This window comes from Camellia sinensis, chromosome 7 (assembly GCF_055761805.1).
Source record: "Camellia sinensis isolate YWXY chromosome 7, ASM5576180v1, whole genome shotgun sequence".
Lineage (NCBI taxonomy): Eukaryota > Viridiplantae > Streptophyta > Magnoliopsida > Ericales > Theaceae > Camellia > Camellia sinensis.
The window spans coordinates 174,642,398-174,764,293 of record NC_138967.1 but is presented as its reverse complement, the minus strand read 5'-3'; the positions used below and the strand labels follow the sequence as shown (position 1 = coordinate 174,764,293).

The window sequence follows — 121,896 nt, the reverse complement described above, 5'->3', positions numbered from 1 at the left end:
AAAAATAAAAAAAATAAAAAATTCTATAATATGCAACTTATGACTTAATTATAACTCATGGTGTATTATATTATGATATGTGTTACAAAAGAATAATTTTAGTTTTAATTTAAAAGAAAATAAAACTTAAATTATTTATTTTAATAATCTTAACATTATCATTCTATAAAAATGTTACTAGAATACTTGTATATAATAAATTTAGTGAAATTATTTGTTTATTTTGATAATTTTAGTTCCATATATTGTGCTATAAAAATGAAATTATCATATAATGATTTTATATGATATATATTAAATTATAAGATAGTAAAATTCATTTTGATATTAAAAATAATAGTTAAATTAGAAAGAAAATTAGTAATATAAAACTAAAGTGATTCTAATTATTTAATTTAATTTTTATATTTATTTAGAAAATAAAAATACATAGAAATAGAATTAGGCAAAATTTATTTAAAAGATTAAATACAAATATGTTGTGATTGAATTAAGAAGAAAATACATAAATTAATTATGTAGAGTGTTTTTTCTTTAATATTCTTTTTGAATGATTTATGCATATTGTATATAGGTATATAAAATTTAAATTAAATATAAATGTTTTATAATAAATAATTTAATCTCACATAAAAAACTAAATATAAAGTAATATTAAGACATCAATAAGATAAACAAAAAAATATAAAATATAAAAAAAAATTAATTTGATCAGTGTGATGTGCATAATTAAGAACATTTTGTCTTATTTATTTGTATATGAAGATAATTTTTTAAAAATATCATAATAATTAAATTAAAATATCAATTATATAAAAGAAATTTAAAAACGACAAAACTAAATACCCGATGAAAAATAAGTATTTCTCAAATAGAGTCTATATAAAATTAGTTATTATAATTAAAATTGAATTTTTGTAGAATTTCATATGTAAATAGGAAAGGTATGCTGATATGACATTTCTTAGAAAAAAAGGAAAGGAAAAACATTATACATCGATAAATTTTTAATTTGACCCTACTTTTTTTCAATTTAAATTGTCCCTATTTTCTAAAACAATTTTTATCTTTTATTTTATACTCCATTGCATTTAAAACGGATGCGCGCGCAAAAAAAAAAAAAATAAATAAAAAGAAGAAGAAGGTCAAAATAATTATATTTTCTTATTTATTATTATTATTATTATTGGTATGAAATCGGTGAAAGTCAATAAGAATGCTTCACAAATATACAAAATTTACATAAGTATTATACAAAATAACATGATTTATTAATTTTGTTTTATGATTCATTTATCTAAAAATATAATTCATATCATTATAATCATGATTTTGCAAATCATTGTAACATTATTCAAAAAAAAAAAATTATATAAAAAAATTAATAATCATGATTTTGCAAATCATTGTAACATTATTCAAAAAAAAAAATAGTAATTTAACATTTTACTAGGGGTGAGCAGCGGATATACCGATCTGCCAAAACTCACCGGACTGAACCGATCCGCCGCATTTTGGACGGATGCGTGATGACAAGCGGATGGTTACGGATTGATTTTCTCCAATCCGCCAATCTGGCGAACGGATGGCGGATTTGAGATTCCTTTGGCCGCAATCGAACCGCTAAACCACGAGCACCCTTAGTAATTTATAAGACTTTGTGTTTTCAGTTTGTTTAAATATTATGTTTGTGTTTTCAATTAAAAAAGAGTTTAAATGTTCTGTTGAAAAAAAGTTTTCAACTTGAATATATTTTTTGAATTGAAAAAAATAAACATATTATTTATCTATTCTTTTTGATTTTTAAATCTATCGCTAAAAATAATAAATAGAAAATATGATATATGCTGGTTGGTTTTTATTTTCAAAAACAGATATAGATGTAACAATATAGAGACCTACAATCTCTACTACTGCTCTGTTCATGGTTTTAGTGGTTTGAATTGTTTTTATATTTTAAGAATCACAGATTGTAATACTTTATGTAGATGAGGCATACTGTGATTGTAGTATGTGGATGAGGCATAGAGTGATTGTGATATTCTAAAATTTCAAACTTTCTTGCTTTGTATGAGGCATGCAGTGATTGTAATATTTTTTTAAGTCATTGACTGTAAAACTTTCCTCTTTTTTTTTTTTTTTGAGGAAGTGCACAAGTTGAATTATGTTGAAAATTTATAAAATTTTAAACCGCCAAATCGATTCGCATCTATCCGCCAAACCGCCAATTCGTTCAATCCACATCCACCGGATTGGCGGACGGATGTGGATTGATTTTCTCCAATCTGCTAATCTGGCAGACGAATGGCGAATTGGAGGTTCCATGGCCGCAACCGACCCGCGCCCACCCCTACATTTTACAGCCAATAAAATGTAATTTAGTTATCGTTTGACTAGGGTTTTTTTATTTGACTTTTTTGAGTAACTAAAAAGTTTCTTTGGATTGATTTTTTAAACTTTTAGATGTGACATAGGATTGTTTTGGGGAAATATTTAAAAGTTGACTTTCTGATTTTTTTTAGTTTTTTTTGAAAAAATGTGTAAAAAATATGATAGATGATGTGATCCAAAATGGGTTAAAAGCTGGAAAATGACTTTTAATCATCTTTCCGAAATAACCCATTTTATCTTATGAACTTATTTATTCTATTTTGTCTTTTGTATGTTTTTAGTCTAAAAAAACCTAACCAAACGAAGCCTAATGTTGTTAGGTTCTTAATTTCATTTTTTCAAATAAATTAATATAAATAAAATCTTATTTATAATTTAAAAAAAAATGGTACCAAGAAAATGGATTATTTACATCAAAACACTCTTCAACTGGCGAATATTATTTTACTCATAATTTATGAATTTATATACACTATAAAAAAATGTATCATTTTTATCTTTGCAGACTACCTTCAAACTAGCTCCATAAGAGCATCTCTAATCCAATACTTTCAATTAGAGGATGATTTTTTTTTTTTTTAAATTCAAAAAGTGAATATAGAGTATTTTATTATTGGGTCCAGCTTGTCTCAAGTTGAGATCAAGATTGGACTTGTCCAGTCCGGCCCATGGGACTTATTTTTTGGGTCCGTTTGATAATCTGAACCGTTCAATGTGTAGAACTCGTCGAGTACTATATGCTAATAAAAAATCACGTTGATCGGATATCAACAACTATGTGATTAAATCAGTTTTGTATAAAAAAAAATGGACGGTAAAAAAATTAACGGTTGATAAAAAACTGTTTTGTTCACATAGTTATCGATATCCGATCAACATGATTTTTTATAGACATATAGTACTCGATGAGTTCTACACATTGAACGGTTCGGATTATCAAAACGAGACCCGTGGTGGGCCCTCACGGGTCCAACAGCACGGTCTAGTCTGATATTGGACTGGACCAAAGCCACTGTCTTTATTATTTACTCAAACTCCAATCATAAATCTTAATTTTTGTCTCAAAATATTTCCCTCAAAAATATTTCGTTCGAAAAGTGAATAATTATTTTATTAATGAGTATTTATTTTTCAAAATTGTTAAATGTATTTAATATTAAACTCATATTAAAGGTATAATTTTAATATTTTTAATAATATCAATTTATAAAAATTAGATGCACTAAAAATTATTTGTATTTTATAACACAAAACTCAAAACAAAAAAGAATATGATTGGTAGATAAAGTTGAAAGGAAAAAGTATTGAGACCAAAATTGATATTTAAAAAGTGAATAGTGCACTCGTATGACATAATAGTTTGGGATTAAAATAGTCACAAAAAATAAAATAAGTTAAAAAGTTAATAAGATAAATATTACATATAAATCATAATAATTTTATTTTTTTTCTCATAAAAGTAAATAAAAATTCATCCAAACGAAACTTTTAATCCCAAACTAAATAGTCGAAAAACCAAAAAGTTAGAAAATCATCTCATATCCCAAACAACTCCAGTGTTATAGAGATTATATTCTCATTATTATTCCGTCAAATATGGAGGATGAACCACTCACTCATCCTTTCAAATGAAAATACTTCTAAATGATGAGTTAGAGGAGCAAATCATTCAAATATAAAGATATGGGGTATTTGGGAAGAAGTTTTTTTGATTTTTTAGGTTAAAATAACATTCAAAAATAAAATAGGCTAAAATAATAAATCACATCAAATGTCACATTAAATTCATAATCATTTCACTTTTTCTCTCACAAACATCATATTCAATTATAAAAAATTTAACCTTCTTCCAAAATATAACTATTTTAGCTTATTAAGTGCCATTTTGGAACATAGCAAAAAGTCACGTTTTTTGACAAAATGTCCAAAAACGCAAGTGCCAAAAACGCTAGAAAATTGGTTTGGCAAGTGTTAAAAACATACGTGTAAAATTACAAATTACGGCCTATGAAAAAAAAATAAAAAAAAAAATTTCTTATGTTGGGTAAGAGTATTTTGGTCATTTTAATTTAATTTAACACCATAAATAAATATTAAGCTAAAAAGCAAAAAGTCAATTTTATACTAACTTTTCAAATCACTTTCCAAAAAACTAAAAAGATTGATAAAAAATCAAAAGTCAACTTTTTACTAACTTTTCAAAACACCCCTAAAGTAACTTTTTTTTCAACGAACCACTCGCATTCGAAAACCCCCCCAGAACAAAGACGCGAGAGCGCCTTATCCCTCCCAGCCCCCGCTCTCACTCTCACTCTCACTCTCTCTACAACTTCGTCCATCATGTCTAGAGGACCAGACCGTCTTCTGAGGAACTTGAAGCAATTCACAGACCTTCAATACAAGAACTTCACTCGTCAATATGGCCAACAATTGATAGATATCTTGGAATTCCCAATAAAGCTCGTTCTCTCTCCTTTCACGATTGCCTTCGACATTGCTGGCTCAGCTCCACGTGGGTTCGGCGTCCCTGAATTCATCTCCAAGCTCTCATATTCTGCAATCTTTGTAAGTTCTTTCTCTCATATTCTGCAATTTTTGAAGGAGCTTGTATATTTTTTTCACTGACACATGTTATTTGACAAGTGGGTTAGGCACATGTTTGTTCAATTGTTAGTGGGTTAATACGAATTTTGATTATATTGTTTTTTAATTTTTTTGTTTGTTGGATTATGAGTGATACTTGTTAATTGATCGAAATGGGTCACCAGGTGTTTGATTGTTTGTTTCTGAGAACTTTGGGTGAGTTGCAAAGCGGTTGTTTAAATGGTAATTTGAGTGATACTTGCTGATTTGCTAAAGTGGGTTGGAAAGTGTTTATTAATTTGTATCAGCAGATGTTCTCGCATTTCAGTTTGTTATTTGCTGAAATGAGAGCACTGCGCTTTTGTATGTTGCCACCTGCTTAAGTATCCTAACTGAAAATGAATCTGCTAAGAATTTGAGTTTTAATTAATTGGATGGTCTCCTTTATATTGGGAAATACGGCAATTTCTGCGTCCCCTCTCTCCCGCCGTCGTCTATCCAACCCTTGCTTCTGCCCCCTTCTGTTGATTTAGATATATGTCTTGAAGGAAAAGTCTATTCATACATAAAATTCATACAAAAAACTCCGCAAGAATAATGTAGCAATGCCATTATTGTAAATAAATTCATCTTCATGGTTGTTTGTTTTAAAGTGAAATGTGCACATTGAGCCTCATCATTATGTATAAAAATTCGGTATGAATTTTTTGTTTGTATATCATTACTCTATCTTGAATATTGTTTTGTTTAGTTCAATGTCAATGTAAAATCTCACTTTTAGTATCAAATCTTGTGAATTTCATAACACAGGGTATTCTTATACCATAAAAGGTTTAATAGCCTTACAAAAAACTGTCATGTTGTTGTTGAAGTGGATGATATTTTTCTTTTATGGGTTATCTGCAGGTTGTGGCTACTCTTGGGACTTATGATATTGCATTAGAGCTCGGTAAAAAAGTGTTATGTCAGAGGTGCTTACCAATATTCCTGGAAATTTGAACAGTTCTTAGCATGTTTTGTTCTTCTTTTAGCCTATCTCAGGCCCTCAACATATGTATGATTTCTATTTTTGATACCGTCTGGTTGATATGTAATGGCCATAATGGAAAACATAACCGGGCTCTTGTGCCTCTATGTTTGATGTGGATGATTTGGTTGGAGCGTAATTGGCAGATTTTTCAGGAGGTGGATGAACCTATGGCTCGCATGAAGGATAGGCTTTTGGTGATTTTGTATAGTTGGGTTTTAGGAAAAGTGTTTGTGGATTTGTTTCTTTGTGTGGATTTCATAGATACTCTTCATGTTTAGGGGTCAAATCTTTTTTCTTGTTGATTCTTTTCCTTTGTATTTGTTAGCATCGTCTTGATGCTTTTCATCGATATCATTGACTTTTACTTTTCAACATATATATATATATATATATATAACTGGGTTACCTTGATATCTTGAAGTTTGTTTAGCATGTTGCCTTGGCTGTATTGTGCACGATGCACTTATGCGATAATATGACTTCATTTTACCAGTTAGAGTGAGTAGGATTGTAAGGTTTCTTTCGTGTATGATAAGAATAACAAACTATATATATATATTATTTTTCAAAGACAATGCAGGCCTCCTTGTCATATAACCTCAACTAATTTAAGATTTATTATGCAGTTATTTAATTTTCTCTGAAAGAATGTTGATAATTATAGAAGTCAAATTTGTATTCCCTTGGTAGTAATGCAAGGTATGTATTTTGTGACTGCAGAGATTGTAGGACCTGCAATGGATGGCAGGCATTGCAGTGTACTATGTGCAAAGGCTTGGGCAAGGTGCAGTACCAAGTGAAAAATTATACCTTGAAAAGGTATATTCTTTCTCCACCTTTTTTTAAATTTTTTTTTTTTTTTATGGTGGCAATACATGTAGGCTTTTCTATTTCTTTTTCTTTTTCTTCATGTTAATGTTTACAAGCTTATATGCTAGAATGCATAGAGAGAAAGGTCTGGTGTGATCCAGACACATTTAGGGTTCAAAGATATGTTTATTTGCAGAAAAAATTCTTATTATTATGCTACAAATCCTTAGAGTGTGAGCGCCCAAAAATTCCTGAAAACTTTTGGTTGTAAATGCAAGCAAAGTAGCAGACTTTTGCAATTCTCTATAGCATGGGAATTTTCAATATTTTCATGAAATTTCATTTAGTTCATCCATTTCTGACTGATAGTAACGTAAATCCCTTAATTCTAGTTTCTGGCATATCGAACATGGGGCCTCCCTGGGTGTTGGTCTCGTGGTGTGTCTGTTCATCCTTCAATATTATTAGCAGTACTCAGAAAGTAACTTCAATCAATTCAATAAAGTGTGAGATCAAATTGATATGGTCTTCGTAGGTAATTATATCTGTCCATATCAAGTTGATTCTATCTGTATCCAGTTGAATGGCCATTTATTTACACACTCCACTACATAATAATGTGGAAATAACAGGGAATGTTCATGCCGGTAAAGCTAAGGCCTCAAACCTAACTCTTATTGTAGCGTTATGATTTCTCTACTAGAAAAAATGTAGGTTAGGCCTTCAGATAAGAAAATTATGTACTCTGGTGAACAACCAATGTCTTTATACCCATCAAAAGGACCTCAAGATGCTATCCAAAAGAAATGAGATGAAAAAATTCGAAATAACATATCTACAAAAAAGGGCACCATGTGGAAATACATTAGTTTCTTATCATGCAAAGGAATTATTTATTGGCAACCTACACAACTTATAACAATGCTTGTGTTGTATATCTCCAGGTTGATCGGGATTTATATATACATTGATAAGAAAGGAAGATCAGGATCTTTACAAAAGTATTATGGAGTTTTTGTCTCAAGTCATATTTAGCCTAAGCAATCTATCTTTTTTATCTTGTGTATTTTACTTCTTTGACATCTTAATGATTTCCCCTTTGTTTTGCAAAAAGCTGCTCAATAGAACTAAAGTCTCATCTTGGGTGTTGGCTGAAATGACAGTAGTCACAATGAACCTTGAATATTTTTGACGATCTCTATATATTTCTAAACTTGAAGGGTAACAAAAGTAGGATCAAAATGTAGTTTTAAGGACTTACGGGGGACTAGGAAGAAATTAATGAATAATGACAATGTCAGAAACCATAAAGAATACTTGGAAAAAATTATAATTAAAATTAAACTGTTATTTAGAACCTTAAGGAATGGTTTGGCCCAACAGTAAAGACGTGCCATTACCGTCTTACTCCAGACCCCACTTTAGCGGGAGCCTCGTGTATTGGATAACCTTTTTATTTATTTATTAATGCTGGTGGATTCAAGTTAGCTGTGTGTTTCACAACTTCCGATCCTTAGTCTGTCATTGGTCCCCATCATCATCATCATCATCATCATCATTCCCATCAGGTAGCATATCTAATCCATGTAAATGTGGTCTAGACTTTCCTTCAGTCTTGATTTTCTCACTTCTGTAGAATTCACAAAGTTACCAATGAGTTGGCTGCAATTTTTTTGGGTGATTTCTTTACAGAACAACAGGTTTGCACGTGACATGGTTTGAGCATTAAAGTTGTTATGGTGTCATTTTGAGTCACAAATTATTGTTCTTAACATCTTGTTTATATCGAGGTATATATATATATCTAATATAAGAACATGGACACATTGGAGGTACTCTCGAGATGCTCTTGCTTCTGATTTCACTCTACCCCACTAAATATTTTTGTTTCCACCCAAGCCTCATCCTAACCATATTGATATAATCGTTCATCCTAATTTGTCATATATCCTCCTCCAGTGGAGAGAAGGCAACAGCTAAGAGTGTTGCAGATGCCATTTCTGAGAATCGAGCTGAGTTGGTGCACCTTCCTTCCACCATGGATCTTCATGTGCCATTGCCATCCAAAGACTGCCCAAGTTGTGATGGATCGGTAAGAGCTATTCTAGAATCATTGAAGCACATAAAATTAAATTCCCATATTTTCCCAACCCTCACAGTAATAGTTATTGGTGCTTCATTATGAACACTATTGAAACATTCCCGTACATGGAAATAGTTTCTATTTTTTTATGACAATCTATTGCAGTGGGTGAACGGCATTAAGTTCCCAATCTTATAGTCCTCATCTTATCTAGCTTGAATTGCATTTCAATCTTGCTATGTCTTTTGTGTGGGATATATCTAAAAGTTGTAGTCGACACACATTCGGTGGTGGTGCTTGACTTTGTTCATATCTCTTTTAATATATTTTCATATCTATTAACTTCTGCCTTAGACTAACTTGTACATTTTGATGATGTCTGAGTATTAAGTTCGATTTTTGTATTATTAATGTTGCAGGGTGTGATGAAATGTACTGAATGCAAAGATAAATTACAAATAAGGATTTCAGCGGATGATGTGAGTCTTTGCTATTTGATTGATTCTTTAGTTGATTCACTACTTGTGCATTCAAATGTGGCCAACTTGTCTTGACACTACCACACTATATAAACTTCTGCGCCTTAAGTATGTGAAACTAGTACACATATGAAACTACTACATTGCTTGTTAACTTTGGAACTTAATCACAGGGATTTTTTCTCAGTTCCCTTCCTTGTATTGCTTTTATTGATATTTTAACATATAAGTAGATTCATAGAGGACTTGAAATGCCTAAATTTTTACGATTGGCACTTTATATGCCCTTCTTTTTGTTCATCTCCTTGTGCACATCTACATTAAAAGAACAAGGAATGGTTGTTGATGCAATAGTGACCGCTAGGGGCCATGTGTTTCCATCTCTAGGATTATTCAAATGTTAGAGAAGGGAAAAGGGTAGCCTAAGACGATAGTGGAGACGCCGAGTTTGTGCCAGTTACTGCTTGGGAAATGCTGAAGACCTCCCAGGTTAACAATGGGCCATAATTCTTCTCATTCTCCAATCAAATCAGGAGAGATTGCTGATTTGCTATGTTTTTGTCTCACCAATATCAAGAAGATCCACATTTCGCATTGTCATGACCAAACAATCTTGAAACTGGAAGTTTGGAATGAAAATGCTCTATAGATGAGCAAAGGGGCAAGGTGTGACTTTGGTCCCATAACTTTTTAATCACGGACAATTAGTTCAGTTTTCAGAGGAACATTTCTTTGGTGTATGCTATTTGGAGAATATCCTACTAGTCGATGAGAGATTATAAAGGATTATTAGGTTTTTCTGAATTGTAAATTGAAATGAAAAGGGTCAATTACAAATACACCCCTTGAGATTTGATTAAAATATAAATTGCCCCCTGTGGTTTTGAAAATTATATTCCACCTCATGAGATTTCTAATTTCATAACAAATCGCTCCTTTTATTAATACATCATCAAGTTAATTAACAGTTTTTAATGATGTTAAAAATATATTTTAATTAATAATTTAGGTAGTTTTATTATTGTATAGGAGAGCAATTATGAATTTCATTTTTTAGTTAATTCTGTTAAATAAAAAATTCTAGTAAGGGGTGTTTGTAATTTTTCAAACCACAGGGACCAATCTGTATTTTAAGCAAACCTCAGGGGATGTATTTGTAATTTACCCAAATAAAAATAAGCAGCTTCATCAAAATTACTGATCAAAATGGAGTGAGGTAGTTTAAACCAACCATTGCTGAAGAATATATATGAAATTGTTATGATGATTGACTGGATTCTAGAACAATGATATAGGTATGATTTCATTTGGTTGAGCATTGAAGCAGCCTTAATTAAAGAGATTGTAAATAAGGGTATAATTAAAAAAATGATGATATGGAGGAATTATAGATTTGGTTTGAAGACGTTTATGGATAAGCTTTGAATGGTTGGTGATTGGAATTCCTCTAATATGTTGTTAATATGTGAATAGTTTAGTGGCGGGAATCGTCTCAGATGGTGACGACTTTGGGAAAGAAGCACGATTTTGCGCTTCTGAGGAAGAATTGTAGCAGAATTGCGAATTTGAGGAGAGGGAAACGCGAATCTGATGCGAGAATGAAGCACTCTTGAGAGGGCAAGGAGAGAACCTGGTTGTTGGCTTCGATCCTCTGTTCGACAACTTTGATCTCGCGCCCTTTGACTTCCCCTTCGAAGCCCTAGTCTTCGTCCCTCTCTTCGAAGCCCTAGTCCAGAATTGCTCTAGTCTTCAAAGCCCTAGTCTTCGATTGTCTTCGTCCCTCTCTTCTCTCACTGTCGATCTCTGTTTGCTTCTCTCTTTCTGTCTCTGTCTTCATATTTGTTCTGTCTCCCTTGTGATCTATCATCACATATATAATATATATATATAAAATATAATTTATTATATATAATATAATTTATCATAAACAATATAATTTTTATGTCCAAAATAAAAATTATTTATTTTATCATATGTAATATAATTTTTATTTGTTATTTTTTTAACAGAATTTATTATTTCTTAACTTTTTAACATGTAATAAATAAAATAAATCATCTAATTGTTTAAAAGAATTCTATTTAAATCATATATAATAAAAAAAATCTTAAAAAATATATAAAATAAAACATCTAATTTTTATTTATTATTTATTTTAACATAATTTATTATAATAAATAAAATATAATTAATAAAAATAATACATAAGCGCTCTTAACCTACGACTCCTCTAAGTGGCCACGTTCCCCCGCTCCCGCTCCCGCTCCCGCTCCCGCTCCCGCTTCGTGCAACTAAGGTTTTTGTACACATGTTTAACCGGTATTGTAATCTGGTCACAAGACACTAGCGTCAAGAGCTCTTTTCCAGTCTTGAACTTGGCCAATGTATGATAAAGATGAAAATCAATATGGTGAATGTGCTTCCTCCAATATGTCAAGTTTGATGCTGACTTTAGGTGTTAACGGTCTGGACACATCTTTTTATTTTGTTATTTTGTGTATTTAATTGGTCCAAGTGCAACTTTTGTAATGGCTTTATGTTTAATTTTTTCCTTTTTCATTGTTTTATTATTACAAGCTTTCATCTTTATGTTATCCTTTCATTTCCTGCAGATTATGGAACCTCCATGGCAAGCCTATAATGTCCTTAGAAAGATGGAGTATCCATATGAGGCCAGTGACACATCTTTTACTCTCCCATCTATTGTTTTATAGCGAGAATATTTGAAATTTTCTTTTGCTCTCTAATTTGAGATTCGGGGATGCTATGCAGCTTAATTATTTCATTTGTCTACTGTTGGTAGAAGGTGCACTGCATGATTCTTGTAATGGAATTCATCTATAATTTGAACATTATGCATTGCCCTTCCAATGAAATAGGAAATTTTGGAGCATACTTATAGTTGTAAGACCGTGTAACAAAAATCATCAAATGTAATATTCATTCTCTTATGATTCCGTTTGGATGTCTCTTCTTGTTAATATGTCTAGTCTTGATCTTTGTCTACTGTTTCAGCATATTGTTCACAGCATGAGAGACCCCAGCATTGCTGCATTTTGGTTGATTACTATGCCTGAGATTGTTGGAGGATTTAACTATGATGATGAAGTCAAGCAGAAAATTTGGTGGCAATACAAGGTTTCTCTTCGATTTCTTCCTTATTTTCTCAGTTCTTTAGGCATGAATATTTATATTGCAATCAGCCTTGCTTTGCTTTGCACGAATATTTATGAATTATAATTGATATCAGTGCCTATGCCTGTTGATTCAAACGTCTAGGATTTTGAACTGTGTTTTTGATCAAGTATCCACGTTCATCCACACAATTTTTAGAACCATGTTTCTCCAATACTGATTCCATTTAAAGTTCATCAAAAACTGTAGTGGGGACTTATGTGGGTCACCAAACCCTGTAGCAAGTACTGCAATTTCTGGAACATTGAAGGTTTAAAGTTGACTTCAGAGCTATTTATCAAAAAATAAAAAAAAAAGAAAAAGAAAAAGAAAAAAAAGATGACTTCAGAGTTGCTAGCTATATGCACACTTAAGCTATGTAAACACTTGCTTGAACAATTACATGTATTGTATGACTTATGCCCCTCATATATTATATTCATCCGAACGGTTGGATATTGGATTTGATGATCACTGCCACTGGTCCTTGATCTTAGATTTTTTGCCAAGATCTAGGCAGAGAAGGCACAAAGCAGTCAAATCCGCAAACTGTTGTGCTCAAACTGGTCAATCATATTCTGTTTGGGCTCCTCCAATAATGAACTGCATGTAAATCTGTGCCAAGTGGCTTGAATTAGAGATCCTAGATTATAACCGATTAATTTGCAAATATCTTAAATGGTCTTGGTGAGAATTTTCAACCCTACAAGGCATATGACTAAAACCAGAACAATAAATAAATAAATAAATAAATAATTAGAATACATTTGTTAATATGTTTGGGGTAATGACGTCGAATACTGTTTTTTTGTCCTTCCCATTTCCCAGTTTGCGTTTTCAAAGCTTATTTATTTATTTATAAGCTTAGTTCAAGTGGTCCCATTGTCTAAGATCAGGACATGTCCCTAGAAATACAGTTTTTACTTTGTCACTGAAAGCATCTTGATCTAATTGATGGGACACCTTATTTTTCATTTTTGTCTGCTAAACATATTACCATTTACCACACACAAGAAACTGCATACTATGAAATGTTCCTTGAGCCAATAAAATAGCCAATGGAATTTGATTATTCCTCCTTTAGGGTCACTAGTTTTCAAATTTATCACATGCCTCAATCACTATTCAGCACATGATTTCTTTAGTAACTTAATATTTGTTTGATTTTTAACTTAATAATTGTATGATTTTCTGTTTTGTTTAGGAATCTATGCGGTATGATCAACTTCGGGATGTGGTAGCCAAGCGAAAACCTGGGTGGGAATACTTACAAGAGGTAAGTTGATATTTTATCTGTCAATGACAAAGAGAGACCCAAATCCTTCTTTGGAATAAACCGTGCAGGATGAATGCTCATATAGAACATAATAAGATCTTCCAGTCTTTGGTAATAAACAGACACATGCAAGAGTTATCATTCATAGATTCTTGCAGACATACCTCTACTAGATATACAACTGTGGTAGGTCTGGATGAAACATTGACTTGACCCCATTTGTGCATTGTACTTATTTTATATTTATTTTACTCTGAATTACTCTGCCTGCTTTTGATGATTAAACTGTGCCGCCTGTCTTTGTTGATTGAATGATCTTCATTATTAAATATCAACATTTTCTTTAGATTTGATTTCTCATGAAATTTTGGATTGATAGTATTTGTCATTCACAGGCCCTGATCTCCATAGATCCTGTTCGTGCTAGGGATGATCCAGTTGTTGTGAAAAACATCCCTTACTTCAAAGCCAAGAAGGCACTGGAGGCAGAAGTACTGAAGCTTGATCCTCCTGCTCGACCAGAAAATTGGGGAGTATGTTCTTTTTCTTCATGTGATGTTGTATGTTTTTTTTTAGGGAGAATTCTTCCAGTGTTTATCATTCATGGTGAGAATTAACCTGTGTGTATTTATAAGACTGCAATTTAATAACAAGAAATGGTGAAAGTCCTGTTAGTTTTGTGTGCGCTTGCAGGAATTTGTTCTATCTAAGCATTCATCTATAGTATTTCACCCGTTTTCAATAAGTGCAACATTTTGGGATAGCTATAAATGAGAAAAACAGAACAATCAGGCTAAATTTTGTCTTTTAATAAGTAACCCACTACTTTGTGTAGGCTTTGGGTTGAACCTTTGTCATATGGCCACATGGGCAGCCACTTGCCATGTCATATGATAACACGTCACTTCAGAGGACTTTAAGGGAGAAATTTAGTAGATTCCATATATATTCTATTTTATGTGCCCTTCCAATTGTATAGAGCAATGTAACTAGTTTTTCCCATTTAAAGGAGAAATTTCTTTTCTAGTGCACACAGTAATGCTATGATTGTGGAGCATTTGCAGGAGATGAACCTTCCATTGAATGCATCAGCTTGGAGTAAGGAGGACCTCAAAGATCCAAAAAAATTATATGAGATGACAGTTCTTCTTAATGCCCAAAGAGAAATTGCTGATAAAATCTTGGAAGCAGAGTGGGAAACAAAGTGGCGTCAAGAAAAGGTAGTAATCGTTGCAGTATCTTTGAAGATAAATATTTGTATTAATATAGATATAAATTGTGATGCATGAACTTGATCACAATGGTGGCTCAATTGCTATCAAGATGACATCCTGATCAACATTGGTTGAGAGGGAAAAAATTTTGAGCCAACCAAAGTGCAATAGGATTACGCTTCTGTTAAATTAAGCGTTTGATGTTGTTATTGGCTCTAAAAGGTTAGTTTTTTTACTAAGCAGACCTATGGAAATGCTGAAACACACAAACGAATGTCGTTTTTGCAAATATTGTTTGATTTGTTTGAGAGTCACAGTTTATTATTTGAGCTGTCATGACTCATGATTGGTAAGTTTGGTTCAAAAGTCTGTTATTCATTTTGATTTACAGTTGAATGAAATGTTGGAAGAGAAGGTGCGGCCATACATTCAGAACATGGACAATGGTGTCATTCCTCGGCCTATAGTAATGCAATCCCCAAAGAATCAGGATCATAAGGTTTTGCTCTAAATCTCTGTCCCTTCTTTATTATGCGCTGTTGTTGGATTATGAACTCAAAGCGAAATTGCGGTACCGACTAATTTCTGATCATGACTTTAGTTTATGCTCTTTAAATTGATTATCTATGTCTTTTATCTTCTTTTTTTTCATTTCATGCAAGCTTTTGGTTGGGATTGAAGAAAAGTGGATCATGAAAAATGAGATAGAATAACCCACATCACATGAAAAATGAGATAAACTATAACCCACATCACTGTTGCAATTGGGGAACAAAATAATTGACATTAAATGTTTAAATTTTGTAATTATACTGCTAGCTGTTATAATGGAGTTAATTGGATTTTTCAGTCACTTCTGTGTTAAATCATATCAGTCACTTTCGTGGGTTAATTGACAATCACTTCCTGGTAATTATACTACTTTCAGTCACTTTTGTAATTATACTACTTTTCAAGCTAAACAAATAAAATTAGTGTTAGGAATTGAGGAACACCTAATAAAAAATTGGTGAGACACGAAAAACATAGAAGAACAATAGACAAGTATTATAAATTACATGCACACACAAGAACATAAGATTTACGTGGTTCACCCAAAATTTGGATTGTGTCATTGTGGCGGTTTCATTATGATTAAAAAGTTAGAAAATGAGATATAGAGTGCGAAAATATCAAAGTACCCTTACTCTAGGATCCACACTACCCTTGCCAAAATACCAAAACAAGTGGTTAGTGTCAATTATTTATCATCGGCAGTATGCAAAATATACTGCATGTGTTTCTTCACTGCTTTAAAACCAAGGTTATCAAAATCCCGATCTGGATTGTCCTAAATTGCCCCAACGGTCCAAATTATTCAGACTCGTAACAGATTTTAAGATCGATCATGTAGGATTGCAAGTAGGATTGTTGGGTTGCTAAATTTTCACCTTATTTTAATATCCATCATCACTATTGGTGATTTTTCACCTTATTATTATTTTAATGGCAAATAGAATCTTACAATTCTATGATCCAACACTCGAGATTCTCTCATTGATCCCACGTAGGGTCCTGATTTTAACAACTATGTTTATAACAATTTTTAGGAGAATGGATGAATAGTATATTTCAATAGATTTTAACAATCATATTATTTGCTGCAGAGAAAACCTCGGCAGCGGAGATGGTGGTTCTTTTGATGGTTACAGCAGCAGCAAGAGCAATGCTTGAGGCCGCAACTGTATCCCTTGGCTGTGCCATGGCGACATTTTATATGTTCTTTCTGAGACTTGTTTGTCTGTGGATCTATCTTCTAGGGTTTCAATTTCTCTCATTGTTTGTTCAACGGTTACTATTCTTGTAGGGTGGCTCTGGCTTTAAAATCCCAGTGATTTTATGACTAAGGCAAGACCAGAAGAGCCAAAAGCTCCTTGCATTGGCTTAAAGAGGTTTCACAATTGTTTTTATAAGCACTTTTTATTGTCTTTAGTGAATTTTTAATTTAAAAAAAAAAGTGATTTTAATTTTAATTTTAATTTTTTATAAAATTTTGAAAATATCCGACTTCTGTTAATTAATGAAACACTCACTTTTTATAATTTAAAAATTAAATAGGCATAAATAAAGCATTAGAAACCAAAGTACAATAAAGCATATACTTTAAAAGAAAATTCTTATAAAGTTAACAAATTTTATAAATTTATGTTTACTAATTCCTATGTCATGCAATAATAAAATTTAAAGATCTAAAATAGAGTCTGTTTTAATATTATATACGTGTCATATAAATAAATAAATAAAATTGTAAAAATTATTAGTGTGTATAGGATTATTGATTTAAAAAAGAATATGATATATAATTAACAAATTATGTTTCAGTTTTTAAAATTTTATTATTACATGACAAGTAATGCCATAAAAACTAACAAATTTGACAATAATAATGCCACACTTACATTTATATACTATATTACATGTATTATTATCTTACTTGGCAACACAATATTGGCACATTAAAATAATATAGTAAAAATAAATAATTATTCTAACATTACTTATCTTACAAACTTTTCTTATTCTCACTTACATGGCACCGCTATGGGGTGTTTGTTTCAGCTTTTCAGAGTTAACTTATGACTTTTAGTTTTGAAAAAGTTATTTTAGATTGTTTGATTAAATTTATTTCAAACAGCTTCTGATTCTAACAGCATATTTTAACTCAAAAAAGCTGATTCTGAGAAGCTGCTCACCCCTTGCTTCTGATTATCAGTTTCTGCTTTGGACATGTTAATTTTTGGTTCTATTCTTAAATTTTTTTATTTTTTATTTTTTTAAAAATAGAAAAAGACTCAAATGGACTATAGATTATTATTATTTTTTTTAATGAGAAATGTAGACAAACAAAAAATAAAAATTAATTGAAAAAGTTATTTCACAACTTATTTAACAAACACTACTCAGCAACTTAAATCTATAATCCAACAGCTACACCAAATAGATTAACAACTTCTGATTAAAGTGATAATCTATAATCTGTTAAGTTATAATTTATAAGCTATTTTAACAGTTACACCAAACGGGGCCTATATCATTGAAGTGAGTTATGTTACAATTTGTAAAAGTTTCCGTAACATCTATTATTATATTATTGAATCAAGTCTTATTTTAGTTTTTAAAATTTTATTATATTATTGAATCAAGTCTTATTTTAGTTTTTAAAATTTTATTATTGTTAGTAAGAAAATTTTATAAAATTTATTAATTTGTAAGTACAATTTTCCTTGATATAATTAGACTTACTTTTTTTACACAAATTTAAATATGTTTTGGAGAAATTACACAATAATAAAAAAAATAAAAACCTTAGGATTTGATCCCAATAACAAATCTGGCCCTAAATTTTTAAATGTTTCAAATTAAACCTTCAATTTTTGTTTCAATTCTAATAATCTATTAGTTAATTAGAATAATTTAGACAATTTAATCACTTTTTATCTATAGTGTTGAACGACGAAGGTGACTATGGACAAAAAAAAAAAAAAAAAAAAGAAAGTGAAAAAGGTGGAAATGAGCTAGAAAAGGAGATTGGAAAAAGTGATGAAAGGGTGACTGGATTGAAGAACAGAAGAGGTGGTGAGAAGTGGCTACCAACAATAATAAAAAGAAAAAAAATATTAAATTGTTTAAATTGTCTTTTTTTTTTTTTTAAATACAGATGAATGATTAGAATTAATCAGCTTTCTTGTTTTTCATTTTTCAGAAAATACTTTTCAAAAAATTCTACTTTGTTATTTTTCGTAATTTTTTTTGTTTTTACTGAATTTTTTAAAAATATTTTAAGCATTTTTTTTTTAATTTTTTAGACACATCTAACATAAATACACTTAAAAAGTAAAAAAAAATCTTTTCAAAATTCACTAAATACCAAAAATATAAAAAAAATACAAGAATTCAGTACATTTTTTATATTTTTTTTGTATTTATTAATTTTTTAAAATATTTTTTCACAAATTTTTTATTTTCTAGATACATCTTACTAAGGTGCATCAAAAAAAGTAAAAAAAATGTTTAAAATTTAAAAAATATTCACTAAAAACAAAAGAATATAAAAACTAAAAAACTCAATTTTCAAAAAATTTACTCCAGAAAACTCAAACCAAACACACTGAATAATTTTTAAAAATTTAAGTGTTTTGAGAAGATAGATGAAATTGACTTTTTGACTTTTTTAAAATTTTTTAACTTTTTTTATATGAGGGGTGATATGACTTAAAATAGGTTAAAAGTTGACTTTTTATTGAGGTTCTCAAATAACTCCTAAGAAATCTTAATTTTTTTTTTTAAAAAAATATTTTTTTATGAAAAATGTTTGGGACTCCCACAAAAGAGGACTCCTATGACCCTACTAATGTATTGATCATTGATGTGTTTGAATTTTTTTAAAAAATTATATTTGACAGTGATATAAATAATTCAAATTAATTTAAAAATTGTGAAGTTAGGTTTTATAGAGTCTCTATCATTATTGTTTTTTTATATAATTTCTATACTTTTCATCAATGTTCACTTTTCCGTGTCGGTTGAGACGACAGTTTCTTACATATTTATCCATAAAATAATTGGTTTGAGATTGAGATTTTCTAAAGTCTCATCATAGGTTTGCCGACACAAGAGTTTTTTATTTTTTATTTTTTATTTTTTTTTCAGAAAAAGCCGACATAAGAGGTTGATCGCGACGATCCTGTCCTCGCATTGTTGTTTTCGTCATACGGTTCAAACACGGAGACTCCGTGACGGAGGACAAATTATTCAATTCTCATGGATTAATTTAGGATGGCTTAAATTATATAAATTATTATTTTTATATTAAAATTTTAAAAAATAAAGTCTTAAGTGTTAATTTATGAATAAAATGACGTATTAATTTAAAAATATTGAATAATTTCCCACGCTAGAGATAGTATGTATACAAAAATGTGATATATGTACGGGGTTGAATTTGGGCCAAATTTGGCGAAGCGACAGCTTTGGCCCCCCAAAAATTGATTAAAAAATTTTTTTAAAATTTTTTTTTAGCTATTGTACTAATTTATAATTTGTTTTTTTTACCTAAATCTAAAAGGTCTCGACAAAATTCAATAAAGATTTAAAGATAATAGTTTTTAAATTTTTTTATTTAAAAACTAATAAATGATTATTTATACTTTAAAAAAATCGAAAAGCCTTGATTTGATGAGTTAATTAAAATTAATGGATGATTATGTTCTAATTTATACATTGTGTTTAGAATATGATTAACTATGTAAGTTAAAATTGTTTCTAGAGAAAAAATAATCAAATTTAAAATTGAATAAATCTTACTTATGTCACAACAAAGATTGAATGGATTAGTAATTTTATCCATTGAAAAATATTTAGTTAATAAGTTAAATTATGCAAGTTTGATTAATAATTTTGCAACTAAAAATGTGAGAATGATAGTGTTTAAGTGATATTTTATTACAATTTGTTTACATTTTATTTAGTACTTGAGTTTATATTATTTTAATCATTTTTCTTATTGTAAACTTTTCTATATATTTAAATAAATTTTATGTCAATTTTTTTTTGGGGGGAATAATCTTTTTATTACAATTGTTATTTTTTTATAAAATGTATAAAAGACCTTTTTATCGGGGGCTTGCTTTGGGTCAAAGAAATGTCAGAGTAGGCCCTATATATATGGGCGTTAGGTCCAAAAGTCTAAATTTGAATTTTGTTTGTCCAAAGGGCCATACTTACAAATATTTTATCCTTAAGGACATGCTCAAACAAAATGACCAAATTACCTCCATTCTACATTCGTTGTTGGTTGAGTCACGCTATGCATTACTCCTTATTCCTCTTTATTTGTTCGTTTCTCTTTCTTTCACTTCATAGTCACAAAACCAAACCCACAGTATCTCTTCTCTTCCTTCTCTTTTTCTCTCTCTTTCTCTGTCAATGACCATCACGATGGACCACTAGTTTGCCGTTGCCACGGCCAAAGCAATTGCGTCGTCGTGCCTCTCAACTTTTTCACCAGATTGATCGAGATCTCAGATCCTCTCATTGCCTCTCAGAGCCTCTTATCTCTACCATCGCGTTGTTGTGCTTTTCAACTCCAATGAACCTTGTTGTCGTCGAAGACGATCTCCTCTTGGATGAGTTATCTGTTTTTGCCGCCTCTATCTGAAACCCTAGATAATATCGACCACCGCCGATTTGAACAAATCCAGTCACAATACCGAAGTTGCCAGCTTCGTTATGATGTCCCGGGTCTTAGGCCTAAATAGTATTGTGTAGTAGGGTAGTGTGCATTACTTTCGGGGTTTTGTTTATTGTATTGAATCGTTAAGATTTCTTTTCTACTTTTACTTAACTTCTCGTAACTTTTTCTGGTTAAAATTTTTTAGGTTTAGGCTTTAGAACTTGTTTCAAAATACAAATCAAACTCTGGGTTTTTGGGCAAAATCGCTCGTACGAATTGGGAATCGTTCAAGCAGATCCTCGCAAAGTTTTTCTGGTTTTTTAGAGTTTTTTGGGTAGAAAATAGCTCGAGTGAATTTTGATGGAATTTTCTGGGCAGCTCTCTAGAGAAAATTTCGCTTGTGCAGATTTCGGCGCGTTTGTCTTGAAATTTGTGCTCTTTTCCTCAAAACTGATACCAAAAACGCGATACACACAGATGTTCACTTTTGTTTCTCTCTCTCTATACTCATCTTTTCTCTCATTTCTCTCTACAAACGCACCCAAATCTAACTTCTCTCTAAGATTTAGCTCAAATCTTCAAGAATTTGAGGGGGCTTTTTACATCAAGTCGAATAGGGCGACCAGGGCTACGTTTATAACCGATTGGATCAAGTTTTTGTCAACCTTGAGTTCTAGGGTTTTCTTTCTCTTCATCTTCCAAGCTTAAGTTAAGGATAATCTTTAAGTTAAATCTATATATATTTTTGCAAGATTATGCTTGTTTGAAGCATTTATTACATGTTTGAGTGATGAACCCTAGATGATGTTAGAAGATGATTTTATCTATTTTTTCCCAAAAATTTTGAGAATATGAGCTATGTTCTAAGGTGTGGGTGTTGTTTTGAAAAAATCTTTTCAAAAATGGAACAAAAACCTTGCTTTGGTGAAAACCCTAGGATTTGGAAATTTTGGGAAAATGTGGAGATATTGTAAAATTTATACTTGATAAATTGTTATGTGAAGAAATGATGGAGAAATTTCTATGGTTGCATTAAATGAGGAAATGAAAATTGTTGACTTTGAGGCTTATTGTTGATTTGTCTTGGAAAACCAATGTTTAGAAGATGACGTTTAACATGTGGAGAATACATGCATGTTGATGTTGTTATTTTATCTCTTGAAAATATATCATGATATTATATTGATAAGAGATGTGAAAATTTGATCACAATGGAGGATTGTGTGGTGGAATTGAAAATGGAATTATATACATGCATTGTTTCATTGTGGCATTGCCACTCCATTTTATCATTGTTGCAACTGATTTTGAATCTTGCATTGGGAATATTATTTTGAGAAAGGAAATTGTTTGTGAAACAAGATCATTTTGGATTTATTTTGGGGTAAATACGTTGGTAAGTCTGGATAGGGGTGTAGTTGGTATTAGTTAAGTTGGCCTGAGTGTCCATGGTGAAAAATCAAAAACACGCGCAGATGAAGTACCACGTGATTTCCGGTTAACAACCAGTAAAGTGGGGATTGGTAGTACTTGTTATGCTTACTTGCAGACACCAACCTAAGAATTATCTAAGTCATATTTACCGCCCCTTCGAACTACATTGAAATTGTTAAATTCTTAAATTGCATTGTGCACAAAAGTTTTCAAAGATAGAGATATATGTTTTTGAACATGGCATGACATATGCATTCATATAAGGAGATTGTATAAAATATATATACTTTCTTAAGTTTTCCTACTGGGTTTTGTGCTTACCCTATGAGATTTTATGCAGGAAAGGATGTGGTAATCCCATCGAGTTAGAGGCATGGAATACATTTTGAGAGCACAAGACTCTTTTATTTTGTTGCAATTCTTTTTGACAAGCCAATGGCTTTATATGTATGGGTTCGAAAACCACTTTTGTGTAATCGGGCTTAAGCTTTGGAAAATTGTAACCCTTGAGGGTATTGAATTGTACTTGATATATTGTGTCTCATGCTATAGATTCATATTCTAGGAATGTTGAATGTATAACCGCATGTGGAACATTCTTTTGTAAATCTCTGGAGTTTAATGAATATCCATGTTAGAGATTGTTGATAATGTTTATGTTGAGATTTTAGATTCCTTATAGATGTTAAGTATTGGAAGGGTTGATTTGGAAACAAGATGATGTAATTGGAAGTTGATAAATCTTTATTGTATTAATTATTCGGGGTGTTACATTCGTCATCAGAGCAACAACCACCTCGGCTGCGACGGTTTTTCGAGTTCTGAACCTTAAATCGATGACTGAAGGAGGCAATTAATGACGAGACATAGATGAATCTCCCTCTCTCTCTCTCTTTCTCTCTCTCCCCTTCACTACATACTCTCTCTTTCTCTCTCTCTTGCTTCGCTTCTTGTTACAAAGAAACATAGATCAGAACCTTCTCTTCGCCTACAGATCATAATCTTTCTCTCCTGGTAATCATCTACTCTTTTTCTCTTTTTCTCTTTCTCTCTTTCTCTTTCTTCACTTGTTGTTTCAATGAAACATAGATCGGAACCTCCTCTTCGCCTATAGATCATAATCTTTCTCTCCTAGTAATCATTTACTCTCTCTCTCTTTCTCTCTCTCTCTCTCTCTGTGTCTATATAAATTGTATGAATAATATATATGTCGTTGCTTTATAACTAAAAAAATGTTGGATTCTAGAGTTTGAAAGAACACAGGGAGGGCACAACTCGATAAACCCAAAAAAAATAAAAATAAAAATAAAATTAGCATCTAGTCTTCGAAAGAGAAGATCAAGAAGGAAGCTAAGTTTATGCATCAATTAAGAGAGAGCCTCTTATCTATATGGTTTTGAATTTGAAAATTTGGTGGTTGTTGCTTCTTACTGACTTAGATATGTGTATTTGCTCATATGTATATGTGATTAGGGTTTTTATTTATTTATTTTTATAGATTTGAGCTTAGATATGGAAAGTCTTCATCATCATTAGCTCCTTCCGATCTATTCTAATAGAGTTTGGAGTTTTGCAAAACTCAGGATAAGAATTTTAACATATAACATTTCACATAGATATATTTTGAACAGATAAAATCAAATTTTCAATAGATAGAATTTTGGAAAAAAATTGAAAGGATAATAACATGAGAATTTGAATAGATAAGTTAAAAATGAGAATTTCAACACACACACACACATATACATATAGAGAATGAAAATTTCAACACATACACACACACACAAACACACACACACACACACACACACACACACACATATATATATAGAGAGAGAGAGAGAGGGGAGAGGTGTACAAATTCAATAGATCAGTTAGTAAATTTCAACAGATAGCAAAAATCTAAACAGATAAGGGCAAAAATTGAATAGATAGTCAAAAAATTTAAATAGATAGATATAAAATTGAACAGTTAGTCAAAAAATTTGAACAAATAAAAAATAATTTAAACAGATAGTAAAAAAAGAGTCAACAGATAAATTAAGAGGTAAAATTAAAAACAAAATGTCTTTCAAAACCAACTAAAAGACTTCTTATAAAACTATTTTACAAAAGATGGATTTCTCACTTAAAAAAAAATATCCACTAAACTTATGTTTTACACCCTTCTTAATTTGAATCAACAATTTTCTCTCTCTTTCTCTCTCTCTCTATATATATTTTAATAGGTTTCTCTCTATATATTTACTGTGTGAATAATTAGGCCATCTCAAAAAGTATAATGATTTCATTTAAAATTACACTAATTAAAATGTGTCTATTGACAATCAAACTTTGTTTGTTCGTATTGACGCATAACCAAACAAAATCAATTACATAAAATAATTTGATTCTACATATTAAATTGTGAGACTTGTCATAGAAGATAAAACTTTGTTTAGATTATTATATTTATATTTTATGTGATTGGTTTGTGATCGAGTCTATATTTGAATGCGATTACATAAATTATGCCTAAAAAGAAAAGAGACAAGCCAACAATGGTCCCGGGACATGAGTAAATGAATAATTAATGATATTTTATTACATTTAATGAGTCTTAAAATTTGTTAAATATTAAATAATTATTATTTTTATCCATGAAAATGTAAAATATTAAGTACAAAGTAATTGTATTTAAGTTCAAAAGTCATTGAAACATGCAATAATAAATACATTCAATTTAATGAATTATTAAAATTAAAAATTTATCAAAATTAAAACAATTTAATGCCACATTAATAATCATTAGCCAAAAAGAATTTGCAATTACATTGATGGCTTCTATCTACATCTAATTGAAGGTGTATTGGCCCCGTTTGGTAGAACTGTGAGAAAGTGATTATAGCTTATAACTTAAAAGTTTATAGCTTATAACTGTGAACATAAGCTGATTTTTGACTTATAAATTAAGTTTCTCCTCCCCCACTCAAAAAATAAGTTGATTTTTGACTTATAAAAAACTATAAGCTGTATTGTTAAGCTGAACCAAACACATCAAAATAGCTTAAATTAAGCTAAAAGTTGAAATAAGTTGAAAATAAGCTCTACCAAACAGGGCCATTGTTGGGTTTGTTGGATTCATTTTGAGATATTCTTTATAATTTGAATTGTTTATTTTGTAAAATTTGTTAAGAAAATAAAAATAAAATGAGATCAATTTAATTTTTTATAAGTATATCATATTTAATATATCTTAAAAAATGAACGATTGAAATTATTAAGACAAAATTCAAAATCAATCTTATCAACTATATAACAATGACAATTTCAAAGGATTGATTTAGTGGGTATAGCTTAGGGCATGAGGTGTGAGCCTTCTAGGTCTCGTATTCAACTTTTATTAGGTGTTATCAACTCCTTAATACTATGCTATCGGACTATGTGTCCTACATTTGCCTGATCCATGTGGAGAGAGCACTTTAGGTGAATCTCGGGATTAGTCAAGATACGTATAAATTAATTTAGATATCCAATTATAAAAAAAATAAAAAAATAAAAAAGCATGACTGTACTCAAAATTTGTCCAATCAACATTGAAAGAACAATTTAGGTGAATTCTTGAGTGATGATAGAAAGTACTAAAGTTGGAGTTTTAATGTCAATTTTAGTGATGTGACAATACATAAAAAAATATAATATCGCAAGTCAAAACATCAAATCACAAGATGAGACCCACATCTAGAGCTGGTCATTTAGGGGTCTCAAACATTTTTGTTCCAAAATTAATTAGGATTCTTCTACAACTCTAGTAGTAATATCTATATAATAAGCCAAGAGGCTTTTTGAAAATGTATCAAAATGTATGTGAGATACCTTTTGATCCAATGGCAGAGATAATCCCAATCAATATCCAACGGTTGTCATCAATTTTTTTACCGCCCAAACAATTTCTGCTCTCTCTCTCACATCTGCCTAAACACGTCTCTCCCTCACCCTTCCCTCTCTCATCCAACGGTTATTCTTTCCTACCCTCCATCTTCGCTAGCTCCCGACGCTGCTCTCCAGTCCTTGATATCTGCCTCTCGAACTCGGCTCGCAAGGTAAGATATCTGTCTCTCCCCTTCTGTTTCTGTCGAGTTGTGTATGTTTTTTAATTGTTTCAGTGGTTTCAGTCTTTTTTTCTACGTCTCTCCTTCTCTCTCTGTCGGGCTGTGAGGTTTTATTTACGGGTCATTTAGGTTGGGTTGTGAGGTTTTTGTCTGATAGATTTCTTGCTGGTTCTGTTTGTGCAAATGATAGTGTTGCTTATTCTTCTCCCAAGAGACCCGATTAAATCGCCGACAACGGGGAGCTCACGATCGTCGGATTGGAAATCGACCTCAAAGATCTCGAGATTCACCGACGAAGGCCATCGTCCTCACCGCCATGTATGGGGGGGTCCGGTGCGAATGCCACCGACGCCGATCTGTTAACCCTCTTCACACACGCCATAACCACCACCACCACCAAAATTGATAGGTACAAACACACACACACATATATATATATATATAGAGAGAGAGAGAGAGAGAAATTGGGGATCTGGGAAATGGATAAATAAGGAATTAGGGTTAGGGTTGAGAGATGTTATTGAAAATTGAGGAAGATTTAGATGCGAGAGATAGACAGATCATGAATGTGAATGTATTTTTCCATTATTTGTTCATTTGTATTTTTTCATTGTTTATTCTAGGTTGATCATTGAAGGATTTTCTGGTAATTGTGGGAAGAGGCTTCATTTCTTCAACATTTGAGCCTTTGGGGACCTACATTGTGCTCCCTCTCCCTCCCTCTCTCTCTCTCTCCCTCTCTCTCTATTCAAGTGTAAATAATTTCCTTATTGTTTCTTAGTTTTTAGTTTCGTATCTCAGGCGATTTCTGCTGGGTTAAAACTCATACATTTGTGACTTTGTGCCTTAAAACTCTGCTGCCTTGAATTCTGACTTTGTGCCTTAAAATTCTGCTGGGTTAGTTTATCTCTCACATCATAGAATCAAAGAATAATGAATTTTATTTTGTGCCTTAACTGACTTTGTGCCTTAAACTTGACTCAGGTTGACTTTGACTTTAAATTCTGCTGGGTCAATAAATTTTATTTTATAGTCCAAAAATAATAGTCCAAAAAAATAAAAGAGATCCCAAACAGGTATTTTAATTAGTTAAGTTCTTCATTTTTTCCCCCACTGAATCAAATCAATCTCTCCCTAGAAGATAGGGTATTTGAATGTCTACCTGTGTATTTTATGTATGAGTAACCTGATATATATACACATATTGATGTATATGTTTTGTGGGGATTATGTATGCATATATTTCTGTATATCCAAGTTATCATTGGTGGAGCTACATAACCCCACTCAAAATTAGGATTTTTTTTGTTTAAATATGTGTATTTATGCAAAAGTTTTGGGAGTTTTAGAAATTGAAGGCAGCGGAATGATTAGAAAAATTAAAATTGGATTTTTTTTTTGGGTTTGTGCTTGAATCTTGGATTTGGAGAGTGATTTATGGAGAGAAAATGAAAGTGATTGGAAATATGAATTAAAATTAGGTTTTTATTATTTATTTATTTTTATTTATTATTTTGTGTGTGTGTGTGTGTGCTTGAATCTAGAACTTCCAACTTTTGCAATTCATGATATTTTTGTGGGTTTAGTTGTTTCTGATTGCTTGAATCTAGATATTTTTGTGGGTTTGCAAGGTTGAATCTGAATATCTTTTAATCTGGTTATTTTTTGTTGAATCTGGATTCTAGATATTTTTTCATTTTGTTGAATCTTAGATCATTTATTTTTGTGAGTTGTGGATTGGTGTTGAAATTGCAATTCATCAATTTTAAACTGTAAACCTTTTTGACATTTGTGGGTGTTTGGTTGGGTTGGTCATTGTGTGGGTTTGTATTTACAGTTTGGCTTCTAACATGGGTTTGATTTTGAAATGAGAAATGAGTTTTGATTTTTGAAATTCTTAAATGGATTTAATTTTGTAAAAGGTTTTGGGTGTGAAATAATACTTGATCTTCATGAAATGGGTTTCATTTTTTAAATGGGTTTTGATTTCAGAAATGAATTTTTATTTTCAGTTTGATTTCTGACATGGTTTTGATTCTTTAATGGGAAATGGGTGTTAATTTCCTATGATTTTGAAAAGCTTTTGATTTATGAAATGGGTTTTAATTTATGAAATTAGTTTGAAATGTTTGTTGTATGGGTGTATCTACTTTGACCTTTTGAATTTTTTGTGGCCTGCAATTAACTACATAACCTGTGGCTTTTTATTCTATGTTTAATTTGCTTTTGAAGTTGTGGCACCTGTTGTCATATTGGTTGTGCATTTGATGATGGCTGGAGTCACTTAGATTTATTTCTTATGGGTATAGGTTTAATGTTATGAAAGTATTTATGTCATTTCACTTCTTCCTTTTGTTTGTAGATCCATTTTCTATTGCAACTATAATGGTAAATAAAACAAATGGGAACTCTTTGCTTGGCCAATATAAACGATGGCAACCCAAAGTGAGATTTTTTTTTATATTATTTTTGTGTAAAAATTTAATATCAAATAATGTTTTAACTTATTCTTCACGACATGTAAGTAGGCACATTATGAGCTTGAATGCCAATTCTGATAGAGTTCTCTTCCATTATAATGGACATGGTGTGCCAAAACCAACTGCTAATGGTGAAATTTGGGTATTCAATAAGGTTAGTATCTAATATGAAGTTATGATCATGTTCTTTTCTCTATCACTTCCAGACTTCTAAAGTAGCGATGTTATTTCTTAACTGTTCTTCTTCTTCTTTTTGTTTTTTAAAGTCTGGAATCAATACAATTTGGTACCAATCGGCAGTAGTGGATTGGCTTTGAGTGATGCCTACTGGGTACTCAACCATTGCCAATCTTTAACTAGACTCTGAAAAAGGTATTTTACTTTGATTGTTTGTTAGATTGCACTCTCACACTCAGATTTTAGTTGGTTTTGCTAAAAGGAAAGCATTAGTTGCTATGATTGAGAACCTATGGCGGTAATGGACCCATGGTGATCAGGTCTCCGATTGATACATTGTTAAGCTTACTCATTTTCGTTGTTATTTTTTTTTTCTCATTTGACAATGCCATTGTTTATTAAAAAGAGAAACCATTGTGTGATAGTGTATGTGTGCAGACAAGTGGAGTGAGATCAACCGATGACGCCAAGCTAGGATAAGTTCTATGGTAATTTCTATTTTTTCTTTTTTCTTTTCTTTTTCAGCTCTCCATTTCTAACCATATGCACTATCGATCTAATTTGTCATTACATACATAAATGAGGGATTTTAATCTCTAATTTTTTCATTCTATTTCATGTGATATTTGTTATTTCTTTATGATTTTGGGGTTCTCATGTAGAGAGTTGTACTAAATATAATATTTATGTGGCCAATTGGCAGCTTCACAATAGAATGGAGTCAGTTGCTTGGAGTCAGTTGCTTGAAGTCAGTTGCTTTTGTTGAGTTGATTTTTGGATTCTATGATTTTATCAAAGATCATTTACTCCACCTAGCAGAATTTTATTTTTGGACTATGATCATTTAAAGATCATTTGTGACTTTGACTTTAAATTTTATTTTATCAAATTCTGCTGGGTTAGTCTATGACTTTCAGAATAATAAAATTGACTCAGGTTGACTGATTTCCTGTTTTTTACACCGTGCCTTGAGTAAAAATTAAAGAGTACTCATGTTAATAACTCATGCTAAAATAACCGCAACTGGAGTTAAATGTGTGTTAAATTCTGAAATCACATGTTAAATGTGTGTTAAATTCTGAAATCATGCTAAGAGAAAGAGAAAGACAAAGAAAGTGTTGTTGAGTGAATTATAACCGCAACTGGAGTTAAATGTGTGGGGAATTGGAACGCATAGTCAATTTGACTTCCTATAGTCATCAAATTCTGAAATCAAATTTGACTTCTTATAGTCATCAAATTCTGAAATCACAAAATCAAATTTGACTTCCTGTAGACATGAAATTCTGAAATCAAATTTGACTTCCTGTAATCAAATTCTGAATCAAATTCTGAAATCAATTTGAACACAATGGAACACACGGTGTAACTCAGTCAATTTTGTGTTAAAATTTGTGTTTCCATTACTTTCTGAAATTTCACATTGATCACATAACAGAATTTGACATTTATGCTCCTGCTTGAATTTTTATTTTATTTTTTTTAAATGTTTCTCTGAAAATAGCAGCTCATATCCATGTTAATTCTTTGTTTTTTCAGGTAACAAGATTCGTCTCTGGAATAAGGGTGTTGATTCCGAAAGCTTCTATCCCAAATATCGCTCTCAAGAAATGCGAATAAGACTAAGGTATGGCTTTCTTTCAATCCTTAAAATTTCATTGCCATGTAATATGAGTTTCCTCCAAATGTTAATATATTGTTCTTTTTTTAATCAGCAATGGGGAGCCCGAGAGACCATTGATAGTCCATGTTGGACGACTAGGAGTTGAGAAGAGTTTGGATTTACTCAAAAGGTACTGCTCTTTTATTTCAAATGATAAGTATTTTCTGCTTTTGCAATTTAGGAAATATTACTTGCAAAATATTGACGGAACAATGCTTTTTTTTCATAATTATTATAAGTTGTAACCATTGACATTTGGGATGTATGATTGAACAGTGTCATGGACTAGATACCGGAGGCACAAATTGCTTTTATTGGAGATGGACCATACAGGTATTTCTCTAAGGACTTATTGGTTGTTTAGTTTTGTCAACATTGCTGGAACAATCTCTATAGAATATAGTATAAAATGATTCTTTGTATTAAAAACCACAAACCGCTGTCTAACGAAATGAATTATTTATTTTTATATTTTTGCATACATCCAATGATACACAAATTGGGCCATGATGATCGCCTGAATTTATTTTCCAGTAACAACCATGGGCAAAATTTATTCAACACCTTGATTTCTTCGTGGCAGGGAGGGTCTCGAAAAGCTGTTCTCTGGCATGCCTGCCGTATTCACAAGGATGTTAGGAGGTGAAGAGCTCTCTCAAGCATATGCGAGCGGAGATGTTTTCGTCATGCCTTCAGAATCAGAGACGCTCGGACACATAATGTCATTTTCAGAAAACAGGTGAAAAGGTTGGTGTTTTTTTTTTTGAGCAAACATAAAAAGGTTGGTTGGTGAATTGTTTTTGATTTAATTAAATTTTTGTAATGAACAAAACCCACTTTTTACGAATTATTTTTCGAATTTTCGTAAACCGTTTTTTCTTAGCAATGAAAAAAACCACTTTTTTATTTTATTTTTTATTTTAACATTTATAGAAACACCCCAATCTATTAAGTCATATAAAGATATTGCACCGGAAATCCTATTTCTTTCTAATTTACCTATACATTAATCTTTGGCATATGAATTTTCAATAGATTTCATTGTGTATTCACCTTAAACTAGGGATATGACTCATGAGAGTAGGGGCATTATTCATTCTTCATAGCAGTCTGTTTTTGCTTATCAATGAAAAAAACCACTTTTTATTTTAACATTTCATTGTTCCTTTTTTTTTTTTTTTTTTTTTTAAGCATGAAAAACAAAGAAAACAAAGGCATAACCAAACAGGGCTATGTAGGAAAATTATCCAGTTTTATGTCACATTTTTGGGTATTTTTCCAAAAATGAAAAACAGATGACAGAAAATGAAAACACAACTAAACAAGTACTTATTTTCGAGTATTCATATATATATATATAATCATAAATATTAAAATGATGGCCATTTTTAGAATTTTTCATTGTCTTCGTTTTTCAAAAAAACTACAAATAGAAACACAACTAAACGGCTAAGAAAATTATTTGTTCTATGTCACATATCAGGGTCATATACTATCCCAGAAAAATATATAGCAAAGAAGAAAATCTATACCTTCTTCCCATATCTCATGTCGATTTTATCTCACACTGCAGGGAATAAGTTATTCAAAGCTTGCGAATTTATCACCTATAGTCGGCCTCTGTGAATATTCAACACCCTTACTCTGTTTTTTTTGCTAATTAAGTTCAACAAACTATTAAATTCACAAGATTTGATAGTCTTTAATGTATTAATTTTACTTGAATTGGGTTTTTATGCAGACTCAAGCTTAATCTTGCGGTCGGTCCAGTCTCAATAGCAACATCTTTCCGCTGAATGAATACATAATTGAGGGCAGTTCAAGCTATCAGTTTTACCCACGGTAATTTGCCGTAACCTATAAAAGATTTGTAACAATTTTACAAATACAAACTTACTACATAAAAGATAGAGTTTTAGGTAGATTACTCTACTTATATTTTCTGACTTTAGTTCTATGTCTTATGATAAGGTTTGGACTCAGGTAATGTTTAAAAATTAAGTATTGAAAATTGAATATTAAATTTATTGAGTTAAAAAGTTGTTTGATCAAAATTTAAGTACTAAACTAAAAATAAATTGTTTGATATGTATAAGATAAAATTTGAAATTTATTATTTTCAATCGTTTTTTTTTTAATCGTTGTGTATGGTTTTCTTTGTTCAATTTCATGCTCTTTTTTTTTTTGGGGGGGAATCTTTGAAGTGTTGGTGCTGTGAAATGTGTGAATTGTTTTGTTAATGTAATGTAAATAGAAATGAGGTTATAATGTGGGTTTTGCTTCATGTGTTCTATTCTCTTAATCTTTGTCAATGGATCACAATGTTTTATTGATTTTGCAATGTTTTAATGATAGAAGAGTTTTCTTTTGATTTCTTTTGATTTGTGTGCATTATTTGATATTTAATTTTTTTATATTTGATTTATTTGGAATTGTAGAGTACAGTCTGTTAAATATATTTTTATAACTGCATTTTAATCTTAATATTATTTACACCGTGCCTTTAGGCACGGACATACGCTAATCCCTTTATAATAAAAAATAAAATAAAATTATACAACAATGACTGGCGTGGAGTACTCAATTTCCCAGTAGGCACGGAATAAAAAGAACAATAACAGTGGCGTGTAGTGACTTTTTTTGTTTTTTTTGTTCTTTTGTTCAAAGGAAAATATGTAGTGCCTCGACAAGAGACAACCCTCATGGAGCAATTATTTATTACGTTTTTATGGTAGTGATGAGGACATATCACATAAAAATCTCACAGAAATTAATAAGGAAAATTAAATATCTCAGTGAACCTCTAAAAATTAATTATCAGTTGATAGAAAAATTTGTTATTTTGTATTTTAATATTTATAAAATTTATTATTAATTTGTAAAATATTTTTTTAACCAACATTGATATGTAATTTGTCCTATTAATAGTTGAGATTTATTTGTGAGATTTTTCACTTGATAGCATAAAATAATGGGAAAATTATGTTTCAGTGAAATAATAAATAAATAGTTTTTATTTTTATGATAGTGTAAAATTTCTGTGTATAATGCAAATATTTGATGCAATTTTTTTTTTAATTTTTTTTTATGTTTCAGGCTTGTACCAAAATAAATAAATAAATTATAATGTAATTATTTTAAGACTATCTCATTTATTTGCAATTCCCCTAAAATAATTCTTTTGTTGCATGAGATGTAAATTTTGAAATATACAACCAACTCAACATGGTGATGTTTGTTAAAGTTTATATCAGATATTTATAGATTATTTTATTTTGAGAGTTTATTTTAGACTGCTTAGTATAGCTTTTATTTATAATTTAATAAACAGAAATAACTTAATAAGTTGAAAAAAAGTTAATGATCTAAAAGTTATAAGAGTGGTGTTTTAAACTTTTATTTTTTTATTGTCAACTTTTAATTTACAATAAAATATACCCGACAATACCCTTGTCTTCATTGTGCTTTTAAATCAGAAGAGCTTTTTCTTTTGAAGAAGGTAAAAAATCTTATGGTGAAATGAGTTGCTTTACTTGTTCCAGTTACGCCTGTAAAACAAATCAAGGTATTCAGATTTGATTTGTTCGATTAGTTAAAAGTTTGTTTGATGTACGATTACTAATTTCAATTCGGCAATACATAGTACAAATATTAAGTTATGGAAAATAGTTGAAACTACTAATTGGCAGTGGATGGCCGTTTTTATTTATTTATTTATTTTTAAAGTGTATGTCAACTCATTAGTGGTACTTTAGAGTATCACATTTAGTGGTATGTGAGCTTTGACTCATTTATGGCCTTATCTTCATGCTTGATTCATCGATCAAGGATTTTTTTATCTTTAATTTTTATTCCCTACTATAAAGTATTTTTAATTGAATTATATAAAAGTTTTGAGATGCGAATTTTATATCATAATCTAATAACTATAAGAATTTTTACAACCAACAAACACGATAATTTAATAACAATGAATGTAAAATTTTAAAAAGAACAGTTACTTAAACTTAACTTATTTTCAACTCGTTACAAGCTCGTTTGTGATTGACTCATTATATAAATAAGTTAAACTTAAATATAATTAAAATTTATTAGGTTTTCAAGTTAAACTTGAACAAATTATTATTCAACTTAATAAGTTTATATGTATTATAAAAAATTAAATTACTTATTAGGGAAAATATGTGATTCCGCACAAGTAAATCAATCAATGAGAATAAAAACTAATGCGGAAAAATTAAATCAAAAGCAACACAAGAATTTTTACGTGGTTCTCTCAAGGTGAAGTACATCCACGGGATTAAAATCCGATTCCACTATCAATCAAATAAGTTTCCAAACGATTACAAACGAGACACGAATGGTCTCACAAACTACCCTTAGGTGAATTCCAAATAATCACAAATAAACAAAGAGGAAAGACCTTACCAAATGGATGAACCAAAATCTTCAAAACCAAAATTGAGGAAGATCCAAAATAACGAACCAAATCAATACCGAACCGAATCAACCACTTCAAAGTAGAGCAACAAACCATGGCACCAACTCTTGATTGACCAAGTCCAAACCCAAAGCAACAATCAATACTAATTGAAAACCCAACAAGTTGAGTTATACACTAAGCATAGTTGCCGAAAAAAATTTGCTACCGCCGCTCTCTTCTATATTTCGGATGAACATAATATATATATATATATATTGAATCTTTGGTTTTGTAAAACAAATCCTAATTGCATCCAAATTGAATTGGGTCTCCACAAATATAATATAAAAAATATATTATGCCTAAACTAAACCAAATTAAAATTATTTTAACAAATCAATTGGGTCCCACACTCCAATAAGGAGGTATACCCAACAATTCTCCTCCTACCGACTTAGGTGGAGAGATCAACCATACCCACCAAAGTTCAACACTTCAAATGTTTGTCCCTCGACAAAGTTTTTGTCAACATATCTGAAATATTATCATCTGTGTGAACTTTTTCGAGTTATAACAATTTCGAATCTAACACATCACGAATCTAATGGTATCTCACATCAATGTGTTTCGATCTCGAATGAAAAGTAGAATTTTTACTCAAGTGAATAGCACTTTGACTATCACAATAAAGCACATACTTTTCTTGCTTCAAACCTAACTCTTGCAAAAAAAATTTCAACCATAACTCTTCTTTGCAAGCTTCTATAATGGCAATAAATTTAGCTTCGGTAGTTGAGAGAGCAACACATTTTTGTAATTTAGATTGCCATGTCACAACTCCCCTTGCAAAAGTCATCAAATACCCCGAAGTAGATTTCCTAAAATCAACATCATTGGCCATGTCAAAATCCGTGAATCCATCAAGCATCGACTTACCATCCCTAAAACACAAACACACCTTCGAAGTCCCTCGAAGATACCTTAGAATCCATTTTACCGCTGCCCAATGTTCTGTACCTGGATTAGAGAGAAAACGACTCAACACACCAACGGCTTGAGCAATATCCGGCCTTGTACAAACCATGGCGTACATCAAAGAACCAACTGCTGAAGCATAAGAAACTTTCTACATCTCTTCCTTGTCTTTCTCACTTGTAGGACATTGATTCGAACCAAGCTTGAAGTGACCCGCAAGTGGACAACCAACCGGCTTTGCTTTATTCATGTTGAACCTCTCAAGAGCTTTCTCAATGTAGCTTTCTTAAGACAACCAAATCAACCCCTCTTTGCGATCACGAACAATTTTCATACCAAGTATTTGCTTTGCCGGTGCCAAATCTTTCATAGCAAAAGATTTACTCAACTCTAACTTCAACTTGTTAATCATGGTAGAATCTTGACCCACAATTAATATGTCATCAACATAAAGCAAAAGAATAATAAATTTACCATCCGAGAAATTTTTCACAAACACACAATGGTCCGAAGTGGTTTTAGAAAAACCAGTATTCATCATGAAAGAGTCAAATTTTTTGTACAATTGCCGTGGAGCTTGCTTGAGACCATACAAACTTTTCTTCAATTTGCAAACAAATTTCTCTTTTCCTTTCTCTACAAAACCTTCTGGTTGCTCCATGTAAATTTCTTCTTCAAGGTCACCATGAAGAAATGCAGTCTTCATATCAAGTTGTTCAACTTCAAGGTTCATACTTGCAACCATGCCAAGTACAACCCGAATAGAAAACATCTTCACAACCGGCGAAAAAATCTCATCAAAGTCAATACCTTTCTTTTGCCCAAAGCCTTTCACAACAAGACGTGCCTTGTACCTCAGATTCTTGCCATCATTCTTCAATTTGAAGACCCACTTATTTTTCAAAATTTTCCTTCCCTTAGGCAACTTCACTAAATCATAGGTGTGATTTTCAAGTAAAGAATTCATCTCCTTTTCCATGGCCTTTTTCCAATCACCTTTCTTTGCATGCTCAATTGCTTCTTGGTAGCTCTCGGGCTCCCTTTGATCAGATATCAATACAAATTCATTGGGAGGATACTTTCTTGAAGGTTGTCGGTCCCTTGTACACTTCCTCAACTCAAGTTGTGGTGGCGGTTCTTGAGTTGGATGCTCTTCCTCAATTTCTGGCTCAACTTCATGAGGATTAGCATCATCTTCTACATCTTCAATAGGTGGCTGCACATGTCCCCCATTTTCATTATCCACCGAAGATGAAGGAGATGGATCCATGTCAATGAGATCACTAGTTTTTGGCTCCGATTGATCACCTTTGCCAAAGTCTTCAATTGTTTGGTCTTCAAGAAATACAACATCACGGCTTCGAATGGTTTTCTTGTCGACTGGATCCCACAATCTATACCTGAATTCATCACGCCCATAGCCAAGAAAAATACATTGTCTTGACTTGCTATCAAGCTTGGACCTCTCATCTTTTGGAATGTGAACAAAAGCTCGGCAACCAAACACTCTCAAGTGCTCATAAGATACATCTTCACCGATCCAAACTCTTTCGGGAACATCACCATTTAAAGGATAGGAAGGAGACAAATTGATTACGTCAACCGCTGTCTTCATTGCCTCACCCCAAAAAGATCTTGGCAATTTAGCTTGTGAAAGCAAATACCTTGTTCTTTCCACAATGGTGCGGTTCATCCTCTCGGTAACGCCATTTTGTTGAGGAGCCTTCTTAACTGTCTTTTGATGCCGAATACCTTGGCTGCGACAATACTCATCAAATGGCCCAATGTATTCACCACCATTTTCTGATCGGATGCACTTCAATTTTTGCCTTGTTTCTCTTTCAACCATGGCCTAAAAATGCTTAAATACTTCTAGAATTTGATCTTTAATTTTTAGTAGAAAAGCCCAAACTTTTCTTGAATAATCATCAATGAAAGTAACAAAATAAAGTGCACCACCATGTATTCTAACTTTTAAAGGACCACAAACATCCAAATGAATCAACTCCAAAACATTTTCTTTTCTAGAAGCAACATTTTTTATGAAAAAAAACTCTATGTTGTTTACCTGCCAAACAATGAACACAAGTTTTGAGATGCGTACCTTTCAAACCGGGTAGAAGCTCTTTCTTGAACAAAACTTACAGCCCCTTTTCACTCATGTGCCCAAGTCGCTTGTGCCACAATTCGGTAGAAGTATCATCTTCAAGTGCATTGACAACACCTTTACAAATTTTTCCTTGTATCGAATAAAGTGTATGAGTTTTCTTACACTTAGCTACCACCAAAGAACCCTTTGTGAGCTTCCATATTCCATCACCAAATTTGTTGTTGAAGCCTTCATCATCTAGCTTTCCAGTAGAGATCAAATTGAGGCGAATGTCGAGAACATGCCTCACATCTTTAAGCAACAACTTGCAGCCCAAATTTGTTTCCAAGTAAACATCACCCATGCCAATAATCTTGGACAAACCTTCATTACTCATTCGAACAAAACCATAATCTCCTTCGATGTAGGTAGTGAAGAAATCAACTCGAGAAGTCACATGAAAAGAAGCACCAGAATCAATCACCCAATTACTCTCTTGGTCCACAAAATTGATACAATCATCTTCATAAACGACCATGAGATCATTGGTAGTAACTGCCGTTGTGTCTTATTGTTTCTTGTTCACACTTTTGTCACGCATTTTCTTCTTGTTCTTGAGCTTTCGGCATTCTCGCTTCATGTGCCCTTTCTCATGGCAATAATGACACTCAATGTCTTTCTTTGAAAAAGAACCATCTTTTGATTTGTCATGGCTTTGATCACGACCACGAGGAGTCTTACTCCTCCGCCTTGTTTTACTTCGGCCTCTCATAACAAATGCTTCCGAATGAGAGAAACTCGCTGATTTTCTTCTAGTTTCTTTATTCAACAGGCTACTAGTGACCTGGCCCATTGTGACAACTCCATCGGGCGCCGAATTACTAACAGTTACAACCAAAGTCTCCCAACTTTCGGGTAAAGAACTAAGTAGCATCAAAGCCTGTAACTCATCATCAAAAACAATTTTCATAGAAGCAAGTTGGTTAACAATACTCTTTATTTCATTCAGATGTTCTGGAATAGGGCTGCTCTCTTTATATTTTAAATTAACCAACTTACGAAACATAAAAACTTTATTTGTGGCTGATTTTATATCATAAAGGCCCTCTAATTTTTTCCATAAATCATGTACCGAGGTTTCAGTAGCACATGATGAAACACACTGTCATCAATCCATTGACGGATAACACCAACGGCTTTTCGATTAAGCCTATTCCATTCAGCATCTTTCATACCCTCAGGTTTGCCACTATCACCCTCAATGGGTCCATACAAATTTTTACAAAATAATAGGTCCTCCATTTTAGTTTTCCAAGTTACCCAATTGCTTCCATTGAAGCTAGACATACGACCCACATTTCCCTCTATTGATTTACACAAATAAATAAATCCAAATAAACCGTAAGCTCTGATACCAGTTGTTAGGGAAAATATATGATTCCTCACAAGTAAATCAATCAATGTGAATAAAAACTAATGCGAAAAAATTAAATCAAAAGCAACACAAGAATTTTTACGTGGTTCCCTCAAGGTGAGGTACATCCATGGGATCGAAATCCGATTCCACTATCAACCAAATAAGTTTCTAAACGATTACAAACAAGACATGAATGGTTTCACAAATCACTCTTAGGTGAATTCCAAATAATCACAAATAAATAAAGAGGAAAGATCTCACCAAATAGATGAACCAAAATTTTCAGAACCAAAGTTAAAGAAAATCCAAAATAACAAACCAAATCAATACCGAACTGAATCAACTGCTTCAAAGTAGAGTAACAAACCAAGGCACCAACTCTTGATTGGCCAAGTCAAAACCCAAAGCAGCAATCAATACTAATTGAAAACTCAACAAGTTGAGTTATACACTAAGCACAGTTGCCGAAACAAATTTGCTGCTGCCGCTCTCTTTTATATTTCGGATGAACATAATATATATATATATATATATTGAATCTTTGGTTTTGTAAAATAAACTCTAATTGTATCTAAATTGAATTGAGTCTCCACAAACATAATATAAAAAATATATTATGCCTAAATTAAACCAAATTAAAATTATTTTAACAAATCAATTAGGTCCCACACTCTAATAAGGGGGTATACCCAACAACTTGAACTCAACTTGTTATCAGTTAAATTAAAAGTTGTTTGAAATCGACTTAGAAAATATAAAATAAATTTAAACAAATTACAACTTAGCTCAATTAAATTAGTTTATTGCAATACCATTCGATTCATAATTTATGAAAATAGTAATACTATACACTTATAAATTTTATTGAAAATTTTATTCAAAAATATCAATCTATAATTCACATTCATTATATATATGGATCCTCCACTAGACTAAGGCCTCGTTTGGGAACCATTTTTTTTAGTCAAAAAGTTACTAAATTAGTCAAAAAACCAACAATCCATATCCAAAAATCAAAGATTCTCTTTTTTCTCTATTTTTTGTACATCGTTTCGTAAAAAATTAAAAAATTATCCTAAACATACTAATTTTTTTAATTCATATTTTAATTAAATAATCAAAAAATTACTAAATTAGCTTATTTTCAACGAGGCCTAATTCATTATGAAATAAAGTCATGACAAATTGTGAGACAATTCTTTTGGGTCCATAGGATTTGTGTGTATGGAAATGGCGCTACCGACAATGGCTGTTTAGTACACATTTATAGAGGACAGGGATTTGTTGTCATGTAATAAATACATCTTGGAAAATTTGTATGTGAACATGGTCACAGTACAATACCATCCTTCTCACACAGGTAAGCACATTTCCAATAGTCTCTCCGTTCTCACTTTTTTCTTACTTCAAAGAAGTAAAATATGAAAGAATTCCCTTCAACATTCTCTCATCTTTTCTCAAATAGTGAAAGCGAGAGAAGAGAGTTTGAAAAAATATTTTTAATAAAAAAACATAAAGCAAAAATATTTTTAAAAATAATTAAAATATATAGAGAAAAGATAAGAGGTATCGTTGGAGATGATAATTGAAAAAGTGATTTCTTAAAATAGAAAATATATTTTTTAGCTAAAATTTGATAAATAACCAAGGAGGATTGTTAGAGATATTCTAAGCAATATTAGTAGTTATATCGTAGACTGGATGTCTGAAAAAAAGGTAGTTTATCAGAGTTGGTATTATCCCATTATCTTACTTGTGTTAAAAATTTTACATTTACATTTCAAGTATGTTTAGTTACGAGAACAATAATGCTACGTATCATGAAAATAATTATGAAAAATTCTCCACCGTTAGATTACATATACAAGAAAACACCACACACTAATCAAGGGATGAAAAATCTTCATAAAACATTTCATGATATTTTTTTCATTATCCCTAGTATTATTCTTAGGCGAATATGAAAGGTAAAAAATTCTTTAAAAATTGGAAGAAAAAAAAAAATCACCAAAATTCAAAAAAAGTGAACCTTCTGAATTTTTTTGTCTTTAGACCATTTTTTTTAAAAAAATTATAGTAATAAAAAAATTATGATTTTAATTATTAATAGTATTTATAAAGTTTATCACTTTTTTATAATTTTTTTTTGACACACCGCTGATGTGTGTAATTCTTCATTTTTTAACTTTTCACTTTAAACAAAATTTGAGAAGACTAAATAAGTGTACTTTTTGACTTTTTATGAAATATGGGTTGGATTTGGGTTGAGTTTGAAGTGATGTGTTAGAGAGATGATGTGACTTAAATAAGATGATGTGACTTAAATAGGATAGTGACTTTTTGACTTTTTAGATTTTTTGGAGGATGCCAAACTTGGCCTTAGTCTAGTAGGACCTAAAATGAAATATTTTTAAAATAAATAAAAAAACACTAAAAAGACAAATATTTAAGAGTTGGAGATGAATGAATGGTGGTAAATAATCATATCTAAAGTCCAATATTATTTGGTAGGAAAAACTAAAGCCCCAAAAAAATTAAATAAATTACACTCAACTCAACAAACCAAGTTAATCTTATTTTAACTTATACAATAATTAAACAAGGGGAATTACATCGCAATGGAAGAATTTTTTTTTTTTTTTTTTACACGAACATGAATTTGTGCACGCACAATCTCATCACAAAATCACTCGCACTTCACATATTTTTATATATATTTTTTTAGTTTAACCCATGTATTAAAATTCTCCCATTAAACAATACTCCAAAGTAAAGTATTTTAATAAAATATTTAAATGGTATGTAACATCTCTCAATTTTACATCAAAGGAAACTTCTATAAGAGAGTGATTAATTACATAACTCATAAATTTATTAAATATTTAACTTCATCTAAAAAATCTCCCCAAAAAATTAAAAATAATAACAAAAATTTACCTGTCAATGTAAGAAACTGGTAAATGACAAACTGAAATATACATATATTATGTTCCTATGGGGCAGCAATAAAACTACCCATGCACACACTCAAAACGAGTGTAATCGAGGACACCAACACAACCCCCGGAGTCAATGCCGGTGCCGATGAAGGCGGCGGCGTCGAGCTATTGTTCGCCGGAGTACTACCGGGGGCTCCCGACGGTGACAATGCCGAGGGAGATGGAGGCGGAGTTATCGTTGTGGACGGTGCAGGAGCAGGAGGCGGTGATGGCGGTGTTGATGCAGTCGCCGGAGATGGTGACAGTGACGGTGTATTGGCCGTAGTAGGAGACATTGCCGGCGTGTTGGCCGGAGTCGTAGACACTGGTGCATTCGCCGGTGCTGATGATGGTGAGAAATTCGACGTCGGAGATGGCACCGGAGCGTTGGTCATGGGTGCAGTCGCCGGAGCAGGTGACACTGCCGGAGTCGGACCCACCGGTGCAGTTGACACTACCGGAGACGGAGACGGGGTTGACGAGCTTGGTGAGGCTGACTTGGGGGATGGTACCGGAGTCTGACCCACCGGCGACCCTACCGGAGACAAAGAGGGGGTTGACATGCTTGGCGAGGGAGACTTGGGGGAAAGTGCCGGAGTCTGACCCACCGGTGCAGTTGACACTACCGGAGATGGAGACGGGGTTGATGAGCTTGGTGAGGGTGACTTGGGGGATGGTACCGGAGTCTGACCCACCGGTGCATACGACACTACCGGAGACGGAGACGGAATTGACCCGCTTGGTGAGGGTGACTTGGGGGAAGGTGCCGGAGTCTGACCCACCGGTGAAGTTGACACCGCCGGAGACAGAGACGGGGTTGACGAGCTTGGTGAGGGCGACTTAGGGGAGGGTGCCGGGGTCTGACCCACCGGTGCCGGAGGTGCTGCCATTGGAGGAGGTGACTTTTGTTGCTTTCTTACTGCTAAAACGAGGGTGATGAGTTTCTGACCTTTGTCACAGTTGGCTTTAACACCGCTGATGAAGTAGAATAGACCAGATCGATCAAACTTGAGGACTGAATCACCGTTGTCAAGCTTCATGATTGGTTTCTGGGTATTGCACTGGTCGTAATCTTGTTTGGTTACTACCAAAACCGAGTTTGATCCTTTCTTGTATTTGAAAACTATTGATCATCATAAACAAACAAACCAAACATCAAAACAAAAACAAAAACAAAAACAAAAACCAAAAAAACAAATACATCTATTTTCTATGAACATATATGCCACGAATGCTAGCTAGCAGTGTTTTGAAAAGATATTCAATGGTCTTAAATTTTTTAAAATAAAATTATGTCTTGTTTATATATATTTTTTGGACAAGTTATTAGTAATTAGTTTTCAATTTTATGAATTTTGTTAATGGATATGGATTGTGTGTCCGACAGTGGCGTTTCGTGATTTTCTCTAACTATTCCTATTGTTTTAGGCTGTTACAATTGAGCAATCACACTATTAATATGTTAATCAAAAAAAAGTTTAAAATAATTATACATGAATAATACTATATGTATTAATTAATGTACACACTAATATACTAATAGATGATGTGGTATCATTTGTATAGTTTTAAGTGTTTGTAACTTATATAATAAATGTGATCAATAATAATATCATAATATTAGTTGATACATTAGTATGTACATTAATTAGTCCATGTAATACGATCGATTATAAATTTCTTATAAAAAATGATGACCGCTTAAAAACATTATTAACCAATGCCATTGAGATACACTTTAAAAAAACCATAATTTATTTTTTTATTTTTTTATTTTTAATGTGTTAATTCTTCTATTTGAATCTTCCAACTTTGCTTTATATTTTTTAATTAATTTCAAACTACTAATGAAAGGAACTATTGCGTGCTTCTTAAATTTTTTCTTTGTGCTTTCAGATTGGAAAATTTTGAATAACTTAGATAAATATATAAACTCAAAACAACAACACAAGAACCAACTACGTAAATATGCGTCATACATATAATAATGGGACTCATCGTAAAACCCACAAAATCACTCAAATTATTCCATCAATGTTTCATGTAGTTTGTAGACTTAATAGTTGGTTTTTTTAATTTTTTTTTAAAAAAAATATATAAAAAATTATGAGAGATAATGTCACTTAAAATAAGTTATAAACTGAAAAGTGACTTTTAATTTATTTCTCAAAAGAAGTTTATTGTATTGAAAAAAAAAACTAGACTAACATTAGGACAACAACTGGTTCTACTATGAATATAAAAATCCAGCATAGAATATATATGAACGAATAAAGTTTTATAAGAATTTTTAATCAAATTCAATTTAATTTTTTTTTCCATCCATATATATTGGCCTGTTTGACAAGTTGAGTTTTAACTTTTTTGAGTTAAAATTCACAAAAAAAAAAAAGGAAAAAAAGAAGACAAAATAGGTTAAAATAGTCAATAAAATAAATACCACGTCAAATCTATAATCATTTTACTTTTTCTCTCACAAATATTATATCAAACTATAAAAAGATTCAACCATCTTCCCAAATACAAAGGGTGTGTTTGGTTTGTGTTTTGAGATAAATTTTCAAAAATTTTTTTGGAAAGAGAGATTAATTTTTTTTTTGGGCTTGTTTAGTTATATATTTTGAAAATAGTTTTGGAGTTTGAGATAATTTAATATTTTGTTGTAGTTGAATAGATGTATGTGAGAGAAAATGATTGAAAATGAGAGAAGAGAGAAAAAAAATAAGATGGATTGATGTGTAGGAGAAAAAAAGTGATTTTGAAATTTTTTTTTCAAAAAATTTAAACCAAACAAAATTTTAAAATTTTATCTCAAAGATTGTAACAAACAAGTACAACAATTATAGTCTATTAAAATAATCAAAAATTAAAATAACCTACTAAAATAAACAATTTTCCAAACGAGGGCATTGTATTATTGGGAGTGAGATTTACGGAGAGAGAGAGAGAGTACTTACAGAGAGTGTCATTAACTTGAAACCTGAGTCTTCCAGCCCAGTGATTATAATTCTCAGAAGGGTTTAAGACCCACCCATCTTTCCCACCAACGTTGAACTGATAAGCCTCCAACAACCCCATTAACCCTCCAAATAACACCAACACCAACATCAAAACTGAACCCATATCTGATATATCAAGTGTTGCGGAGCAATGAAACCAGACTTATTTAGTTGCTATATATATATATATATAGAGAGAGAGAGAGAGAGAGAGAGAGAGAGAGAGAGAGAAATGGGAGGTGAGGGGATTGGGAGAGAATGGGGATGGGGATTAAATACGAGGTGAGATTGGGAAGTGACCGTTGAAGAGAGAAAGTTCAAAGTATAGAAATCGTAATTTAATCAGAGAGATAAGAAGGTCTCGTGTGCGTATTAAAAACGTTACTTTAGCCATACGTTCTTTTCATGAGTCCTTCCTAGATCCTCTATTCATATCTTTGTTTGGCTAAATATTTGTCATTTTGCACGTGGCAAAACCTTATTGACAGAACAGTAATATCTTCCTGTCAAGTGGCTTTTTCTTTCCGAACTTCATGAATTTCTAAGTTTTTTTGTCGAGTGACTTTATTTCCTTAGCTATGTCCATTTAAAAAGTGATTTTTTTTTCTTCTTATATTAAGTGTTAATTTTTCCATTTAAAAGGAAAAAAGAAAAAATAGTAGTTAAAAAGAACATAAGACTGAATATATGGCCATTCACTTCTCTTTTGGCTACCCAAAAAAAAGTTACATTTTTTTTTTCTGATTTTTTTTGTTTATAGTTAATTTTTTTCAAAATTATGTCAAACGTTTTTATTTTTTTTTAGTCCGTTGGTCGAGATAAATCTAAAAAGTATATATATTGTTTTGAAAAATTTCAAAAAAAATGGACAAAAGCCAAAATAAGTCAAAAAAATTTTTGCTTTTTTTTTCCTGATTTTTTTTTGAAATTAAAAAAATTAAAATTTTTTGATTCATCTTGCCGAACGGAATCTAGAAACTTAAATTTTTTTGAAAAAAAGTTCATTAAAGACAAAAATAAACCAAAAAATAAGTAAATCCCAAAACAATTCTAAATAACACTTCCACCACTTAATAAGGTACTCCTTCTATCTCAAAATAATAGTTCTTTTTGAAAAATCTAATTTTTTTATAGTACAATAATTACATTTCAAAAAAATTGATTTTTCAAAAGAAAAATGTTTGGGAGCTCTAAATTGGGAGCACTAAAGGAGCTCTAGAGAATGAATCCCACTGACTGATGTGATGTTTTGGCCTTAAGTTTTTTTTTTTTTTGAATTTCCACTTCATTAGTGGTCCATTAGTGCTCCCAAATTAGTGGGATGCATCATTGTTGTAAATTTAAAAGAAGGGTAAAATAGAAAATTAATATTGTTTTAGCATCTGTTTGGAAAATGAGTTAGTTTTTTAACTTTTTGACTATTAGCCTGGGTTAAAATGCCTTTTTTGAGATAGATTTTTTAATTTTTTTTAATTTTTGTGAGAGAAAAAATAAAATAATTATGATTTGAATATAATATTTTATCTTATTAACTTTTTAATCTATTTTATTTTTTTGTGACTATTTTAACTCTAACGCATTATGTTAAACATAACCTTAGTCCTTGATTTTTTTAAAAAATTAATATTTTGAGATAATAAAAAATAAAATAAAAAATTAAAATATTTTCAAATAGAGGAGTAATTCAAAATTAAAATTTATATTTTAACGACACCTAGGGTGGGCTCACACGTCAACTAATATATTAAATGTAGTCAGCGAGGACTGTGTACGTGGCATGGACACTTGGCTCCTGGATGGTGATCTGTCCCATTTCCCCATTTGTCCTCTATTCTATTTTGGAATTGTGATGGCCCCCGTACCGACCTCTACGAATTTATTTTAATAATTTGAATAGTTTATATTATAAAATTTATTAATTAGATAATTCATATAAAAAATAAATAATTAAATATCTGTAATTTTATAATAAAATTACATTAATTTTTAAAAATATAAATGGTTAACATAATTTTTATAATTTTTTTTAAAAAAATGAGAATCTAATTATGGGATTATAGATGCTCGATTAATTTGATTTTTTCATAGATAATATATTCGATGAATTTTATAACATGAACAGTTCGGATCATCAAAATATATTTAAAAAAAACTCCCAATCCTCATATCCATTTTATTTTTTATTTTTTTAAAAAATATTGAAAATGAGAATTTAAACAGTTGGAGAATACTATTGAGTTGATTGGTTGTGTGCTTGTTTAATTTAAAACAAATAAATGAATAAATTACAAATATTATTTTTAGTTAAATAAACAATCATGTAATATTTTCGGACTTATGTGATAATTTTTGGGTAATGAGATATATGAGTTTCCCTACTAAACTAACCTCAACAATTAATTTTGTGATGGATAAATGATTTTTGTAGAAAATACAGAAGACAAATGCTAACAAGTGCCTTTTGACCATTGTTTAAACCCTAGCATTTGCCACAGTGGTGGTGCAGCTGGCTTTAGGGTGTGGTGAGATTTGGGATTTGAGTTGATGCCAATCCCTTTCGTTATAACTTACGTTTCTTACAGACATCTAATATTTTTCCTTGCATACAAAAAAAAAAAGAAAAAAAGAAGGGACTATTGTTCAATATTGAGATTTGTGTAAAAAATGTTTTCAAAATTGTGAAAATGCTAAAAAATTAAAATAAATGAAAAATGTTTTAAATTTGAAATTGATGAGAAGTGTCTTACATATTTTATATTTTATTTTTATTCTTTTCTTGTGTTTAGGGGCATTTGTTATCAAAATCTAATAAATAAAAAAAAAAATGCTCAATGTACTTATGTATCGATCATTTATTATAATATATACTAATCAACTGTATTTTTTATGTGTATTACATGAGTCAAAATTTTAAAATGCTAAAAGATCCTGATTTTGTAAATATCAATTATTACATTCAGGAGTATTAACCAATCTTTAATTTTCTCAAAATTAATAATTTTTGAATTCTATTTGATTTTGATTGATTTCCATTTTCAAAAATAGGGTGCCCATTTTCCATTTATTTTTTTTCCCTACCTTTTCCAAGGGTAAATTGAAATGACGAATATATATATCCCTTCTGAAGATTTATTATATAATTACATTAATTACATTTAGCCTTTGCTGAGATGTGAGTTGATTTTTTGACATTTTTAACTTTTGGTCTTGGGCTAAAAAAATTCGTTTGGGTTGGATGTTTTGATTTTTTTGACTTTTGTGAGAGAAAGAATAAAATAATTATGATTTAAATATGACATTTTATATTATTAATTTTTTATTTTATTTTATCTTTTTATAACTAAAATAGTTAAAAAAACCAATGTCAAACATAGTCTTAAAAAAAATTATTATTATTATTTTGATGTGGAAAGTCCAAAAACACATGAAAGACGGCCTTGTTTGGTTTGTGTTTCTCAAAAAATTTAAAAAAAAATTTTTTACAAATAAGTTTTCAAAAGTAATCAAACCAAACAAATTTTTTCAATTTTTTTTTTTCAAAATTTGTTTGGTTTACAAGTTTTCCAAACAAATCTCTCTCTCATACATATCAAATCAATCACTTTTTCTAAAAATCTCTTTCAAAATAATTTTTCAAAACATCTTTTAAAAAAAAACCAAACCAAATAAATTTTTATACTTTTTATCTCAAAACATGTTTCTCAAATATAAACCAAACAAGCCGAGAAATTGGGGCTAGGGGTGTTCGCGGATCGGTTTTGTGCGGTTTGCGGTTCGATTTTGACCCGCCCGCATTTATGCGGTTTGGGAAAAAGTCAACCCGCAACCGCCCGCAGTGCGATTTGCGGTTTGTGCGGATAGGGTTTGCAAATGTGGGGCGGTTGCGGGCGGTTTGCGGTTTACACTTTTTTCTTTAAAAATTAATTTTCGAGTTTTTTTTTTTCCAGTGAATTTAGGCATCAGATTCTTTTTATATATTTGTGATAACAATTTTTTGATGAGTTTACAAATAAAAATTGAATATCAATGCATTAAATTAAAGTACCCAAAACAAAGAGATCCTACACTAGCATTTTTGCTATGAAAAAAATGTATATCAATGCATTAAAGGTTGTACTCAATTAGAATTGCCAGTTCAGTAATCAATAATCAAACTATAAGTTCTATCGACCATTAGAAGAAAAATTTTATTAGGAAAAAGTGGATGAATCACCAATGAAAATCATATAAGAAACCAAGTTTAGGACTTGATAATTCTACGGCATTAAGAAAGTTGAGAAATACTTAAAAATAGGGATCCTAGTGTCATAGAGAATATAATGGTGCTCCTGTAAAAGTTACAAAGTTGGTATATAAAAAAAAAATAATAATAATAATTAAAGTGCGGGCGGTTTTTGCGGTTTGCGGGTTTAAACCGCGACCCGCCCGCAATCCGCAAATTTGTCATATTTCAAACCGCATCCGCCCACATTATGTTTGCGAAACCGCCCACTTATATGCGGGTTGGGCGGATTAGACGGTTTGAGCGGTTCGGATAAACCGTTGCCCACCCCTAATTGGGGCTATCTCTTGGGCCAAAAGCTGTTCCATTGTCTATTCAATGATGTGGTTTTCTATTCCGGCCATATTGTCCGTTATTTACACGTTGCAAGTCTTTATTGACTTAAACGGTAATAAAACATAATATGTACGATGAGACAGTGTACGTAGTCTATTTTTTTTCAAACAATAATAATTTCATCCATATTTTTTGGTATATTTGAAGAATGAGAATTCAAAATATTTCGAATCATTATTCTGAGTAATTTTTAAAAATTAGTTCGATGGAATAATAATGAAATAAAAAATATTTTTAGAAGTTTTAAATAAAATCACAAAAGGATATTTTGTCATTTTTTATAAAATTTGTCCCAGCAAAAGCCAATTTTTATAAAAAATATTACATTAGCACTTTTTTCTCTTATAGATTGAAAAACACATGAAAGATAATAATAAATTTCTCCCAGAGTAATCTTAGAGTATTTTTTTGTATGATTTTTAATTTTACAAAAATTAAAGTTACAATATCATTTCAACTTTCAGTTCCCAGACCCCAATCTAACAACAATAATTTTTTCACCTTTCAAAAAAATTACATTATAAAAAAAATCACTCTGACAGATTCCAACTCAATAATTAGGCCTTTGGGCCAAGGAGGGGCCTACTGAATGTGATTGAGGGGTGGAGTTATGTCTTGGGCCAAAGCTGGGCCATTGTCCATTCAATGATGTCGGTTGCAGTCAACCCACGCTATGCACACGGTCACTCCCACGGTTCCGGCTGAAATCCACGGTTAATCAAATGAATTTGTGCACACATTTGATTTCGTCTAAATAAACACAGAATTCGATTGATCCACAACCGTGCTTAAAAAGTGTATTAACTCTATTTAAAAATATCAACAATGCAACAGACTCTTAAAATGACTGTGTTTGGTTGTGATTTTAAAATGTGATTCAACGTGGTAGTTTGAGTATGTTGTTTGGATGGAGCTGTGGAATTAATTTTCCACAGTTCTGCAGAACACTCTGTCTGTTCTGTCAAAACGGAGCGCGTGTTTCAATTTTTTTTTCAAAACGGAATGTCCGGCCGGTTGACCGGAATAGTGATTTTTTTTTTTTTTTTGCAATTGATATATAATCGAAAAAAATATTTTCTGAAATTTTTAAAATTTTTTATGTGTTTTAAAATAATTTTGAGTTGTATGAGTTGTAAATTTTTGTATCAAATTTCAAATGCTACATCAACAATTCCGCACTCAAATCAAAACTCTTTTCAAAATTATTTTCAAAACTCTTTACCAAACAAATTTTCTACACTCAAATCATAATTCCACAACACATAAACTCAAAATACAACTCATACTCTCAAATCACATTTACAAAACTCTACCAAACGCTATCATAACTCCCACAACTCCGACTCACCTATGATTGGTTTAGGAAGGAAAGAAAGAAAAAAAAAAAAAACAAACAAAAACACATGATTGGTTCACACTATTTGGGGGTCATGGGATCCCTAACTTTGGGGTCCCAAGCATTTTTGCAAAAATATATAGATTTTACTATTTCACACTAACCAAAAATTAAATTTTATTCACACAATTTAAACAAAATTAGATTTGTCCTTGTATGATCCACAAACTAGCCTATATTTATTGAGCTTTATCTACACACCCAGAAAAAACAAAATAAAATAAAATTAAAAAAAGGACCAATTTTATCCAAAATTTTGAATCAGAGGTCAAGATTTATTTGTGAAATGACCCCGCAACAAAACATAAAATATGGAATCTGGGTCAAATTCGGCTCCTTTTATTTGTTTCATTGAGTTTTTGATATTTATTATAATAAAAATAGTATCACATTCACTTCCATATTCAAACACACATGTGAATCTCACATGCGTGTTTACATAATAGAATATCATAAAGGCCTGTTTGATAGGACTTATTTTCAATTTATTTCAGTTTTTAACTTAATTTAAGCTATTTTGATGTGTTTAGTTCAGCTTAACAATACAGCTTATACTTTTTTGTAAGTAAAAAATCAACTTATTCTTCAAGTGAAGGAGGAGAAACTTAATTTATAAGTAAAAAATCAACTTATATTCACAGCTATAAGCTATAAGCTGTTAGGGTATAAGTTATAATCACTTTTCCATAGCTCTATCAAATGGGACCAAAGTCAATCTTTGTATTAGGTTTAGTTCACAATAAAATCGAAATTTGGTTACAGATTTTTGTCTCTAAAAGGGGGAAAAAGAATACATTGAAATATGTAATTTGACACAAATTTTAATTTATGTTGACCGATAGTAAAGATCATTTCAATATAAACCATAGAGATTACAGTCATGAAATCAAAAGTTTTCTAAAACACGACACTAATATTTGAGTTTTAATGCAATTTTATGCTCACTTCTCATGATCACATATCTTATTCAATATACAATGACACATTTGACATAAGTGTTATGTACCATTTTGATATTCTGTACTGAAAATATAATAAATAGAAAACAACATCCTAAAATTGAGGTAATGTTATAACACGAAGAAAACAATATCATAATATTGAGGCCATGCTTGTTTTTATTATAATTAATGGTGTGTAGTCATACATCAAGTCAATTACAATCTTCAAATGTGATCTCAAAAAGTATAATCATTCTAGGAATGTTGATGAAATTTACACAAGAAGTTATAGATGTGAGACAAAGACTACTCACTCTTCATCTTATATTTGTGACCATTTTATGAGATTCATCTGGACACTTTCAACTTATTTTGAAAAGTATGTTCATTTTGTGACTATTATTCTTGACTATAATAATATATATTTATATTACGTGCATATAATCTGATTACAAAATTAAATGTACTATCTCACATGAACTAGGATTCACATTTAACAAGCAATCTCATATCAAAAAGTAAAATAGGTTAAACGAGAACATGTTTCTCTTCAGAGTTATTTTCCGATTGCTCTAGTATAGTCCATTTAGAGAGCTTTGTAAGCACCAAAAGAGTGGCTCCCTGGCATGCGAGACCACAGGTTAAGCCCGCCCACAAACCCTGCAAAAAAATGAAGCAAGAAAATTTATAAGTTTTAAAAAAATAATTAACTTGGTATTTTATCATGTAGAATAAGTAATTGAAGAGTTCGAGACTAGTGGTACGACCATAATTTTGATGAATGAGTTTAAAGTTGCTTCAAATTTAATAGTCTGATTAGAAACGACACAACTAAAATTCACTGTTATACTATGATTTAAGATTCTAGACAACATTTGATGTATTTTCCATTTATGAATTTTTTTTTCTATTATAATAACTTTATTTAGGAATTTTTGCCTTTTTGCGCCATTTGTTTTGACACATTTCTAAGACTTGTATGTAAATATGGGCTGAACTCAAATTTGTTATTTTTATAATTGGCCTAGTTAGTTATTTTCTATTTGAATTAAAATTATTATTCTTATAAACAAGATTGTAAAAGCATTCTTCATCAATAATATCTTTGGATTGCATTGTTTTGCCCCTCACTTATAGTTTTCTTATTTAAGGGGTTGTTTGGCAATAGTTTTTTTTGGCTAAAAAAGTACAAAAGACAAAATAAACTAAATAAGAAAAAATGTCACATCCAAACATAATAATTTTACTTTTTTCTTTCACAAAAGTCAAAAAAGTCAAACCAAACAAACTTTTAGTCCCAAATAAAAAAGTTAAAAAATTAAAAAACTAACTAAAAAAATCAATTGTCAAACGGCAACTTAGAAATCTATGTTATAGTTTTTTATTTAGCTTTTGTTAACAGTTTGTAAGCAAATATAGTTTAAATAAATTATTAATAATAATAATTATTATTATTGAAAAATATGGTGAAATATATTTTTAATTTTTAGTTTGTAATGTGTGAGAAAGTGACCTAGGCAGTAACTCGAGTGCCCATTGAGAAGGCACTTAAATAACAGGGTGTGATTTCAGATTTAAATTTATAGAGAGACGTGGACATGCGTTGTACTCTCCCTATTAATATAATAACACTATCTTCATTAAAAAAAAAACAAAAAAACACAAAAACAAAAAAGTTTGAGAGAGTCACCTGAGCATATAGTTTAAATTTAAACCCTAGAAGGATGGCAATGGGCATGCCAATCAAATAGAATGTTGCCAAATTAACGTACACTGCTGCCTGCTGCCATCCACATCCTCTTGCCACCCCTGCAACAAAAAATATGAAAAATTACTGTCTTATTGTGAGGCCTCTCTCCAATCCATGAAAAATCATATGGTTATGATTATTATTATTATTATTATTATTATTATTATTAGTATTATTTATTTATTTATTTATTTTTTCCATCGATTATTTATATATCAAGATCGACAAAATGAACGATTTAAATTATCTAAAAGAAACTGTGGTAGGCCCTAATAACTCAACTTAATAGTGCAATCCGTATACAGCAAGTTGTTTGGACGGACTCGATAAGGGGGAATTGAAATCCATCGGATTAGAATCCTGGGATTCATAGTCCTGGGACTATTTTATTGGATATGATATGTATCCCAGGTTTGTTTAGTTATGGGATTAGATGTCAGGAAATGACTATTTGGTTGAATAGGATATGAATCTTACGTTTGTTTGGGATATTATGGAGAATGATAAATGCTCAAATGACTACTTTGCCCTTTTCAATTATTTACTAAGTAATAGCAATATTAAACATATCTTTAATATTTTAATTATTTTTAGCTAGATTAAATAAAAATTTATTTTATTTTATTTTTTTACACAATTAAATAATTTTTTTTTAAAAAAAATAAATAAAATATCAATAAAAATATATGCTATTTTTAATTAAAATTTTAAATAAATTTATTTTAACAAATAATAATTAAATAATGAAATTAAATGAAACATCTATTAAAATTTAAATAATGAAATTAAATAAAATATCAATAAAATTTTAAAGTAAAATACCTATAATAAATTATTTTAAAAAATTAAATAAATAAAACATCCGTAAAAATTAAATAAAATTATTTTATTTTTAAATTGAGACTACTTTATTAAGTATAATTAATATCATGTGGAAAAAATATTTAATACTAGAGGGTTAACAATGTAACTTGGCAACCTAATTCCATGAGATGAGTTAACCCATGATTTATGTCTCACACCTCATGGGATATAATAGTTCAATAAATCTAAGATTAATTGTCTGAATAGACTATTAATCCGGTACAAAATTTAAAATAAACAACCGACTATTAGTTCAATCACACCCTCCAATCGCATCAACCAAACATGCTGTCAGGGAATTCCAATCCATTCTCAAAATAGCACAAATATTAGGTGCAAATGATATCACTTATCGATAAAACCGAGCAAACAGATAGAGTGCGACCGACCTTGGTTCTTACACTTAACCAAGCGATTGACACCCGACCTCATTCAAAGTTATTTATTGATGATGTTAACCCTGCGAAACCCAATATTATGTCCTCAAGACACACAAACAAAGAAAGTAAAGTAAGAAGATTCAAACCTGATAAGACACCTTGGAAGGAATCGAACATGATAGAAACCACAAGAAATGGGGTCAATGAAGCAAATTCCTTTGTAATTGTTGGACCATCACTGAAGAAGCCAGCCCAGATATTGTGACCAAAGGATAGAGCCAATACAACAGTGAGAGCAAGCAAGATAGAGAGCTTGAGAGTCACACCCATGGCTTTCTTAGCTCGGTCTGGATTGCCTGCTCCTAACTCGTTCGACACCCTTGTGCTGTTGCAGAAAGTTTTGGTGGATTCAAACACCCTCAAACAAAAATTAACAGGGGAATTGTCCTGTTTTGTAGTGCTTTCATATTATTATTATTATTATTATTTTTATATAATGTTTTTGGAAATAAAAATAGTAAAAAGCTATGGAACAAACAACTTCTGGTGTTTCTAAACAATGGGTTGTTTTCAGATTTTTTATTTTTTATTTTTTATTTTTGGAAACTAGTTTGCCAAACAAATTTCCATATGGCAAAACAAAAATAGATTTACTTATTTTTTTATTTTCTAGTTAGGCATCCACATAGAGATGCTGTTGGGGGCCAAAATCTCAGAGCCTATGCCCTGCCTAGTGGAGCTTTTCTTAAGCTAAAAGCTTATAGTAAGAAAGTAAAAAGTAAAATTACTTATTTATTAATTTTTAAAAAATTAATTTTTTAGTTTATTTAAGTTAATGCTGCTTAATAAGTTGCAAGTAAAAGTTACACCAAATCGTCTGACACAAACTCTCAAATTAAAATAAACTATAATTGCCTCCTAAAAGTTGTACCAAACAGAATTATTATCTATAATCCAAATCATTATATTGTAGGGTATATTAAGCAAAATATTTATACAAAGATTTTAATTGATCAGACATCGTAGTCACATGATAAAATCATGTTTTTAAAAAAATAGTTTATTATCAAATTCATTCTTTCAATATATTTTTCAAAACGAATGTGATCTAATCAAATAGGGTTGCCTTGAAAAGTTGGTTAAAAGTTGATTTTTTGACTTCTTTTTAAAAAACGTGTAAAAAAATAGAAAAGTGATATTACCAAAAATAGGTTAAAAGCCAAACTATGTTCCCAAATTGGCCCACACTATTGATGTCAAATTAATTTTATTTTTTCATGAATGATTTGCTCAATAAACTCTACAACATGCACCATTCAAAATGCAAAAAAGAAAAAGAAAAAATAAGCAACAAACCTAACAGCAGCGCTGAGACCATAAGTAATCATGAAGGCGATAGCTTCTGTATTGACACTGAGAATATACCCAAAAAAATAAAAAAAAACAAAGACAAAAACACTTAGCAGAGTCAAGTCAAGCAACATAAAAAAACATTGTTCCAGAAATTGATGGAAATCAAAATCAGAAAGAAAGATAAAAGAAACATTACCACATTGCGATCAATGAAGTTGTTATTTCTGCATTTGGCATCAACCCAGCTAACAGTACCAGCAGCTCAAATGCCCAATCCTCTAAACTGAAAATTAAAAAAAAAAAAATGTAAAAATTGACTATTAAGTGGTGAAATGTGATGATTCAATCTTGAATTCCGCCCTAATAACCCCTATAGTAACCAATTAAGAGTATTGTTGGATCACCAATTGTTTCAAAAACTTGAACGGTTAAGAAATGAGTCTAACAATATATATCAAATTAGACTCTCTCTCACCGAAAAAGATATTGAATAGATCCCAAAATGATAGAGATAACAGGTGAGAAATACTTGTACATGTACTTAAGATCTCTTGGAATTAGTGTTCTAATAAGGTGTTAAAAAGTTAGAAAAACTATTGAACTAGTATTTGACCAAACTTGGGTGGATTAAAAAGAGAGGATGTAAATAGACCAAGGACAAAACTTAGCCTAAAAAATCACCCTAAACCCAACTCTAATTAGATAACCATTTGTCTTAAAAACAACCTTTTAACAATGTATATGGTAGGGCTAACTAGGGTATATTTTGAGTTATGAAATAGGTTTGGGAATACATGCAATTGGGTAAGATTACTACTTCCGGGATGAAAATTTTTGTAAATACATAAATTGATCACAGAATCAAACACAATAGTTTTTTAAACTGAGTTGTAATTGGTTGTACATGCAAGTGGAATAATTGTTCTAGGATAGACGTCTTAACTTTAACCTTTGAGAGACAATTGGCAAACTCTAAAACCTTAATTTTCATATCAGATGGAGTCTATGCTTCAATTTGAGAATCATTTTGTGAGGTGTCTTCTATTTTTATTATATAATCAAATTTACTATAAGGAACCTCTTACGAAAGATAGAGAGTCAAGGCTGTTATGACAATTTTTGCATAACAATTCAGAACATTAAGCATAAGAAAAGACGGAACACAAAAAAAGTCACTCACCACAACATTGCTGCAGAGGGAAGAGCCAATTTCAAGTTCACAAAAACATGACGAAATGACTCCATTGAAAATCCATGCCAAGTAGACTCAAATCTCTTTGCGCAAAGCACATAAACACCCAACATAAGGGCTGCGATCCACAATGAGATTGACACCGACAATGCAGCTCCCTTGAATCCAAGAGGTGTCCAGTGAACAAAAACATAGGCAATGCTAATGTGACTGATCAATGGGAGGACCGAGCAGACAACAAGTGGCATGACAACACTCTGTGTTTGAAGAAACCTCAAAATGTTGTGCAAAAGCCCAAATGCAAACAAACCCGGGACAAGAAATCTGATGTAGAGCGCTGCAGCGTGTGAAACTTGAGGATCTTGGTGGAGTAAGATCAAAATGGGCTCGGAATAGAACCAGAAAATTGAGATGAAGATTGAGAAGAACACAGAGATTATACATGATGCTTGGAGGTGTAAGCCAAGCATGCTGTACAGTTTTGCACCGTATCCTTGCCCGCATAATGTTTCTAATGCACCACTTAGGCCCATCTAAAAAAAAAAAATCTAAAACCAATCAGTTAATTGATCAACAAAGAAGTAACAGAAATTTAGAACAACGATGAAATATAATGAAGTTGGGACAATTAAGCTTATGATACTAGGTTTATTGAATGAAGTATGGATTTGCTACATTTTAATTATGGAATGTGTATTCAAAGTTTATATGTAGGATGGATATAATCAACCTTTTCACATCTTCGTACAACTGTTTTTTTTTTTTTTTTTTTTTTTTTTGAGGAACAAACATAGTCTTTTGCTCTCTTCACATAATCATATGCATTTCTACTCTCTTTATCTATTCTATTATACAAAACAAACGCTTGACTTGGTGCGAATTGTCACCATTTTTGCCTATTCTCAAATTATCCCTTTGACCTAGTCTATATAACTCTCTTTATATATCCACAAACAAGAGTAGTTACAAATCCATGATGTTTCAATTGCACACATAGTATGCTTACCCTTCTAGTGTAATATTGTGCACTCAAATGAGGTTGATTAATAGAAGAAATTTTTTAGCAACACACAAATCAGATTAGTTTTCCTGCAAGTAAAAGAATTGTTAATAGAATATAAGCGGGAGTAGGACTCTAATTATATAAATTATATTCACTAAATAAAAAAGCTATATACATTATACAGTGAATTATTTAAAACACTTTTGGACACAACTAAAATAAAATTGATTAACACATTTTATTTTCAAGACAATTTTTAATATATATATTTTATACATGAAGATCCTTTCCATAGCATACCCTTTATCCTCATCTTACACAAGCACTATGGTGTAATTAAAATATAATCACTCTATTTGGTTTCAATTTTCAGAATTCACTTTTTAGAAAATTTTACTTTTTTATTTTCTGTATTTTTTTTGTTTTCACTAAATTTTTTTAATATTTTAAGCAATTTTTTTTTAAAAATTTTTAGACATACCTAACATAAATACACTTAAAAGTATAATATTTGTGAAAAAAAAATCTTTAAAAAATTCATTGAATACCAAACATAAATACACTTAAAAGTATACCCTTTATCCTCATCTTACACAAGCACTATGGTGTAATTAAAATATAATTACTCTATTTGGTTTCAATTTTCAGAATTCACTTTTTAAAAAATTTCACTTTTTTGTTTTCTGTATTTTTTTGTTTTCATTAAATTTTTTTAATTTTTTAAGCAATATATTTTTTTTTAATTTTTAGACATACCTAACATAATTACACTTAAAAGTATAATATTTGTGAAAAAAAAATCTTTAAAAAATTCATTGAATACCAAAAAAAAATAAAAAATATTTGTGTACATTTTTCGTACTTTTGTGTATTTATTAATTTTTTAAAATATTTTTTTACAAATATTTTACTATTTAGATACATCTAAGTAAGGTACATCTAAAAATTTTTTAAAAAAATACTTAAGATTTTAAAAATATTTACTACAAACAAAAAAAAAAAAAAACGAAAAACAAAAAACCTCAATTTTCAAAAAATTAAATTTAAAAAATTGAAACCAAACATACTGAATACAATTTATAAAAATAATCACCAGCCATCTCACATCACCACCTATATAACCAATTTGATCTGTTTGCCAAACAATGTAAAAGCAATTCGCATATCAGTTCTTATTCAGGGAAAATTCTACTAGCCAAAGCAAAGCAATCAAGGATTGGGTTTCAATTAATCTATAATTATTTATTTTAAAGTACACATGGTAATTTTTCCCTTCTTTTAACGGTTGGATTTCTTTCACATTTACATCTCAATGAAAGAGAATTAGAGGGGTCCATGTGGCTAACTTCAAGTCATGTTTCTAAAATTTGAACCATTCATTTTGAAAGACTCTCAATGTATATCATTCATGAAAAAAATTAGATCAATTCGATAATTGTAACATTTTTATTTTATTGTGTTTCTCTTTAAAAAAATAGATGATCTATTTTCAAAATATATTTCCGTCTATTTTTTGGAGACAAATGTGATAAAATGAAAATGTTACGATTATCGGATCAAACTAATTTTTTTTTTTTTTTAATGAATGTTACATAAGAATACCTTACAAAATAAATGATTAGAAAGAAATCTCAAGGCATTTGTATCGCTTATTCGGTAGATATTTATGATTAAATAATATGGAGCAAAGTACGCAAGTGATACAAAAATGTGAAGCTCTCTAATTATAGTTATAATTGTGCCACATAACATAATATTTCTAAATATGATCACCCCAAAAAAAAAGTGGTTGCTATTTCAAGAACATCTCCAACTCTTTTAAAAATAAAATAAAATCAAATATGAGTAAAAAATTTAATTAAAAACTTGATTTGACATGAGACGTTCATAAATTTTCACCGAATTTAACTAAAAACTTGATTTAATAATAATAAAAAAATTGAATGTTCTAATCTCGGTACTTAAAAATTTCATCAAATTTGGTGAAAATTTTATTTTTGCCTTTAGATGAAGAAGTTGATAGAACTTGTTTTGATGCAAGTTTAACGAAATGATTAGAGATATACTAACAGAGTGTTGAAAATAACAATAATAATAATAATAATAATAATTTAAAAAAAATAATAATTTGAGTGTACATAATTTAATTATAAAATTGAATACAATTCTTTTTATATGTGATAAAAAGTTGTGTTGAATTTAAGATGGGTGTGGTTCACTATAATTGAGTAAAATGAAATGATAATTCAATCAAAATATTTGTTCATATGTTTGGCTAATTAAAAAAATAAAGAAAAATACAATAAAAATGCAATCATCATTCACCATTACGGTGGAATGATAAAGATTTTTTTTGGGAGAGTTTAAGAAATAATCATTTCTTTCCATTTAACTCATTTCAGTAAATCAAAGAGAGAGAGAGAGAGAGAGAGACCAGAAAAGCGTAGCCGGTGACGAAGGCCCAGGAGTTGGCAAGGTTGGAGGCGGCGAGCTCGAGGTCTCCGAGGTGACCGGAAAACATGACACCCACCAGAGGAATGAAGTAGTATGAAACATTTGTAATTATCATTGGTAATGAAAACAACACCTGGTGCTTTGCTTCTTCCAAATCCAACACCTTCTTCCACCACCTCTCCTCCACTCCACCACCACCTCCTCCTCTTCCATCTGATGAATACTTCACCAGCAGTGGCCTATCATGATCATCTGAACCACCTTTATTGTTTGGATACATCTCTCTCTCTCTCTCTCTCTGTGATCTGCTTCTTTTTCTTCCTCTTCTTGGTTTTAATGATCAATACGTTTGGTCACTGATATATAAAGTACTAAAAAACTAAGAGAGAAATGGTGGGGGTAGGACAGAAGTCACTACCAGAAATGCTATCTTATTTTTGTAATTAAAAAAAAAAAAAAAAAAAAAATTAAAAAGTCAAAAAAATTATTATTCTATTTAAATTACATTACTTGTTTATTACATCACTTCAAACTCAAATCATACCCACCTCATATTAAAAAAAAAAAAAGTACACTTCAAATATACTTTTATTGTGTCTCAAATTTGAGCCGAAAGGTTTTATCTTGTACGTCGAGTACATATAGATCTCTCATTTCGATTCATTTCATATATCAGTGCACATATACTATCATTAAAAAAATTAAATTTATTTAATAATTGTAATTGTAATTGTAACTGTTTTATTTTATTTATGAATTCTATAATTAAAATATTAATTTAATTTTTTATAAAATAAATAATTAAAATTATTAAAATAAAACATGTAGTGAAAACGTTGTAGTTCAGATTAGATAGTTGAAAAACTCAACGCTAAAAAATATTTTGAAATAATACATAAGATGTCCGGATCCTCTGAAGTACTTTCCTGCGGTGGTTCCTGTAATGCCCCAAAATAACGTCGTTTTGAGACAAAATTTTCAAAAAAAAAAAAACTGTTGTTTACACTTCATGCTTCTCTTGTGTGCCTTTTCCTCAACAGCTCCGACGACCCCCTTAACCCTCCTCCCCCTCCGGTGACCTCCCCCAATTGTTCTCCTCCCTCGGCGATTCTTCCCCAACGGCATCACCCCCTCGTTCCTTGCTTTTCTTCTTCCTCATTTCTTTCTTCTTCTAGATCTAGGAAAAAAAAAAAAAAAGAGGGAGAGGAGAATTTGGTAGGTTTAAATGAGAGAGAAGTTAGAGAGAGCAAATGAAATATACTATTGGAGTTTGTATTAACTCGCTGCTAGAGCATTTGAAATATTTTTTATCTTCAAAGTCATCATCCAAATATTCTACTTCCAAGAGCCTATTATTGTCTCATCTTCCTCCACTTCGATGGGTTTGGTGGGTTTTGGATGGGAAAGGAAGAAATTGAGAGATGGTGTGGTGATGGGTGGTATGGCTGAAGGAGGGTCGTCGTAGGGAAGAGTACTGGGGGAGGGTTGCCGGAGAGGAGGGAGAGGCCAGGGGCTAGGGGCTGGCCGAAGCTTGTGGAGAGGTGGCCGGCAATGAAAGGGTGTGAAGATCAAATTTTTTTTTTTTTAAAAGAATTTTAAAAACCTTAACACCATTGGTTTAATGGTTAAGACTTGGCCTAATAACCTTAAGGTTATGGTTTTAAGTCTTGGGCCACCACTTTGTGCATTATGCTAAAGATTAGGTGTGTACTCAATCTTTTTCCTCCCAAACACACATTAATGTGTACTAATTAGGCGTTGTTTTTTTTTTTAATTTTACCCCAAAACAATGTTATTTTGAGGTATTACAAGAACCACTGCAAGAAAACACTCAGAGGATCCGAACTCGTAAATTTAAGGTTAATACAATATACGGCGCACTAGCCATTAATGCAACAAATGCGGTTTAGAAATTTTTAAAATATATTTTATATATACGTATAATATTGTTGAAGTGGCAAACAGGGGGCCAGGGCTCAGATTCACTGTTATCGCGGCGTCTGTGGGTCGCATCCCATTGACGCGATATCTCTATCCACCAGAAACTCACGTGGCTCCTGCTGGGTGAAGGTGCCCTGTAAAGTGGTTTGGATTTGGATATACAGAAACTAAAAGAAATTTATTAAATTTTTTATCCAATGCTTATGATCTATTTTGGCCAGACGATTAAAAATTATTTAATGCTTGTGATTTACTTTTTAAAAATTTTAAAACTTTTAGGTTACAATTTAAGAAATGACTTTTAACTCATTTTTTAAAATGAGCTTACATGGTGCGGAATTTCTTCATGTAGGCTCCCACTAGTGTTTTATAAAAATTTAAGCTTCGTTTGGTAAGTTTTTTAAATTATAATTTTACTCATTGATTTGAGTATGGTGTTTATTTTGAGCTTTCAAATCATAATTCTACATCCATTTCTTAAAATTCAATTCAAAACATAATCATTACTTTTCAAAACATATAACCAAACACATAATTCAAAACTTTTTTTAAAACTCAATTCAAATCAATATTTTAATTTTTTAAATATTTTAATATTTAAATATGTTACGATTTTTTTAATTTTTTAATTTTTTGAATATTTTTAAATATTTTAATTTTTAAATATTACGATATTAATTTTTTAAATTTTTAAATATTTTAATTTTTTTGTTATGTATTTGGTTACAGTTTGAGTGTAGAGTTATGAAAGTAGTATGGAGTTTCGAGTTATGTGTTTAGTTATGAGTTTTAAAAATAATTTCTTAATTGAGTTTGTTTTATATATTTGGTTACGATTTGAGTATAGAGTTGTTTTTAAATTTAAAATATTAAAATTTTAAATTATTTAAAATTTTTGAATATTTAAATTATTAAAATTTTTACGATTTAAAATTTTTGAATATTTATTTTAATTTTTACTTATTAAATTTTTTAGATTATTTAAATTATTTAAATATTTATGATTCAAATTTTTTGAATATTTATTTTGAAAAAAAATTATTTCCTTTGTAGTATTTTCAATTAAAAAATTGATTAATGTTATTTTCTGTTAATAATAAATTTTTTAATTGAATTTTAAAAAGAAAATGTTGATTAGAATTTTCAATAGTGTGAAAGTAGTGTGTTTTGTTATGAGTTATAACAATTTAAATTAAGTTTTGAAAACTCTTTCCAAAACTCATAATCAAACAAATTTTCTTATTTCACATGTCAAATCAAACTTTCAAAACTCAATTCCACATACAATTCAAAACTCAATTCAACACTCTATTAAAAAATCATAACCAAACAAATTTTCTACACTCAAATCATAATTGCACAATTCACAAACTCAAAATACAACTTATACTCTCAAATCATATTTACAAAACTCTACCAAACACAACCTTAATAATTTTTTTAAAATTTTTAACATTACTCTTAGATTTGGATCATATTATAAAATGAGAAGTGTCTCCTCTCTTATTTTATCATCCCTAATTACACTTTTAATGAGATGATAAATAATAGTATTAATTAAATATTTTTTTTAAAATTATTTTTTGTCATTTCAAAATTAAATGTAATTGGGAGTGATAAAATAGAGAGATATAACTATTATAAAATTTAACATATGATCTTAACTGAACAAATATATTTTATTTAAATTATAAATATAAAATTTAATAGTTATAAATATGGTCTTAACTAAAAAAATATATTTTATTTAAATATATAAGAGGTAAGATTTTTTAGACCGAGAATCGCTCTGGTGTGACACAAATTTTATTTTGATGCGAATGTTCTAAAAGCATCTCTAAGCAACTTGTTAATTATTATAATTATTATTATATTTTAATCATTTTAATAGATAAATTATTGAGAAAATTGTTAAAAAATTCAAGGTAAGAAAGGTATAAGGTATTAAGTTCAATGAATATTTTTTGTTAGTGAGAGGTCCACCCTTTGAAATGGTTTAGTGAGAAATCATTTTGTTAGTTTTAGAGGACATTTTTTTTTTCAATTTTATCCATTAATTTGTTTGTTAACTTTTTTTTTTTTATTTGTTGACTTTTCGTTGATAACCTGTTCAAATTTATATCTATATGTTCAAATTATTTTCTAACTGTTCAAATTTTTTTCTATTATTTCAAATTTATTTTTATCTGTTCACTTTTTTCCCTTTTTGATCTTTGCAGTTCAAATTTTGTTCTTATCTGTCAAACCAACTCTATCGGTTGTCAAAATCATTTTTACCTATTGAAATTTTGTATCTATTTGTTAAACTTACTCTATCTTTCAAAAAGTGAATTTGTTTGTTTTTATCTGTTTATTTTTTTTATTTTTTTCCAATCTGTTGAAATTATCTATTCAAATTATTTTTTCATCCATTGAAACAAGAGGCGATGATCAATTGAAATGGGTGGGAAAAGCCAGAGGAGAGAGTTATCTGTTCAAACTCTCTATTTCCTCATTTTTTTTCTCTTTATCTGTTGCAATGAACAACAATAACAACAAAAGGAAATATATATATATGATGACATCATCAATAACAACAAGCCAGATCCAAAAATAAAAAAAATGAACAAATAACACATATCTGTTCAAATTCACACAATTTTTTTCAACTTTGGATTCTACTATACAACGCCATCATGTCGGAGGCTATCATTACCCTCCCCCACCACTCATGTTGTTGAAGTATCCTATAATAACCGTCATTATTTGCTCCAATTTGATGTTTTAACCCCATTGCAGACGTCAAGAAGATCTTATTGTAGTAAAATGAATACAATAATAAGGTAGAATGGGGTAAAGAACAAAAAGAAAACACAGAAAAAAAGAAAAAAGAGAGAGAGAGAGAGAGAGAGAGAGAGAGAGAGAGAGAGAGAGAGAGAGATTAAAACTAGTTGAGGGGAAAAGGATTCAAAGGTTTCTGGTCCTGCTAGTGGTGTAAAGATTGAAGATGAAGTCTTCTCTCGAAGGTTTCAAAGCCAAGACCAACTGTGGGGATATATTTTCTGAGTACCAAACACGTAGCCAAGGTGACGCCGACGTATCAGCTGAAGTGCCACGTGTCCTGGTTGTTATGCCGAGGTCATCTCGGATAGGCCGAGGTTACCTCCGAAGATATCGGAATTCGAGATAAGCGGATGAGGGGTAAGAGTCCTAGAATCAGAGAAGACTTCAGTTTGTATTAAGATAAGACTCTTAGAGAGCTTATCCTAATCTTACTAGGAGTCCAAGATTAGCAGTAATCCTGAGTCCATAGAAGTTAGGCTTCTATTGGGACTAGGTTTATGCTGGCTATAAAAGAGAGGCACCCCTATGGGTCTAAGGTATGCTTTTGATACTCAAGCTTGTGAGTTTAGCACTTGATTTATCTTTGAGAGATATATTGACTTGATCGTCGGAGTGCCCCCGGATAGACGAACCACCGCTGAAATCTTCTCTTTCTGTTGCAGGTCAGCCAGGTGCCATCTATTCTGCCGGTGCTCTCCAACTGGTTACTAAGCGGGCAGTGTGGTCAGAAAATCACCCACACAATTTAGCGCCGTCCGTGGAAAAGAAAGAAGAATAGATGGCCAATGAAAGAAAGAAGAATAGATAGCCAATGACGGACAGAAGGATCAGATTGGAGACAACGCTCCTGCTGGGAGTGAGAGACCTATCAACCTTGACGTTGAAGGGAACGACTGCAACACCGAAACTCGTGACCAAAGTCACGGAGTGAAAGACGCCAGCCAGAAAGGTGACGCACCAAAGACAACAGATCGAAGTGGATACTACAACGAAGATGACCTCCAGGTATGGAAGGATAGATACCTACGGAGGAACGAAGACCCTTCCAGAAGGGATGCAAAGACAGGGGGCATGAGCGCTCCCAAGGAGATAACATTCAAGTATAAAAGAACTCATCCTAAGTGAGCAGATCCCGAATTCCAGATCTTGGATCCCGGATCCTAGAAAGCATGATCTCGGCCTAGATGAGTAGAGAAGAGCTCAACCTGAGTGAGCAGATCCAAGATTCTAGCAGACAAGATCTCGGCACTTAAGTTCGAGAAGAGAAGAGCTCAGTGAGCAGATCTCAGATCCCAGAAGATAAAAAAAGAAAACACACAAGGTTGGACTGCAGTTAGCCAGGTTGAAGACCTTTTATAAGATTCGCAAAGGAGTATGTAGAAGCCATGCAGGGGGCAAAGAGAAGAAGAATATGTTTATCACTTGTTGAAATTTGTAGCAATTTACAAGTTGGTTAAACCGATATGTTGTTTAACACTTGTTGAAATTTGTGGACAATTTACAAGTTAAGTTAAACCGAAATCATTGTTTAACACTTGTTGAAATTCTGTGTGAATTTACAAGTTGAAGTTAAACCGATGTGATATTTAACACTTGTTGAAATTCTGTGTGAATTTACAAGTTGAAGTTAAACCGAGATGATGTTTAACACTTGCTGAAATCATGTGTGAATTTACAAGTTGAAGTTAAACCGATGTGATCTTTAACACTTGTTGAAATTCTGTGTGAATTTACAAGTTGAAGTTAAACCGAGATGATGTTTAACACTTGTTGAAATTCTGTGTGAATTTACAAGTTGAAGTTAAACTGATGTGATATTTAACACTTGTTGAAATTCTGTGTAAATTTACAAGTTAAAGTTAAACCGAGATGATATTTAACACTTGTTGAAATTCTGTGTGAATTTACAAGTTGAAGTTAAACCGAGATGATGTTTAACATTTGTTGAAATTCTGTGTGAATTTACAAGTTGAAGTTAAACCGATGTGATATTTAACACTTGTTGAAATTCTGTGTGAATTTACAAGTTGAAGTTAAACCGAGAAGATGTTTAACACTTGTTGAAATTCTGTTTGAATTTACAAGTTGAAGTTAAACCGAGATGATATTTAACACTTGTTGAAATTCTGTGTGAATTTACAAGTTGAAGTTAAACCGATGTGATATTTAACACTTGTTGAAATTCTGTGTGAATTTACGAGTTGAAGTTAAACCGAGGTTGTATCGGAAGAAGATTGGTTTAAACACTTGTTGAAATTCTGTGTGAATTTACAAGTTATAGTTAAACTGAGGTCGTATCGAAAGGAATATGGTTTAACACTTGTTGAAATTTTGAGAAAAATTTACAAGCTAAAGTTAAGCCGAGGTTATGATAAAGAATGATGGTCAAAACACTTGTTGAAATTTTTGAGAAAAATTTACAAAGTCAAAGCTTAAGCAATATCTGCGTACTTGCCGAGACTACCAGGTTGTCAAAACTTGAAATATGGAAAACTGAAGTCTTGATAGAAGACATTGAGAAAGTGACAAGTCCTAAGCAACACTTGTAAAAATATTTGTTACAATATTTTCAAGTGTTAGGACAAGGCCAAGATGAGCAAGATTAGTTGTGACAGAGGTATTTTACCCGAAGAGATTGCACAGTCAAGGTGTACTTCGAAGACATGCAAATTATTCTAAGTGTAGAATCATACAAGGGCAGAAAAAAGAAGACATTCATTTAAAGAAGAAATTAGAGAAATGCATTTAAAGAAGAAATTAGAGAAATGCATTTAAAGAAGAAATTAGAGAAATGCATTTAAAGAAGAAAGAAGGCACTTCGGCCTGAATATTAAAAAATAAATTATTCAGACTACAAAAATGGCACGTCGGCCGGATTAAAAGCATACAAAGAAGGACAAAGTACAAGGTACGAGGTACAAGGAGTAAAAGAAGGAAACAAAACTACTCAGCATCAATGGCAGGATATAGAAGACAGTTGGGAAGACTTCTCAGCAGCCTTCTCGGCCTCGAGCTCAACATTGATTTCCCGAAGAGTTTGATCAAAGCTCTTCTCGGTGATTGGCACCTCGGAGTTTGAAGGCAAGGATTGAAAGCAAGAATCTGGAAAAAGTCACAGAAAACAGAAAGAAGAATATAATTCGTAATCAAGAATGGTGATGAAACTATCAGAAAATCAAGACAAAAAGATTGCACAGGTGTGTCAAGCCAAGAACAGTGGCAGAAATCAACAGATGTGTGAACAGTGTGTATTCAAAGAAGATGATTTGGAAACAACGGGTAAAACAGCAATGGTGATTAACAATGAAGCAGAGCTTCTTGGAAAGCAACAAGAGATAAAAACCAGGAGGAACAGTGGCTTACCAGAAAAAAGGGAAGCCAGAATGAGAATTGTCGAAGTCTGACGACGAATGCGAAAATGACAGAATGACGTAAGCTTCACCGGAGGAGAGGAACGAAAATAGTTGCAGAGCTTGAAAGCTTGGAACAATGACGGATTTAAGCAAAAGAGCTAGAAAGAGAAAAAGCCAGAGGATTGAATGAAAAAAGAGAAAAATCAGAGTCAAGAAGACGACAAAGTTCAAGAGTAAAGCCAAGTGCACAGGCACTAAGTAAGTCTGTGAAGAACAAGAAAGTAATGACCCAGACACGACGCTAGCAACAGAAAGCGGATATGGCAAGAACAGTGCCAAGCGTTCAAACAATTCAAAACTTGAAAACAGACGAAAATATAAGACAACAGAGGGCAAGTAAACGGATTCAGAAGAGTTATGAAAGATTGAGCTTAATAAAAGAGTTTATGAACCTACCAAGAGAAATGAACGCCGATATGAAGATCGCCGGAGTCAAATAGATGACTGGAAGTCGAGAACCCACCGAAGAATGTGAGTGGAGCAATTGCAAAGCTCTTGGAGTTTACGAATTAATGGAACAAGGACCTCGACTAGGAGGTGTGATCTCGAGCAGCTTGGAAAGCATGAAGCTTGATACTTGACAGAAGTGGACAGTAAAGTCCAGGGAACTTTGAGGTCGGCGAGTTTGATCTCGGACAGAGGGACACAGATGAACGAACAGTGTAGGTTCCATCACCTCAGAATGCCGAGGTAATAGAACCTAGGGGGCAGTTGTGGGGATATATTTTCTGAGTACCACATACGTGGCCAAGGTGACGCCGACGTGTCAGCCGAGGTGCCATGTGTCCTGGTTGTTATGCCGAGGTCATCTCGGATAGGCCGAGGTTACCTCCGAAGATATCAAGATCCGAGATAAGCGGATGAGGGGCAAGAGTCCTAGAATGAGAGAAGACTTTAGTTTGTATTAAGATATAACTCTTAGAGAGTTTATCCTAATCTTACTGGGAGTCCAAGATTAGCAGTAATCCTGAGTCCATAAAAGTTAGGCTTCTATTGGGAGTAGGTTTATGTTGGCTATAAAAGAGAGGCACCCCCATGGGTCTAAGGTACGCTTTTGATACTCAAGCTTGTGAGTTTAGCACTTGATTTATCTTTGAGAGATTGTAGACACCCCATTTTTGACCGACCTTAAGACTCAGACGTCACCAATTGAGCGCTCAGTGATGATGCATGTTGTGCTCGTTTATGAGGTTTCAGAGTCTCGGCTACGAGCCTTGCCTCCGGACTTCGGGGCTCTTTTGTGTTTTGCCTCGGTTTGTGAACCAAGTCCTGTTTTCTCTATTTTCTCTTCCCGAAGGGAGGGAGAGGTCTCGTAGACCATCTCTCAGTGGCCGTAGGCTACATTTCGTGGTCGTAGGCCATTTTTCCCGTTTAGAGACCAGTTTCCGATTTTCGGAACCGTCGGCCGTGTGCTTCGGTTTAGGACTGCTTAACTACCTCCGTTTGCTCCGGTTTTTGGCACACACCTTGCTTCCTCTCTTTTGAGGGACATTGTGGCCCAAGAGATCACCTTCGTAGTCGCACGCCACCTCCGGTGCCTAACAGCCTGTTTTCGGGGCCCTAGGCTGCGCGTTTTGGCTCCCGAACCCTTGTTTTGCATCAGTTAGGGTTTATTTTTGGTATGGACCCTATTTTCATTGTTAGGAAGGTGGTAGGATGGTGGGAGACCAGCAATTATTTTGAAAATTATTCTCTCTCTCCTCTAGCTGATTTTCTTGATAGAAAGCTGGTTTTTCTCACTTTTGGACCTTAATTTCTGGTCTCCCATACCACCATTGTATTGTACTCATCTGGGAGGCCACCAATATGGGTAGGCCGACCAGATTTTCTTCCTGACCCTTTTGAACCTTGCTAGAAAGCTGGTTTCTCTCTCTCTTGGGTCACATTCTCTGGTCTCCCACCATACAGTTGTATTCTACTCATCTGGGAGGCCACCTTTCTGGTATGGCCGACCAGCATTCTGTAGACACCCCATTTTTGACCGTCCTCAAGACTTGGACGTCACCATTGGAACACTTGGTGATTACCCTTGTTTGTGTTCGTCTTGAGTTCCCGGAGGTCTCGGTTGCGCGCCTTGCCTCAGGATCTCTCGACTCGACCGTGTTGTGTCTGGTTTTGCACCAAACACTTGTGTTTTGCCTTGGAGGGGCAGGGAATGCCTTGTGAGGCATCTCCACACATCACCGGCCATGGCTTGAGGCCACCGGCCAGTGATTTTGTGCCATCGGCAATGTATATTACCGATCGGCACTCTTTGTTGCCGGTCGGCCATTTATTTTGCCAAAATGGCAATTTTGAATGGCCGATCACTGTTCATCTACTTTTAGTAGATATTTTGTGCCAACTGTGATAGCTAGCACCCACTCTGCTCCCCTCCATACAGATTTCCCTCTTGGATGGCTTGTTTTGGAAGCCTTACAAGAGGGAGTTGCCTATAAGAAGAGGGCTCCTCTCTTGGCATTAGGGTTTGACAATATTTTTAGAGAGCTTTGATATTAGGGTTAGGAATTTGTATCTATTCCATCTCTATATTTCCCTCTCTTGTTAGTTTAGTGTGTGTTTGGTCCTACTTTTGCACACAAACACCCACCATTACACCTTTTCTTAGTTATTGAGGGCCAAAGGAGTGTTCTTGGAGTTCTTGGAGCTGATTTCAACCTCAAGAAGCTGCTGGAGCTCCATTGTTGAAGAAGGTCTACAAGGGTAATCACTTTTCCCTTTTATCCCTCATTTTTGCATAGCCTTTTAGCTTACCTTGCAACTGTTTTTGAGCTTTGTGTATAACATAAAAAAGGTCTATTTTTAGGCCCTCTAAATAGTTGTTTAAGGTTGTTTCAAGCTTTGGGGTTGTTTGACCCCTCTTAAGCCTTGTAAGACTCCATTTTGTGCCATTTTGGGTGAGCTCCGAGACCTTGGTGTTTGGGCCTCCTCACCACTGAAATCTTGAGGGATTTCAGAGGTGAGGATGGTGCCTTGAGATCCCAAGGAGGAGAGGGCCACCCCCTCTCCTTGTTGTCCTTGAAAAGGACCATTTTTTGCCTCTTGAGGGAGCACCTAGCTTAGGCTCTTGTTGACCATGCCTTAGCTGTTATTTATGCTTATTTTGCCATGAAATAGCATTTTTTTAAGTTGGTTTTGGTACACCATGCTTGCTTAGCATACATGCCTTGTAATGCCATGATTTGCCTCAACATGTGCCTAGCATTTAGACTACCATGCTCATGTGTTTTGGCCTAACTTTGTGACGCTTTTATGCTTGTTTTAGTATGCTAAGGGACTGTTTTTGGTCATTTGAGTCATCCATGCTTTGCTTCGTATAGCTACCATGCAAACTCTCTTGTATGCCTTAAGCTTTGGCCCTTCTAGCATGCCATCCTTGCTTTGTTTCAGTGGTTTGAAACCACTTGACATGTTATTTCAGACCTCATGATGTGCCCATGTGCTTGCATTTGATCCCCCTTCAATGCGTTTAAAGGTTGTTGCCTTATGCCCCTTGTTTAAGCCTTGGAGTATGCTTGCATTTTTAGACCACTTAGATGCCATCTAAGTACATCCTTGGCTTTGTTTAGGTCTGCATTAGACCTACTTTAAGTCCCTTTGGCCTTGTGAGGCTTGGTTGACCTAGCCTTGGTTTACCTCCCCTTTGGCTTGCCTTAAGTCTTGGACCATTGTTGCATGTTTTGATTGCTTTGTTTAGTTGGTTTGGCACCATCCTTAACATGATTTTTAGAGCTTGGTATGTATGCCATATGTTCATGTTTATCTTCTTTTAAGTGTGCTTAAAAGTTGTCTCTTCGATGCTTAAGTGTTGGTCCATTTGCATGCATGTTTGTATGTGTATTTGCCCCTCATTCTATAGCATTTTGGCCACTGTTTTAGGTTAGTTTGAGGGCTGCCTAAATTAGTCTAAGTCCATTCTTGCATGTTGTGACATGCTTATCTTGTGTGTTAATTGCATGCTTGGCCTATCACGTGTTGTGGCATGTCTAAGTGACTTTGCATTTGGCATGCATTTCTCTTAGTTGGAATTACCTAACATGTTGCATGCTTTGCATACTTGCATGCTTGAGTAACTAGCATAGTTGTCACATGCCTTGTATGCTTGTTTGCATTACTATGTTGCATGCCTAGTTAACATGCTTAGGTTGCATTGCATGCATGCTTTGCCTCTTGATTATCCATGATTGAGGTTGAGCTCCTCACTTGTTTGTTGGTTTGCATTGCATTTGAAATCAACATGCATAAATTGGTCTCTTGGGCCATCACGCATTGAAATGCGCGATTGATGGTGTGAGAACCAAGGACCATGTCCCTTTGAGTCATAAACATGATAAGGGATATGGTCGGTGCATACATTGCTTGAATTGCATTGCCATGCAAAGCCCTGTCCTCTGTTACTGTCAAACAGATTCTGTAGGAACTTTTTGTCGATCGACCGCACAGAGTGCCGATCGGCAATCCATCTGTGGCCGATGGATTCATTTTTGGCCGATCGACACCAAATCACAGCCGATGATGATTCCCTCCAGTTGGTGGTGTCTCCTAATGTCCAGGGAAGCAATTCTGAGAATTTGGCAGTCTTCAGAGAAGCAGAGCAGGGAAAACAGAGGCAGCTTGCGCATGGCAGTGGACTTCCGAGCAAGACCCGAGCACGCGTGCATTGAGCCCTCTTCCCGAAGCCCTTCTTCTTGCTTTCTTAAATTAATTAATTTGTTTAATTAATTTAGTTGGCCTGTAATAATTAATTAGCTAGGTTAGTTAATTCATTATTTGAGTTGTATTATTCTTTTGGTCCCTACGAGCGAGGGCAAATTTGTAATAAGTGTGGGTGAGTGTGTGCATGTCTTCCAACCCCCACTTCTTTCTCCTTTTTCCTTACCTGCTTTGATGGTTAGTAATAGGACATGTTTAATTTAGCATACCTTATGCTATGCATGCGTGCATTATTCATCAGTATTGCATGCATCGGGCTCGGCGCATCATGCTAACTGCATTAGTATTTCAAATCTAACTTGAATACATGCTACTTATGCATTTTCACATGTCATTCATTAAATAGCCGAGCCTACTCTAGTGACATTCCGTATGCGTTGTATTAGACATTTAAACATGGACTTGGATCATGCATTGATTGCTAACGAGTTCTTTGTTTTGGCACGGAGTACGATGTAAGCATTTATGCTTTAGCATTCTTGCATGCGTGTGAGTGTTGCCATGATAGCATGATTACCATGAGGCTAGCTGCTTATGTGATATAACTGCTTGAATGCCTGTGGGTGAAGGTTGGATTGTCTGAGTTGGAATGGCTCATTGAAATCCGTGTTTTAGCCTACTTGCGAGTAGCAAATTCCAAAACATTTTTTCAAAACAAACGGATATGCAATGCTTGTTCCCAAAATAGGCAATCTAGTCTATACTTGTTTGCTGTGCGCATAACATAGTAATTCTAGGCTAATGATCGGGATAAGGACACATAACGTTTTCAAAAATGGATATTATGGTTAGTAGAGGCCGATCTTCGGATCGGGCGAGAGGGGGTGCTCATAGCTGACCTTCCCCAATCGTACCCTAGCTCCCGAGCCGAGGCAACTTTGGTGATAACAGACGCGTGGCCTTTGGCACCGAGTCAGGGTTTCTTAAATTCCCCCTTAAAAAAATATTTAGGTGGTGACTCTGTATCTGGCAAAGCAGTCCATGTTTGGCACTTCTTTTCAAAAATCTGTTTCTCAAAACGATTTGCCGGATTTGGACTCTTTGGTTCAGATTAAGAACCGTGACACAAATCGAGTCCGAACTGTAGTGGGGTCCCTCGCGGACGTGCTACAGTTTCTGGCGACTCTGCTGGGGAGTTAGAGAGCTTACCTGTTTTGATTTCACTTATGTGTCTCTTTGCATTGCATGTGCATTGGTACGCCTAGGACACCGTGTTTGCCATCTGCCATTCCTTAACGGTTTACCGGAGGCTTGACTTTGTCAAAGCATGCCATAAGGCTGACCGGTTGTGGGTTCTGACAGTATGGGAACACAAACCCTGATTTTACCGGGGCACCCTTTTTGACCATTCGACCTAGTGCATATTCGGAAACCATAGTGACCATTCCAAGCTAGGACAGGTTGCTTACCCGATTATAGGTTGTTTGAAACCGCTGCGTGTGTAGTGAAACCCTAGCTCTTGACAAAATAGGACAGGGAAACCCTACCCCTCTATAGGGGTGTTTTGGCTCTCACTTATCTGCTATGTGCTTTAGAGTGTATCTCTACAGGAACGTACATATCAGTTTGCAAGATTGAGTATTAGGCCCTAGGGCACCAGTATCAGTGCTGTTGAGAAATCAGTTATCCGCGGGTATCAAGTTCAGTTTTGGGGACAGTGATTCTGGGGAACAGTGATCAGTAATAGAGTGCAGTTGTTCGGCTACACCTGTGATTGATCTGTTTGGGCTGAAATGCTGTTTGTTTTTCCTTTCAGTTCAGAGTGTTCAGAAAATTGATACAGAATAGCTAGTGTTCCCCCTTGCTGAGGCAGGACTTATGATGATGCATAATTCAGAAGAGATTGTGGTTATGACAGCTACGCTAGATCAAGGGATCACCCTGCGGGATGAAACCAATGTTGATGTATCGCATCCGCCTAGGTCGCCTGTCGCACACCCAGTCTGGACCCTCCAGTTGTATCAGGCTCGCGAGCCCACCGCATTTGAATTGATGGGAATGATTGGTGACCTCCAGAGATTCGTGGCCGATCTGGCCTATGGAATGTCGACTTCGCCACCAGCGGCACCGTATGCCGGGAATTTCATGCCACAGGAGCCCCCGCTACTGGGGCGGATTGTGATAGAGCTCAGCCAGCCAGAGGTTGCCTCCAGCTACAGCAACGACGTGTCAGCAACAACCGGGCTTCGTTCTGATGTAGTAACCCAAACCCCCGATCAAACTGAGGCCAGAGATAAGAACAAAATGAAGGCAGATGCCGATCCCATTGAACAGCTGCTGCGGGCAGTCGAGGCTTTGAAAGTCGGGGAGATGAACAAGCAACAGATATCCGCAGTTCTGGCAAAAATTGTGGAGGATGCTTTCCCCACTCCACCTGAGGGTAGTTCAAGTCAGTCAGAAAATCGGGATAGGCCCCGTCATGCCAGAACAATTCCTCCTATTCCCAACCCTGTACCTGGGAAAGATCAGAAAACCAAGGCGGTGCCTGCCGACCCTTTTGCTAGTGCGTCTAGTAAGAATACTCAGACTTCAAAGTACCTGCCCCGAGGGCGCAGGATCTTTCATGCTCTCTACATGCCTCTGTCTAAGGCACTTCAGATTCTTGCTGAAAGGGGGCACCTCAAACCCCTTGAACCTCGGCCTCTCCCGAAGAATCTCCCTCTCACCCATGATGCTGCTTTATGCTGCACGTACCACCAACAGACCGGTCACGCCACCGATAACTGTTTCCGCCTTCGCCATGAAGTGCAGGATCTGATCGATAATGAGGTCATTCTTCCACATACCTCAGCGAAGTCTGTTACCACCGAGTTGTTGGACTTTGAGGATACTGCGAGTATGTGATCAGGGGTTGGACCATCTGCGGGCGGCGCTCGGTGTATTTCAGATGTGGCGTCTGGCACGCACTTTTTGAGCATTTGTAAATACAGTTTTGTATCTTCTGGCTTGGGTTTTTGAGTCAGTTCTCTGTTTTATTTTTGAGTCTGCCTCTTTGCTTTGAGTCAGTCTTTTTGTTTTTGGGTCTGTCTTGTGGTACCGAGTCAGTCCTGTTGTATCGGATGTCGAGTGATTCCGGGGTTGTTGCAACTCTGTATCTGGCAAAGCAGTCCATGTTTGGCACTTCTTTAAAAAAAAATCTATTTTCAAAAACGATTTGCCGGATTTGGACTCTTTGATGATCCATCGGTCTTGCATTGCACTCCGCGAGATTAGATACAGTACCGTGACATTTGAGTCCGAACTGTAGTGAGCCCAAATGAACAAAACGGGATCTTTCTTCCGGGACGTTCGGGGACGTCTACAGAGATATATTGACTTGATCGTCGGAGTGCCCCCGGGTGGACGAACCACCGCCAGAATCTTCTCTTTCTGTTGCAGGTCATCCAGGTGCCATCTATTCTGCCGGTGCTTTCCAGCTGGTTACTGAGCGGACAGTGTGGTTAGAAAATCACCCACACACCAACTTTCCTCCATTGTCCACTATGTCTCTCGACCTCAACTTGTCGTCCGATCACCACCACCAGTAGGCTTGGGTCTAGAATCTAATGTCAAATGCACCACCGTCACCGACTGCGAAGCAAAGCTCTTCATGAAGGAGTCTAGATCTGGACTCATTGTGTACAGATCTGAGTCTATTTACCTCTAATGAGTCAAATCTGAGCATATTAACCTCTGGCAAGTTTGGTATGATGGAATGAAATGAAGTGAGAATAGAATGATAGTGAGAATGGAATACATGATAGAATTTAATGGAATGGAATACTTATTTTCATTCCACTGTTTGGTTGACATAATAAAAAAATGTGGGAATGGAATGATCATTCACATTCTCACGTTTGGTTTGTTAAGTAAATTGAATGGAATAATATGGTTACCAAACTAATAACTACTACATTAAATATTGTATAATCATATTAAATTTAAAAAATGAATAAAAATTGTAAAAAATTCATTAATATGAACAAAATAATAATCATATTATTTTGATGTTTTGTATCTTTTGTTTTATATTTCTTGTTGTAGTAAATACATACATCTTAAAATAATAAAAAAAATCAATAATGTCTTTTAGGGAGGAATTTTTTAATTTGTCAATAAGAAATAACAATCACTTGTGTAGTTTTTATGTATGGAATAAAAATTAATTTTTCAAATTAGTTCACATGGCAAAAAGAAAAACATAAAATGAAAGATACAAATCACTCGATCTCGTGTATGTGAAACAAAATTTAAATAAACAAAAAAAAAAAAAAATACAAACAAACTATATATAAAAATAAAAAATAAAAACATGATACATATATATATATATATATATGTTCTATTATACATTGAATGTGATTTCATAGAGTTTCACACACATACACACACACACATATATATATATATATATATATATATGCCTTACAACTAACATCTAAATAAATTAAAACTTAACTAACATCTAAATAAATTAAAACTTGATTTAAAAAATATATATTGAAGTTGATAGAAGAATAATGATGGAGTCATCAATGACTGATTGTTTAGTATATGAGAGTATTTGTAGAGAGAGATTGAAGAGAGAGAAGAAGAAAAAAAATTTCTTCAAACGATCGTTATGTTTTTTACTTTTATGAGAGTGATGTTATTTTATTTCATGATGATTCCATGTTGGAATGGAATAGCTACTCCTTAGCTTCCTATATGAAATAGGTATTCTAACTTTTTGTTTGAATGGACATTTTTATGGAATAACTACTAGCATATCACCCATGGATAAAATAATATATTATTTATTAAAAATATAATGGTTATATTTATTTTTTTTATATTTTGTCTCTCATAAATAAAATTTTATATATAAGTTTAATTTTTTTTTTCAAATGTTCCTTTACTATAATATATAGTATAGATAGATTAAAATTGTTGTATTGACAATTAATAATTAAAATTATGCTTTGTTACAAAAAAAAAAAAGAAGACATAAATCTAATACTTCACTACTTTAAAATAAAAATATATGAATTTAAAAAAATTATCATATTGATTTTTGAAAGGGAAATAATTAAAGAAATTTAAAAAAGTTAATGAGTAAGAAAGAATTATCGTAACATGTGAAACCGCTAAAATCATGGTTAAACCAGCAAATCATTCAAACCAAAAACGATTTAGCTTAATCAGTTAGGTCAAAAGATCAATCAGCTTACACAAAAATTAATTAATTAAAATTTTTAAATTTTATTTTATTAAAATTTAAACTGTCACTAAATATGGAAAGCAATTTATTAATTTAAATTTAAAATCGACACAATATAAATTTAAAATTATAATAATCTGTCTCATAATTTATAAGTTTTAAATATAAATTTAAAATTATTATAATTATCTTATAATTTTTGTATTAAGGAGCAGTAAGAGTGATATTGAAATTATCGATATATCTATATATTTTATAAAAGAATACTTTTAAGGGGAGATATTATGAGAGTTTCAAAATCTCATACAAAATTATTTTTTAAATCAAAAACCTCTATGTAGGACTGTAAAATAAAAATTAAATTGAAACTAGCCAATTAAGATTTTCTTAATTGTTTAAAAGTAAGAAAATCAAAAAAACTAGTATAAGATATTGATCATAAGGTTTCTCACTAAAAATCTCATTTTGGTTATATAAATGGGAGTATAAGATTCACTTTATGTAAGTGAAACAATTCATTTTTTTCTTTCTTTTCTCGTTGTGAGATTATAAAATAAAAGTTAAATGAAAGCTAACCAATGTGATTTTCATAATTGTTTAAAAGTTAACAATTGTTTGGGCAGGAAGTTTATTTCGAATCGAGCAATCCTAGCTGTTTAATCTTTAATTAGATCAATTTTTAATTTATTTTGAATCAAACAAATTTAACTAATATATTTTCATAAAATTGTAGTTAAACCAGCGAATTAGTCAAATCGAAAACGGTTCATCTTATCGGTTAGGTCAAAGGACCAACCAACTTATACAACAATTAATTAATTAAAACTTTTAAATTTTATTTTAATTTTAAAATTTAAACTGTTTTAAACTGAAACATATACAACACTACAATATTAAATGGGATCATAAGGTTTATATAGTGAAACAACTCATTTTTTCCTCCTTTTCCCGATGTGGGATTGTAATATAAAAGTTAACAATTGTTTGGTTGGGAAGTTCATTTTTAATCAAGTAATCTCAGTCGTTCAATTTTTAATAATGTTAATCTTAGTTTATTTCAAATCAAACAAATTTAAGCAATATATTTTGATAAAATAGCTAAAACTGCGGTTAAACCAGTGAATCAATTAAACTGAAAATTATTCAGTCTAATCAGCTAAGTCAAAAGATCAACCAATTTACAACAAAATTAATTAATTAAAACCTTTAAATTTTATTTTTCAAATTTAAACGATCTTAAACTAAAACATGCACAATACTATAATATTAAATGACGTATAAGATTCACTTTATATAAGTGAAATTACTCACTTTTTCTTTCTTCTCTCGATGTGGGATTGTAATTATTTTACAATTAAATACTATGAGAGTTTCAAAATCTCATACAAAATTATTTTTAAAATCAAAACGTCTATGTGAGATTGTAAAATAAAAGTTAAATGAAAGCTAACCAATGAATTTTTTTTAATTCTTAAAAATTAAGAAAATCAAAAAAAAAAAAAATTGATATTGATTATAGACTTTTTCACTAAAAATTTTCTTTTACTTATATAAATGGGAGTATAAGATTCAATTTATATAAGTGAAACAATTCATTTTTTCATTCTTTTCCTGATGTGGGATTGTAAAATAAAAGTTAAATGAAATTTAACCAATGGGAATTTTCTTAATTGTTTAAAATTAAGAAAATTCAATAATTTATATAAATTGGAGCATAAGATTCACTTAATGTAAATGAAACATTTCAGTTTTTCCTTTCTTTTCCTGATTTGGGATTATAAAATAAAAGATAAATGAATGCTAGCCAATGAAAATTAAGAAAATTTAATAATTTTAGAATGAGGGTTTGAACTTCTAAAAGATTTTTCCCTCAAAATACCCTTTATAATATTCACTTTATATAAGTGAAATAATTCACTTTTTCTTTCTTTTCCCGATGTAGGATTGTAACACTTTATATAAGTAAAACAACTTACTTTTTTTTTTTTGATGTGAGATTGTAATTTTTTTAAGGGTAAATTACAAATACACCCCATGAGGTTTGCTTAAAATACGAATTGTCTCCTGTGATTTAGAAAATTACAAATACCTCACTGTTAGAATTTTTTATTTAACAGAATTAATTAAAAAAGTGAAATTTCTAACTGTTCACTTATATAATAATAAAATTATCTAAATTATTAATTGAAATAAAAATTTAACATTATTAAAAACTGTTAATTAACTTAATAATTTATCAATAAAATGACCTATTTGTTATAAAATTAAAAACCTTAGGAGGTATAATATAATTTTTAGAATCACATGGGGTGATTTGTAATTTAAGTAAACCTCAAGGGGTATGCTTTTAATTTACCCTTATTTTTTTTAAAGTTAAATATTATGATAGTTTCAAAATCTCATACAAAATTATTTTTAAAATCAAAACGTCTATGTGAGATTGTAAAATAAAAGTTAAATGGAAGTTAGTTAATGAAGATTTTCTTAATTGTTTAAAATTAAGAAAATCAGAAAAATGAGTATGAGATATTGATCATAGGGTTTCTCATTAAAAATCTCCTTTTGCTTATATACATTGGAGCATAAGATTCACTTTACGTAAGTGAAACAATTTATTTTTTCTTTCTTTTTCTGATGTGAGATGGTAAAATAAAAAGTAAATGAAAGCTAACCAATGAAAATTTTCTTAATTGTTTAAAATTAAGAAAATTCAATAATTTTATAATAAAGGTTTGGATCTCCTGAAAGGCTTCTCTCTAAAAATCATCTTTTCCTTATATAATATATAGATAGATAGTGAAACAAACTTTGTTTGTTTGTTTTTTTTTCTTCTCCCGATGTGGGATTATAAAATAAATCATGAACTAATTAGAGTTTTATTTTTATATGGTTAAATGGAATTTTTTTAAAATTTTTAAAATTAATAAAATCAGTATGAGAAATCGCGATTAAACCGGTGAATCGTTCAAACCCAAAAATGATTCAGCCTAATCGGTTAGGTCAAATGACCAACCAACTTATACAAAAATTAATTAATTAAAACTTTTAAATGTTATTTTAATTTTAAAATTTAAACTGTGTTGAATTGAAGTATACACAATAGTACACTACTAAGATTCACTTTATATAAGTGAAACAACTTTTTTTTATTTTTTATTATTTTTTTATTTTTTTATATGGGATTATAAAGGGTAAATTACAAACACATCCCCTGAGATTTATTTAAAATACAAATTACCCCATATGGTTCTAGAAATTACATTATGCCCCTAAGGTTTTTAATTTCATAACAAATAGGTCCTTTTATTAATAAATCATCAAGTTAATTAACTGTTTTTAATAATGTTAAAATTTTATTTCAATTAATAATTCAGATAATTTTATTATTGTATAAGTGAACAATTAGAAATTTCATTTTTTTAATTACAGTAATGATCTAGAGCTCTAAAAGTAGAGCTCTAAACACAGCTTTACTAAGTTGGCAAGTTTTTTTAAAAAAAAAAAAAAAATTCAAGCCAAAATATCACATCAAGATGGACCCCACATAATTGCCACATCATTAGAGCATGCTCTAGAGCTCTTGCTTTAGAGCTCTGAAGCATTTTTCTTTCAATTAATTATGTTAAATAAAAAATTCTGATAGAGAGAGATTTGTAATTTTTCAAATCACAGGGGGGCAATTCGTATTTTAAGCAAATCTCAGAGAGTGCATTTGTAATTTACCCGATTATAAAATAAAGAAAAATGCTATAAACTCCAAATAATTTATCAAAATTTTTTTACCAAACCTCTCACATGGGTGTGGGACTCATACAAACCCATGTGAGAGGTTTAATTTTTTTTATCACCAGGTAAATAGAGTTCAAAGAGCTCTACTCTATCATTTTTGAAATTTCAATAACATGCATCGCAAACTATTATTTCAATATACAGCGTGTATACTCTTGTCGAAGTCACTCACTTAGTGGGTGTTTAGGAAGGTACTATTTTAGTAGGTTATTTTAATTTTTAGCTATTTTAGTGGGTTAAATTTTTTTTGTTTGTGTTGGCTTTTTTGGCTTTTCGAAGGTTAATTGTGTAATTTTAAATGTGCCAGCAATGATCAATAAGTCCTTATAGAATTTATAATTGCCAACTAATTATTAGACGATTGTGTTGAAGTTTTTTCAGTCTCAATGAAGAGGACTTTTACTGGTAGCTTGTTTTAGGAGAAATTTATAAGAAATAACACGTACAGAACAATTTAGAAACTGAATTTCATTGAGTGAATAAGAACTTACAATGAAATGATCCAGTGTTGAAAAAATTTACAGCAACGACTACTTGAAACTACTCATAGGAAATGAAGTGCAGTACAGGAATTGAAGTGCTAAAAATGTAAAAAACTGTAAGTGTAAAAACTGGAAAGGAAATAAGAAGTAAATGAACTGGTTTCTGAATCTGAGTCTGAGTCCCTACAATGTAGCCATGAATGACTATTTATAGGGAAACATTTGTGACGCCCTCAAATAAACCCATAAAAACCATAACATTAACATGCATTTATAAAAGAAAACGAATCATTTGGGTTATTCATCAGAGTATTCTTATTGAAAGACATCACATGTAACATCCTGCAACATCAAAATAAATGCCCTAAGGGCTTACATCTTTCCAAGCTAACACTTGGACACAAAAAGGATGAGTACTAACTCACTTATAAGTTAAGCCCTAGGCTTGAATGTTTACATGAAATCTCAAAAAAAATAACAAAGTAAAACATATAACTAAAGACAAGTCTTCAAAATCCCAAACATCAAATCCTTCCAGGCTAAGTCCGTGGAGGTAGCTTATCACCTGAACCTGAAAATGATGTTCCCATAAAGGGTGAGCCACAGCCCAGTAGAAAAATACTAAACCAAATATAAGCATTGAATAAAGCTACAGCATTCAATAGATGGTTAACCAAGATAATCAATTTTATCATTAAACAGTCTCATGACACTAATGTCTAAGACATATTTCACTTTCCATTATTATCAATCATGGCTCTGAACCTGGCCAAACTTACAACAGTGAATTATATATCATCTTCACATTACTTCCAATATCAACAAAACAAATGAGACTCATGCTCATATCAAAACACTTCATACTTCCCATTTGATACACATTTTAGTGCTGTATCAATAATCATGTAAAAACACTTCAATATAATAAGCACACATAAATATGGTGCTAATGGAGTCCATCCCCTATCTCCTCCCAAACAATAATCCGGTTTAGAGGTCCATCCCCTATCTTCCCCTAAACCGTGGAGTACATCCCCTATCTCCTCCCAAACAATATGCATATGCAATGCTCAATCAATACATGTAATTTCTGTATTAATTCAATAGTCTAAATTTATGACTTAACAAATTGATTAGTTTCAATTTTCCCTAATCCGCATGCAATGTCTACAACAAGCACGACTATCCTCCACCGATAGCCCAAAACAGTTATTTCTAAACTCGAAAAATAAATATACCAACAATTCAATAGGCGAGTGATTTATATTAACCAACTACACCATTTAATCAATAAATTCCCCAATTTCATGGATTTAACCAAATTCCCCAATTTCCTTAAATTAATTACTCAAATCAATTTAGCAATTCAACTAGGTTTTGTTCCCAAAATTTTCAAAGTGTCCCCAACCTATCAAAATACCAAACTTAGAACAAAACATATAAATTGGAGTAGGAAAATCCCTACCTCGAAGAAAATAACCCGTATTGAGAAGATGGAGATGAAGACCAAAGACCAACGTGCTCCAAATCCCAAGTTTCTCAGATTAAAACGAAGCCCTCAACCCACTCTAACTTTTTAATAAAGGATCTAAGGTAGAAACTCACTCTAAGTAGATCAATCGAAAGAGAGAAGGTGTGTAGAGGGAGAGAGAGAGATAAAAACACTCCAGGGGCGGTTTTTAAAAAGTTATGAAGGAAAAGTAGGTCAAAAAGTGATCCAAAAAGTGAAATCACGGACTGATATAATCGACTCTACGCTCGAGCGTAGAAAGCCCCGCTCGAGCGTAAGACACAGAATCATGCTCGAGCGTGAAGAAAGCCGCTCGAGCGTCGATTGCACCCTTCCAGAAGTTTTGCAGGCGCTGGCACCCGCTCGAGCGTCAAACTCACCGCTTGAGCGGAGGAGCAAAAACAAGGGATCACGCTCGAGCGTAAAAACTACCGCTCGAGCGGAAGAACTGCAGAGCAAAATACTGGAAGATGGAAAATCACGCTCGAGCGTCAAAATTACCGCTCGAGCGGAGAAGCAACAACGAAGGGACCGCTCGAGCGTTAAAACTTCCGCTCGAGCGTAAAGGCCAAAATCTGGGCATCACCTATTGGCATCTAAAATCAACCAACCTGTAACAGACCCGCCCAACCCAACCTATACTTCAAATACAAAGAGATTAAAGGACAACGACAACCAATAAGTAATGACAGGATCCACGGAACCTAAGTCCGGATACAATAATTTAAAGAGAAAAGACCGAGGTCGCTATAATCTCCCCTCCTTAAAAGAATTTCGTCCCCGAAATTAAGCACAAGGTTTCGAAAACAAGTTTTTCTCAAATTCCAACAATATGATAACTCACTAATAAACAACTTGACCCAACACCGGCCATTCCATCTCTTAACAAAGAGGCATGCCACAATATGAAAAACAACCATATATTTCAACCTGCATTAACACTATGAAATTTTCTTTCAATTTCAACAATTTTCAATATATTCAATATATACAATGTTCCCTTAAACTTCCATTTCGAGGCAAGTTCCAAAATATTTCCATTAACCAAAACATTCTAAATGTTTTACAGCTTAAGACATATATAAAAAGCTTTAAAGTTCGCCAATATTACAAAATCTAACTACAAGATTACAAATCAATAAACATGTCCGGATATTTCTCGCGGACTTCCAATTCACGTTCCCATGTGGCTTCCTCCACCCCGTGATGTTTCCACAAAACTTTCACCAAAGGAATGGTCTTGCCTCGCAAGACTTGATCCCGCTTATCCAAGACCCTAACCTGTCTCTCCTCATACGAGACATCCTCATCAACTACTAAATCGGTCCAATCCAATACATGTGATGGATCCGGCTCATACTTCCGAAGCATACTCACATGAAACACGTCATGTACTCCGGACAACTGCGGCGGCAAAGCTAAACGATAAGCAGTCTCGCCAATCCTCTCAAGGATCTCAAAAGGACCAATGAATCGAGGGGACAACTTCCCGCTCTTCCCAAACCTCATCAATCCCCGTCTTGGTGATATCTTCAAAAAGACATGATCACTCACCTCAAACACCAAAGGTCTCCTCCTACGGTCGGCATAAGATTTCTGACGACTCTGGGCTGTAACAAGCCTCTTACGGATAAGCTCAACCTTCTCTGTCGTTTCCCTCACTAACTCCGGACCCAACAGAGGTGCATCACCCACCTCGGCCCAACAAACAGGAGACCTACACGGTCGGCCGTATAAGGCCTCAAACGGTGCCATACCGATACTAGACTGGAAGCTGTTGTTGTAGGCAAACTCCACTAATGGTAAGTGCCTCTCCCATGACCCGCTAAAGTCAAGAACACAACCCCGAAGCATATCTTCAAGGATCTGAATAGTACGCTCGGACTGCCCGTCAGTCTGAGGATGATAAGCTGTGCTAAAGGTCAACTTAGTACCTAAGGCGCTCTGCAAGCTCTGCCATAATCTGGCAGTAAAACGAGGGTCCCTATCGGAGACGATCGTCACTGGAACCCCGTGCAACCTCACTATGTCCCGAATATACAAGTCGGCAAGATGATCTACTGAATCTCTAACGCGCATAGGAATGAAGTGCGCCGACTTAGTCAACCGGTCTACAACCACCCAAATAGCATCACTGCCCCGCTGAGTCCTCGGAAGACCTACAACGAAGTCCATAGTGACATGCTCCCACTTCCACTCGGCAATAGGCAAGGGTTGCAACAAACCCGCTGGCCTCTGATGTTCGGCCTTCACTTGCTGACAAGTAAGGCACTTAGACACGAAAGCTGCCACATCTCTCTTCATACCCCGCCACCAAAACTGGCGACCCAAATCCCGATACATCTTAGTACCTCCCGGATGCACTGCAAGGCGTGAATGATGAAACTCTCGGAGTACCTCCTCTCGATGAGACTCCGGCACAAACAGACGGTCTCGGTATCTCACACTCAGGTCGGGATACACCGTTAAACCTTTCTCAACCTTCCCACCAGAAATCTTCTCACGGAGGGATTCTACCTCAAGGTCGCCCCTCTGAGCCTCTAACACTCGAGTCACAAGTGTAGGTTGCGCAACAACAGAAAGCAAGGCCGCAGCCTCAACGGATTCGCCCAGAAGCAAATCAAACTCTCCAAGTGCACCTAACATCTCCCACTCTCGGATGGCTATACTAGCTATGTCACCAACAGGTTTCCTGCTAAGGGCGTCGGCCACCACATTGGCCTTTCCCGGATGATAATGCAATTCAAAGTCATAATCCTCAATAAATTCCATCCACCTCCTCTGCCTCAAGTTCAAGTCTTTCTGTGTGAACAAATATTTCAGACTCTTATGATCTGAGAATACCTCGAACCTCTCACCGTAAAGATAATGTCTCCAAATCTTCAAGGCAAATATTACAGCCGCTAACTCTAAATCATGCGTAGGGTAATTCTTCTCGTGAACTTTTAACTGACGTGAGCCATAGGCAACCACTTTCCCCTCTTGCATCAACACACAACCAAGACCCTCTCGTGAGGCGTCACAATAGACTGCATAACCCAACCCTCTCTCCGGAATAATCAAGACTGGAGCAGTGGTCAGTCTAACTTTCAACTCCTGGAACGATTTTTCACAAGTCTCACTCCAAACAAATTTGACTCCCTTCCGAGTCAATCTAGTCAAAGGCGAAGCTAATCTGGAGAAATCTCTTACAAACCGGCGATAATACCCAGCTAATCCCAGAAAACTGCGGATCTCAAACACACTCTTAGGCTGTACCCAATCTTGCACTGCCTCTGTCTTGGATGTATCAACAGACACCCCTTGCCTAGAAACTACATGGCCTAAGAACTTCACCTCCTCTAGCCAGAACTCACACTTCCCAAACTTAACGTAAAGCTGATGGGCTCTAAGTAAATCAAGCACCACCCTCAAGTGTTCCTCGTGCTCTTCCTCTGAAGGTGAATAGATAAGGATGTCGTCCACGAAGACGACTACAAAACGATCTAGAAATTCCCGGAATATCCGGTTCATCAAATCCATAAATACTGCCGGTGCATTGGTAAGCCCAAATGGCATCACCAAAAACTCATAGTGGCCATACTGCGTACGGAATGCCGTCTTTGGAATATCCTCCTCCCTGACTCTCAACTGATGATAACCTGATCTCAAGTCTATCTTCGAGAAACAACGGGAACCTTTCAACTGATCGAACAGATCATCTATACGGGGCATAGGGTACTTATTCTTAACCGTAGCCCGATTCAATTTCCGGTAATCTATACAAAGTCTCAAAGCACCACCTTTCTTTTTAACAAAGAGGGCCGGTGCTCCCCAAGGCGAAACACTAGGACGTATAAAGCCTTTATCTAGCAACTCCTGGAGTTGGGTCTTCAACTCAACTAACTCAGCTGGGGCAAAACGATAAGGTGCCATAGAAATCGGCGCCGTGCCGGGCACTAAGTCAATAGAGAATTCAATCTCTCGATGCGGTGGCAAACCAACAAGATCCTCGGGAAAAACGTCCGAGTACTCACACACCACCCTTGGTAACACGATCTGAGTCTCACCGTCCTCACTAATCGAAAGGTTAGCAAGCAGACCACTAAGCTCACTCCGTCCTCGCGGAACATACCCCGGTGGCAAAACACTACCAACACGATCCCCCAGAAAATGAAAACACTCACCATTCACGGTACAACAAGTGACTCTCTGGCGGTAGCAATCAATAACTGCCCGGTACGACGATAACCAGTCCATACCCAAAATAACATCGAAACCTCTCATAGGCATAACTACAAAGGAAAATGGGATTCTATGGTAATCAACCTCTATATCACAACCCCTAACACCGTGTTTCAAAATCAATTCACCCCCAAGAGGCGACACTACACAAATAGGAGATGCTAACTGTGCTAACTCCAACTCCAAAACAGATGCAAATGCAGCAGACACAAAGGAATGAGATGCACCCGTATCAATCAAAACATTAGCAACCGAGTTGCAAAACAAGAAAGTACCTCTCACAACAGATGGAGCCGGTACAAGATCCTGCGTGGTAACAGCATACACGCGCCCAGATGACCTCTGATCAACCTGCTCACCCCTAGGAGCATAAGATTGTTGCACCGACTGAGACGATGAAGCCCCCTGATTGGCCCTCGAGGACTGACCCGACTGAGCTGGCTGTTGAACCTGAATCTGCCTCAAACCAGATGCACCAGGTGTGCCACCCAACTGCGGGCAATACCTCTTCATATGCCCTGGCTGACCACACTGATAACACGAGAGTGGCTGGCCTCTACCCTGACTCTGGCTCTAAGATCGAGCCGAAGATGATGCTGCTCTCTGCACTCCTCCTCTCTGAGGACAAACTGGAGACTTGTGGCCCAGCTGGCCACACTTGAAGCAGGTAATGTCTCCTTGACTGCCTTTCCCCGAACTAGCACTCGGCACAGGAAAAGTCGATCTAGAAAAGCTACTCTGAGACTGTTGGGGATTAAAACCCTTCTGTCTCCTACCATCACTCTGACCATCCTGACTCCTCTTGGAGCCCTTCTGTCCTTCCTCCTCCTCCTGCATCATGATTTCCATGTGGGCTGCAGCATCAACCAACCGCCCATAATCCCGAATCATAGTTCCCCCAACTCTCAGCTTGAGGCCACGCCTCAACTTCCTCTCAAACTCAATACAACGGCGTTCCTCAGACGCTACCAATTCAGGTGCAAACCTGGACAAACTAGTAAATGCAGCCTCAAACTCGGCCACTGAAGAACTCGACTGCTTAAGCTGGCAGAACTGGTCTCTCAGCTTCTCCCTAACTGCTGGAGATAAGAACTTCTCCTGGAAAGCATTCACAAAAGCCTCCCATGTAACTCCTATACGCCCCTTAGTGAACTTCCACCACTGACCCGCATCCCCCTTCAACTGGAATGATGCCAAGGTCACCTTCAACCCCTCGTCTTCGATGCCAAGCATCTCAAACGTCTTCGTTGTCTGTTCGAGCCATTCATCTGCCTTAAGCGGCTCTTTAGGATCACCCACAAATTCATCCGGATTAGACCGAAAGAACTCCCTCTTCAGAAAGGAAGGTCCTGCATCCGCAACAACAACCTGGGCTTGATTCTCAGCCCTAAGAATGCCTACTGACTCCCTGAATGCCCCTGCTATCTCTCGGGCTAAAGCGCCCATAACCTGCTGGCCTACTGGCTCGGCCACATTGGCCTGGCCAATTCCCTCATGAACTGCCGGAATCTCCTCTGGCACCGGTACCTCCTGCCTACCCGGCCTACCACGCCTACCGCGTCCTCGTCCTCGTCCTGACATCCTAATAAAGGAAACAAACAAAGACGTTAGCACATTAATAAATGTGCTGAAACTAAACACTCGCATCCTAATGCATTGGACAAAAATAATTCATTCCACGTAAGCACATAATCACATAAGCACCTACGAATTTCATTCCTGGATAATAATAGTCCCGAAGCGTTACTATAGTTCCGGTTGGAAACAGCATTGATCAAGTGCCTTTCCAACAAGACTATTAGAAACTCAAGGGTCCAATTAACATCCAAGAAACTACGTTCCATACCCACATATTCACATAAACATGCTATCATATAAGCACATAACAGTACATCTAAGTCTCTATCAAGCGAGACGAACCCATTGTGATACTAATCACTTCCCACGTACCCAAAGTATTCGAACCCGGTACGCTCTGATACCAAGTTGCGACGCCCTCAAATAAACCCATAATAACCATAACATTAACATGCATTTATAAAAGAAAACGAATCATTTGGGTTATTCATCAGAGTATTCTTATTGAAAGACATCACATGTAACATCCTGCAACATCAAAATAAATGCCCTAAGGGCTTACATCTTTCCAAGCTAACACTTGGACACAAAAAGGATGAGTACTAACTCACTTATAAGTTAAGCCCTAGGCTTGAATGTTTACATGAAATCTCAAAAAAAATAACAAAGTAAAACATATAACTAAAGACAAGTCTTCAAAATCCCAAACATCAAATCCTTCCAGGCTAAGTCCGTGGAGGTAGCTTATCACCTGAACCTGAAAATGATGTTCCCATAAAGGGTGAGCCACAGCCCAGTAGAAAAATACTAAACCAAATATAAGCATTGAATAAAGCTACAGCATTCAATAGATGGTTAACCAAGATAATCAATTTTATCATTAAACAGTCTCATGACACTAATGTCTAAGACATATTTCACTTTCCATTATTATCAATCATGGCTCTGAACCTGGCCAAACTTACAACAGTGAATTATATATCATCTTCACATTACTTCCAATATCAACAAAACAAATGAGACTCATGCTCATATCAAAACACTTCATACTTCCCATTTGATACACATTTTAGTGCTGTATCAATAATCATGTAAAAACACTTCAATATAATAAGCACACATAAATATGGTGCTAATGGAGTCCATCCCCTATCTCCTCCCAAACAATAATCCGGTTTAGAGGTCCATCCCCTATCTTCCCCTAAACCGTGGAGTACATCCCCTATCTCCTCCCAAACAATATGCATATGCAATGCTCAATCAATACATGTAATTTCTGTATTAATTCAATAGTCTAAATTTATGACTTAACAAATTGATTAGTTTCAATTTTCCCTAATCCGCATGCAATGTCTACAACAAGCACGACTATCCTCCACCGATAGCCCAAAACAGTTATTTCTAAACTCGAAAAATAAATATACCAACAATTCAATAGGCGAGTGATTTATATTAACCAACTACACCATTTAATCAATAAATTCCCCAATTTCATGGATTTAACCAAATTCCCCAATTTCCTTAAATTAATTACTCAAATCAATTTAGCAATTCAACTAGGTTTTGTTCCCAAAATTTTCAAAGTGTCCCCAACCTATCAAAATACCAAACTTAGAACAAAACATATAAATTGGAGTAGGAAAATCCCTACCTCGAAGAAAATAACCCGTATTGAGAAGATGGAGATGAAGACCAAAGACCAACGTGCTCCAAATCCCAAGTTTCTCAGATTAAAACGAAGCCCTCAACCCACTCTAACTTTTTAATAAAGGATCTAAGGTAGAAACTCACTCTAAGTAGATCAATCGAAAGAGAGAAGGTGTGTAGAGGGAGAGAGAGAGATAAAAACACTCCAGGGGCGGTTTTTAAAAAGTTATGAAGGAAAAGTAGGTCAAAAAGTGATCCAAAAAGTGAAATCACGGACTGATATAATCGACTCTACGCTCGAGCGTAGAAAGCCCCGCTCGAGCGTAAGACACAGAATCATGCTCGAGCGTGAAGAAAGCCGCTCGAGCGTCGATTGCACCCTTCCAGAAGTTTTGCAGGCGCTGGCACCCGCTCGAGCGTCAAACTCACCGCTTGAGCGGAGGAGCAAAAACAAGGGATCACGCTCGAGCGTAAAAACTACCGCTCGAGCGGAAGAACTGCAGAGCAAAATACTGGAAGATGGAAAATCACGCTCGAGCGTCAAAATTACCGCTCGAGCGGAGAAGCAACAACGAAGGGACCGCTCGAGCGTTAAAACTTCCGCTCGAGCGTAAAGGCCAAAATCTGGGCATCACCTATTGGCATCTAAAATCAACCAACCTGTAACAGACCCGCCCAACCCAACCTATACTTCAAATACAAAGAGATTAAAGGACAACGACAACCAATAAGTAATGACAGGATCCACGGAACCTAAGTCCGGATACAATAATTTAAAGAGAAAAGACCGAGGTCGCTATAATCTCCCCTCCTTAAAAGAATTTCGTCCCCGAAATTAAGCACAAGGTTTCGAAAACAAGTTTTTCTCAAATTCCAACAATATGATAACTCACTAATAAACAACTTGACCCAACACCGGCCATTCCATCTCTTAACAAAGAGGCATGCCACAATATGAAAAACAACCATATATTTCAACCTGCATTAACACTATGAAATTTTCTTTCAATTTCAACAATTTTCAATATATTCAATATATACAATGTTCCCTTAAACTTCCATTTCGAGGCAAGTTCCAAAATATTTCCATTAACCAAAACATTCTAAATGTTTTACAGCTTAAGACATATATAAAAAGCTTTAAAGTTCGCCAATATTACAAAATCTAACTACAAGATTACAAATCAATAAACATGTCCGGATATTTCTCGCGGACTTCCAATTCACGTTCCCATGTGGCTTCCTCCACCCCGTGATGTTTCCACAAAACTTTCACCAAAGGAATGGTCTTGCCTCGCAAGACTTGATCCCGCTTATCCAAGACCCTAACCTGTCTCTCCTCATACGAGACATCCTCATCAACTACTAAATCGGTCCAATCCAATACATGTGATGGATCCGGCTCATACTTCCGAAGCATACTCACATGAAACACGTCATGTACTCCGGACAACTGCGGCGGCAAAGCTAAACGATAAGCAGTCTCGCCAATCCTCTCAAGGATCTCAAAAGGACCAATGAATCGAGGGGACAACTTCCCGCTCTTCCCAAACCTCATCAATCCCCGTCTTGGTGATATCTTCAAAAAGACATGATCACTCACCTCAAACACCAAAGGTCTCCTCCTACGGTCGGCATAAGATTTCTGACGACTCTGGGCTGTAACAAGCCTCTTACGGATAAGCTCAACCTTCTCCGTCGTTTCCCTCACTAACTCCGGACCCAACAGAGGTGCATCACCCACCTCGGCCCAACAAACAGGAGACCTACACGGTCGGCCGTATAAGGCCTCAAACGGTGCCATACCGATACTAGACTGGAAGCTGTTGTTGTAGGCAAACTCCACTAATGGTAAGTGCCTCTCCCATGACCCGCTAAAGTCAAGAACACAACCCCGAAGCATATCTTCAAGGATCTGAATAGTACGCTCGGACTGCCCGTCAGTCTGAGGATGATAAGCTGTGCTAAAGGTCAACTTAGTACCTAAGGCGCTCTGCAAGCTCTGCCATAATCTGGCAGTAAAACGAGGGTCCCTATCGGAGACGATCGTCACTGGAACCCCGTGCAACCTCACTATGTCCCGAATATACAAGTCGGCAAGATGATCTACTGAATCTCTAACGCGCATAGGAATGAAGTGCGCCGACTTAGTCAACCGGTCTACAACCACCCAAATAGCATCACTGCCCCGCTGAGTCCTCGGAAGACCTACAACGAAGTCCATAGTGACATGCTCCCACTTCCACTCGGCAATAGGCAAGGGTTGCAACAAACCCGCTGGCCTCTGATGTTCGGCCTTCACTTGCTGACAAGTAAGGCACTTAGACACGAAAGCTGCCACATCTCTCTTCATACCCCGCCACCAAAACTGGCGACCCAAATCCCGATACATCTTAGTACCTCCCGGATGCACTGCAAGGCGTGAATGATGAAACTCTCGGAGTACCTCCTCTCGATGAGACTCCGGCACAAACAGACGGTCTCGGTATCTCACACTCAGGTCGGGATACACCGTTAAACCTTTCTCAACCTTCCCACCAGAAATCTTCTCACGGAGGGATTCTACCTCAAGGTCGCCCCTCTGAGCCTCTAACACTCGAGTCACAAGTGTAGGTTGCGCAACAACAGAAAGCAAGGCCGCAGCCTCAACGGATTCGCCCAGAAGCAAATCAAACTCTCCAAGTGCACCTAACATCTCCCACTCTCGGATGGCTATACTAGCTATGTCACCAACAGGTTTCCTGCTAAGGGCGTCGGCCACCACATTGGCCTTTCCCGGATGATAATGCAATTCAAAGTCATAATCCTCAATAAATTCCATCCACCTCCTCTGCCTCAAGTTCAAGTCTTTCTGTGTGAACAAATATTTCAGACTCTTATGATCTGAGAATACCTCGAACCTCTCACCGTAAAGATAATGTCTCCAAATCTTCAAGGCAAATATTACAGCCGCTAACTCTAAATCATGCGTAGGGTAATTCTTCTCGTGAACTTTTAACTGACGTGAGCCATAGGCAACCACTTTCCCCTCTTGCATCAACACACAACCAAGACCCTCTCGTGAGGCGTCACAATAGACTGCATAACCCAACCCTCTCTCCGGAATAATCAAGACTGGAGCAGTGGTCAGTCTAACTTTCAACTCCTGGAACGATTTTTCACAAGTCTCACTCCAAACAAATTTGACTCCCTTCCGAGTCAATCTAGTCAAAGGCGAAGCTAATCTGGAGAAATCTCTTACAAACCGGCGATAATACCCAGCTAATCCCAGAAAACTGCGGATCTCAAACACACTCTTAGGCTGTACCCAATCTTGCACTGCCTCTGTCTTGGATGTATCAACAGACACCCCTTGCCTAGAAACTACATGGCCTAAGAACTTCACCTCCTCTAGCCAGAACTCACACTTCCCAAACTTAACGTAAAGCTGATGGGCTCTAAGTAAATCAAGCACCACCCTCAAGTGTTCCTCGTGCTCTTCCTCTGAAGGTGAATAGATAAGGATGTCGTCCACGAAGACGACTACAAAACGATCTAGAAATTCCCGGAATATCCGGTTCATCAAATCCATAAATACTGCCGGTGCATTGGTAAGCCCAAATGGCATCACCAAAAACTCATAGTGGCCATACTGCGTACGGAATGCCGTCTTTGGAATATCCTCCTCCCTAACTCTCAACTGATGATAACCTGATCTCAAGTCTATCTTCGAGAAACAACGGGAACCTTTCAACTGATCGAACAGATCATCTATACGGGGCATAGGGTACTTATTCTTAACCGTAGCCCGATTCAATTTCTGGTAATCTATACAAAGTCTCAAAGCACCACCTTTCTTTTTAACAAAGAGGGCCGGTGCTCCCCAAGGCGAAACACTAGGACGTATAAAGCCTTTATCTAGCAACTCCTGGAGTTGGGTCTTCAACTCAACTAACTCAGCTGGGGCAAAACGATAAGGTGCCATAGAAATCGGCGCCGTGCCGGGCACTAAGTCAATAGAGAATTCAATCTCTCGATGCGGTGGCAAACCAACAAGATCCTCGGGAAAAACGTCCGAGTACTCACACACCACCCTTGGTAACACGATCTGAGTCTCACCGTCCTCACTAATCGAAAGGTTAGCAAGCAGACCACTAAGCTCACTCCGTCCTCGCGGAACATACCCCGGTGGCAAAACACTACCAACACGATCCCCCAGAAAATGAAAACACTCACCATTCACGGTACAACAAGTGACTCTCTGGCGGTAGCAATCAATAACTGCCCGGTACGACGATAACCAGTCCATACCCAAAATAACATCGAAACCTCTCATAGGCATAACTACAAAGGAAAATGGGATTCTATGGTAATCAACCTCTATATCACAACCCCTAACACCGTGTTTCAAAATCAATTCACCCCCAAGAGGCGACACTACACAAATAGGAGATGCTAACTGTGCTAACTCCAACTCCAAAACAGATGCAAATGCAGCAGACACAAAGGAATGAGATGCACCCGTATCAATCAAAACATTAGCAACCGAGTTGCAAAACAAGAAAGTACCTCTCACAACAGATGGAGCCGGTACAAGATCCTGCGTGGTAACAGCATACACGCGCCCAGATGACCTCTGATCAACCTGCTCACCCCTAGGAGCATAAGATTGTTGCACCGACTGAGACGATGAAGCCCCCTGATTGGCCCTCGAGGACTGACCCGACTGAGCTGGCTGTTGAACCTGAATCTGCCTCAAACCAGATGCACCAGGTGTGCCACCCAACTGCGGGCAATACCTCTTCATATGCCCTGGCTGACCACACTGATAACACGAGAGTGGCTGGCCTCTACCCTGACTCTGGCTCTAAGATCGAGCCGAAGATGATGCTGCTCTCTGCACTCCTCCTCTCTGAGGACAAACTGGAGACTTGTGGCCCAGCTGGCCACACTTGAAGCAGGTAATGTCTCCTTGACTGCCTTTCCCCGAACTAGCACTCGGCACAGGAAAAGTCGATCTAGAAAAGCTACTCTGAGACTGTTGGGGATTAAAACCCTTCTGTCTCCTACCATCACTCTGACCATCCTGACTCCTCTTGGAGCCCTTCTGTCCTTCCTCCTCCTCCTGCATCATGATTTCCATGTGGGCTGCAGCATCAACCAACCGCCCATAATCCCGAATCATAGTTCCCCCAACTCTCAGCTTGAGGCCACGCCTCAACTTCCTCTCAAACTCAATACAACGGCGTTCCTCAGACGCTACCAATTCAGGTGCAAACCTGGACAAACTAGTAAATGCAGCCTCAAACTCGGCCACTGAAGAACTCGACTGCTTAAGCTGGCAGAACTGGTCTCTCAGCTTCTCCCTAACTGCTGGAGATAAGAACTTCTCCTGGAAAGCATTCACAAAAGCCTCCCATGTAACTCCTATACGCCCCTTAGTGAACTTCCACCACTGACCCGCATCCCCCTTCAACTGGAATGATGCCAAGGTCACCTTCAACCCCTCGTCTTCGATGCCAAGCATCTCAAACGTCTTCGTTGTCTGTTCGAGCCATTCATCTGCCTTAAGCGGCTCTTTAGGATCACCCACAAATTCATCCGGATTAGACCGAAAGAACTCCCTCTTCAGAAAGGAAGGTCCTGCATCCGCAACAACAACCTGGGCTTGATTCTCAGCCCTAAGAATGCCTACTGACTCCCTGAATGCCCCTGCTATCTCTCGGGCTAAAGCGCCCATAACCTGCTGGCCTACTGGCTCGGCCACATTGGCCTGGCCAATTCCCTCATGAACTGCCGGAATCTCCTCTGGCACCGGTACCTCCTGCCTACCCGGCCTACCACGCCTACCGCGTCCTCGTCCTCGTCCTGACATCCTAATAAAGGAAACAAACAAAGACGTTAGCACATTAATAAATGTGCTGAAACTAAACACTCGCGTCCTAATGCATTGGACAAAAATAATTCATTCCACGTAAGCACATAATCACATAAGCACCTACGAATTTCATTCCTGGATAATAATAGTCCCGAAGCGTTACTATAGTTCCGGTTGGAAACAACATTGATCAAGTGCCTTTCCAACAAGACTATTAGAAACTCAAGGGTCCAATTAACATCCAAGAAACTACGTTCCATACCCACATATTCACATAAACATGCTATCATATAAGCACATAACAGTACATCTAAGTCTCTATCAAGCGAGACGAACCCATTGTGATACTAATCACTTCCCACGTACCCAAAGTATTCGAACCCGGTACGCTCTGATACCAAGTTGCGACGCCCTCAAATAAACCCATAATAACCATAACATTAACATGCATTTATAAAAGAAAACGAATCATTTGGGTTATTCATCAGAGTATTCTTATTGAAAGACATCACATGTAACATCCTGCAACATCAAAATAAATGCCCTAAGGGCTTACATCTTTCCAAGCTAACACTTGGACACAAAAAGGATGAGTACTAACTCACTTATAAGTTAAGCCCTAGGCTTGAATGTTTACATGAAATCTCAAAAAAAATAACAAAGTAAAACATATAACTAAAGACAAGTCTTCAAAATCCCAAACATCAAATCCTTCCAGGCTAAGTCCGTGGAGGTAGCTTATCACCTGAACCTGAAAATGATGTTCCCATAAAGGGTGAGCCACAGCCCAGTAGAAAAATACTAAACCAAATATAAGCATTGAATAAAGCTACAGCATTCAATAGATGGTTAACCAAGATAATCAATTTTATCATTAAACAGTCTCATGACACTAATGTCTAAGACATATTTCACTTTCCATTATTATCAATCATGGCTCTGAACCTGGCCAAACTTACAACAGTGAATTATATATCATCTTCACATTACTTCCAATATCAACAAAACAAATGAGACTCATGCTCATATCAAAACACTTCATACTTCCCATTTGATACACATTTTAGTGCTGTATCAATAATCATGTAAAAACACTTCAATATAATAAGCACACATAAATATGGTGCTAATGGAGTCCATCCCCTATCTCCTCCCAAACAATAATCCGGTTTAGAGGTCCATCCCCTATCTTCCCCTAAACCGTGGAGTACATCCCCTATCTCCTCCCAAACAATATGCATATGCAATGCTCAATCAATACATGTAATTTCTGTATTAATTCAATAGTCTAAATTTATGACTTAACAAATTGATTAGTTTCAATTTTCCCTAATCCGCATGCAATGTCTACAACAAGCACGACTATCCTCCACCGATAGCCCAAAACAGTTATTTCTAAACTCGAAAAATAAATATACCAACAATTCAATAGGCGAGTGATTTATATTAACCAACTACACCATTTAATCAATAAATTCCCCAATTTCATGGATTTAACCAAATTCCCCAATTTCCTTAAATTAATTACTCAAATCAATTTAGCAATTCAACTAGGTTTTGTTCCCAAAATTTTCAAAGTGTCCCCAACCTATCAAAATACCAAACTTAGAACAAAACATATAAATTGGAGTAGGAAAATCCCTACCTCGAAGAAAATAACCCGTATTGAGAAGATGGAGATGAAGACCAAAGACCAACGTGCTCCAAATCCCAAGTTTCTCAGATTAAAACGAAGCCCTCAACCCACTCTAACTTTTTAATAAAGGATCTAAGGTAGAAACTCACTCTAAGTAGATCAATCGAAAGAGAGAAGGTGTGTAGAGGGAGAGAGAGAGATAAAAACACTCCAGGGGCGGTTTTTAAAAAGTTATGAAGGAAAAGTAGGTCAAAAAGTGATCCAAAAAGTGAAATCACGGACTGATATAATCGACTCTACGCTCGAGCGTAGAAAGCCCCGCTCGAGCGTAAGACACAGAATCATGCTCGAGCGTGAAGAAAGCCGCTCGAGCGTCGATTGCACCCTTCCAGAAGTTTTGCAGGCGCTGGCACCCGCTCGAGCGTCAAACTCACCGCTTGAGCGGAGGAGCAAAAACAAGGGATCACGCTCGAGCGTAAAAACTACCGCTCGAGCGGAAGAACTGCAGAGCAAAATACTGGAAGATGGAAAATCACGCTCGAGCGTCAAAATTACCGCTCGAGCGGAGAAGCAACAACGAAGGGACCGCTCGAGCGTTAAAACTTCCGCTCGAGCGTAAAGGCCAAAATCTGGGCATCACCTATTGGCATCTAAAATCAACCAACCTGTAACAGACCCGCCCAACCCAACCTATACTTCAAATACAAAGAGATTAAAGGACAACGACAACCAATAAGTAATGACAGGATCCACGGAACCTAAGTCCGGATACAATAATTTAAAGAGAAAAGACCGAGGTCGCTATAATCTCCCCTCCTTAAAAGAATTTCGTCCCCGAAATTAAGCACAAGGTTTCGAAAACAAGTTTTTCTCAAATTCCAACAATATGATAACTCACTAATAAACAACTTGACCCAACACCGGCCATTCCATCTCTTAACAAAGAGGCATGCCACAATATGAAAAACAACCATATATTTCAACCTGCATTAACACTATGAAATTTTCTTTCAATTTCAACAATTTTCAATATATTCAATATATACAATGTTCCCTTAAACTTCCATTTCGAGGCAAGTTCCAAAATATTTCCATTAACCAAAACATTCTAAATGTTTTACAGCTTAAGACATATATAAAAAGCTTTAAAGTTCGCCAATATTACAAAATCTAACTACAAGATTACAAATCAATAAACATGTCCGGATATTTCTCGCGGACTTCCAATTCACGTTCCCATGTGGCTTCCTCCACCCCGTGATGTTTCCACAAAACTTTCACCAAAGGAATGGTCTTGCCTCGCAAGACTTGATCCCGCTTATCCAAGACCCTAACCTGTCTCTCCTCATACGAGACATCCTCATCAACTACTAAATCGGTCCAATCCAATACATGTGATGGATCCGGCTCATACTTCCGAAGCATACTCACATGAAACACGTCATGTACTCCGGACAACTGCGGCGGCAAAGCTAAACGATAAGCAGTCTCGCCAATCCTCTCAAGGATCTCAAAAGGACCAATGAATCGAGGGGACAACTTCCCGCTCTTCCCAAACCTCATCAATCCCCGTCTTGGTGATATCTTCAAAAAGACATGATCACTCACCTCAAACACCAAAGGTCTCCTCCTACGGTCGGCATAAGATTTCTGACGACTCTGGGCTGTAACAAGCCTCTTACGGATAAGCTCAACCTTCTCCGTCGTTTCCCTCACTAACTCCGGACCCAACAGAGGTGCATCACCCACCTCGGCCCAACAAACAGGAGACCTACACGGTCGGCCGTATAAGGCCTCAAACGGTGCCATACCGATACTAGACTGGAAGCTGTTGTTGTAGGCAAACTCCACTAATGGTAAGTGCCTCTCCCATGACCCGCTAAAGTCAAGAACACAACCCCGAAGCATATCTTCAAGGATCTGAATAGTACGCTCGGACTGCCCGTCAGTCTGAGGATGATAAGCTGTGCTAAAGGTCAACTTAGTACCTAAGGCGCTCTGCAAGCTCTGCCATAATCTGGCAGTAAAACGAGGGTCCCTATCGGAGACGATCGTCACTGGAACCCCGTGCAACCTCACTATGTCCCGAATATACAAGTCGGCAAGATGATCTACTGAATCTCTAACGCGCATAGGAATGAAGTGCGCCGACTTAGTCAACCGGTCTACAACCACCCAAATAGCATCACTGCCCCGCTGAGTCCTCGGAAGACCTACAACGAAGTCCATAGTGACATGCTCCCACTTCCACTCGGCAATAGGCAAGGGTTGCAACAAACCCGCTGGCCTCTGATGTTCGGCCTTCACTTGCTGACAAGTAAGGCACTTAGACACGAAAGCTGCCACATCTCTCTTCATACCCCGCCACCAAAACTGGCGACCCAAATCCCGATACATCTTAGTACCTCCCGGATGCACTGCAAGGCGTGAATGATGAAACTCTCGGAGTACCTCCTCTCGATGAGACTCCGGCACAAACAGACGGTCTCGGTATCTCACACTCAGGTCGGGATACACCGTTAAACCTTTCTCAACCTTCCCACCAGAAATCTTCTCACGGAGGGATTCTACCTCAAGGTCGCCCCTCTGAGCCTCTAACACTCGAGTCACAAGTGTAGGTTGCGCAACAACAGAAAGCAAGGCCGCAGCCTCAACGGATTCGCCCAGAAGCAAATCAAACTCTCCAAGTGCACCTAACATCTCCCACTCTCGGATGGCTATACTAGCTATGTCACCAACAGGTTTCCTGCTAAGGGCGTCGGCCACCACATTGGCCTTTCCCGGATGATAATGCAATTCAAAGTCATAATCCTCAATAAATTCCATCCACCTCCTCTGCCTCAAGTTCAAGTCTTTCTGTGTGAACAAATATTTCAGACTCTTATGATCTGAGAATACCTCGAACCTCTCACCGTAAAGATAATGTCTCCAAATCTTCAAGGCAAATATTACAGCCGCTAACTCTAAATCATGCGTAGGGTAATTCTTCTCGTGAACTTTTAACTGACGTGAGCCATAGGCAACCACTTTCCCCTCTTGCATCAACACACAACCAAGACCCTCTCGTGAGGCGTCACAATAGACTGCATAACCCAACCCTCTCTCCGGAATAATCAAGACTGGAGCAGTGGTCAGTCTAACTTTCAACTCCTGGAACGATTTTTCACAAGTCTCACTCCAAACAAATTTGACTCCCTTCCGAGTCAATCTAGTCAAAGGCGAAGCTAATCTGGAGAAATCTCTTACAAACCGGCGATAATACCCAGCTAATCCCAGAAAACTGCGGATCTCAAACACACTCTTAGGCTGTACCCAATCTTGCACTGCCTCTGTCTTGGATGTATCAACAGACACCCCTTGCCTAGAAACTACATGGCCTAAGAACTTCACCTCCTCTAGCCAGAACTCACACTTCCCAAACTTAACGTAAAGCTGATGGGCTCTAAGTAAATCAAGCACCACCCTCAAGTGTTCCTCGTGCTCTTCCTCTGAAGGTGAATAGATAAGGATGTCGTCCACGAAGACGACTACAAAACGATCTAGAAATTCCCGGAATATCCGGTTCATCAAATCCATAAATACTGCCGGTGCATTGGTAAGCCCAAATGGCATCACCAAAAACTCATAGTGGCCATACTGCGTACGGAATGCCGTCTTTGGAATATCCTCCTCCCTGACTCTCAACTGATGATAACCTGATCTCAAGTCTATCTTCGAGAAACAACGGGAACCTTTCAACTGATCGAACAGATCATCTATACGGGGCATAGGGTACTTATTCTTAACCGTAGCCCGATTCAATTTCCGGTAATCTATACAAAGTCTCAAAGCACCACCTTTCTTTTTAACAAAGAGGGCCGGTGCTCCCCAAGGCGAAACACTAGGACGTATAAAGCCTTTATCTAGCAACTCCTGGAGTTGGGTCTTCAACTCAACTAACTCAGCTGGGGCAAAACGATAAGGTGCCATAGAAATCGGCGCCGTGCCGGGCACTAAGTCAATAGAGAATTCAATCTCTCGATGCGGTGGCAAACCAACAAGATCCTCGGGAAAAACGTCCGAGTACTCACACACCACCCTTGGTAACACGATCTGAGTCTCACCGTCCTCACTAATCGAAAGGTTAGCAAGCAGACCACTAAGCTCACTCCGTCCTCGCGGAACATACCCCGGTGGCAAAACACTACCAACACGATCCCCCAGAAAATGAAAACACTCACCATTCACGGTACAACAAGTGACTCTCTGGCGGTAGCAATCAATAACTGCCCGGTACGACGATAACCAGTCCATACCCAAAATAACATCGAAACCTCTCATAGGCATAACTACAAAGGAAAATGGGATTCTATGGTAATCAACCTCTATATCACAACCCCTAACACCGTGTTTCAAAATCAATTCACCCCCAAGAGGCGACACTACACAAATAGGAGATGCTAACTGTGCTAACTCCAACTCCAAAACAGATGCAAATGCAGCAGACACAAAGGAATGAGATGCACCCGTATCAATCAAAACATTAGCAACCGAGTTGCAAAACAAGAAAGTACCTCTCACAACAGATGGAGCCGGTACAAGATCCTGCGTGGTAACAGCATACACGCGCCCAGATGACCTCTGATCAACCTGCTCACCCCTAGGAGCATAAGATTGTTGCACCGACTGAGACGATGAAGCCCCCTGATTGGCCCTCGAGGACTGACCCGACTGAGCTGGCTGTTGAACCTGAATCTGCCTCAAACCAGATGCACCAGGTGTGCCACCCAACTGCGGGCAATACCTCTTCATATGCCCTGGCTGACCACACTGATAACACGAGAGTGGCTGGCCTCTACCCTGACTCTGGCTCTAAGATCGAGCCGAAGATGATGCTGCTCTCTGCACTCCTCCTCTCTGAGGACAAACTGGAGACTTGTGGCCCAGCTGGCCACACTTGAAGCAGGTAATGTCTCCTTGACTGCCTTTCCCCGAACTAGCACTCGGCACAGGAAAAGTCGATCTAGAAAAGCTACTCTGAGACTGTTGGGGATTAAAACCCTTCTGTCTCCTACCATCACTCTGACCATCCTGACTCCTCTTGGAGCCCTTCTGTCCTTCCTCCTCCTCCTGCATCATGATTTCCATGTGGGCTGCAGCATCAACCAACCGCCCATAATCCCGAATCATAGTTCCCCCAACTCTCAGCTTGAGGCCACGCCTCAACTTCCTCTCAAACTCAATACAACGGCGTTCCTCAGACGCTACCAATTCAGGTGCAAACCTGGACAAACTAGTAAATGCAGCCTCAAACTCGGCCACTGAAGAACTCGACTGCTTAAGCTGGCAGAACTGGTCTCTCAGCTTCTCCCTAACTGCTGGAGATAAGAACTTCTCCTGGAAAGCATTCACAAAAGCCTCCCATGTAACTCCTATACGCCCCTTAGTGAACTTCCACCACTGACCCGCATCCCCCTTCAACTGGAATGATGCCAAGGTCACCTTCAACCCCTCGTCTTCGATGCCAAGCATCTCAAACGTCTTCGTTGTCTGTTCGAGCCATTCATCTGCCTTAAGCGGCTCTTTAGGATCACCCACAAATTCATCCGGATTAGACCGAAAGAACTCCCTCTTCAAAAAGGAAGGTCCTGCATCCGCAACAACAACCTGGGCTTGATTCTCAGCCCTAAGAATGCCTACTGACTCCCTGAATGCCCCTGCTATCTCTCGGGCTAAAGCGCCCATAACCTGCTGGCCTACTGGCTCGGCCACATTGGCCTGGCCAATTCCCTCATGAACTGCCGGAATCTCCTCTGGCACCGGTACCTCCTGCCTACCCGGCCTACCACGCCTACCGCGTCCTCGTCCTCGTCCTGACATCCTAATAAAGGAAACAAACAAAGACGTTAGCACATTAATAAATGTGCTGAAACTAAACACTCGCGTCCTAATGCATTGGACAAAAATAATTCATTCCACGTAAGCACATAATCACATAAGCACCTACGAATTTCATTCCTGGATAATAATAGTCCCGAAGCGTTACTATAGTTCCGGTTGGAAACAGCATTGATCAAGTGCCTTTCCAACAAGACTATTAGAAACTCAAGGGTCCAATTAACATCCAAGAAACTACGTTCCATACCCACATATTCACATAAACATGCTATCATATAAGCACATAACAGTACATCTAAGTCTCTATCAAGCGAGACGAACCCATTGTGATACTAATCACTTCCCACGTACCCAAAGTATTCGAACCCGGTACGCTCTGATACCAAGTTGCGACGCCCTCAAATAAACCCATAATAACCATAACATTAACATGCATTTATAAAAGAAAACGAATCATTTGGGTTATTCATCAGAGTATTCTTATTGAAAGACATCACATGTAACATCCTGCAACATCAAAATAAATGCCCTAAGGGCTTACATCTTTCCAAGCTAACACTTGGACACAAAAAGGATGAGTACTAACTCACTTATAAGTTAAGCCCTAGGCTTGAATGTTTACATGAAATCTCAAAAAAAATAACAAAGTAAAACATATAACTAAAGACAAGTCTTCAAAATCCCAAACATCAAATCCTTCCAGGCTAAGTCCGTGGAGGTAGCTTATCACCTGAACCTGAAAATGATGTTCCCATAAAGGGTGAGCCACAGCCCAGTAGAAAAATACTAAACCAAATATAAGCATTGAATAAAGCTACAGCATTCAATAGATGGTTAACCAAGATAATCAATTTTATCATTAAACAGTCTCATGACACTAATGTCTAAGACATATTTCACTTTCCATTATTATCAATCATGGCTCTGAACCTGGCCAAACTTACAACAGTGAATTATATATCATCTTCACATTACTTCCAATATCAACAAAACAAATGAGACTCATGCTCATATCAAAACACTTCATACTTCCCATTTGATACACATTTTAGTGCTGTATCAATAATCATGTAAAAACACTTCAATATAATAAGCACACATAAATATGGTGCTAATGGAGTCCATCCCCTATCTCCTCCCAAACAATAATCCGGTTTAGAGGTCCATCCCCTATCTTCCCCTAAACCGTGGAGTACATCCCCTATCTCCTCCCAAACAATATGCATATGCAATGCTCAATCAATACATGTAATTTCTGTATTAATTCAATAGTCTAAATTTATGACTTAACAAATTGATTAGTTTCAATTTTCCCTAATCCGCATGCAATGTCTACAACAAGCACGACTATCCTCCACCGATAGCCCAAAACAGTTATTTCTAAACTCGAAAAATAAATATACCAACAATTCAATAGGCGAGTGATTTATATTAACCAACTACACCATTTAATCAATAAATTCCCCAATTTCATGGATTTAACCAAATTCCCCAATTTCCTTAAATTAATTACTCAAATCAATTTAGCAATTCAACTAGGTTTTGTTCCCAAAATTTTCAAAGTGTCCCCAACCTATCAAAATACCAAACTTAGAACAAAACATATAAATTGGAGTAGGAAAATCCCTACCTCGAAGAAAATAACCCGTATTGAGAAGATGGAGATGAAGACCAAAGACCAACGTGCTCCAAATCCCAAGTTTCTCAGATTAAAACGAAGCCCTCAACCCACTCTAACTTTTTAATAAAGGATCTAAGGTAGAAACTCACTCTAAGTAGATCAATCGAAAGAGAGAAGGTGTGTAGAGGGAGAGAGAGAGATAAAAACACTCCAGGGGCGGTTTTTAAAAAGTTATGAAGGAAAAGTAGGTCAAAAAGTGATCCAAAAAGTGAAATCACGGACTGATATAATCGACTCTACGCTCGAGCGTAGAAAGCCCCGCTCGAGCGTAAGACACAGAATCATGCTCGAGCGTGAAGAAAGCCGCTCGAGCGTCGATTGCACCCTTCCAGAAGTTTTGCAGGCGCTGGCACCCGCTCGAGCGTCAAACTCACCGCTTGAGCGGAGGAGCAAAAACAAGGGATCACGCTCGAGCGTAAAAACTACCGCTCGAGCGGAAGAACTGCAGAGCAAAATACTGGAAGATGGAAAATCACGCTCGAGCGTCAAAATTACCGCTCGAGCGGAGAAGCAACAACGAAGGGACCGCTCGAGCGTTAAAACTTCCGCTCGAGCGTAAAGGCCAAAATCTGGGCATCACCTATTGGCATCTAAAATCAACCAACCTGTAACAGACCCGCCCAACCCAACCTATACTTCAAATACAAAGAGATTAAAGGACAACGACAACCAATAAGTAATGACAGGATCCACGGAACCTAAGTCCGGATACAATAATTTAAAGAGAAAAGACCGAGGTCGCTATAATCTCCCCTCCTTAAAAGAATTTCGTCCCCGAAATTAAGCACAAGGTTTCGAAAACAAGTTTTTCTCAAATTCCAACAATATGATAACTCACTAATAAACAACTTGACCCAACACCGGCCATTCCATCTCTTAACAAAGAGGCATGCCACAATATGAAAAACAACCATATATTTCAACCTGCATTAACACTATGAAATTTTCTTTCAATTTCAACAATTTTCAATATATTCAATATATACAATGTTCCCTTAAACTTCCATTTCGAGGCAAGTTCCAAAATATTTCCATTAACCAAAACATTCTAAATGTTTTACAGCTTAAGACATATATAAAAAGCTTTAAAGTTCGCCAATATTACAAAATCTAACTACAAGATTACAAATCAATAAACATGTCCGGATATTTCTCGCGGACTTCCAATTCACGTTCCCATGTGGCTTCCTCCACCCCGTGATGTTTCCACAAAACTTTCACCAAAGGAATGGTCTTGCCTCGCAAGACTTGATCCCGCTTATCCAAGACCCTAACCTGTCTCTCCTCATACGAGACATCCTCATCAACTACTAAATCGGTCCAATCCAATACATGTGATGGATCCGGCTCATACTTCCGAAGCATACTCACATGAAACACGTCATGTACTCCGGACAACTGCGGCGGCAAAGCTAAACGATAAGCAGTCTCGCCAATCCTCTCAAGGATCTCAAAAGGACCAATGAATCGAGGGGACAACTTCCCGCTCTTCCCAAACCTCATCAATCCCCGTCTTGGTGATATCTTCAAAAAGACATGATCACTCACCTCAAACACCAAAGGTCTCCTCCTACGGTCGGCATAAGATTTCTGACGACTCTGGGCTGTAACAAGCCTCTTACGGATAAGCTCAACCTTCTCCGTCGTTTCCCTCACTAACTCCGGACCCAACAGAGGTGCATCACCCACCTCGGCCCAACAAACAGGAGACCTACACGGTCGGCCGTATAAGGCCTCAAACGGTGCCATACCGATACTAGACTGGAAGCTGTTGTTGTAGGCAAACTCCACTAATGGTAAGTGCCTCTCCCATGACCCGCTAAAGTCAAGAACACAACCCCGAAGCATATCTTCAAGGATCTGAATAGTACGCTCGGACTGCCCGTCAGTCTGAGGATGATAAGCTGTGCTAAAGGTCAACTTAGTACCTAAGGCGCTCTGCAAGCTCTGCCATAATCTGGCAGTAAAACGAGGGTCCCTATCGGAGACGATCGTCACTGGAACCCCGTGCAACCTCACTATGTCCCGAATATACAAGTCGGCAAGATGATCTACTGAATCTCTAACGCGCATAGGAATGAAGTGCGCCGACTTAGTCAACCGGTCTACAACCACCCAAATAGCATCACTGCCCCGCTGAGTCCTCGGAAGACCTACAACGAAGTCCATAGTGACATGCTCCCACTTCCACTCGGCAATAGGCAAGGGTTGCAACAAACCCGCTGGCCTCTGATGTTCGGCCTTCACTTGCTGACAAGTAAGGCACTTAGACACGAAAGCTGCCACATCTCTCTTCATACCCCGCCACCAAAACTGGCGACCCAAATCCCGATACATCTTAGTACCTCCCGGATGCACTGCAAGGCGTGAATGATGAAACTCTCGGAGTACCTCCTCTCGATGAGACTCCGGCACAAACAGACGGTCTCGGTATCTCACACTCAGGTCGGGATACACCGTTAAACCTTTCTCAACCTTCCCACCAGAAATCTTCTCACGGAGGGATTCTACCTCAAGGTCGCCCCTCTGAGCCTCTAACACTCGAGTCACAAGTGTAGGTTGCGCAACAACAGAAAGCAAGGCCGCAGCCTCAACGGATTCGCCCAGAAGCAAATCAAACTCTCCAAGTGCACCTAACATCTCCCACTCTCGGATGGCTATACTAGCTATGTCACCAACAGGTTTCCTGCTAAGGGCGTCGGCCACCACATTGGCCTTTCCCGGATGATAATGCAATTCAAAGTCATAATCCTCAATAAATTCCATCCACCTCCTCTGCCTCAAGTTCAAGTCTTTCTGTGTGAACAAATATTTCAGACTCTTATGATCTGAGAATACCTCGAACCTCTCACCGTAAAGATAATGTCTCCAAATCTTCAAGGCAAATATTATAGCCGCTAACTCTAAATCATGCGTAGGGTAATTCTTCTCGTGAACTTTTAACTGACGTGAGCCATAGGCAACCACTTTCCCCTCTTGCATCAACACACAACCAAGACCCTCTCGTGAGGCGTCACAATAGACTGCATAACCCAACCCTCTCTCCGGAATAATCAAGACTGGAGCAGTGGTCAGTCTAACTTTCAACTCCTGGAACGATTTTTCACAAGTCTCACTCCAAACAAATTTGACTCCCTTCCGAGTCAATCTAGTCAAAGGCGAAGCTAATCTGGAGAAATCTCTTACAAACCGGCGATAATACCCAGCTAATCCCAGAAAACTGCGGATCTCAAACACACTCTTAGGCTGTACCCAATCTTGCACTGCCTCTGTCTTGGATGTATCAACAGACACCCCTTGCCTAGAAACTACATGGCCTAAGAACTTCACCTCCTCTAGCCAGAACTCACACTTCCCAAACTTAGCGTAAAGCTGATGGGCTCTAAGTAAATCAAGCACCACCCTCAAGTGTTCCTCGTGCTCTTCCTCTGAAGGTGAATAGATAAGGATGTCGTCCACGAAGACGACTACAAAACGATCTAGAAATTCCCGGAATATCCGGTTCATCAAATCCATAAATACTGCCGGTGCATTGGTAAGCCCAAATGGCATCACCAAAAACTCATAGTGGCCATACTGCGTACGGAATGCCGTCTTTGGAATATCCTCCTCCCTGACTCTCAACTGATGATAACCTGATCTCAAGTCTATCTTCGAGAAACAACGGGAACCTTTCAACTGATCGAACAGATCATCTATACGGGGCATAGGGTACTTATTCTTAACCGTAGCCCGATTCAATTTCCGGTAATCTATACAAAGTCTCAAAGCACCACCTTTCTTTTTAACAAAGAGGGCCGGTGCTCCCCAAGGCGAAACACTAGGACGTATAAAGCCTTTATCTAGCAACTCCTGGAGTTGGGTCTTCAACTCAACTAACTCAGCTGGGGCAAAACGATAAGGTGCCATAGAAATCGGCGCCGTGCCGGGCACTAAGTCAATAGAGAATTCAATCTCTCGATGCGGTGGCAAACCAACAAGATCCTCGGGAAAAACGTCCGAGTACTCACACACCACCCTTGGTAACACGATCTGAGTCTCACCGTCCTCACTAATCGAAAGGTTAGCAAGCAGACCACTAAGCTCACTCCGTCCTCGCGGAACATACCCCGGTGGCAAAACACTACCAACACGATCCCCCAGAAAATGAAAACACTCACCATTCACGGTACAACAAGTGACTCTCTGGCGGTAGCAATCAATAACTGCCCGGTACGACGATAACCAGTCCATACCCAAAATAACATCGAAACCTCTCATAGGCATAACTACAAAGGAAAATGGGATTCTATGGTAATCAACCTCTATATCACAACCCCTAACACCGTGTTTCAAAATCAATTCACCCCCAAGAGGCGACACTACACAAATAGGAGATGCTAACTGTGCTAACTCCAACTCCAAAACAGATGCAAATGCAGCAGACACAAAGGAATGAGATGCACCCGTATCAATCAAAACATTAGCAACCGAGTTGCAAAACAAGAAAGTACCTCTCACAACAGATGGAGCCGGTACAAGATCCTGCGTGGTAACAGCATACACGCGCCCAGATGACCTCTGATCAACCTGCTCACCCCTAGGAGCATAAGATTGTTGCACCGACTGAGACGATGAAGCCCCCTGATTGGCCCTCGAGGACTGACCCGACTGAGCTGGCTGTTGAACCTGAATCTGCCTCAAACCAGATGCACCAGGTGTGCCACCCAACTGCGGGCAATACCTCTTCATATGCCCTGGCTGACCACACTGATAACACGAGAGTGGCTGGCCTCTACCCTGACTCTGGCTCTAAGATCGAGCCGAAGATGATGCTGCTCTCTGCACTCCTCCTCTCTGAGGACAAACTGGAGACTTGTGGCCCAGCTGGCCACACTTGAAGCAGGTAATGTCTCCTTGACTGCCTTTCCCCGAACTAGCACTCGGCACAGGAAAAGTCGATCTAGAAAAGCTACTCTGAGACTGTTGGGGATTAAAACCCTTCTGTCTCCTACCATCACTCTGACCATCCTGACTCCTCTTGGAGCCCTTCTGTCCTTCCTCCTCCTCCTGCATCATGATTTCCATGTGGGCTGCAGCATCAACCAACCGCCCATAATCCCGAATCATAGTTCCCCCAACTCTCAGCTTGAGGCCACGCCTCAACTTCCTCTCAAACTCAATACAACGGCGTTCCTCAGACGCTACCAATTCAGGTGCAAACCTGGACAAACTAGTAAATGCAGCCTCAAACTCGGCCACTGAAGAACTCGACTGCTTAAGCTGGCAGAACTGGTCTCTCAGCTTCTCCCTAACTGCTGGAGATAAGAACTTCTCCTGGAAAGCATTCACAAAAGCCTCCCATGTAACTCCTATACGCCCCTTAGTGAACTTCCACCACTGACCCGCATCCCCCTTCAACTGGAATGATGCCAAGGTCACCTTCAACCCCTCGTCTTCGATGCCAAGCATCTCAAACGTCTTCGTTGTCTGTTCGAGCCATTCATCTGCCTTAAGCGGCTCTTTAGGATCACCCACAAATTCATCCGGATTAGACCGAAAGAACTCCCTCTTCAAAAAGGAAGGTCCTGCATCCGCAACAACAACCTGGGCTTGATTCTCAGCCCTAAGAATGCCTACTGACTCCCTGAATGCCCCTGCTATCTCTCGGGCTAAAGCGCCCATAACCTGCTGGCCTACTGGCTCGGCCACATTGGCCTGGCCAATTCCCTCATGAACTGCCGGAATCTCCTCTGGCACCGGTACCTCCTGCCTACCCGGCCTACCACGCCTACCGCGTCCTCGTCCTCGTCCTGACATCCTAATAAAGGAAACAAACAAAGACGTTAGCACATTAATAAATGTGCTGAAACTAAACACTCGCGTCCTAATGCATTGGACAAAAATAATTCATTCCACGTAAGCACATAATCACATAAGCACCTACGAATTTCATTCCTGGATAATAATAGTCCCGAAGCGTTACTATAGTTCCGGTTGGAAACAGCATTGATCAAGTGCCTTTCCAACAAGACTATTAGAAACTCAAGGGTCCAATTAACATCCAAGAAACTACGTTCCATACCCACATATTCACATAAACATGCTATCATATAAGCACATAACAGTACATCTAAGTCTCTATCAAGCGAGACGAACCCATTGTGATACTAATCACTTCCCACGTACCCAAAGTATTCGAACCCGGTACGCTCTGATACCAAGTTGCGACGCCCTCAAATAAACCCATAATAACCATAACATTAACATGCATTTATAAAAGAAAACGAATCATTTGGGTTATTCATCAGAGTATTCTTATTGAAAGACATCACATGTAACATCCTGCAACATCAAAATAAATGCCCTAAGGGCTTACATCTTTCCAAGCTAACACTTGGACACAAAAAGGATGAGTACTAACTCACTTATAAGTTAAGCCCTAGGCTTGAATGTTTACATGAAATCTCAAAAAAAATAACAAAGTAAAACATATAACTAAAGACAAGTCTTCAAAATCCCAAACATCAAATCCTTCCAGGCTAAGTCCGTGGAGGTAGCTTATCACCTGAACCTGAAAATGATGTTCCCATAAAGGGTGAGCCACAGCCCAGTAGAAAAATACTAAACCAAACATAAGCATTGAATAAAGCTACAGCATTCAATAGATGGTTAACCAAGATAATCAATTTTATCATTAAACAGTCTCATGACACTAATGTCTAAGACATATTTCACTTTCCATTATTATCAATCATGGCTCTGAACCTGGCCAAACTTACAACAGTGAATTATATATCATCTTCACATTACTTCCAATATCAACAAAACAAATGAGACTCATGCTCATATCAAAACACTTCATACTTCCCATTTGATACACATTTTAGTGCTGTATCAATAATCATGTAAAAACACTTCAATCTAATAAGCACACATAAATATGGTGCTAATGGAGTCCATCCCCTATCTCCTCCCAAACAATAATCCGGTTTAGAGGTCCATCCCCTATCTTCCCCTAAACCGTGGAGTACATCCCCTATCTCCTCCCAAACAATATGCATATGCAATGCTCAATCAATACATGTAATTTCTGTATTAATTCAATAGTCTAAATTTATGACTTAACAAATTGATTAGTTTCAATTTTCCCTAATCCGCATGCAATGTCTACAACAAGCACGACTATCCTCCACCGATAGCCCAAAACAGTTATTTCTAAACTCGAAAAATAAATATACCAACAATTCAATAGGCGAGTGATTTATATTAACCAACTACACCATTTAATCAATAAATTCCCCAATTTCATGGATTTAACCAAATTCCCCAATTTCCTTAAATTAATTACTCAAATCAATTTAGCAATTCAACTAGGTTTTGTTCCCAAAATTTTCAAAGTGTCCCCAACCTATCAAAATACCAAACTTAGAACAAAACATATAAATTGGAGTAGGAAAATCCCTACCTCGAAGAAAATAACCCGTATTGAGAAGATGGAGATGAAGACCAAAGACCAACGTGCTCCAAATCCCAAGTTTCTCAGATTAAAACGAAGCCCTCAACCCACTCTAACTTTTTAATAAAGGATCTAAGGTAGAAACTCACTCTAAGTAGATCAATCGAAAGAGAGAAGGTGTGTAGAGGGAGAGAGAGAGAGATAAAAACACTCCAGGGGCGGTTTTTAAAAAGTTATGAAGGAAAAGTAGGTCAAAAAGTGATCCAAAAAGTGAAATCACGGACTGATATAATCGACTCTACGCTCGAGCGTAGAAAGCCCCGCTCGAGCGTAAGACACAGAATCATGCTCGAGCGTGAAGAAAGCCGCTCGAGCGTCGATTGCACCCTTCCAGAAGTTTTGCAGGCGCTGGCACCCGCTCGAGCGTCAAACTCACCGCTTGAGCGGAGGAGCAAAAACAAGGGATCACGCTCGAGCGTAAAAACTACCGCTCGAGCGGAAGAACTGCAGAGCAAAATACTGGAAGATGGAAAATCACGCTCGAGCGTCAAAATTACCGCTCGAGCGGAGAAGCAACAACGAAGGGACCGCTCGAGCGTTAAAACTTCCGCTCGAGCGTAAAGGCCAAAATCTGGGCATCACCTATTGGCATCTAAAATCAACCAACCTGTAACAGACCCGCCCAACCCAACCTATACTTCAAATACAAAGAGATTAAAGGACAACGACAACCAATAAGTAATGACAGGATCCACGGAACCTAAGTCCGGATACAATAATTTAAAGAGAAAAGACCGAGGTCGCTATAACATTTGTAGGAAAAAACTACCTAAAACTACCCGCTCTTTCACCTCCTCCATTTCATACTCCATGATCTTCCATAACTTCCTTCAACCTCCACTTCATATTCCATGTTCTCTACTTTTTTCTTCATCATCTATTCATATTTCATAACTTGTAACGCCTTCCCAAAAAATACCATAAATCCAACTCATAAGAAGAAGGATAATAGATATAAAGTATATTCATTCATTAGAGTTTGTTTACAAAAGTTAACACATACATTATACATTCACAAATGTTCATCCTGAATCTGCAGCATGTATTACAGTGATAAAGGAATTGAAACTAAACAAACAGTCATATGCCCTATAGGCTTACATCTTTCCAAGCCATTACTTGGTTACACAAAATTGAGTCTAGCTCAATACAATTTAAGCCTTGGCTATACAAGGAATATAACAAAAATAAAGAAGCTCTTGCTCCTAAAATCCCTCCAAGCCATTGCCTTGTTGGAGGCAGATCACTAGCACCTGAAAATGGTTTTCCCTAACTAGGGTGAGCCAAAGTCCAGTAAAAATAATCTAACACAGTATATGAGATTTAACAAAGATATAAGTACAATGTGTATATACAATGTCGGTGACAAAATCTCCACATTTTATATAACCGAAAGACGCCAAGGTTCATACCTCAATTCATTTTCTTTCAATTCATTTCAAGTTCATTCAATATTCTCAATTCATAAGTCAATTCAGTATTCTCAATTCATGAGTCAATTTCATCATTTTCAATAACCCAACTGAGACTACAACTTAGTGGTTTTCCAATTCAATACACTATCACACAAACACTTCAAATCTGCTATTTTACGGAAATTTCGTTCGCAGGATCGGCACCTATATATATACAATATTTCGAGACTTTTACCTTAGACAATCCAGCCAACTTAATTTCAATGGAGTCCATCCCCTATCTCTTCCCAAACAATGGAGTACATCCTCTTTCTCCTCTCAAATAATCACACATATACAATGTATATAAATCATAGTCATATTTAATGACAACCAACAATAGATTAATTTCAATTTACATAATTCTCATGCAATTTCTACAACAATCATAGCTATCCTCCACCGATAGCCCAATACAGATATTTCTAAATAGATGTAAAATTTTCTCAACAGATACATTATTCAAATTTCCATAGGTGAGAGACAATACGTGTCCAACTCCACTATTTACATAAATAGATATCCAATTTCACATTACCATTATCAATTTCAATCATTTATGCAAAATAACAATTTAATCCAATTAGGGCAAAACTTCCCATTTTTCCAAATATCAATCTAAGTACCAAAATCAACAATTCTGGCACAATATAACCTCATATTCAAACTCCATATCCACTTATTTCTTATTTACCAAAAAAACTCTCTTTTTATTTCACCCCCCAAACCCTAGGTTTGTTCAAACAACTCCCAAATCCTACCATTGTTACACAATGACAAATAACTAAGCTAAAAGTCATATAAAAGTGTAGAAAATCCTTACTCAAAGAGAGAAGACGAGCTAAACAAGTGTGAAACTTCAAAGATGCCGAAATCTAACTCTATTCAGATAAAAATGGAGATCTTGAGATGGTCTACCTTTTTATCAAAGGGATTAAGGTGAAGAAATCACTAAAATTAGGTGAAAATGTAGAGAGAGAGAGAGTGTGTGTGTGTTTTAGAGAGAGTGGGTCTCAACTTTAGGTTTTTGGGAGAAAAGATCTAAAAAAGTGATGTAAAAAGTCATTTCGCAATGTGATATATGCACAGTCTGCAAGAGCGGAAGAGTTGATGCTCGAGCGTTAGACACAATAAGTTGTTCCGCTCGAGTGCCAAGACACAATCGACAAGACACTTACCCTTCGAGTGCAAGAAGTAACGCTCGAGCGTGGAAAATATACATTCAGTAGTTTTGTAGACAACAGACCAACACTCGAGCGCAAGAAAGGCCGCTTGAGCATAGGAAACGCCGCTCGAGCGTAGAAATCACTCTCTCAATAATTTTGAAAACCTGCAAAAGTACTGAGTGTTTGCAAAGCCCGCTCGAGCACAGGAAGTGCCGCTCGAGTTAAGGACCAAAATCCTAGGCAGCACAAGGTTTGAAAAACGAGTGACCAACCTGCCCAAATACAACCACGACAACCCTAAAGCCAATTTCAAGGAGGTACAAGTGGAGAAAGCGGTAAACAACAATATGAAAGCATTAAACCTGAGTCCGGGATACCATAAGAATCGGGTCAAAACCAGGATCGCTATATAGCTTCTCATAACCTCTAAATGAGTAAGAGGATGCCACATATCTTGTAATTGTATAAATAATAAAAATTACATATTTATGGTGCCAACATTACTCCCTGCGGCCCTTAAAATGATGTTTACTTGAATTTTTGAAGGGCTGAACTAAGCACATGACTAGTCTAAGTAACAAAATGCTTCGAATAATATCAACAAAGTGCTTTGAATGATATAATAGCACGAATAAAGTGCTTCTAATGAGCATGAAATTATGACTAGATGTCTCGAATTATATATATATATATATATATATGCCTTGAAGGGATATTATATATGTACTTCAAATCAACATCAATCCGTTAAAGGAAATTAAACAATTTTATTTTACTCGTATTTCAAACACTTAGAAAACTTAGAACCTTTTGAAATAGGTTGATGTTGCTGGCACTTAAAATCATTCAAAACCTCATATTTTTAAGGCAAAGCCAATGATTCACCTTAACAAGCTGTTACACATGCTAAATAACAAGCTTCGAATGTGGTATGAAGGACCAAAAATCACCCTTTTATGGTCTAAGTGTGTATAAATGACCAAATTCATCATTTGAAGGTCTTGAGGAAAAGCTTCAAAAGATAACCTCATATTTTCAAGGCAAAGCCAATGATTTACCTTAGTAAGTTGCTACATATGTGAAATAACCAGCTTTGAAGGTGATGTAGAGGACCAAAATCATCATTTGAAGGTCGAAGGTGCCATCGACAAAGGACGAATTATATCCTTGGAAATACTTGGCAAAGCTTTGAAGGTTCACAACCACGAATTTTGTTTCTTCAAAGTTGTTGTTGAGGCAAGACAGAGTTCTTCGAAGCTCACAAAATTATGGCAAAAGGGCTTTCGAAGCAATTTTTGGCCAACTTCGAAGATTCACAACCACTAATATTGTTTCTTTGAAACTGTTGTTGATGCAAGACGGAGTACTTCGAAACTTACAAAATTATGGCAAAAGGGCTTTTGAAGCAACTTTTGGCCAACATTGTGGTTGTTCAAATTTTGTATGTTCTGATTCACACGTAATTAATGAAAATGTTAATTTTATGCTTCGAACCAATTATTAATTCTCCGAAGACACCAAAACCGTTGTTCTTCGAACTAACTTTTGTAGAATAATAGTTACATTTTCACGTAACAAATGGCTATAAAATGTTTATGTAATGACCCTCATCCTCGTCTTAGCCATGTTCATGTGCATCCGCATGATTTTGTTTTGTTAAGCTTGCATTTGTAGATTTCGACTTGTTTTGCCTAAAGTAAAGGTCCCTATCTTGTTTTGTGCTTATGTGATTTGCTTGAGTATTGCTTGTATGCTTTGTTCCTTGCTTGATGTGTGTAGCCTAGGTCACATCCTTGAACCTCTTACGCTTAGGACCATCTTGGAACCACTTTGGTTGATCTCCACATTCACCCTGGTATATTGGCCGAGATGTCATCATCTAGGCTGAGATGTGCATCACTTGGGCCGAGATGTGTATCATCTAGGCTGAGATGTTATCATCTAGGCATCCAACATCCTTGATCCTTGCACCTAGTGATCTTGTTTTTGGACTGGTATGACCTAGACCGAGGTGTGGTACATCTAGGTCGAGGTGTGGCACAGCTAGGCCAAGTGTTATCCTTCATAGCCGAGATCATCGAAACCTTCTTGCCTGAAGCCTATGTCTTGATTCGAGGTCATTGCTTTGTCAGAGTGCCCTTGTCACCTTATTTGTTATACATCCTTTGTCATGCTCTTGTCTTGTCATTCAGTCACCTTTTGAGGAAAACCCAACCAGACGTTGCTATGTGTCCCAACAGAGGGTTATGTCAGTAAGCTATTAAGAAAAAATATCATTTGCTATATATCTTTGCCCTAGAAGAGAGAGAAGCTCTAGGAAGAGGAAGAAGGAGTTCTTGAGAGAGAAGTAGATTTCCAAGCTTGATCCTTAGAGTTTGAACCGTTCGATCCGTGTTTTGAGGTTAGATTCTTGATTTACTCTTGTTGTTCTTTATGTTTATTTGATCACATTGCATGATCTAGCATGATTCATGAGCCATGCATTGATTTAAAGTTGTTTTAGAAAGAGAAAATGATGTTCTTGTGTTCTTCAAGAAAAACCCATGTTTTGATCTAAAGTTTGTATCAAGATCCATGTTTTTGTGTTTGTTTTCATGGAATCTTCAAGTATGGGTACCCAGGTTCATGTTTTTCAACTCATATCATGAAATCTCAGATTTTGAATAAAGAAGTTATGATTTTAACATTCATGTTCTTTATGTTCATGTTCTTTATGTTTTTCAAGAGGAAACCCAAATTTTCCAGACTTCATTTCCCTAAGTGTGGTCACCAAGACCCACTCTTGCCTAGATCTCACACCTAGGCCAAGCATCGTATCTCACCTTGGCCTACCTTGTATGATCACCTGCACTTTAGTCTACCTTGCATGCGCATCTAGGCCTAGGAGACCATATCTCGGCCAAGAGGTGTGGGACCTCGGCCAAGACCTGGTTGGTACCCAGCATGTTTTCTCGAGATGAAAAATAGTGTTTTAACTCTCAGCACATGTCTTACTTTGTCTTGACTTAGTTTTGAAAGAAATGCTGGGATCATTTACACTCATGTAAGGCTTGTTTTAAGGATGCATTGCATAGCCATCTTTTGAGCATTCCTTCTTGTCTTCTTGAAATACATTTGGTGGACCTTGCCATGTATTTGTAGGTCTTGGATTCTTGCCTTAATCCCTGCACCCGAAGAGCTATGTGAGTGGTATTTTTAATAAAGGTATGTTATAATATTTTGACAAAAGCTTTGCTTTGTTTTATTTTGGAAAAGTATTTGTTTAAGTATGAATGACTATCCCTAGTTTTGTATCAAGTATTATCTTGTTTTGATGACATTCTTGGAAAGTTCTTAGTGCTAGGGGACTATAATGCAACTAGTATCCTTGTTTGAGATATCTCCCTTGCCACCAACGGTCTTGTACGGGTGGGTTTGTCTAATCGATTCCAGGTCGATTATTCCCTTGTTTTGTCAGAAATGTCATCCCTTGTATTATATTGATGCTAGTAAGCATCCCT

General features: G+C 35.4%; 3 protein-coding genes and 2 long non-coding RNA genes across 7 annotated transcripts; 3 read left to right on the top strand and 2 right to left on the bottom strand.

Moving 5' to 3' along the window:
• Positions 1 to 4,612: 4,612 nt before the first annotated feature.
• On the top strand, positions 4,613 to 16,995 carry EMB2737 (embryo defective 2737). Its single transcript, XM_028244513.2, has 12 exons — positions 4,613 to 4,956; positions 5,881 to 5,945; positions 6,725 to 6,823; positions 8,774 to 8,906; positions 9,317 to 9,376; positions 11,989 to 12,048; positions 12,392 to 12,514; positions 13,755 to 13,826; positions 14,222 to 14,359; positions 14,891 to 15,046; positions 15,432 to 15,539; positions 16,687 to 16,995. Exons 1-12 carry the CDS (start codon positions 4,732 to 4,734, stop codon positions 16,720 to 16,722), a joined length of 1,275 nt encoding a protein of 424 aa, XP_028100314.2. The 5' UTR covers positions 4,613 to 4,731; the 3' UTR covers positions 16,723 to 16,995.
• A 10,833-nt stretch (positions 16,996 to 27,828) lies between these two features.
• On the top strand, positions 27,829 to 31,430 carry LOC114315326 (uncharacterized). 2 transcript variants are annotated; one of them, XR_014336440.1, is made up of 8 exons: positions 27,829 to 27,852; positions 29,139 to 29,221; positions 29,305 to 29,410; positions 29,523 to 29,753; positions 29,859 to 29,921; positions 30,973 to 31,060; positions 31,149 to 31,226; positions 31,373 to 31,430. It is a non-coding gene; the product is annotated as an uncharacterized LOC114315326 (long non-coding RNA). The 2 variants fall into 2 exon arrangements; XR_014336439.1 differs by having other exon boundaries at positions 29,523 to 29,921.
• Positions 31,431 to 31,686: 256 nt separating this feature from the next.
• Positions 31,687 to 33,074, top strand: LOC145795458 (uncharacterized). Its single transcript, XR_014336438.1, has 3 exons — positions 31,687 to 31,843; positions 32,670 to 32,718; positions 32,838 to 33,074. It is a non-coding gene; the product is annotated as an uncharacterized LOC145795458 (long non-coding RNA).
• Positions 33,075 to 42,752: 9,678 nt separating this feature from the next.
• On the bottom strand, positions 42,753 to 46,557 carry LOC114299720 (uncharacterized). Its single transcript, XM_028244526.2, has 2 exons — positions 45,936 to 46,557; positions 42,753 to 44,101 (listed from the first exon to the last, which is right to left on the bottom strand). Exons 1-2 carry the CDS (start codon positions 46,099 to 46,101, stop codon positions 42,993 to 42,995), a joined length of 1,275 nt encoding a protein of 424 aa, XP_028100327.2. The 5' UTR covers positions 46,102 to 46,557; the 3' UTR covers positions 42,753 to 42,992.
• Positions 46,558 to 53,337: 6,780 nt separating this feature from the next.
• Positions 53,338 to 62,490, bottom strand: LOC114299724 (protein DETOXIFICATION 19). Of its 2 annotated transcripts, XM_028244540.2 has the most exons (7): positions 61,909 to 62,490; positions 58,460 to 59,004; positions 57,476 to 57,562; positions 57,283 to 57,339; positions 56,073 to 56,311; positions 54,623 to 54,741; positions 53,338 to 53,592 (listed from the first exon to the last, which is right to left on the bottom strand). In XM_028244540.2, the coding sequence occupies exons 1-7, from the start codon at positions 62,206 to 62,208 to the stop codon at positions 53,461 to 53,463; spliced, it is 1,479 nt and encodes a 492-aa protein (XP_028100341.2). In that variant the 5' UTR covers positions 62,209 to 62,490; the 3' UTR covers positions 53,338 to 53,460. The 2 variants fall into 2 exon arrangements, with proteins under 2 accessions (XP_028100341.2, XP_028100352.2); XM_028244551.2 differs by lacking the exon at positions 57,283 to 57,339.
• Between the last annotated feature and the right edge of the window lie 59,406 nt (positions 62,491 to 121,896).

Coding starts and splice junctions, on each gene's coding strand:
- EMB2737 (XM_028244513.2), top strand. CDS start 4,732: ATGTCTAGAGGACCAGACCGTCTTCTGAGGAACTTGAAGCAATTCACA. Junction 4,957..5,880: donor TCTCATATTCTGCAATCTTT/GTAAGTTCTTTC, acceptor GGTTATCTGCAG/GTTGTGGCTACTCTTGGGAC. Junction 5,946..6,724: donor AAAAAAGTGTTATGTCAGAG/GTGCTTACCAAT, acceptor TTGTGACTGCAG/AGATTGTAGGACCTGCAATG.
- LOC114299724 (XM_028244540.2), bottom strand. CDS start 62,208: ATGTATCCAAACAATAAAGGTGGTTCAGATGATCATGATAGGCCACTG. Junction 57,340..57,475: donor ACTTCATTGATCGCAATGTG/GTAATGTTTCTT, acceptor GTATATTCTCAG/TGTCAATACAGAAGCTATCG. Junction 54,742..56,072: donor CTTCCAAGGTGTCTTATCAG/GTTTGAATCTTC, acceptor TTTTTGTTGCAG/GGGTGGCAAGAGGATGTGGA.
- LOC114299720 (XM_028244526.2), bottom strand. CDS start 46,101: ATGGGTTCAGTTTTGATGTTGGTGTTGGTGTTATTTGGAGGGTTAATG. Junction 44,102..45,935: donor TCAAGTTAATGACACTCTCT/GTAAGTACTCTC, acceptor GATGATCAATAG/TTTTCAAATACAAGAAAGGA.